This window comes from Ptychodera flava, chromosome 8 (genome assembly GCF_041260155.1).
Source record: "Ptychodera flava strain L36383 chromosome 8, AS_Pfla_20210202, whole genome shotgun sequence".
NCBI lineage: Eukaryota > Metazoa > Hemichordata > Enteropneusta > Ptychoderidae > Ptychodera > Ptychodera flava.
The window spans coordinates 15,950,416-16,068,259 of record NC_091935.1 but is presented as its reverse complement, the minus strand read 5'-3'; the positions used below and the strand labels follow the sequence as shown (position 1 = coordinate 16,068,259).

Sequence of the window (117,844 nt, the reverse complement as noted above, 5' to 3'; positions counted from 1 at the left end):
GTTTGACATAACAAGCATAACAAGTCATAAGTTGGATGAGAAAGAAATGTAAATGTATAAAAAATTTATGCCAATCATCCGGTTTTCTGGCTTCTTTTTTCTCCAATGTTCAACATTTCAAAAAACTTGAACTCTACTCTGGTTGGACCTATTTTTGAAAGGTTCACATTATGTTCTTTAAATACTATATAAAAAGGCAGTTTTGTTCGGCAATAAAGTTCTTGAAAAGAGTCATTTTAATTTTGCTTATCATGATTTTAAACACTCATTTTAATGCAACAACCATTCATTTAAGAATGCAAAACAAAACTTTTTTCTACGTATACTCTAATTTCAAATGAGACATACGATTTCATAAAGTAGTATCAAGTTTTTGCTTAATGTTTATCGTTAATACCAATATTGAGGTTTTTTTCTCAAAATATGTACCCCTTGATGATGTCACGAAATCACTGCTATTGACGAAGCTATTAAAGGGACAAAGTTGGCCATTTTTCAAGAATTTTTTGATGCGAGATACTACTTATATTGTTGGACATGTCGAAAAATACTGCATGAATAGGTGACCATGCATACATTCAACCCCGGTTTTAGACATGATAACGGTTTCATTGATCGTGTCTAAAACCGGGGTCGAATATATGCATGGTCAACTATTCATTCAGTAACGTTCAACATGTCAAACAATATAAGTAGTATCTTGTATCAAACAAAATTCATGAAAAATGGCCGACTTTGCCCCTTTAATAATATGACTTGGAATAATTGCACAGGGTAAATTGTCATATATACCGTGATTGGAACTATTTGCTTCATAAAATGTTATGTTTGACATACATTTTATATTAATGGTGCAAACATAAAAGTTTTAATATCATAGAAACATGTTAAAATTAAGCTTACTCTTTCACTGTTTTCCCCAATGGCATTAAAATTATTAAAAATAGTTCCAATCATAATTTGGAAAATTGTACAGGTAAACCAAATATTTGTTTTGTTGTTGTTGTTGTTGTTGTTGTTGCTGTTGTTGCTGTTGTTGTTGTTAACGTTTGGAGTTTCATATTTCAAGTTTAAAATATTTAGTCTAACAAAAAGCAATTCTTGTGATAATTCTATTGAATCTCAACATTTTCATGTAAATCTTCAATACATGTATTCCTGTAGTTGAAAGTAGATAAGTATGCATCAATATAACAATGCTAACAGGAGAAACAGACGTCAGGATTAAATTGCTCCTTATTTTCCCTTTATTCCAGCATTAGTACAATCTTTGCTTACAACTGAGATTCTACCCGTAATTATATGAATAACAAATATTTGCCTGAACAATAGTTTATTAACTCCAATAATGCTTTCCCTGCTTTGATAATAAATTCAAGATATTTTAAATTTCCCAGTTGTTGTCTTTCTGGCGTATGTTGTCTTTCTGGCGTATGTCGCAACATTCCGACCAACATTTATTTTCTTAAGTGCGACGTCCTTCATTAAGTGACTATTCTTGGTGAGAATCATGAACTTTGTCATAACCACATTAACGGTGACTTGTTGAGTTGGCTATTACGGTAGTATTCGCTTCGAAAGCGAAAGGTGTATTCTTTTGCTCTAACGTTACTCAATGAAACTTTCAACCAGTCTCTTACAAAACTGAGAACTTTTTGCTTATTAATATTCATCTCCGTTATTTCTTCATTTGTTTGTCCGCCTTTCTGTTTGTTTGTTTGTTTGTTTGTTTGTTTTGGCTGAAGAGTATGCTTGGTTAAATTGGGTGGATGCACAATGTAACTTTTGTTGATACTCCTAAACTTCTCGGACTCCCGGTCCAGGGTTGGGTGTTGGGAGCGTTGGCGACGGGAGGCTCAAATCAGTTTTGAAGTCCAGAGTAGCTCTGATGTAGCTGAGCATCTGCCCACAGGATTCAAAGAATGGATCACAGACTCCCCGGATGACGGTCGTCCAGACGTTGAAAGCAGCTCGAAACAGAATGAACAGCATCTTAATGAATGGCTGCAATAGCCACACCATAGTAAAATTAAGAATTCCGATGGCCAATCCCCATACTGCACTCAGTAAGGCGCCAAGTAGAAGAACCAACACACGATACGTAAAGTCCTGAGAGAGAGAGAGAGAGAGAGAGAGAGAGAGAGAGAGAGAGAGAGAGAGAGAGAGAGAGAGAGAGAGAGAGAGAGAGAGAGAGAGACAGACAGAGAGAGAGACAGACAGACAGACAGAGAGAGAGAGAGAGAGACAGACAGACAGACAGACAGACAGACAGACAGACAGACAGAGGGAACAGTCAGACGTATATATATAGTATAAAACTCGTGGTCGGTCATTGCTACATTAGAGATCTTCAGACAAATTACGGAATTTACCTGTGTGTAGGTGAAAATGTCGCGATAAGTATCTTCTACTCTCGACCAACTCTGCACAGATGTGGGTTCCTTGAAGACCTCTTGGTAGGATACCTGTCCAGATAAAGGAAAAAAGGAGCTCCTAATTTCTATATGTATCTCGCATTTTTCATTTGATTGCGACTTATGCTTCAGCCAGATTGTGTTTATCCGAAAATTCCCCTGAAATTTCTTTAAATTTGTCGTAATTTCCAAGGCGGTTGGTGGGGTTGTTTTCTATTTGAAATGAGGCATTCTAAATGAGTATATGTCTGCGGTAGTGCTAGTGACTGTTGTCGTATAAAGAACCGCTTAGAGGATAGCTGAAAGAAAATGAATGAATGTGGCTGCAAAAGATTTTTTGTCAAAGGGACATAAAAGTCAAATATTGCCCATCAATCCAACATCACTACGGTTGTATTTTACCTCCACATGTTCGTCAAAATAGTAGATGTTTCCGTTTAATGTTTCCTTTTCTATCGGAAGTCCAGCTTTTTGTTCCGTTTTACTTTTCCCCTCATCTTCGACCAAATCGGTGACCGAAGCGGAAGATTGTCTGTTGTCACCTTCCTCCGACATTCTGAAAGATAAACTGTTTGCACTATAATCACGTATATCAGCTTTGTCAATACCAGTGAATTTGTGACGTCATACCCTCAGATTATTACTGAAAATGTATGCTATTATTCAACTTTGTGGCCCAAGATGTTTTCTACATCTACACATTCACTGGCATCGCCGAAACTTTAAAATAATAGCAATAATATACCCCCTCCCAGCTCATAACGGACTCAAACAAACTTCGCATTCCATATTTACTCGGGTTCGCCTCTTACATTAGAGAGGTTAAGCTTGCATCCGTAACGAGAACGCAACGTAGAGTGGCTACGCGTTCCGTACGGGTAACGTTTTGTAGAGATTCGGATTAAAACTAGACTGGCCCCCGTCAATTAACAATCTCACAAGTCTGTTGGCCATCGTGTTCACCCCAAGATCAACGTAATAGCCTATCACTAATACGGCAGCCTGTTGAAGTTTATTTCTCCAAGTTATTATATTTTTATTTGTCAGTGAACACACATTGCTTTGTATATCATAAGTATATTATTTCTTCCTCTGAGTGCTTGCCAGTAGTATATGTAATGTTAAAAACAACTTGGTAACATTTACAACCAAAGTGTTTGATATAGACCACTGATAAAACAACATCTGGGACAAAGTAATCGTCAAAATAATCAAGAAAAGGGCTATAAAATAGGTCATTTATAGTGGACATGACGAAAGAAGTATTCATGTTTAATGATTAACTTTACTTCAGAAATTAACAACCTGATTTGTACATTACTAGCCTTCCCAAAAGTGTGCCACTTGCAGTCCATACAAAACATGATATATATATATATATATATATATATATATATATATATATATATATATATATATATATATATATATATATATATATATATATATATATATATATTTATTTATTTATTTGTCAAATGAGTTCTAGTCTGGACTTGATTCGAGATCTCTTTTCGACAATAGCAACGCTGGCTGTTCACAGTAAGGGAGCGTTCAGTTTTACGGCCTAGGGGGGGGGGGGCGGCAAAATCTTGTCGCCGGTGTTCAAAAAATATAGACCTCCCCCTGCATTTTTGAAAAAAAGATGACCCCCCCTTTGTCAGACAAAAAAAAATTGATGACCCCCCTGAAAAATAACCAAAACCCATATGTCAAATTTACCCGCATGGTTTGGATTTGAACTACGGTACGCGACGCACTTTATTCGTGTAGCAGAGATGCCAGTGCACAAACTTCTCAGCCACATCCATTGAAACGTCTGTTAATTAAGACGATGTCCATGGACATTGTATAAAGTAAACTTTATTGGAGTGGTTCGCCAAAGGCAGCCCTCCGGTTAAGAGGGTCATGGGCCATACATAAAGTCAACTTTATTCTAGTGGGCCACCAAAGGTGGGCCGCCGGTAAAGAGGGTCGATCATGGCTATTGCATAAAGTAGACTTTACTGCACTGGGCCGCTGAAGGCGCGCGGCCATTACCATTATTCAGTGCGTGATCCCAGGGGTCCCTCAAAAATGTTTCTAATACAAGCCGCGGCTTCAATTGGGAATTTTTCAGTAAGATTGCCGTGGGGTATTACATAAAGTCAATTTATTGTAGTTGGCCGCCACAGGCGGCCCGCCGTAAAGAGGGTCGGATCATGGCCATTGCATGAAGTAAACCTAATTGGAGTGGGCCGCCAAAGGCGTCTGCCCGTTAAGAGGGTCATGGGTAATACATAATGTATATTTATTGTAATGGACCGCCGAAGGCGGCCCGCCGGTAAAGAGGGTCGATCATGGCCATGGCATAAAGTGAACTTTATTGTTGGTATTATGTTTTTGAAAATGTGGTGACCCCCCCCCTTTCCTACCAGTGAAAAAGCGATGACCCCCCCTTTGCGGATTCCAAAATTACGATGACCCCCCCCCTGGATTTTGCCGCCCCCCCCGGCCGTAAAAACTGAATGGTCCCTAAGGTCTGTTTGGCATTATAAATACTGGACATTTCATGACGCTTGAGGGCGGTGAACAAGATAGTGCAGTAGATGTATAAAACGAATCGATGTGAATATTACCAAACTTTGCAGCTAAATATACTTGTGGAGTTTATCTTGATACTTGCGAAGTTAATCTGTCACCCAGGTAGCTTCTATCGCCGGTTATCTTTTTCTATAGATCAGGACTTCTGGGCAAATATTCAATTGATATGGGGGTTTTCCTTAGTCCCCAAAAAAGATTGTGGTACTTTTGTCTGGTCCCCTAATTTCTCTTGGAGGGAATTGAATGGTACTCAGAAGATCCTCCAGCCCCCGGAAGTAACTTCTGAACACTCCCTGAATCTGCTCTCAGATAAGTGCGTGAACTTATTTTCACCCATTTCACGGATCCGCGGGCGGCACTCAGTCACTACTTGGTAGAGGTATACCCTGACCAGTTCAAAATGCAAAGCACAAAATCTACAATTTTGGATTTCATAAGTGTAGAAATTTTTGGCCATATACTGATGTCAATAATCTACGTTTTCACCAAATGATGGTTCAAAAGTGCCAGTGTAGAATCTAAACAAGTTCTCTAGTTAAAATCGGGGTCAAATCTTGCCTACAATCATTTGGCATTTCATCGGTCAAAGGTCTATATGAGGCGACAAAGGGGATCGAAACCGAGATACATGCTCTGACATATTGCAGTGACGTCCAGGTGTCGATCTCACCGATCAAAACAACGCTTCGAGTAACGATTCTCGCTAATCATGAGCTTACCTACTAGGAATCAAAGCTATGTTTGCGCTCAGTCCCTGTTAAGACTATGGTTTGCGAGACAATTAGGCATTACGTTTTTCGTAAGATTCTCGGTCGTCAAGATTAAAACACAACAGAGCTTCGGTCCCATAGCAGGCAAACTGAGTGGTATGAGTACCCCTTGGGAAAATATGCTGGATATTTCTGTTTTTGTAGATGAAATTAATAAAATGCGTTATGGTGAGATTTGTCTCTCATCTATCCAAAGAAATTTCTTCCCTGCCCTGAAACAAACCATAAATTAATCTTTATCACTGAACTCTGTGCGCATCACTGTACCTGATCACTGTACCTGACAATTGCTACTCCAAGAATAGATTTGGGACCATAGCTGAGGTGTTTTCCGACGGGATTTCTGCCTTAACGGGCCGGTTTTGACTTTTAAGACTTTTAACCCCGCTACACTGTGGTGGCGGGGTTAAAAGTGGTAAAAGTGTGGTGGCGGGGTTAAAAGTTGTAAAAGTCGTCAAAACCGGCCAATAAAAGGCAGAAATCCCGTCTGAAACACCACAGCTATGGACCAACAACTACTCAACGAATAGCTAAGACTACCCGACCGGGAGATCACAATAGATTCCAACAGTCGTTTTTGATCAAATAGTGCACTACCATTTTGTGGCATTTAAATTTGTGTCAATCATTCTAAGTGCCGCCACCATTGTGGTGAACAGAATTTCCACACATTGTGTGCGATCGAGGAAAGTTGAAATTCGCATCTCGAATTGTCCGAAAAAGATGAACTCGCCACTCACCTTCGCCTTGTGTTTAGGTGACGTTCATGTATGACTGTGCCTTAATTTGTCTTGAATCGGAGTTTTGTTGCTGCAGAGAAGACAAACGCTGAATTGTCTTCACCTGCATGGGTCACATGATAAAGGTTGACCAATGTTATTACATAAGTTAATATTTACTCTTGGTTGGTCGGTGTACCCGACTCAATTATGTACATACAATAAATATTTTTCAGATATTTGTCGTGTTAGACTGCCTCGAAGCCAAATTCGTGCTGATAAAATGTGAGCGCCTATGCATGTAGCTCTCGTATAATCCCGTCAAAACTGATTCGGAAAATTTACAAATCACAATTTTCGGACTTTTTCTTCAAAATAGTCATATACTACTTCCGTGAATAAAAGTAAGATTATTGGACGGAATGCACCAAAGGGAATGCATCAGAATCATGGCGTAAAAACAAATAACACACTCACAAACTTCAAGCATGACTACGGAGGCTAAGTATTAGCACGATAAATAGAAGAAAAATAGAGTAAATATTAGCCCCTGGAGTAGCATTCGTCAATCTATGTCATGTAATCCGGACAGGTAAAGACAATACAAGGGTGTTGTTTTTACACAGCATAACATGATTGTGTAAATCTCATACTGTTTGAAGTTTTCATCATGTTGCCATTGAGGGCGCCTCTATGTAAAGTGATCTCAGTCTGTCTGGCGCACAAGTCGGGGTTTCCCATTTGAAACACACACAAAGAAACAGACATAGATATGAAACTTGCACTTTAGCATATAGAATCTTTCTATGAATTCTTTATTTTTTGCATGATAGAATTTGCTAATTTGCTGTGTTCTAACAGTCTAAGCAAGTGCGGAGGGATTGTGGTCTAAATTCCGGAACAAAGTCAATGTTCTTTACCGAATCGAATGCAACCGCTGCTTTTTTAACAAGAGTTTTTACAACCTGTGGATTTTCAGCAAAGTCAGAAGGAAAATGTATGATGGCATTGCACATACAACAGCATATTTTGCTCAAATTCATTTTTTGCAAAGATTCATTAAATTTCAGAAATTTGTTAACCAAATATTAAACATGGGCAAGGTTTACCGTTTAGCATATCAAGCAGTCATAAGTTGGGTGAGAAAGAAATGTAAAAGTAATATACAAATTTATGCTGATCGCCCACGGCCCGATTTCCTGACTTTTTTTCTCCCGTGTTAAACATTTCAAAAAACTTGAACTCCACTCTGGCTGGGTGAATGTTTTAAAGAAGCTCATATTATGTATTATTGTTGTTGGGGGGGATATGAAATGTTCATATTTCCAATTTAAAACATTTAGTATAACAACCAGTAATTCTTGTGATAATTTCGTAATTTAATCTTAACATTTCCATGTAAATCTTCGATACATGTATTCCTGCAGTTGAAAGTAAATCAGTATGCATCAATATGATAATGTTAACAGGATAAATAGACGTCAAGATTCAATTGCTCCTGATTTTCCTTAAATTCCAGCATCAGTACAATGTTTGCTTACAACTGAGAAAATTCTGCTCGTAATTGAATGAATAACAAAGAATTGCCTGAAGAAATAAAAACTTTGGAAGAATTAATCAATAAAACGAGTTTTAAACGAAGATCTAGAGTAACATGATTATTTTAAATCCAATAAAGTTGGGAGATTGTCCGTTGTCATCCTCCTCCGACATTCTGAAAGATGAACTGTTCGCACTCTAATCACGTTTATATCAGCTTTGTCAATACCAGTGAATTTTGTGACGTCATACCCTCAGATTGTTACTGATAATGTATCCTATTAGCCAACATTGTGGCCCAAGATGCTTTCTACATCTACAAACCCACTGGCATCGCAAAAACTATAAAATAACAGTCCCGGCTAATAATGGAATCAAACAAACTTTGCACTTCATATTTACTCGGGTTCGCCTTCCTTTATGGGCCGGGGATACATTATTGCTTAAATAAAAATCAAATCAAGGGTCACCCAGCAAATGTTGGTATTAGATTATTTTTTTACAAAATATACTGACATGTGAAATCCAAAATTGCCGTTATACTTTGAGTTTACCCCGATTGTTTTTACTCTTTTTTAAGGAGGGGGGGGGGGGGTGCTGTTACACATTTTGACTTTCACACAAACGTGATGACGAAAACTTTATTTACTCCCGAGGTTTAGTCCGTACAATTGCAAGCGGCAGACCTGAGAAGTACCGTAAAAAATTCAGAGTGCGAATATCTGTTCCCGAGGCGCATTCTCACGTACAGGAATTTCTTTCTGGCATCAATTAGAAACACTAGATTGTGGTATGGTTCGATTACGCTAAGCAGTCACTCGCCGCAAAAGCTAACCAATTTTTCAAACCATGCACCTACCCCCCCCCCCCCCCCTTTGCGGATGCATGTTATTGTCTATGATTTTCAAAGGTTTAAACATTAAGCCGTTCAAACATATCTGTGCCTAGTTTGCTATCCTTTCGTCATGACTCAGCTCTAAGATAAGTATGAACTTTAATATTTTGACCACATTTCATTGATCCGCGGGAGGCACTAAGTTACTACTCGGGTAGAGGTGTACGGGTAAGCCTAATTCAAGCGCCACGTGCCATTATTCACGTGCCACGATTCACGATTCACGTTCTGCAGTTGAATTTTAACTCAGATTTATTTTATCGATCCATGTTTACTGATAAATCACCATTAGGACTTCAACGGCGCCTTCTATATGCATGAAGTGGTGGCCTGCAATACGCGTACGTGTAGGGGCCCGAGGTTATTACAGTAAGGGACTGGATTGCATTGAAATTACAGGGAGGGAGGGCCGGTGTTTTTCCAAAATGATGCGGTGCGTAAACTAGTGACTCTTCAAGAGTGTTTTCAAAAAGTGACCCTCCCCAATTTTCATGCGCAACTGAAACTGGTTACTGATTTATAGGCCCAGTAGTAAGATCGAGGTCAAAGGTCACTCTTGTCCCGTAACATCTTGTCAATAAACATTCTCCAATGCTTATCCCTGTCCACCAAAAAAGCAGATTTCTGGCTTTATTGGCTAACCTAGAATTTGATATATGCATAATTAATTAGGTACAGGATGATGTAAGGGTCAAAGGTCAGGGATAACCCCAAAATTAGGGTGTGCAATTTGGTTCCATACAGGTCATTCTTCATTAGACACTAGCCCTCTTGGACTCTTCTATAGGATAAGATAAAACTATATCTTAGCTGCAGGGAGCAGGTCAGAGGTCATAGAAAAATTCTGAAAAATTGCATTTTAAAAATCTCAAAATTGACAGGGCCTGTGACGTTGAAACTTCGCACATAGGAACCTGGACCTATGTCTATAAAGAATTTGTTAGGATATTTGATTGGTCAGTTTTGATGCAAATGAGGTCAACTTTAAAGTTAAATCCGAGATGGCCGCAAGAGAAAGGGTCTAAATATTATTGATGTGGATTTTGACACCTAAAGGGGATGGTCACTGTTTGTTGCTCATTAAAATTAGGGAAGGTCACTTTTTTCTTGCAGATATTTTTGATTGGCTATTATTTTGCAAAAACACTTGCCCTCCCTCCCTTTAATTTCTGTCCAGTCCCTTACTGTAATAGCCTCTGCCCCTACGTGTAGAATTCGTACTACACATGTGCCGCGGGCCACCATTTCATACATATAAAGGCACAGTTGAAGTCCTGATGGTGATTTAACAGTGTACATGAATAGATAAAGTTAATTTGAATGAAAATACATGTGTGTTCTAGCTTAGGGAGCGTTCAGTTATCACGGCCGGGGGTGGGCCTGCAATATCCAGGGTGGTCACCTTAAATTTGAAAACTGCAAAGGGGAGTCATGTATTTTTCATAAAGCTAAGAGGGGGTCACTTAATTTTGATAAGTATCCGTCCCATCAGAAAGCAGTTTCAGTGTTAGAAATATTCTGGGAGATGAAAACGATTCGCTGCATGATTTCATTCTCTGAAGTCATTTAACTGTAAATCTGAACAAAAGTATAATTATTTGTCACATGAACATCTTGCCTTGGCAACTCTGAGGCTTGTCTTATTGAAAATCGAGCTCACTGAGGGTAATGAACAATTCCTGTTGCTTACATATTGTCCACATCTGAACTTTCTAATACCCTATTTGAATCAAGTACATTTGTATCAATTGTCAAACACCTATAAAAGCACAGATTAAGGTAGTTTAGCATTGTCAAAAGTTATTCATAGTTTTCTCATAAACTCCTACGTATAGTGGATCAACATTTCAGTGAAATTCCAAAATCCAATTTCTTGCTGACATATCAACTTTTAACCATTCTAGTCTGACTAAGTACTTTAAAATGAATTATCAAACGTCTGTAAATACACAGAATTAGCCTGTTTTAGCTATAGGGAAAAATTATTCATAGTTCCCTAATAGACTTCCATTTATAGTGGATAAACGTTTTCAGTGAAATTCCAAAATAAGATTTCTTGTACACATAATATGCATATTTAACCATTATATTCCAATCAAGTACAACTATGTAAATTATCCAACGTCTGTATATGCACAAGTATAGCAAGTTTTTAATTGGAAAAAAAATTATTAACAATTTTATCTCAATTTTATCCCATGTCTAGTGGATGAACATTTTTGGTGAAATTCCAAAGTCAAATTTTTTGTACACATACTAGGTGTAACAACCCTATTCCAATTAAGAACGTTTATGTCAATTATCAAATGTCTATAAATGCATAGATATTGCTAGTTTTGTATTGAAAAAGTATAACACAGTTTTCACATACACTACCACGTATAGTGAATCAACATTATCGACAGTAGATTATCAATTAAATCCAAATGTCAAAATTTTGTACTCACACCTTTGTGCAAAAATATTGTGATCCATCTGTAATTTCTGTCCAATCCCTTTGATGGGTAATTTCAAAATTATAGCAAGTCACAAGAGGAAATTTGAACATAAACACCTTGTCAGTTTGTAAGGGGGGGATATGACAAAATCAGAAAATCTTTTCTTTTGGATTCTATATCGCCCCCACCTCCAGAGGTGTTTTGTGTGCAGCTTTACTCAAGCAATTGGGGGTATGTCATTTCTGTCATCTTAAAAGGGGGTCATTAATTTTTTGGTGCAGTTGGTAGGGGGGTTCACTCATTTTGACTGCGCACGAAGAATTTGCCTACCCCGGCCATATTAACTAAACGCTCCCTTAGACTGCAGAACGTGAATCGTGAATGGTGTCACGTACGTGGCGCTTGAATAAGGGTTACCCGGAGTGGAGTGTACCCTGGGCAGTTCAAACACAGACAAATAGAAAGACATACCAGAAACAAGGCATGCTGTTTGATTTCATGGTCGTTTCGATAAACTATGGCCTTTTCATATGAAAATGAGTTTCGCAGGTGTTTTAGAAAGACTTTTAGAAAGTGTGACAAGCAATATGTCAAAATAAATGCTAATTTGCAGTTTAATGATTTGTTGTAATTAGTGACATAGTTTTAAAACTACTGCATCAAATTTGATTGAACGTTGTCTAGATATTGATCTGACAGAAACCTGACTAATAGAGTGAGACATTTAGCAGTACCGTGTTAATTAACAGTTAATTTGTATATTTAACGAATTTAAGCAATTAGCTCTGTAATTCAAGAACTCCTGCTCCCAACTCCATGAAACTTGCTTGAGATATCTGCTTTGCTCATTTTAAACTGTATCAAGATACTTTTTCACAGTTTTGCATCAACAAATAGCATATCTGCATGTCTATAGAATTTTTGTAATTAGTGTTATAAAAGTTGAGCCACTGTACCAAAGATGACGGTCCGTGACACAGATTTTGATCCTACAGACATGAGATCATATCGCGAGATACTAAGCAGTGCCATGATAATGAGAAGCCAATTCGCATATGTAACAAATTTATACGATTAGCAATGTGAATTAAATGTTACTGTTCTAAAAACTGAAACTTGCTGGAGATGTTGGTCGTACATATATTAAACTGTTCGAGAGGACAGTTTCTATCAACAAACAGCTAATTTGCATATTTAATGAACTTTTACAATTAGTGTAACAAAAGTGAAACGACTGGTCCCAATTTGATGAAATGTAGTACAGATATTGACCTGACAGACACCTGACTGTAGAGTAGGATAATTATCTGTGCTATGTTAATTTACAGCAGATTTATCGATTATATGCAATTAATAGCGCTGTCCAGATTATTGTTTGTGCATATTAAACTGTATGAAGAGACTCTTCACAGTTTCTTATCAACAAAATGATAATTTCTATTTTGATAAACCACACACACGTGAGCATATTCAGTTCATATCTAGTATGTGTCCGCCACCATTGTGGTGGTGGACAGTGTTTCAATATATTGTGTGCGATCAAAGAAAGTTGAAATTCGCAATTCGAATTGTCCGAAAAAGATGAAATCTCCCTCACCTTCGCCTCGTGTTTAGGTGACGTTCATGCGTGACTGTGCCTCAATTTGTCTTGAATCAGCGTTTTGTTGCTACAGAGAAGACCAACGCTGGCTAGTCTTTACCTGCTTCGGTCATATGACAAAGATTGAAGAACGTAATTACATTCGTTAATATTTACCCTTGGTAGGTCTGTATTTTTTGCCTGACTAAATTATGTACATAAGTTACGTAGTTTTTCTGATATTTATCTGTCAAATTGGACTGCCTCGAAGTCAAAAATCGTTCTGATGTAATGACGCGATGCACATTAAAATTGTTGCATATGTGTGATCGCCTATGCATGCAGCTGTCACATTGTCCAATCAAAAGTAATTCGGACAATTTGCAAATCACAATTTCCGGACCTTTTTCATCAAAACAGTTATATACTTCTTCCCTAAATAAAAGTCAGATTATTGGACGACTAGACAGAGACAGGGTGTAGAAACAAATAGACACTCACAAACTTCCAGCATGACTGAAGTCTAAGAACGGGCCTTTTAAGTCCGATCAAGTTAAGTGCATTCACCTTTCGACATATAGCCTAATGACAGAAATTCATTAAACATGCAAACAAGCTATCAATCACTATGCCATGCTCATCATACTATCAATATGACTAACGTTCAGTAAGAAGAATTTAGCTTAGAAATCTGATCAACTTCAGTGCATTGTGTTTCGATATGTGACCGAATTGCAGAGTCATCAAATATGCAAATGAGCAAATTATACTATGTCATATTCATCAAACTTAATCTAAGTAATACTGGGACCAATATCTCAAAAACAGCTTATCAGATCAGAATCAAATTTGCTACACAGGTTCTGTTTGAGAAAGGCAAGAACTGATTAGTTTTTGGTGGGTGTGTCTTGCATATTTCATGCACATTTGCATAATTAATGATTTCTAGAAAAACAAACATACAATGGAGAACGGCTACACAGAATTGGATGAGATTTGCTAAAAATGTTGATCACACAAGGATTTATCCACCATGAAAGACATACAGGTTTGACATCAAAGTTTACTGCTAATTTGCATATTTGATGAACTTTCCTCATTAGGGATATATATGTGAATTGACTCAATCAACATTGAAGAAACTTGGTAAATTGACGAAAACTAAGATTTACATTACTGAAAGTCATTAACCATTTTACTTCAGCCAAATTCCAATTTGCATATTTAATGAAATTTCTTAATTAGGGTTATATATCTTGATTGACTCGACCAAAGTTGACGTAACTTTCTATGTACATGGAAGATACTATGATACAACATTATTGAACATCATTAAGCACTTTTACTTCGGCCAATTCCTAATTTACCCATTTAATGAACTTTCTTAATTAGCGTTATATATCTTGCTATGTGTCTAGCGCACCACAGTCGGGGTTTCCCAGTTGAAATACACTCATACAAACAAACAGAGATACCAAAGTTGCACTTAGCATATAACACGATTAGAACTAAATTGGGATATTTGGACGGTGAAGTAATGTCTATTTAATCTGCAAACGTAAGCTCATCTGCTTCTCTTTTTAAGTTACACACTGGTTGTTGTTATGAGTAATTTGTAATATCACAACATTCAGCGATAGGGCACTTAACACTTTTGAGACATTTGAAAAATATAAAGATCCAATTATCCCAAATTAGTTCCACTCATGTTATGTGTGATCCCTCTGTGAATTCTCAATTTTTTGTGTTTTGCTAATAGTAAAATCTGCATACTGCCAGTTGCTTGTCTGCTGCGTTCTAACACTTTAAGTTTCCGGAATAAGGTCAGTGTTCTTTACCGATGCGTCCTGTTTTGCAAAAACGGTTTTTACAACCTATGGGTTTTCTATAAAGTCAGAAGGAAAATTTAAGGTGGCATTGCACATAAAACAACATATTTTGCTCAAATTCTTTTTTTGCAAAGATTCATGAATTTGCCAGGTTCAGTCTACGGCGAGAGTTATATACACTGTGTAGTAACTCTCGCCGTAGACTGAACCTGGGCAATGGTGTCACTTGTATATTTTGGCATAGATTGTGAAACTATATAAGGGTTTCCAGAGGGTTGTTCACATAAGCACATTACAATGTGTAAAATATGACTTTATTAATCATAATCATAATTTATTCATAATCATAATTATCAAAACAATGGAGTTTCCAGATGGCATTTACACAAAGTAGACGACATTGTGTGTAAAAAAGTTTTAATATTCTGTAACATTCATATTAATAATTTATTAATATTCATAATTATTTTTTATGATGATTATAGGAAAAAATCATCACAAATTATGCCTACTGGACCTGTGATAAAGCTTTCCCTGCTTTGATAGTAGATTATTTTAAATTTACCAGTTGGACCTTTCTTTGGCATGTCGGATCATTCCATCATTTATTTTCTAAGTGTGATGTCATTCATCAAGTGGCTATTCTTGGTGAGAATCATTAACTTTGTCATAACCACATTATTTGTGACTTCTAAGTGTTGGCTATTAAGGTAGTATTCGCATCGAAAGCGAAAGACAAAGTTATGCTCAAACTTTCCTCAATGAAACGTTCAACCATTCTCTTACAAAAGCAAGAATTAAAGTCAGGGGTCACCGTGCAAAGTATTGTACTGGGGTGAACAATTACCTTACATTTACCGATATATTTGAAATTCAGAATGACCGCCGCGCCTGAGTTATCTCTATCAGGAAAAATAAAATTTTACATGTCTTTCGTATACATATTTTTGAGCATAGATAAGAAGGTATGTACGCATTTTGTCTCCGTTTATTTCTTTGTTTGCCTGTCTTCTGGTTGTTTATTTGTTTGTTTGGGTTGGTATGCTTGGATTGGGTGGCATGTACAATGTAACTTCTGATCACACTACTAAATTTCTCGGACTCCCGGCCCAGGGTTGGGTGTTGGGAGCGTTGGCGACGGGAGGCTCAAATCAGTTTTGAAGTCCAGAGTAGCTCTGATGTAGCTGAGCATCTGCCCACAGGATTCAAAGAATGGATCACAGAGTCCCCGGATGACGGTCGTCCAGACGTTAAAAGCAGCTCGAAACAGAATGAACAACATCTTAATGAACGGCTGCAATAGCCACACCATGGTAAAATTAAGGATTCCGATGGCCAAACCCCATATTGCACTCAGTAAGGCGCCAAGTAGAAGAACCAACACACGATACGTAAAGTCCTTAGAGAGAGAGAGAGAGAGAGAGAGAGAGAGAGAGAGAGAGAGAGAGAGAGAGAGAGAGAGAGAGAGAGAGAGAGAGAGAGAGAGAGAGAGAGAGAGAGACAGACAGACAGACAGACAGACAGACAGACAGACAGACAGACAGACAGACAGACAGACAGAGGGATAACAGTCAGATGTATACGGTATAAAACTCAGTGGTAGGTCATTCCTTCATAAGATATATTCAGACAAATTAAAGAAATTAATGTCGGAATTTACCTGTGTGTAGGTGAAAATGTCGCGATAAATATCTTCTACTCTCGACCAACTCTGCACAGAAGTGGGTTCCTTGAAGACCTCTTGGTAGGATACCTGTCCGGATAAAGGGAAAAAGGAGTTCCTAATTTCTGTATATGTATCTCGCATTCTTTATTTTATTGCGACATCTTCTTCAGCATATTTGGCCAGAATGTCCGAAATTTCCACTAAAATTTATTACAATTTTTAAAGATTTGGTGCGGTTATGTTCGATTTGAAATGAGGCTTAAGAGTAAATATCTGCCATAGTGCAAGTGACTGTCGTGGTATATAGAACTGCTTAGAGGATAGCTGAAAGAAAGTGATGAATGAATGTGGCTGCGAAGGATAATTTGTCAAAGTGATATAAAATCAATTATATCATACCAGTATATTGATGGCGGAAATGCTGCGATCTGATTGGTCGAGACGCGATAACAACCATGGGATATTGGCGATATACCATGGCAAACATGCGCGCGAGCTCTCAGCTTGATTAAAAATCCGTTTTTGACGTTCCACGCCAGAATTTCAATATACTGTTATGATATAGGCCTAATAGCAATAAATCACACCCAGCGACGGTATACCACTCGATTTTGACCAGTTCACTTCATATACGTATTCGCTATCACTCGTGCATATATGTCGTGAACTGGTCAAAATATCGTGGTATACCATCGCTGGGTGTGCTTTATTGCTTAAATATTGCCCCTAAATCAACATCGCTACCGTTGTATTATACCTCAACATGTTCGTCAAAGTAGTAGATATTTCCATTCAATGTTTCCTTTTCTAACGTTTTTTCCGATTTCGTTTTCCCGTCTTCGACCAAGTCGGCAACCGAAGCGGAAGATTGTCTGTTGTCACCCTCCTCCGACATTTTTTTGATAAACTGTTTGCACTGTAATCAAGATTATATTACAGCTTTGTCAATACAAGTTAATTTGTGACGTCATACCCTTACATTCTTACTGATAATGTATCTGATTATTCAGCATTGTGACCCAGGTGTTTTGTACATGTATAAATTCACTGCCGTCGCCAAAACTATAAAATAACAGCAATAACGTACCCCCTCCCGGCTCATAATAGACTCAAACAAACTTTGCGCATCATATTTACTCGGGTTCGCCTTGTACATTATGTCGTGCAAAGTTTGCTTTCGTCCATTATGGACCGGAAGGGGGTCCATTATTGCTTAAATAAAAATCAAATCAAGGGTCACGCAGCCAATGTTGGGATTAAATTATTTTTGTATAAAATATACTGATAAAAAAGCCACTATACCTTGAGTTGACCCCGATTGTTTTTCTCTCTTTTAAAAGGGGGAGGGATGTTAAAAATTTTGACTTTCACACAAACATGCTAATAAAACTTTATTTACTCCCGAGGTTTAGTCCGTACAATTGCAAGCGGCAGATCTGAGAAGTGCTGTAAAACATTCAGAGTGAAAATATCTGTTCCTGAGGCACATTCTCCCGTAAAGAAATTTAGTCTTGCAAAGGATTGGTCATGTTGTGCCAGAGCTTGTACCACTCTGACAATTAGGAAGTCACGCAAATAACATTCCCTCTTTTACAAAAGAGGGGTGACCTTCTGGAGGAAATACATTGTCAATTTACGAAATATCGATGAGGCGTGTTTTCTAGCGAATGTCAGAGAGGACACTTGGAGAAATATTAGCTGACATATCTGGAATCACCCATCAGAACTTGATAGGGGAAGTCAAAATGGGCAAAATTGAGGAGTAAATTTCAAAAGACGGTTAGCAGTCATGCTATCTGAAGAACTGCTGAACAACTGCAGTGTGTGACTGCTCAAGTTGTTAATTAAGGTTAGGACTTTCGCCTCAAGTTTATTTTACGGAGCAAACTACAGAAATACAATGGTCATTTAATCAATGATATAAAACAAAACATTCCAGAGTTACAATTAAGTGGCCATAAAAAGCATGTTTTGCAGGGACTGCAAGTGTTACACTGTTTGGAAGGCCAGTGATGAACAAATCAGGTTGTAAATTTCTGAAGAAAAGTTAATTATTAAACATGAATACTTCTTTTTTATGTCCACTATAAATGATCCATTTTATAGCCCTTTGCTTGAGTATTTTGACGATTACTTTGTCCCAGATGTTGTTATATCAGTGGTCTATATCAAACACTTTGGTTGTAAATGTTACCAAGTTGTTTTTAACATTACACACTAGTGGCAAGCACTCAGAGGAAGAAATAATATATGAATAATATACAAAGCAGGGTGTGTTCGCTGACTAGACAATTGAAGTCGTGTCACTTTTTCAGAAGTACTCCCCCATAGGTGAAAATGAATTGAAAAGGCTGGCAAACGTTTGACAGTGGCAGAAACCGAACCCTTTAAGGCGGGGAACTACCCAATACCAAGAATATTGTCATTTTCTAGAAATCACATATGTTGTAGCTTGTAAAATGGGTGTTCCCAATCTATTTTACGAGTTAATTTACATTTAATAAACCATTACCCCATGATTCTTTTCAAAGAAAACAATAGCCACTCTAAGTCTCTTGATTCTGAAGTAGCCGCTACATTTTTCTGGCCATGTTTTTCATCCTCATCCTTCCAGCTACAAAAAAATTTAATCCGTAAAAAAATGACTATATTCTTGATATTGGAGTAGTCCCCACCTTAAAGAGACATTTTCTGTAAATTTTGGCATATATATTCAATGTTCAATCTCTTTTCAACAATTAGGCCTACAACGCTGACTATTCACTGTATGGTCTATGTTGACATGCTAAATCCTGGACATTTCACCATGCGTGAGGGAGGAAAGCAAGATACTACAGTAGATGCATAAAACAAACCAATGTGAATATATTAAACCAAATTTTGCAGCTAAAGGAGTTTAAATACATTTGTGGAGTTTATCTTTACACTTGTGGAGCGCATGTCGCCAAGGTAGCTACTATGGTCAGTTCAGGGCTTCTCGACAAATATTGAATTGATGCGGGTTCTTTTCCTTTGTCCTCTAAAAGATTGTGATATTTTTGTCTGGTCCCACCTAATTTTTCTTGGGGGAACGGGTGGTCTCCTGAAAATCCCCCCCCCCCCCTCGAAGTAAATTCTAAACACTGCCTGACACGGCTCCAGTAGGATAAGTACGTGAACTTATTTGACCTATAGATCCGCTGGCGGCACTCAGTTACTACTTGTGTATAGGTGCACCCTGGGCAGGTCAGACTGCTCAGCACAAACTCTACAATTTGGGGTTTCATAAGTCATTGGTCGAAGGTCTATACGAAGCGACACAGGGCACAGTCACCTGTGGTCTATTCCGCTCTGCGTCTATACGCCCCATAGACGTGTGTACATATGCCTGAGAAGAAGAGCATATGTACACACGTTCATGGGGCGCATAGACGCAGAGCGGAATAGACCACAAGTGACCGTGCACAAGGGATCGAAACCGAGATACATGCTCTGACATATGGCAGTGACGTCCAGGTGTCGATCTCATCGATCAAAACAACGCTTCGAGCAATGATTCTCGCTAATCATGAGCTTACCTACTAGGAATCAAAACTATGTTTGCGCATAGTCCCTGCCAGTGGAGGGACTGTAGGTTGCGAGATGATTAGGCATTGCGTTTTTCGTATGATTTTTGGTCGTAAAGATAAACACGACAGAGCTTCGCTTCCATAGCAGGCAAACTGAGTGGTATGAGTAGCCCTTAGGGAAATATGATGTACATTTGTATTTTCGTAAATGAAATTTATAAATTGCGCTATGGTGAGATTTCTTTCTCATCCGTCCAAGAAATCTCACTACCCTCCCCTGAAATAAACTATAAAAAATCATGCTCATTTTAACAAAACTCTGTGCGCATCCATTTTCCAGAAGTTATAGGTCTATCCAAATCGCTACTCCAAGATAGCTAAGACTACCCGGCCAGAAGATCACAATAGACTCGAATAGTTTTTTGTTCAGGTAATGCACTACTGTTTTGTGTCATTTAGTAAATTCACGTCACTCATTGTTAGTGCCGCCACCATTGTGGTTGACAGTGTTTCCATATAAGCTTATTAAGTGCGATCGGAGAAAGTTGAAATTCGCAACTCGAATCGACCGAAAAAGATGAACTCGCCACTCACCTTTGCCTCGTGTTTAGGTGACGCTCATGAATGACTGTGTCTCAATTACTCTTGAATCGGTGTTTTGTTGCTAAAGAGAAGACAAACGCTGAATTGTCTTTACATGTCTTGGTCACATGACAAAGTTGAGGAATGTTATCACATTGGTTAATATTTAGTCTTGGTTGCTCTGTATTTTTGCCTGGCTCAATTATGTACATAACATAAATATTTTTCTGATATTTATCGTGTCAAATTAGACTGCCTCGAAGACAAAAATCGTTCTGGTGGTAATAAGAGGACTCGCATTAAGATTGTTGCATATCTGGGAGCGTCTATGCATGTAGCTATCGTATCGTCCTCAAAAGTACTTCGGAAAATTTGAAAATCACATTTTTGGACTTTTTTCATCAAAACATGTCATATACTACTTCCCTGAATAAAAGTAAGATTATTTGCGGATTGCACCAAAAGGAATGCATCAGAAACATGGCGTAAAAATAAAAATACACTCACAAACTTCATGCATGACTAAGGAGGCCAAATATAAGCATGATATATATAAGAAAAATATTTTCTGATGTACAGAAGAGAGTCAGGCAAAAATACAGACCAACCAAGAGTAAATATTAACCAGTGTAATAACATTCGCCAATCTTTGTCATGTGATTCGGACAGGTAAAGACAACACAAGTGTGCAGTTTTTACACATCATAATACGTGCAGAAGTTGGAAGTTCTTCATCATAATGTCGTTGGGGGCGCCATTATGTATGATTCCTCGATCTGTGTCCATCTCGCGCGCCACAGTTGGGGTTTCCGATTTAAAAAACACACAGAGAAGCAAACGGAGATATGAATCTTGCACTTTACCGTATTCTAAATTTTCATGCTGCCCATTGCTAGTTTGCTGTGTTCTACCAGTCTAAGTTTAAGGAATAGAGATGGTGTTCTTTACTGATACATCCTCTGTTATGCAAAAAGTATTTTTACAAAACCTGCGGATTTTCTGCATAGCCAGGTGGAAAATTTAGGGTGGCGATGCACATAAATTAGCGTATTTTGTTCGAAGTCAATTTTTTGAAAAGATTCATTTGATTTTCATGAACTTGGTAATCAAAGACTGAAATGATGATAGAGTTCCCCTTTCAGCATAACAAGTAGTGGTAAGTTGAGCGAGAAAGAAGTGTAATTTATGCGAATCACCCGATTTCCTGGCTTTTCTCCCTTGTTCAACGTTTCAAAAAAATAGCGTCAATGACACTGTAGCTCCCATCCTGGACTATTTAGTGTTTGTTCTCTAGTCAGATATTTGAACATGTGTGAAAGGGATAAAGTGCATGAAGTGAAAATACTTAAATGTAATGTACTGGAGACAGTAAAATATGTTTAATGTATTTATTCAGAATATAAAATGGAAAAAATACAGAATTAGATATATCGAATACTGTGATACAACCATTAACTCAACAAGTCATTTACAATGACATAGTCCCCACTTGTAATAGGAGTATTAGTCTTGATGGGGCAGGAAAATGTGGTCATTGAGAAGTATCACTGGAGTGTATATGTTGAGATCTATGGGCACATAGGTCTATGTCGTTGTTCCCAATTTGAAACACATGAGGCATGTCTAAGTTATGGTTCTAAATCGGGAAAAAAGATCAGACCTCTGGCAGTAATGGCCAGCCAAGAAATACATATGCGCATTATAAATGAGGTACAAGATGTGACATCTTAAGGTCTAATATTCTATCAAAATTGGAGGGTATAGAACTTGTGGTTACTGAGATATGCATATATATGTATAATCAAGGTCAAAAGTCATCGAGGTCACATGACATTTTGAAAAAAAAATTATATCGCTAATTAATCCCTATATGCCAAAAAATCAGATCTCTAGCTCTATTCGCTTGCCCAGAATTAGATGTGTACATAATTAATGAGGTAAAGCGTGTGTTGTCATGAGGTCTCCCATCCTACTAAATACAAAGGACATAGCACTTGTGGTTGCTTATTTATTGACATAAACATATATTTTAGGTAAAAGGTCATCGAGGTCACATGACGTTAGGTCAAAATATTTCTCTCCCATAGTTATCCTATATACAAAAAATCAGACATCCAGCTCTATTGGCTTGCTCAGAATGTGATATGTGCATAATTATTGAGGTACAGTATCTGGTGTCATAAGGTGTCCAATCTACCAATATGAAGGGTTTAGCACTTGTGGTTACTCAGTTATGGACAAATATGTATTTTGAGGTCAAAGGTCACCGAGGTCACGTGACATTTTGTCAAAAAAATTGTATTGCTAAGTTCCCTATATACCAAAAATCAGACCTCTAGCTCTATTGGCTCGCTCAAACTTAGATATGTGCATAATTAATGAGTACAATATGTGGCGTCATAAGGTGTCCCATCATACCATACATGAAGGGTGTAGCACTTGTGGTTACTGAGTTATGGACAAATATGTATATTTGAGGTCAAAGGTCACCGAGGTCACATGACATTTTGTCAAAAAAATTGTATTGCTAAGTTATCCCTATATACCAAAAATCAGACCTCTAGCTCTATTGGCTCGCTCAAAATTAGATATGTGCATAATTAATGAGGTACAATATGTGGCGTCATAAGGTGTCCCATCATACCATATATGAAGGGTGGTAGAACTTGTGTTAGTGAGTTATGGACAAATATGTATATTTGAGATCAAAGGTCATCAAGGTCACATGACATTTTGTCAAAATATCCGAGATATCTGCGTGAACGGATGGACTCACGGATGGACGAACAGACGGACATGACCCAATCTATAAGCCCACTGAACTCATCTGTGGGGACTAAAAATTGTGTCACTGCATCCTTTTTGCAATATGAATACGATGAGAAACTAAATTTTTATTTTTCGTGGCCTTATACATGGGAGTCTATGGAGATCTGCCTTATACATGGGAGTCTATGGATGCGTAAACTAAAAATATGCAAATTTCACCACGATTTGCCCAAATTTGGGAAAGGTCACTCCTATGCACTTCCATACCAAGTTTCAAATCAATCGGACTTGTGGTTTCAGAGGAGAAGATTTTTGACCAAAAATGGGAGAAAATTACAAAAAAATTCATGAAAAATAGCAAGTCAAGATACTCACCCAAGATGTGCACAATCATTTCATGTCAGCCCAAAGTACTTACATGCTAATTTTTCATGTAATCTGCTCAGTGGTTATTGAGTTTTTTTCAATTTTGACTGTTTTTTACATTTTTTCACTTAATTTGCATATTTTTGGCAAAGACAACTTCATTTGAACAAAATCTCATCTACAGTCCATAATCCATGTACACACCAAATATCAAGATAAAATGTACAGCGGTTTTGGAGTTTTTGATGTTGACGGACAGACATACAGACATACAGACATACAGACATTTCCCTAGCCTATAAGAATAGCTTCCATTGCCATATATACATATGGCCAGTGTGCGAAATTAACGCCGGTCCGACGGTCCGAGACCGACAGATTTCTCGTCGGGCCGAAAGTTTTTAGCAACATGTCGGTCCCTATGACCGACTGGAATTTGGAATAGATGATGAAAATTCTCGACAAGACCTGTAACAGATCCAGATAATGATTAACTTTGAATCATATTGATTCAGACTTGAATGTCATTCACCTATCAATGTTTTCCACCGTGGGAGGGTGGGGCAACAGGGGATATTGATCGCACTTCGTGTCCTGGTAGACGCGTTCAAAACATAAACGGTTCATAGAAGAGTTTAAGACAAAAACCTGCTACGAGTACAGTGCTGTTGCCTAAACATATTTGGTTTTGAACATGGAGGTATTTTTTACCTCCATGGTTTTGAACTACGCCCAATACAAGGATAAGATGTTACACGACAGCCCAATAGTGCTACCTGCAGGCGATAGTCAAGTTCGCTTTTCGCTACCAGTGTACACGTTTGTTTGTGGACCGCTAGAACATCTTGCTTGCTCGTTGGTCTTCAACCAAAGTTCACAAAACCGACTGTTAGCACGATATATATCGACGTGATAACAAGTGTACATTTTATAAAACATAGCGGCCTTATCATAACAGTTTTGTCGAGTTGCACGATCCATCGTGTATACTCTCAGCGGCCGAGAGTAGGGCTTCAAATTGTTTTTATGTATACCGTTTTACGACAGGCATGCAAAACTCCCCGTCATCCTGGGCTGTACGCCAAAATATCGCAAAAAATTACGTCTTTTAAGACTTTACGGTAACATTAACTGATCGTGTCGCGATCATTTTCAGCAGTATAGAGTGTCTGTCAAACTTTTCAGAATCGTTTTAAAAGGCGATGAGACCCAGCAATCGCTCAGTTAAATTTTTTCAATCAGAAAATATACATTCATTTCCGCGAGTGGCGACGTGTGCCATTCATGTTGTCTAGCATGTAATTTCTATAATCGAGAAAAAAGTTACGATACTTGGCCTTTTAATTAAAAGTATAACTTCACCTGTTTCTTCATAAATGCAACAGAGGCCACATTTAAGCACATTTATTTTTTGAAAAATTTTGAAAGTAAGCCATACGTCATATCAAAACATATACCAAGTATTTTCTTCCTTCTGCTTTACATTATACAATTAAAAAAGACGTAGTGATCAATGTTTGCATAAAAAATTATTCACACACTCCCCTTACTCATGACCGTGTTCAGGGTACTAAGGTATTCTTTCACTTCTCTACCACTCACGTTGGCTAATTTCAGAAGTGATTTTCAGCTCGCCAACCATATTCAAATCACAATATCACATGCCCTGGTGTAGTGTACAATTTTACAAAGCCATGTAGAGAACATCATCTCCCATAGACTGTCATGAGAGACAAACTGTCTCGCTTTCATCACCCACACGTAGTCAGTGCATGAGCCTGTATTCGCCGGCCCCTGGGTGTTTGACATCATTTTATGGTCCGAAAGTGGGGGATTTGATATGGCTAGAAAAAAAAAGTCAAATTCTCCTGTTAGTCCCATAGCCCCCCCCCCCCCCCCCGTGGTGGAAAACATTGATAAATGTGTGCGCATGACAGTGAGGAAGATGAGGGCTGTGATCTTTTTCAGATTCCAGATCATGTAGCTGAATGATGCATTCACTTACACTATTCTGCAAACTATGTGAACAATAGTCCTTTTGTATTGAAAAAAGGACATGAAAAATTAAATATTACAACATTCAAAAGCATAGTATTAGTGAAGAGAGTGTTTACTTTAACAACTGCATTCAGTAAGGACCGGCAGTTTTCTGTAAGGACCTGAAGCTTTGGCTTGGTGCAGGCCCTTGTGACCTGAAGCTATTTTCTCTTAATTTCGCACACTGCATATGGCTATGGGAGCTAAAAAAACTACTCTCTGACTGAGTAAATCTTCTTGAAATTTTCACATTATGTTCTTTACTTAATAAAAAACAGACATCTTGTTGGGCAATAAAGTTCTTACATTTTGAATGAGAGTCATTTCAATTTTGCAAATCAGTTTTAATCACTGTTTTAAATGTCAGTCTTTAAACCTGTCATTTAAAAATTAGAGTAGATGATGCAAATTGCCGTTTTTTGTCTACGACCATCAGGGTACTTGCAGGTTCTTACGTCATTTTTACGTCACAGCGTGGTGAAAACAAAAAAAATTGAAGTTCGGATTTTTCAACCTTGTAACCAATATTCAAAGTTTCAACATGCATAAATGACATAACTTTTAGTTCTGCTTTTTTCCACACAATTTCTGTATCATTCCCTCTTCTGTATCGTCTGATCTCTTCTTCACTTTGCTCACGTGCGTTTCACCTACTGATATCACTCTATGGTCATGAGCTCCCAAGTTTCAAAATGAGACTTTCAATTTCATGAAGTATTACAAAGTTTTTGACTGAGATTAATTTTTATAATTCATACCAAAATTGAGGTTTTCTAACCAAAATATGTATCCTCTTCACCCTTAAAGTAAAATATTGCTACCATACTAAACTCTAGATTCTCTGCTTTTTGACAATATTTAGTATGAGGGTGTTTTCCTTTCATCTTTGTTAAGAAATATTACTTCGAAAAAAAGTGTTGGTTGAGTGCAACGCTACCTTAAATGAGTAAATAATAAGTTTGATCTGTGTTAATGTTGAAATGGATAGTGCTATAAGTGGGTATGTTCCTAAGGTTGTATAGCGCCTCAAAAGTGAAAGACTTAAACTTGCACTCAAACTTTTCTAAATGAAACTTTCAAACGTCCTCTTACCAAATCAACAATAAAAATTGGGGGTCATCGTGTAAAGTTTGGAACTAGCGAAACAAATTACCCAACATTTTGCGATATTTGATATTCATAATGGCCACCATTCCTGTGTTAACTCTATGAAGAAAAATAAAATTTTTGATTTTCGAAAAACTAAGACTGAAAGTTTTTCTTTCTCAAAGACCTTTAAAATGAGCCTCCACAAGTGGTAGATCAGAAAAGAATTGAAAAAATCTTAGAGTCCAACTAACTGTCCCCAAGGCATATTCTAAACCAAAATATTGAAGGTACTAAAATATTGAAGGAACTTCTAAAATATGACACAACAACATTCTCCTCTTTAACCACTTCAATGCACACACTATGTAATAAACAGTCTTCCAGCCTTTCATTATTATTACAAATAAATCAAGTCTGGAGCAAGATCTTCAAACTCACAAGGAGCATTCTGACAAAATGTATTGCTCATATTTCATGTATATGACAAAGTAACAAAAAAATACATATGTGGTTAGTTGGCAGTGATGTTGATTTTTTCTCTGTTCTGAAATAAGAGGAAACATCAATAGATTTCTCAGTAATCAAAAATGGAAATTAAACACAGTCTCTCTGTAAAAACTTAACAAAGGCAAGATTTTCGCTGATTGTACAGTTCAGTAAAGAATCATTTGGATACAATGAAAAACAGGGTGATTCAAATGACAGGTGCATAACTTATGGTTTGTTTACCCTGTGCACCCCTTTACACTGTGGTTTCTTCCATTCACTGGCAAGTGTCTGACTGCACCAACTCTGAGTGGCGGGGGGGGAAGGTTCATTGACTGCACAGTTTCAAAAGATATGGCCTAAAACCACTGATTACACAGCAACATTCAAAGCCAAGGTTGTATCAAACATCTGATACTTTGTAACCATTTCATCCTGCCTTCTGAGATCATAGGACATGATACAGCACTCCAGCCAAGGTCTGCCCTCATTCTCGCTGTCTTCGCTGTCCACAGCAGAGATGTGATCCGTGGAGTGCGGGCACAGAGACATCATGTAATCTTGCAACAGCCATTGGGTTTCCTGCCTACTGCTAACATCAGCTGGCTGGATATTCTGGAAGAAATTCTCCTGTTGAAAAGAAATCATAAAGTTAAAAACTATAGACTCTGATTGACAGTTAGGTTACATGTATTTACACCAAGAAGTCTGGTGCCTGGGAACACAATTATTCTTACCAATGCGTGGATTGGCATTTCCACAAGTCTGGCTTACTGATGAAAACCAGATCGAATATCTAATTACTTGGTTGTGCGAGAGTGAGAGAGAGAAGCTGCAAGTTTTCTTTCAGAGAGAAACTAGATAGCAAGGGTCACCCACTATTCCCTGTAAACAGATCCACACTCACTATTGATAACATTGGGTTGGGTGTAACCATGATTATAAAAAGGTTATGAAAACACTTCTTTCCATAATTGGGAACAAGACATGGTCCTCTTCAACACCATAGGCTGAGTCGTCTTACAGTAAAGTGAATGATGAAGCCTTACGTCTGTACATGTGTGCCATTATTAACGATGAGACCACTAGATGAAAACTTACGGCCACATTAGCAGTAACTTTGGCTGAATTTTCTAGCAATTTTTATTTCGACTGCCAAACACTTGCCTGTTCTACTCCTAAAATCACAGGGATAAATGTCAAATGTTCAACTTGTGAATACAGCCTGCATATGGGTGACGTAAAGTGTTATTGTTGATGGTGAATTTAAGACTGAATTTCACTTGTCAACTGTAACATCACATCTTGTGCATTATTCATTGCATTATCAAGGCTAAGTACTTGGCATTTCAACAAGACTTGGGAGAAGAATAGGACAACATTTTCATTTTATAGATCAAAATTTGCACAACATCAAAAGTTACGGCTACTGTCCCTAAACAATAAACTTTCACGCAACACCATGTTAAAATGGTAAGTCCCATTCGACATTCAAACTGCAATTTGAAAGATGCGAAACACCAATCTTGGCAGTGTAAAATAGTCTTTTGAAGCAAACATCTTGAGAAGATAAATTATTACCAACATTTGTTTACCAACCTAATTTATATAACTGCCATTGTATGTACCAGAATGTCACAAGAATGATACAATGCTTACCATTATTAACATTGTAAGTCATTCTTCAAAAAAACGTTACCAGCTTATAATATTCAAAATACTCGAACAGAAACCTGGCCAATGTACATGTACTCAGATGGTAGCCATGGCAACAGAACTGAAAGCATACAGTAGCAACGGAAAAACTAACCGCATGTTCCTTAACAACAAGGACATCTATCTTCTCAGAGCCGTCAGACAATGTCAGTTGGAAGAAAAACTTGTACAGCAAAATGCTGACACCATTCACTGTAGAAGCAAAAGTAGAAACCATTATATAATAATCTAAATTCATGTGACAGTAAATATATAACCCATTCATAGTTGATGCATACATGTAGTGACAATTTTAATCTGTTAAGAAGGTTTGTGAGTAGTGCGCCCTCTAAGGGGAGGTTCAAAAATTTTTTTCTTCAGCCAAATTGAAGAACACTTGATTTGCTGTGAGACACCAACATGCATGGAACAAAACAATGCAAGCAAGTCAGTAGTTGTAAGTATAGCGCCATCTATTGTCCTATGCCTTCCTCGATTCCTCGTACTCTCACATGAGTCAACGAGAAGACAAGGAAAACATCAATGGCCACGGCCTTCCCAATTGATCAAATGGCATGACAAGTTACATTGTATTATCGGCATGTACTATCACCGCGAAGGTGTGCTCTGTGTCATGACATATCAAATCAGGTTAGCGGGCACACTGTTTATGAGCTTTGGTCTGTTTCTTTATTCAAAGTTTCAAGCAATGTACAGAAAGTCGATGTATTTTCGAAATGAGGTTTTACAGTGTGCCCTTTTCCTTTTCCTGTCTTATTTGTCTGTTGTACTGGTAATTTGTCTTGCCCCTAAGTTTTTACCATCTCTTGGTTTTTGTTACATGGAATTTTGTGGCATGTATTTCTCTTTCTAATACTAGTGCACTTATCCCGAAACACAGATTATTATTATTATAATTATCATTATTATTATTTAATATACTGGATTTAGTCTGTGATCAGACAAAACTGCAAACTACATGTATAAGTTTTGATTGTCATTTTGTACTTTGTGTATTGGATCTGTGAGAAATGCGTGTGTTGCATTGGTCAGACTGGTTGAACTAATGTGTGTGAAAGATAAGGTTCATTACATTTTGTAGTCAGTGCACCTGCCTATTTGCTATCACAAATCACTGCTACTGATGAGACACTACAAGAACATGAAGTTGCCATGGTTACACACATCTTACCTGTCTTAGGTATCCTCTTCGCATCATCCCAGTACTGACCTATATGCAGGTCTTCTATCTCCGCCGACAACAGTTCATCTTGATACATCGCACATCGTGGACACTGGTAATACCGTGTCTCGTCCACTGTCAAGCCACCGACCAGAGGTGCCGGGCATTTCCTTGCCCTCGCATTTTTGCACATCTTCCCACGGTGTCTTTTTGTGAATCCTGCTCTACAATCTCTGCAGTTTTGCCTGTCAAGTACATATATGTACACATGAACATTCCTGCACATTTCAGTACCAAGCAGATACAAGATACCAGATGTAAGCTTACATGTATATTTGCTCAAATCCATATGAACCATATAAACACTCATAAACATGCAATAGTAAAAGTAACATACGCTCACATATAAACAAAGGCAAAGACACACGTAGAGCCACAAGAAAAAGTGCAGAGGAAAGAGAGTTTTTACACCAAGCAAGCACTGATCTCAGTGTCAGATAGTAAAGCTCCAAGTATCACTTGCCACGTTTGATGAGAAATTGCAGTCAGTTGTTTTTGACTTTTTAACTGACATAATGGCTCAATGATAAAGCATATTGTCAACATTTAAAATCTATAGTTTTCAGACACTGGAAACCGTGATTTTTTTGCAAAGATTGATACCTTTGATGGGTGATCTGTTCTTCAAACTCTGTCCACCTTCGTCAGACGATTTGTCACTGAGCTCTTTATCATTAGCAGACTTCCTCTGTGTAACTTGAGACTTCACTTGTTTCCTTGGTGACTGCCACACCGGAGAGCCTTTAGCCTTTCTGGTCATCAGAGATCTTTTAGGTGATTCCCCTTGTTGGTTCTGTGGTCTCAAAACCTTCATGGGTGGCGTTTCGGTGTCTGAGTCACTCTGTTTCTTTCTGAGTCTACGAGATCTTCTCGATGCTTTTGAGTTTCTTGTATCCTCAGCACTCTTTTGGTCTTGTTGTGTACTGCTGCGGGTCCCTCTTGATGGCGTATGTGGCTCTTCTCTAGGAACTTGGCAACTGCACAGAAAAGCACATGGTAATACATTGTATATATATCAATGTAGAATGCTCCTTGGGGACAGATATTTGGACTCTCAAACTTTCACAATTCTTTTCTGACCTAGCACTTTTTAGGCTCATTTAAAGCTCTGAGGGTAAGAAAAATTGTCACAGTCTCAGTTTTTCAAAAAAAATCAAAAATTTAATTTTTTTCCACAGAATTAACACAGGGATGGTGGCCATTTTGAATTTTAAATATCGGTAAATCTTGGGTAATTTGTTTCTTCAGTGCCAAAGTTTGAGAGGTGACCCCTGATTTTTATTCTTGATTTTGAAAGAGAATGGTTGAAAGATTCCTTGAGGAAAGTTTGGGCAAAGTTTAAGTCTTTCACTTTCAAGGTGCATACTACAGGATGTGACCATTTCAGGGACAGAATGTCTATGCTTGGTATTGTACTGGCATCTTGAACTATGTGCAGGTGTCAAAATTTTCAACTTTCCTGTGGAATCTGGTTGGGTTGGTTTTTGGCTGCTTCCATGAACTGTAAATTCGCTGGTATGTGAGAGTTGTGACTTCAAATCATACATGTGCTTATATTACACCTGACATAAAAGATGGACTTGGCAAGTGATCTTAAAGGTGTCAATTATTTCCGGTGTGGAAATACATGTACAATATCAGACAGGCCAAAAGTCAACTATTTTATAGGATATGCCCATCCCCTACTTTTTGATGACGTGTACTTTGTGATCATGTTCTTAGTCTTCCATACCTACATGCAATTCATCAATACTTGTAACATTTTGAAACCAAACAGATATGTCTCATTGTCAGCCTTTAAACTCTTTGTTCCCCAGATCACAAAACTTGTATTCTCATGTCGAATACTCAACAACCATAGTCCTGCACTGAAAGGTTCATAGCCATGTCTTGATAAGCCACCCTGTGTTAGGTCATCTCCACTGCTAGACTCTCTCACAGCCCCTTCCTTCGCCACGCAGTTATGCACCCTCAACGGTCTTTCTAACAAGCGACACTCACTGAGCCAGCCGTGCTGTAACGTAGTGGGCCGAGCTTCGCTCAGCTCAACTGCTGAGGGCACTAGTATGGACTAAGGCAAAGCCGACGAGGGGCTGTGAGAGAGTCTACTCCACTGCAGGCTACAAAGCTCTCTTGGTCAAAGACCCTTCTCTGTGTTACCATACATGATTCTACATATAATACATTACATTTTAGCATTTTCACCTGTATTTACACGTCGGACACCACAGATGTACAAAGTCTTCGATGGCTTTTGGGAGGTAGCTCAGAACTTTGGCCCTGATACGGAACTTGTACGGCACAGGGTGAATGGCTACAGTGGATAATGAAGTTGGCTTGATGTGATAGTGTCCTGTTACAACTGAAGATGGAAAAATGGAAAAAAAAACTTGGTGGCAACTTTTAAGATCACCTACAAAGGTAAAACTGATCAGGTTTTGCATTGAAGTCACTGATGAGATAAATAAGACTCATTTGTAATGGTGCATGATGGAAAATACAGAATATGTAGAAACAAACATGGAGAATATTGTAGCATATAGAATATGAAACAATTTTTCATGAACATCATTTTTATGAATATTAATGAGCCGTCCCCCACTCTTGGAAGCCCTGTACATTCACTACAGTGATATTTAATTTTTGTTGAATTTTAGAAAAAATCTTAGAGGATGGTGTTTGCAGCCAGCAGCTTCGATTGAGTAAGCAAGTGATTTATGGCTTGTAACATGTATATCACAAGTGACATCACTGCAACATTAAAACTTACATGTAATGACATGATTATATGTTTCGATTTAATCCCCCAAAAATTGCAAAATTCCCCTCAAAAATTCTTGTAGAGGGGGACCAATTTCCCAACCCCCCACCAACCCCGGTGTAGCATCCCAGATAAAACACTGCTGGTATCTGATGTACTACTCAAATATACTTCTTACCTGAAGCAGAATCTTGCATACATCTGCTCTGATTGGCTTGCTTTTCTACAGCTGTGATTCGACTGGCTGGTTCATTCAGTAGTATATTACTAGATGAATTCTCATTGGCTAGTTTGTCGTTACTTGGGGCTTGTCTGGTTGCTGATCTGGTTTGTAACTGACCTGCAGAATACTTATTGGCTATTTGGAATCCATCATCTCCAGCATTAGCCAAACCGTCTTTTCCTGACTGTTTTTGTTCGCGTGCCTCCCTGTCTGAGGGGATCAACCTTTTTTCATCTCCGGAACTTCTTTGAGCGAGCAGATCTGTCTGGTGTGAATCCTTCCTTTCAACTTTTTCAGAACAGCTGAGAAGTATGACATCGCTGCTGAAGTCACATGATTGCAAAGAATCACCGACTGATGACGTAACGTCAGTAATCTGTTCCAAATGTTGCCCTTGAACACACTTTGCAGGTGAGGTTTTTTCCATCCGCCTACAGGTGAAAAATAAGATGCAAGCTGTCAGGAGAAACAAGTTAAATGCTCATACTAAAAAACGGGACATATATATTTGAAGAAAATCCATCAGGACTCCAAGCAAAACTGAGAGGGTATGCAACTGGATAGCAAAGTATATGAGGGGATACTGAAATCGTAACACCAGTCCGAGATTTATTGTGCCGTGAAACTTTTATCGTTGTTGGCCTCTAATAAAAACTATAAAAATTTTAAAAAGATGCATCACACAGACTTATCACTTTTTATCAAGGAAGCAATACAAGTTGCATAGGCAACCTTTAACAATTTGACCTCTGTTTGGGGGGGTATTAAAATCTTCATGGCATGCCAAAGGTTACAGCCAGGTCATGGGTCAAAGGGCAAAGCTACCAAAAGAATCAAGCACCTGACGATGGAAATCTATGATCACAAAGTCAAAGTAAATTCAAAGAAAAGAATGTTGGCTTTGATCAAGAAGAAAAAAGTATATTGGTGGAGAAAAAACAAAAATATGTAAGGAATCAGGGCAGATGATAAGGATGTCTACTAAATGAACTAAAATACAGACAAGCAAACAGAGGAAATCAACAAACGCTCTTCTAACACTTGTTTGATAAGCTACATGTATGTACATATATAGAGAGAGAGAGAGAGAGAGAGAGAGAGAGAGAGAGAGAGATGCTCAAAACATTTTCTCTCTCTGTCCTAAAATATATTCTACAGTACGTCAAGCTTCTGCCAAGAAAACTGACCAAATTCCTTGAGAATGTATTCATTATTTGAATCTCTTTGAAAAGTTTGAATGCTATATTCTCAGACTTGTCTCAATTTTAGTACTTAATGAACAAAAATGACCATCAACCTTTTCACCACCATGGTTTGGCCCAAACCCATTGTTACAATGGAGATTATGGACCTGACTACAGGAAATTGGGGATGAACAGGTCAAAGCCAGTCCAACACCACCAATTAAAACAAAGAACTGATGATCAAATGCATAAATATATTGTTTAACTCATACTGAATGTTTGAACTTTAATAACAGTACAGATAATGCTAGGTTATTTCGCTATACAAATGTTGATGACGTGCTAATGTTTGTCACCTTTTTAGCCGTTCCACTTCAAAGCACCCCTCAGGAAGGAAAGTGATTCCTCGGCCATATGCTGTCCCACGATGCAATGCAAACTCAATTGCAGGCTCAGAGGTGAAGATGTCTTCGTCGGACTGGGAGTTCTTGAACCTTGCTGCGTGGAGATTGTGAATTAGAATGAACTGCCCTGGCTGCAAAACAAGAAGAATAATATATGATGATATGGTATGAGAACTGCAATGACACATTAAAATGAAGTACTACGAATTACGTCAAAATTAAGTTGTGGTGTCATTTTCTTGAAACTTTGCACAAATATTCCTGGAAGTTGTGCAAGTGCAAAAATTGAAATAAAAATGGGGGTCACCACGCTCGTTTCCATGGAAACGGACGTTAAAATGGCGTCCTTAGAAATAAATAAAAATGATATAATTCACTAAACTAAAGAAAGCAAATTATGAAAAGCTTAGCAAATGAGATAATTTCAATAAATACCAAGACTTAGATCCATATCTATCGAATGTATAGTTTTAATGATGTTTGTAAAGAAATTTTTATATAAGTATCGATTACAAAATTACGATATCGAATTATATCACTACATAATTTTTTAACTTTCTTCCTGTCGCTTTGAATGGTGTCATTTTGACCAAACTGGCGAATAAAATCCTGGCATAATACCATTTAGTTTACACTTTTAAAAAAAGGGTGTCACCACGCTACTTTTACAATATCTCCAGGTGAATGGGTAATATGTGCCATGTAAATAGGAGAGAAATGTTAATTTTTCGCTCATATTGAATAAAATGAGGCTTCCTAGGGGGTTAAAATATGACAAGGTTATAGGTCACATGTATTTCTAAGAGACTGGGTCAAAAAATTAGGTAAAAGCGCAATTTCAACAATGACAGGTGATGTTAAATACATGCGCTTCAAAGTAACCCATTTGCGACAGCTGGAGTTAAATCTGCGCAAGAAACGTTCTAAAGCGTGTGCGCGTCCGAATTCGTCGCCCTTTACCTTAAAATGAAGGCACTGTCTTGCTACATTGAAATAATTCAAGGTGGATTAAAAGCAGGAAAAGGCAACAAGATATGATGTGGAAGAAAATGCAGTTGAAAGGCCATTTGAAATTTACTGATTTTAACTCACACTTCTGTGACAAGTGTACTCCATAGCAATATTGCTAAATTTGAGGCTTGAATTTCCTTTGAAAGAGGGGCATATACAGAACAGAGCAACATAAAGATTTTGTCATATTGAATTATGTATGCTTTTCTATGCAACAAAGAACTCTTTTTCAGATTCAGCAGAAAATACAGGATGGGAAAGTGAATTGTTATCTCCTTAGGATTCACAAATCCAAAATGGCTAAACTACAATGCTGCAGATTGACAAAAAATTTATTCACAAAACTGACTGCTTGCAGATTGCAATAGATACAGCTATTGGTCAAGAAAGAATTTCATATTATTACAGACTCGCATCTTTCCGGTTATTAGGACAGGGGTATCACAAGGGAAAACTACAAAAATACGCATGAGCTATATTTAGGTATGTGTACAATATCATGAACTACCTGTTGTCTGATCCAACATGGCAGTTCATATGGATGTACATGTAGAATACAAATCCACAGATTGTAACTAGGCAACTAAGTATATGTTGACCTCTGACCTTCAGACGCGAGAAAAAAACATCATTAGAAATAATTTCGCGCATCATTTACTCTATTGTGATAATTTGATCAGTGTTTTGAAACAGAACAAACTGTGGTTGAGTAGTGGGGAAAACAATGAATTGTTAAAGTTATATTAAGCGACTAACTATATAAAATTATACTACTTACAAAAAGCAAATATCTGTTTGAACAAAATTTCATAAATATGTCAGACTGACGAACTAAATGCAGAAGAGTACACAACATACAGTCAATATATACCTTTATCTTAATTGCAGTCTCCATGTGGTTGTCATAGCAACACACGTCAACCATGAAATTCTCGGCCCTTGACCTCAATTCTTTGTCGTAGTTGATTGAACAGTCTACAGCATCCTCTCGGTGCACAACGCTGGAATGATTGATTGGAACATGCAAAGTGTTAACATCATCTTGGACATTGACACGTGTCAAGTGGACCACCTCAATCAAAAAGATGATTTTTTTTCCAAGTGGCACTGTACTTCCAAGTGAACAGCTTCATTTTTTACATTTCTGGCTCTTTTTCCCGAGGGAGGAGAAACATATTGAAACACGGTATGCATCAGTGGAGATGTCATTCAGAACATTTATACAAATACCTCCTGTCAATATTAACATAGCATTCTCTAGGTTTCCATCTGCGGTTCATAAAATGGTCAGGTAAATTTAACAGTTTCCTGTGAAATATTTACACTCCGAAAGCTGTCAAAGAAATGTACAAGGAAGTGGGGTGAAAGAATAAATTAAAGCAAGGGGCGTTGTTGGAACGGTGACTGTGCAGCTTTCTTGTTAACAATGTATTTCATGCACGATATTGAGATGCATTACATCAACATAAATGCAAGATTTAAATTGATATATATATGAACAATACGACAAACATGTTTAATTTTCGTCAGTCACCAATGTACCTTGGATAAACTGTTTACGTTGGTTTTATGAGTCCGATACAACCTTTGAAAACAGTTCAGACAACACTTTCCCTTCAAGGGATAGCACATACTTTGGAAACAAATGCATTTTTAAACAAAATGGTTGAAAACTTGAACATTTTTGTAAATTAACTATGAATCTTGCTCTCACCTTGGACACTTGGTTCCATCCCAGATCTTCAACAGAACACACGAATTCGACTCCATCGCCATCAGTCCAACAACCTGACAGACGATGTCAAAATACTGGCCAACAGAGACACTTTCTAGTGGGCATCTCAGCTCGTCAACGTCAAGCTGGGATTCTGTTGAAAGCCAATCACGGAGTTCTTGCACCTTATCAGCATTTGAAAATAAAATAAAAGTTCCCAGACAAAATTCAGTCCCGCCACCTGTGCAAGTCATTTGTACAGAGAAAGCCCACAGTGGCGAAGAATTTTCAAGATATTTCACATATACAGTAGGTACAAGACAGCCCCTATGAATTTCATTTGAGTGATAAGATCAAATGCAATAGGCCGAAAAGATTTTTCAAACTTTTCCTACAATACAAAATACAACACTAAATATTCTGTGAAGGCTGTTTCTGTTTCGTTTTCATATCGATCATATACATTGTAACACTGCAGTGTAATAAATTTTTTCACAAAACACACATATCTACTGATACTTGAAGTCACCAAGTTGAAAGAGTAAAAATTCTTTGATCTGAGGCTTGACATAAACATTAGATCAAATCATACAAAACTTGTCAAGGACTCACAATCTGTTTGTCTTCGTTTGTAAATGTGTAGTTTTTACAACCAGTTCTTGGTTCAAGCGGGGCGCTGGAATGGCCATCAAATGCTAAGGCTGCAAAACCTGGCCCTTTCCCAGCCTGCAGTTCCCCTCGGAATTTTTGGATCTACAAATAAAAAAAAATTAATCATCACACATGTACTAGACACAGAGTCTTATATCAAAATTCTAAAAGCAAATGGCTGAATAAATATTTTCAAAACTACTTGAGAAAGTGTTTGTCATTGCACTAGACCAGCTAAGTACATATTTTACACAAGGACAGGGTATACATAAATTGTACATTGGCACAGAAAGCGCTCTGGGACATCATGTGTTTTCTCTGTCCTCGCAAAGCCAGATAAGTCATCTGCAGAGTATGCCTTTGTATTTGGATTTATGCAAAGGGAAAATACATACCTCAATACAAATTTTTTTTTGAGTTTTGCACAAAGTTTCCTTTTCAAGTCAAACTTGTGATCATTCTGTTAAAGAATGAAGGGTTCAAATCTGCAGCTATCATGCAAATTGACAATCTGATTAAAATCTGATGTAGAAATGGGTCGTTCTTTTTACACTATCATATGATATTCTTTTGTAAGGGTAGATCCACAGAAAGAAAAGACTACATGTATAACATATGATAGTGTAAAAGACTGACCTATCTCTACATCAGATTTTCGGCATCAGAGAAAGAAATTACCTAAAGTTTACAGGTATTTGAAATTCAAAATTATTGTTAACTTCATCCATGGACTATAAACTTGCAGCCCATTGGCCGTTCACTCAACTCACCTTTAACCTATGTAATCTGACTACATCTCCAACAGCATGGACCTGAGGTAACATGGCACTGTCTTTGGAAAACAAGACACACTTCAGACCAGGGTCACTTGATTCTAATGACGGGTCAATGATAGTAAGACTCATGCAGTAATCTGTGTACATGTAACAACATTTAAAAGATAGGATAAATAATTTATGTAGCATTTGTATCCATTAGATGTTTGCTGGCGCTTAACTATAAATGTTACAAATAAGCTATCTAAAAGAAAAGTCTTCAGCTTTGTCTTGGAAGTGCAGATATTCAAGGTGCAATTTATATCAGCTGGTAGCTGATTTCATGGGATTGATGAACAGTAAGAAATGGATGTCTCGACAACCTACCTCTTTTCATTTGTTTCTGTGATTTTCTAGCTGACCAACCTTCTGAGAGTAAAATGCGCCTCATGGACAGATATTGGGACTCTTAACTTTTATAATACTTTTTTGGTCTACCACTTGTGGGGCTCATTTTGAAGCTCAAGGAGCAACTCAAATTTTCACTGGCTCATTTTCGTGAAAATCGAAAACTTAATTTTTCCCAAAAGAGTTACCACAAGGAGATGGCCGCCATTTTGAATTTCAAAATATCAGTTAAAGCTCGAGGGTCTATGGTTAAAGTTATTTGTGTCCATACAACTCAATTTTGCATGGTAACCCAGATGTTTATTCTTAATTTTGGAAAAGAATGGTTTATGGTTTCATCAAGGAAAGTTCTCAATTTGGAGTTGTATACAACCTTAATTAACTCTTGCAAAACCAGTTTGGACAGCAGAACATATAAGACTATCATTAGGTGGTACCTAGGTAAATTTTCTGGATGATGTAAAATATGTTATGTACATGATGGAAATCAAGCTGCTGAATTTATGGCAACCTTTTAAAGAATTGTGAAAACTGGTGATCTACTGTAAGATGCTTGTACAATGCATCTTGGTATCATGTTTCCGGTAATATTGGAATAGAAAGAAGTCACGTCTCTCTCAATTAAAACAGAAAAATCAAAACACAGTGTAGTAAACCTTGGCAACTATTTTCGTGACCCATGGAACTATTTTTGTGATCCATGATATTTCTTGGAATTTCATTCAATTAGGAATAATGCATGATTCTTAGATTTTGCCAGAAAATAATACGGTGAACCATCAGACATATGCAGCGATGAACACAGAAAACTTGCGGCATACCTGTTCCCTTAGTTTTGAACGGTGGTTTGAAGAACTTGACAACGCCATAGACATCAACCTTCACTCCTTCTTTCAACAGCTTCAGTGGGGTGTATTTCTTTCCCATGAACTGCAACACACAAGATCACATGGAATTGTTTTAGGAAGAGCACTTTATGAAAGCACATGAATCAAATGGTTTCAAAAAATATCAAAGGTGTAAATTTTCTCAGTTCCTGTTCTTCTCTGTTTGTGTTATTCTGCCAAGAAGGAATCCACTTTGTATAACAGCTAAGGTCATACATACCAAAGTATGAGTATGGTGATCAAATGCAACGTAAAGATATGAAATGTTGATTTCATAACTACACAATTAACAAAGATCACAGGTAAATATGCAATGGATTCAGTTTATCAAGGTGATGGCCAGAGTATATTACTAAAGATTACTTCCTACAAGTACTTCCATGAGAAAATCAAGACATTTATTTTCATATGTATGAGTGTCGATCAATGTCATCTGATAATCAAGATACAAAATCCATTTGTTTTACTTCTCTGAGAAACATTTGACACTGATTAAGGTAGAACATGCCTCGGGGAAATAAATTCGGGCTTTTAAATTTTATCAATTCTCAGTTTTTACTGTCTTAGTTTTTCAAAGAGCGAAAATTTCATTTTTCCTCATAGAGTTATCACAGGGATGGCAGCCATTTTAAATTTCAAATATTGCAAAATCGTAAATAATTTATCTCTTTGTTCACTTTCGAGCCGCATCTTAACTTAATAGAATACATGTATATTACATGTACAAATCTGACATACAGTTACACATAGAACGTATGTTGGCTTTGATTCACAAAACTGTGACAAAATACAGATATAGCATACCTACACATCTCTCTTTTACACTTAATGCATTTCAGCGTTGACTCACCTTCAAGTAATTACACGTTGTGGTGGTTACTGTTGACAATTCTGTTGCTGCAACAGGTGTTTGTGAAGTGGTTGTCGTGGAAATTGTCCCCTACAAAACAAAAATTATTACAAATTATAAAAGCTTAATTTTAGTGTCATAATGATGTACAGTACAGATGTTGATTTTCCCAATTTGCAGAATGCCATCATATTACTGTAGTTTAAAATTATTACTTATCAAAATATTACTGATAATAACATATATTGTATATAAGTTACATGTAGATACATGAAACATGATCTGATATGCCCATATCATCTGGTTGTTACAGTAACATCTTTAACACTTTCTTCACCCTTTGAGCACCAAAGTCACAATTTTTGTCGCCTTTATAAAATATGCATGTGTATCCCTGTCAATTTTTTTGAGATTTTTGCTAAAATTTTCAGTGATAAAAAAGTGTAGCCAATGAAATGTTATATACATTGGTCAAAAATTATCAAAACAATTTCAGAAAAATTCAGAAAAGTCAGTAAAATGCTGCACTAAAATTTTGGTGGGAAAAGAATACAGCACTCAAAGGGTTAAAGTGATACTATATACTTGATCAATGTACACTAGTACTAACACTGCATGCAATGTTTTATTATCAAAATACTGTCAATTGACAGCTTTTAATAACAGACTTTGGTACATCACAACGGATATGCGTAGATTTATTTTGGCATCCTTGCTTGGAAGCAGGCTACGTACATACGTCTTGATAATTAAGCTAAATACAACTTGTCTTTCAAACATACTTTGGGGATGAGAACACTAAATTTCAATTGAGACACAAAAACAGAGAAAATCCATCAAAAGTTACAATTACAATAAACTTACAGGTGGATGTATATGTCAGCTTGCTTGTATGTTGCATCATGTAAGCAGAGGCTGCTATTACGTGTCTATTGCTTTCATTAGTGAAAACAAAAGACCAAGTGGCAACAACTTGACCACAGCTTTCCTACATGTACTTACACGCAATGATGACTCCGGCACAGACACATTACTGGAAGATACAGGCGATGACTCCGGCACAGACTCTGTACTGCAAGGCACATGTATCACTTTATCATTATCCTTGTATATCTGTATGGAAAAATTATGTGCCATTTCATAATATTGTTCATATTTTAGATAACATCACCTTGACCTTGACAAATACTTACAAGCCTGACCTGATTTTAGTTATTTCCTTTTTCAGTAGACGGACTTGTCTAATATGTACTGGTCTTACAGGTGTGTCTTATACTTGTGAATTGCAGTTATTTGAGTCAACAACAAACAACTTGTCACTAAACCGCTTAAATTTCAGGAAGATTATCTATCTATCTATCTATCTATCTGTCTGTCTATCTATCTATCTATCTAGCTAGCTAGCTAGCTAGCTAGCTAATTTGTAGAGTGCAAAATATCCAAAGTTAAATAATGCTCAGTGGCGCTTAGAGTTACAATGAAAATGCTCTCTAGAGGAAGATGTAAGTATTTAAAGGTAGGAGAATCGATCCCAAAGATCAAGTTTATTTTCGTCTGTAAGAGGATTATGAAGGTGTCATAGCCTTTTGTTTTTCTTTGAAACTGTAATCTAGTCGGTAAATTTCCTGGCAAGACAATCTGACGCCCGAACCATGCCTTTATGTGTCTTTTGAAAATGTTGACATTAGGAGAGGTTTTTATGTCTAGGGGTAAAGAGTTCCAAGGACAGGAGCTGCTGCAGAGAAGGAGTGGCGACCATTGGTAGTAAGATTCCATCTACGTGTGTGCAAAAGACATTCATCAGATGGGCAAAGAATATTATCATATGGAGGCATACTCTTTGAGGTGTGATCCCGACAATATCTGCTGGATTTGAACCCTGACCCCCTGGTGACCTATGACATCATGCAGACATTTTATTCTGAGCCTGGTTCAAAGGGTTAAAGTACTGTACCAGAACATGCAAATATATAAAATTTCCATGCATTACAAATAATGGAAATTGCATGAAAATCATCACCGAACAGAGCTTTAAATACGGTGTTGATGCCCTATGTTAAAAATATTTAAAATAAATGCATGGTATTTTTCCCCAAAATTTTCATCAATGTTGCTGAATATATCATTGAGTGTGTATTTACAAGTACTGATTACATCACAGACCATATCATTAATTTAAAATAATACAAAGAATTAGACTTGACTGATTTACAGCACATTTGTATTCACCATCTTGCTTTACCATAGACCCTTAGGGTCTATGGCTTTACAAAGCAAGCATGCAGACCAAAGAACTAATGTACAAATTCAAGTACCTACCCAAATGTTCACAGAGTCAGCCTTATTGAAGTCAGCCACTACCTGACACTTGTGGCCATGGTCAGACCATGCAGTTGGAGACTTCTCAACGATGAAGTCACTGATAACTATCGTGTCCTGCAAAATACAATGTACCAATGAACAAAAAGTTGAAACTTTCCAAGTTGCCCATATCTTTGATTTGAGAGTTTCAAAATGTCATTGTCAATAACATAATCCCAAAATGTTTGATGAATTTACAAACCATTGACGGAAATTATGGTGATACTCGATTGTATCACAAAACAAATCGACATGCATATGTATGACATAGAAAGCAATCCTTGTACCAAGTTTGAAAGAAATCGCTCCTGGCATCTCTGAGAAATTTGCAAGAACAAACGCACAGACATGACAAAATCTGTAAGTCCCCTTGGACTTTGTCTGTGGGGACTAATAAATTATATCTACATCATATTAGCGTGTCTAGTATGCTCAAGTGTGATTCTGGTAAAATAGTAATATATGAGTGCCAAAACGGGCTAATAATTAAGCATGGAAAAGTGAAACAAAATGCATCTCGATAATAGGAAAAGTTGGCATTAGAAGAAATTAATGATTAAATACATGTACTTAGAAAACAGCAGCACAAATGTATAAACAAAGTGTTTTAAGAACTGCTTTGAACATTGGCTCATGCTTCGCCATACAAGCATTGTCACTTTTTGTCATCTAATTTTCCAATGAAATCCAACAATACGTGGTACATGTATGTATCCCTCTCCATTAAAATGCCTAATCCTGGGTGCTGAATTTCGGTTCATTTTAAAGTGTACTTTCTCCTCTTTGGATGACCAAACTTTGAGAAAACCTCTCTTAATATAAGAAACACAGATGTTGATGTAATATGTGACAGCAACAAGTCATCGTGAATGACATTGTGTGAGCTGGCAATGATGGAAATCACAGTGTTGGTCCAAGCATACCTCACTGAGAAAGTGTTGACCTTGTATTGATGTGTATGTGCACTGTTGATGTACAAAGTATGACTGGAATTAGTTTAGCTAAATTTGTGTAATAATAGTTGGCTAATAGATGTGGATATATATATGTATTATGAGACTGGGTATGAAAAAGTCAGAATAGAACTGCCACTCGGCGGCCATATTACATTGCATTACACAGAAATTTGTCATGCATATTTAAGTCTTAGTGTGCTGTCCTTGTGCCAAGTTTAAATTGCATTGGTCCATGCATGTTTAGTAATGGTTTTGGACATGGAAAATCAGAACAAAATGGCTGCCTGGCGACAATGTCAGATCATACTGCAGAAAATACAATGTATTTGACACACATACCGGTATATACATGTATGTCATGGTGTGTTGTGTTGTCCTTGTGGTAAATTTGAAACAAAACAGTCATGTCAGAGTAATGGCTTTACATGTACAAAATGGAAAAGGGTAACCTAGCAACAATATTGGATCACATCGAAAAACAGATAGACGTATAAATGTGTATGCCCCCTAAGAATACCTTATTGTTTTATAACAAGGATCGGTAATGCCAAAATTCACCTCTGAGTACACTCCTTCTGATCTCATATGGCGCTCTCAGTATACACTCTGAGAATTTATTTGATCTTGTACAAGTCCAATTTTGCCTTAGAAAACAGGTTTTAACCTTGCAGGGCTTTACTAATGACAACTGGAACATTTAATTTTACTGCAGCTACACAGATCATTTGTCACAATTTTCCAATAGTATTTCAACGACCATGAACGAGAGAGCAAGAGTGGCAGCAAGATCACGAAAGCAGGATTGGTACCATACTTTCTAAAAGATTTACTCAGTTTCTTAAAACACTCTCATGATGTGAGAAACCAGTTGATCTTCAGCAACTGGTCTATAGCACCTGCCTTTACACCCTTGCTCTCTGTGGCAAAGTTTGCCGACCCCTAGTCAGAAGGAACTCACTATCTTTCCGCTTACCCTCTGATGAAGATATTCACACTTGCTAGCAAACTCATCCACCAACAGCAACTTGATTAGGTTTGTCTTTCTGCTGTCGTCGTCTTCATCTTTGATGATTGCTTTCAACAGCAGGCCATTCTTATTCAGTTTCTGCATGGGCCATCTTGTCAGAACAATGCCCTAACAAAAAGGAAAAATACTGAAGTAGTTATTGTGGATGGGTGTATTTTGCGTCTAATTCTGAAAACTGGAGGTCATTAGTGCTGTAAATTTTAATGAAAATCAGCAACTGATCCAACAAGTAATGTTGAGATGGCAATGACAAATTGTCAATATGATATACTTGTACTTTTAAGTTCCTGATGAATTAGCATGCTCCACTGGTGACCTTTCAGCTTTGCTGACATAGGATGGTACCAAGCTGGACGTACGTTTAAGCAGAATAAGAAGATTGAAAAAAGAACCGAATATTGCAAAGGAAAATGCCAGCCTTTACAAGATGCGACAGGAGGTAAACATCACAGGTTAATATGACAGCATGTAAAATCAGTCATTATTTGCATCTAGAAACTAAACTGTATGCTTTCTATCACAAAGGTCAAAGATGTTTCTAGACTTCATTGACTCTTGTGACCACTGTTGTTTAGGCGTTCATTGCTATGTGACCCATACTTCCACTGGAATACCCTCCTGAGGGACATGTCGGAATTTCCTTCAGTTTTGACACAATTGGTGATGGACCACTAAGGTCTTGTTGTCAAAACTGGGAAAAAATATTAACAGAGCAAAAATTGTTGCTAAATATGCAGCTTTGTTACATTTGTACCTACATAATCAAAAATGTGAAAAAAAAAATCATGACATGTGGTTGGAAGTGCATATACTATTCCTATCAGAAATATTCTTGTACGACATAGGAGTGTAAAACAGATTTACATGTCCTAGAGCTGACCGTCCCAAAGACTTATAGAAGAATCGATCCCAGGGATCAAGTTTGTTCTAGTCTGTAAGAGGATAATGAAGGTGTCATAGCCTTTTGTTTTCTATTGAAATTGTAATCTAGCAAGTAAATTTCCTGGCAAGACAATCTGACGCCTGGAACTATGTATTTAAAGGTACACTGTCACTTGTTTCAATTTTGCCAGAGTTACCATGGAAAGAGAAATTCTAACCAATCAGAGGTTTTAAGTGGGTGGCCGCTTTTTAAAAACAACGCCCTCACATGGGCATTTTGAATACCACGGAACACCCCCTTGACCATATATGGGTATATTTAGATTACAGGTAACCGTATACCTTTAATAGTGCAACACGAACAAATGTTACCTTGATGTACTTGTCCTCAGTGTTGATATCTTCGGTGATGTCAGAAATGTGTATACGAGTCAAGTTGGTCGGCAAAGTTAATTCACCAAAACGCAATGCAAACTGAATGTTCTCTGACATTGCAAATGTTGATCTCACTGAACTGAAATATAAGAAAAAAATTACAATCTTGTGTCATTTTAACCTTGTTAAAGGGACAAAGTCGGCCATTTTTCATGAATTTGGTTTGATACGAGATAGTACTTATATTGTTTGATATGTTGAAAGATAGTGAATGAATGGGTGACCATGCATATATATTCAACCCCCGTTTTCGACAAATTAAATGAAACAATTGTGAAAATGAATTAATGGTCATTACCAATGATTCATTTTCTCTATGGTTTCATTTTATATATGCATGGTCGCCCATTCATTCAGTATCCCTCAACATGTCAAACAATATATGGAGTATCTCGTATGAGACATAATTTATGAAAAATGGCCGACTTTGTCCCCTTAAGCTATTATTCACATGAATGCTTGGATGAACACCATCTTCTTACCCTGTACGGCACATATATGGATATGAATATCACACTGCACAGCATCTTTAGAATTTTTCAACAGCTAAAGATCTGATGGGCACCAAATATTATACAGAGTATGCATGTGCTAAAAGCTTAAATCTAATGTTCCTATCAGGGGGCTATTCTTTGCTATAGCTGGTTAGATACAGGTCATATATCGTATTTTACAAGTTGCATGAAAATTACACAAGGAACATTCAAAGCGACCAATGATCGATAAAACAAAAGAAAACAATATGCACTGTATAATACCACCATTAATGTAAGTTCAGAAACATATGTACGGTAATTCAAACAGTTGATCAAACTATGAACAGTTTATGTACAAATCTGTTACAGGTTCACCTGTTTAGCGTTTACCTCATACCATAGACCCTCTCGAGTCTACGCTAAAAGTAATGCAAATTTTTCTACATTGCTGTTGTCACAGTTTTCTCCATATCCTAAGAACAAAATTAATTTATATTTGGAGCTCTATTTGTTTCTGCAGACATTTCAGCGTAGTGGAAGAGTGATGAGTTTCCTTTTTCAGAAATTCAGTAATAGATAGCCTGATCAACATTTGATTATTAGCCTTGAAGCAAATAATTATTTTACAATGATTGTGGAGATTCAGATATAGTTCACAGACTGATGAAACAACTTCATAGTCAAGGAATCAATCAACACGACTCAACTTGTCCAGTTTTACTCGTAGGGCTAGTAGTAGTAGTAGTAAGCCGGTGTGTGGCGCGTCGTCGGCGCGTACAGACTATCAATATCATAGCCCCGCGGGTATGTCGTCTATAAAGCTGTGATAGATATTAAGGTTGGAAGATTTAGTTAATCAGGAATAAATCTATGGACCATTAATCTCTTGTCGCGAAAAATTGTATCGCAAAATTCAGTGACCGGAAGTTAGTGTCACCTTTGTTGTGATCTGTCAGCGGAGTGTACAAAAGTACACCTGGCGGCGGGCCTGGAACTTGCTATGTACAGTTCAAACCTCGAATCGAAAGAGACCATCGCGATCGCATGGGCCTCGGTCGGTCTGCATTCAGTGAATGCGCCTTAAAACCTCAGCGTACCTTTAAGTATAAATGTGGAGAGAGCAAGTCTGTCTGCACCTGATCCTAGTACTTGACACGCTCACGCTCTGTCTTTCATCTGTTCATTCGGCTTTTGAGCTTCGGGAATCGAGGTCGCGCCATGCAGACGCAGTGCACGGAGCGAGAGCATATGCCCTCTGATTGGTCGACACATCAGTAAGACCCTCTAAGACACTCGTTGTACGACATCTTTGCAGAGCTGAACGAATCTAGGGTGCCTTGGAGCTGGGGTCAACAATTCAGTTTGTGTAAATGGGGCAATAATAAAATAAGTTTGATGAGGGGCAATAATAAAAGAAGGTAAAAAATATTCCTACTACAGTGCTGGCAAATTCCCAATGTTACATGTACTTTAATGCAGGGTTTGTGTTTTAAAGTAATTTTGCCCAGTGTCATACAGCGAGAAAATATCTGTCTCATCACAACATATAACTCCGACGATCCTGTACCTATGAATTCAGACAACACTTTTTCTGTTGCACTGCATTGACAACCATTTTTATTTTCGCAATAGGCCAAAAACCTTTTTCGAAAACTCTTCGGTCCCAAGAGGTGAACAGTCGGCGCTATTGCGATATGCAAATAAGCCAACACATAAATATTCCGAATCAAGTTAAACTCAATGCCCAGACAGCCACCCAGCCAAACGAGAAAGCAGAGAACTTTTCAATGATCACTTCAAGTCCATTTTTACTTCTCAACCCATGAATCGGACTTATCCTGCAACTTCTGTTTTCCAATTCATGCTGGTCTTGGCAGTATTAGCATTTCGATCGGTGAGGTCGAACACATTTTAAAACATCTGGATACAAACAAAGCCAGCGGGCCTGATGAATTGCCAGCCCGAATTCTCAAAGAGTGCTCACATGAATTAGCACCTTCATTGTGTTCACTATACAACAAATCGATAGAAACAGGTGCACTACCCGATGGATGGCTGTCAGCTAGTGTTATTTCGGTGCACAAAAAGTCTGACAAATCAAATGTCATTAACTACAGGCCTGTTTCCTTATTGTGTATTTGTAGCAAAGTTTTCGAGAGATGTATTTTTAACTCCATTTATCCACATACTGAACCATTTCTCCATCATATGCAACATGGTTTTACTAACAGACGTTCCACGACTACACAACTTGTACAAATATTTCATCATGTAGGGAAAATCCTCGATCGGTCAGGGCAAGTCGATATAATATATCTCGACTTTTCAAAGGCCTTCGATTCCGTTCCACATGACCTTCTTATCCACAAAATCAAATCTTTCGGCTTTCATGGCACTTTACTGCGGTGGTTCACTGCATATTTGTCAAACAGAAAACAAAGAGTTGTTGTAGAGGGCTCAAATTCACAGTGGTGTAATGTATCGTCCGGAGTACCCCAGGGATCCATACTGGGGCCAATGTTGTTCCTGTTATATATTAACGATTTACCAGACCATGTTAGTTCAAACAATGGTTGCACTTTTTGCAGATGACTCCAAATGTATCAATGAAATCAACGACATTTCTGATTGCCTAAAACTGCAAAGTGATATCAACAATTTAGTATCATGGAGTGAGAAATGGAGCATGCTTTTCAATGCTGAAAAAATGCAAGCTCCTTACCATTAGTAGAAAATGCAACCCCATTACCTGTACTTATTCAATGCGTGGTGTTTCCCTAAAAAAAGTTGACAGCATCCGTGATCTTGGAGTCGAAGTTTCTTCAAATATGTCTTGGGATAAGCATATCAATATATCTGTTACAAAAGCAAACCGCATGCTGGGACTGATTAAACGTACATGTGGCCACACCTGTTCCACTAAAATGAAACTCCAATTAACTGTATTTATCCCTTGTCCGTAGTATTCTTGATTATTCATCCCAGTCATGGGCTGTCACGACTAAGCAATCAATGCTTCATCTCGAAGGTGTCCAAAGGAGAGCCACAAAATATATTCTTGGATATCCCCAGGAGATGGATTACAAAGAGCGTATGATTGAATTGAATTTGCTCCCATTGAGCTTCAGGAGAGAATTAAATGACTGTGTCTTTTTAGCTAAATGTTTTACTGGTATGTATGACTTAAATTTCCGGCCAGTTTGTCACATTTAAATCTCCTGATGACACTTCCATGAAGATGCCACTTTTTAAAACTGAATGTTTTCGTTACTCGTTTTTTAACAGAGCTTTTTACTCGAGTAGTGTTATGCCCTTTCATGGCAAATCTTCAACACGTGTTGGGTCATACAAGTCTATTTTATTAAAACATAACACGGGTTTGTTAAACAATAATTTTTATCCTGATTAAACTTGTACTTGGGTGGGAAAGTGCCACTGTAAAAATTGCCGTCTCTGTTAATTTCTCTGTTTTGTTTTGTTTTGTTCTGTTTTGAAATTTTTTGTATTTTTTTATTATTGTTTTATTCTGTGTTTGTCTTTTCTGTTTTTAATTTTGTATGTGTAACTTGTTAAATGTGTGCTTTTGTGGAGGGTTGCTTTTGTATAGGTGTTAGTCACCTGTGCGACTCATCCTGACTTTATGTCAAAGCTGAATAAATAAATAAATAAAAGTAAATAAAACAATACTAGTATTACTCTTGATAGCGTGAGCAAGTTCACGATCTGTCATCTACCCTAGGTTATGACGCAGACTAGTTCTGATGACGCTATTGTCATAATAGTAATTAATACCCAGGCCGAAGACGAGGGTATCATGAACATTACCGACACGAATACAAGCCCCACACAGACAAATAACACAAGATCCAGGGCAGGTAACAAAGAGTGATCTTGGCTCTCCCCCACCCCCTGTCCCCGTATTATTTTGTCACACGAAACAAAAACTTCTCAAAAGACAAGAATGTCGTCCACCGGTTCCAGTTCAGCTTCTTTCCTTTCGGAGATTGGAAAAAATGTTTTTCCGAGGGCAGGCCCTTCAGAAACTGTTGGTGTGTACGCACATTATTTATTTATTTTATTTATTTGTGTATTCATTTTGACTCCGCAAAAAGAAAATGAGAACATTTCCAAAATTATGTGCGAGTCTGTTATAATATATATAGCTCTGCATGGCAGGGCTGTGTGTTACCGGCGTTATACGGCCTCCGTATAACGCCGGTAACACACAGCCTTGCCATGCAGAGCTATAATATATATTGATCGATTACCTAACGCAGATATACAAAACGAAGGTTAATGGTCTATACAACCTTAACTATTAGACTATATGGGGTGGATAGCGTTTACCAGAAACAGTATTTTTCTTAATCCAGGATTTCACGGACACCGTTTTGGTGGGTCAACACGAAGAAAGAGCCCGTGAAGTGGGGCTTTCATCAAAATTGAAGGTTGCCATCAAAAGTTGGGTCAGTTTTTGAATCGCAAACAACGATAAGGGCACCAGGTGACGACATGGACTTACCATGGGCATTACACGATTTGTCTGCATTTTACGGCTCCGTTGCACGTGAAAGGAGCTGTTTGTACCCGTTAAGGTATCACGTACGTTTCGAAATTGAAAGCCTTACAATTGCTCAATCTTTCCGTTTGGAAGCTTTAAATCATTGCCTTTTGAAAAATAGAATTAAAATCGGGGGCACTGTGCGAAATTGGGTAGTAGAGAAACAAATAACCCAATATTTACCGACACGTGAAATTCAAAATGGCCGCCATTCATATGTTAACTCTGTGGGTAAGATGAAATTTCCAATTTTCACAAAGTAAGCCGATGGAAACTTTAGTTACTCTATAATAAGCCCCGCACAGGTTGTAAAACAAAAGTATTGTTAGAGTGTCCGAATAACTGTCTACCTTAAATACTTTTCGCATATTGTAGTAAACATTCACTGTGTACATAAGAGAATAGTATAAGAAATTTATGCAGCTCAAGTATACGCATATTAATACAAAGCGTGTATTCTGAGCTGCAAAGGTTTCCCTTTCAAAGTACATGCTCCACTTTAGTATCACTTCCATCGTCTGCCACATCACCATCAATATCACTACCCACGATGGGGACTGTTACAGTTACTAACACTTTCAGCAAAAAAGAATTCATTTTGTGTTTGTCGTATTCAACACAATAACGGAGAGGGGCAACCTTTGGGAATTTTGTCATTGATTCGATGAGGTCACTTGTGCTCGGACGATGAAAACGAGGGGAACACTTAAAGAAATTTGTTAAAACAAGGAAAAATAGTCTAGCCAATCTATTCAGTGAAAATGGCTGATAAATTTAATTATGGTTTTCTTGTTTTGATGACATTATAAAAAATCTATTTTGGGTAACTTAAGTTTCGAATTCTGTCACTAGTCACTTCGTCTCTTAATACACTTAAATGGTATATTGTAACTCCTGTAATGAGATACACATCAAAACAAGATCGACATTACACGACAAGTCTCTGTTCTGAGTAGAAGTTCCGACCAGTTTGAAAATGGTATGTAATGAAAATGACTGATCGAGGGGCAACTGCGAAAGCTCCGTTGAGTGTTGGTACGACGTATCATTCAAGTTAAAATGCCTTCTATTTTTCCTTTAATTCAGTCCAACAATGCAGGAATATTCTCATCAATGTCTGTAATAAATGTATGTTGTCATCATAACTCTTTAATGTAGTAATTATAATTTTGTTGACCATTTCTTTATTGTTTTTCCGCATGGATGGTCTTATCTCATCATCGTTTAGGAGCTCCTAAGCGTAATTAGATCGTCAAGACTAGCGAACAATATCACTACGACTACGGACCAATACATCTCTCACCTCACAAACGTTTTGAGTACTAGATGAGTCAGCAAGAAAGACAACGACATATCCGATAACATGTCGAAGTCGCTGGCGCTACTTTGCACAGTAATTGCAATCCATTGTGGTCATTTCGGGACGTTCGCAGCTTATGAAATGACGTTCACACAGCCAGACTTTCCTTGGGAAAACAAGGCCTTGCAAGGACACGTTCTGAGGAGTTTTTCCTACGCTAAACACGTCGTGGTGTGCGCTAAGTCGTGCTTGAACGAAGGCAAGTGTAAGTCGTACAACTACGAAGAATCCACTAACACCTGCGAGTTGAACCGAGTGGGCCATGATACTCACAGCGCAGATTTGGTTGATAAGGAAGGAACTATCTACCTGACCAGGGCCACTTACTCCTTGCCTGAAGTAAGATAAAAATACATACCTTAAAGCCCCAGTGCTGCTAACTTTCGATGGTTTTTGCATTATTTTTATTTTATAAATCAATTGCAACTTCTTATTCTACTACCCAAAGAATGTTGAAACACCCACTATTTAGCTTGTCAACTTAGCGTCTATATGTGTAAAATGCATGAATATTGTTTACATTTGAATTCTAGTCCGGACAAGCAGTCAGTTTTCAACAATAACAATGCACTTTACAACCATAGGCGCTGAGTTGACAAGCTGGATACTGTGCATATCAACATTCTTTGGGGAGAAGAACAAGGAATTATGGTTCACATTCGAAATAAAAATAGTGAAATTATCATCAAAAGTTAGCAGCACTGGGGTGTAATATAATCTCAGTTATTGCGACGTAGAAGCTATCCTCTTTTAAGAAGAACGTCTGAAATACAGATATCTAGCTTCGTTGGTAATTAAGGTGTGCGTTGCAAAAACACTCATAAACATTAACATTAATATATATATATATATATATATATATATATATATATATATATATATAGATATATATATATATATAGTGTGTGTGTGTGTGTGTGTGTGTGTGTGTGTGTGTGTGTGTGTGTGTGAAGTGTATACATTTATAGATAAAACACTAAAGTACACATACACAGTAATACACACTTGAAATTCGAGTAATGGACATTCCGTGTCCTTTAGGAGGTTTTTATCTCTATTACTCATTTACTGCTCTTCTATTCTTGATTTTTGATCGAGCTCTGTAAACGTGGCAGGAGCTAGAGACACACTGTGTCACCAATGTTGGCACACAGAAACATAAACATACAGAAAGACAGACAGTCAGAGAGACAAGGGAGCAAGTAGATAAATAGATGTTGATTGATTGACAGTAGCTAGACAAACAGACAGACAGACAGATAGATAGATAGATAGATAGATAGATAGATAGATAGATAGATAGATAGATAGATAGATACCTGTTTGCTTGCACTTAACACATTTGTCACGAATTTTTCGTCGCCGTTCATTCAGTATTATTTAGGGATGGGACGTCGGTGAGGCTGCCAAATATTCGTTATTTTAACAGAGATATCGACTCTGGCTTTAAATGTCAGCATGCATTGGAACGATGTTTGCTATGACATTGAAACAAATAAATACTATAAAACAGTAACTTTAGATCATCTCTTTTTGGCGCAATTGAAGTTAACTTTAGAGTCGGGACCATTTGAAAATTTGATATTAAAAACGGCCGCTGACGCAGAAAAAACTACATCACATCGTTAAGAGTTGAGCACAAATAATAACATCGTTATGACAGTGTCGTTTCCATAGCAACTGGTATTGTGTTTGGTCTAAGTGTTCTTGTTTTCCACCTGGCTGCATCCTTTCAAACTTCCAATTGCAATCCTTTGTCATTAGCATGATTAATTCGAAATTATGTCGTCAGCTATAGTTCATGGGAAAACAATCTGCCCGCAGTGGAAGATTGCCCTGTAACGTCTCCGTCTATTTCCTGAAGACATCAAATTTTTGTAATGTTTCTTGCCAATTTGGTAAAAAACTTGTATAGGTCAGTACGATTTTTTTCTGTAACAATCATACTCTACGTGTATATGTTGTTAATCCGTATTAAAGTTCCTTTGGTGCAAATGGTCGTATCTCTTCATTCAATTCACCAGGTTTCGACATGCGTCAAAAGAGTCCGATACACAGTACCGAACCAAGATAAAAGGAATATAGAGATTGGTCAATGCATAAAGGGTGGAATGCGCCTCGAGCACATATATTTGGACTCTCAAACTTTTACAATTCTTTCCTGATCTACCACTTTCGGGATTTATTTTAAAGCTCTTGTTGTAAGAAAACTTTTCATCTTCTCAGTTGTTTCGAAAGTCTAAAAATTTTATTTTTCTTCATAGACTTAATACAGGGGTGGCGGCCACTTTGACTTTCAATTATCTGTAAATTTTTGGTATATCTTGGAATATGGAGAATTCCTCATAGTGGTGCGGCATGGCAAACCCATTGTGCATTTTGTGATAAAAGCACCAAACTTGGCTCAGATGTGTCTTAATATGTGCTGAACAAATTCAGATACCGAGCCACTGAAAATCTACCAAAGCGTTGCCATGGCAACCATTTCCCCAAAATGGCTACCAGACAGGTATTTCTCACCTAGTAAATGTCAACTACATAAGTCGTTGGGTAACTTTAGGTTGAATAATTTCAATAAGAAACTGTGAAAAGTGTTATTTGAAAATTATTTTAAATTTCCTTCACCACCTGACTTGTTAAACGGGTAAATACGGGCTTAGATCCTATAAAAGTATGACGCTATGTAAGCAGTCAAGATATGTTAGACCGTAGGCCAGAGGAGTCTACTTGCACCCCCAGGATAACAAACCTATCGTTTTAGAAGACTTGGGATCCCTAGAATACGAAAGAGAATTTTGACAGAAAAAATATAGGGATGCAATAACTGTTATGGTCGACTTTTGAACGGCACCGCAAAATAACCATTTTGCTATCCATGTGCTTTTTTCTTGTAGTACATGTAAGTCATTTACTAAGTGTTTTTAACGTAATCTGACTTGTCGGATATCATTAGAATGGAAATTTATTCTTCTTTAAAATGACATATGTAATATGCAATATCTTTGATAGATTTTTTTATGAAATGGGACCAAAACTTACCCAATACCCCAAAAATCTGAAATTCTACCAATTTTTTACCTTGGCATAACACAAAAGGCAATGCTTTGTATGACATATGTTTATTTGCTACAAGGACATGTCAAAATGTGAAATAGACTCTTGATAGGAAAAATATTGGGATGCTATAGGTCTACCGGTCATACTTTGAAGGGTACCGCAAAATTACAGTATTGCCAACTCGCATGCATTTTCCTTTAACCTGTCTTGTTGTAAGTCATCTGCTGAGCTAATTTTTTTACATAACCTAGCTTGTGGGCTAACATCGGAAAGGGATTTTATGCTTCTTTTAGATAACATATTTTAATATGCAATATCTTCCATACCTTTCATAAAATATGACCAAAACTTACCCTATACCCCAAACTTTATATTGCAAATTAATGTCACTGCCTATCTCAAATTCTACCAATTTTTACCTAAACATATCAAAAAAGGCAATTCTCTATATGCAATCGGTTTTATTTGCTACGGAGACATATCAAAATATGAAAGAGACTTTTAACAGAAAAAGCATTGGACAAGGGAACTGTAAAGTCAAAGTATTGCGAATCGCATCTTTTTTGTTAAACGTCAAATTCTACCATTTTTTAACCTAGACATATAATAAAGGGTAATGCCTTGTATGAAATGATTTATTTGCTATAAGAACCTGTCATAAATACGGAATAGACTTTTGGGCAATGCCTTGTGTAAAATCTGTTTTATTTGCTACGAGGCCATGTCAAAAATATGAAATAGACGTTTAACTGAAAAAATATTGGGATGCAACAGCTGTCACAGTCATATGTTGAAGGGTGACGCAAAATCACGATTTTGAGACCCACGAACATTTTTGTTAAACCTGTCTTGTTTAAGTCATATGCCGAGCCTAACTTATACATAACCTGGTTGTGGGTATCATTATTAAAGCGATTTATTTTTCTTTAAGTTGACCTTTTGTAACATACAAATATCCGTTACAGTTTTCATGAAATGGGACCAAAACTTACCGAATACCCCAAAAGATTACATTTCAAATTACGGTTTATCTTACGTTCTACCATTTGTTTTTGCTCCACACAATACAGAAGGCAATATCATGCTTATATGAAATCGGTTTTGTTTGTATCAGACGTATGTCAAAATATGAAGTGAACTTAATAAGATTTAGTCGCCACTGGGATCATATTTCAAGGGGTACACAAATACGGCAAATTTCCTAAAACATATAAATTTTTATCAAACACGTCTTTATGAAAGAAGTCAGCCAAAATCATGGTCACGGGTGATCTCAAAATATTATCAGCATCGCATATTAAATTATTTTGTTTCAAGTTTGTTTTGTAAGATTTGACCTGAAAAGTTCTTATGTGGAACTCTAATTTAATTTGGCAGAACAATTTTTGAAAACTAATTATGGTATGTGTTCTACTCGCTGTAATGGAGATGAAAAAAGAAAGGCACTATACTGAATTATACAACCAACTGAATGACAAGCAAGGTGCGGAATTGAGCCTTTAAAGGTTTTGTTTTCTAAACTGTATCAATGAGCACAGCTAATTCAACATTAATTTAGCTGATCCAATACTCGTTTCTAAACATTATACATTACATCAAAATTACCAGGGCGTTCCTGAAGAAAAACTTGTATAGATATATCAGAAAGCTGGACTTTCTTCATTGACAAAATATTATGGAATAGATATACCTGATATTTAGCTGCTCTAGTTATCGTTTCTAAACTTCATAAATTAGCATAAGTGTCTAAAGATATGTCATATAGCTTGGACTTTCTTCATTAACAAAAATAGGGATATGTCCAATATTTAGCTGCTCTAATGATAATTTCTTAACTTCATAAATAAGCAGAAATATAGCTAGCCAATCTTCAGTACTTTATGGCATTCACCAGTAAAATATTTTCAGGATATATCCGATATTGAACCGATCTAATTATCATTTCTAATCTTCACGAATTAAATCAAAGGATGTTCTATAGTTTAAAAGCATGTATCTGATACTTGATCGATCTAATTATTGCTTCTACACTCAGTATACTTTATAAAGTAGTTCAGATTTAGCTGGACTGGCATGTTGAAAACGTTCAAAATTTGGTAATAGCTTTTCTGTAATTGTGTGTTACTGAATGTGCAAATGATTTATTGTGAATACTGAACTGCGTAAAATCTCTAAGGTTTATGTTTCAATTTTGACTGGAGTGTCACTGTTTGTATAGGAAGGTTCCCATTTGATCAGATAATTGGCCAGCCAACACTACCGTGCTTAGGTCTTGGGTGTATGTGTCAAGTGGATAACAAGAAAATGATTGGCAAATATTTAGGATTGTCGTTTAAACTTGTTGTCTAGGCTATGTAAACACCATGGAAAGGAATAAAATACTCGCCAGCTGACTAGCCATGTAAAAGCAAGCAGAGATCCGGGGAGTGCCAAGCACGGACATGACGGACAAAAGTGCAGCATTGTGCTATAGCTTTGCTTTCCCTACCTTTCATGTTTGTTAAAAAGAAAGTGGAGTAATACAATTTAATTTATGGTGCCACGTTTTTGCATTTCAACAACAAATTATGTACGACCAAGAAATTAGTACCAAAGTATACCATGTTCAAAATATTATAGGCATGAATCCATATATATATTTATGCAATAGACCATTGAAATAACTCTAAAACCAATATTTAAATTATGAAATAGATATCAAATTACACAAGATCAGTTTCATTTGAAATAAATAATGAAAAGTGATGTATAATATATGGTACATATAGCCCAAAAAAATAATATAAAAATATGATCGTGTTCTCCACGTGGTCAAAATTTAAACGGCTGCACTTATGTACTAATTGTAGTTACATGATAAATCTCTAACATTGACAATTATGGGGATATATAAGAGATTTCCGCCCAAAATGTTATTGTTTTTAAAGTTAAAACTAGAAGGTTTGTTATACAGTAAATATCATTGTGCTTTTTGGTATGTAGGCCTACACGTGAATGTAGATGAACAAGAGTAAGAGATTGGGTTAAATTTCCCCACAATTTTCCATGTCAGGCCTTGTGATTTAACACCCTGCAAAACTTGTCAATGGCTGACTAATAAAAATTAGAAAAGATAATTAGTCAATGTCAAAATATTGCACATATTCAATATTTCTACTCAAGAACACTCCATCCATTGGAAGAACATGGAACACGCTGTTTTTGCACTCGGACGCATCATACTCTGCCCACCACAGCCATGGGCCGATCTAGGCCTATTTGCAAAACCTGGTGAGTGTCGCACGTACCAGCTACAAGTCTAAAAATGCTTAAAACTGGTGCATCAACGATAACAAATAAGAATAAATAAAAAAAACTCTGAATAGTAGCTTCTAATAGTCTAACTAGACAGAACAGCTGACAGCTGATCATCGTATAAAACATTCAATTTGACAATTTTGAATCTTCCACTTTTGCCTTATTGCAACCATATTGTCAATAATTTTATTAAGAGAACCCGTTTTTCTGGTAGAATGAAATTATAAAATAATAAAAAATGCAAATTGTAATCTTAATATGCATTTATGATGGTAATACATCCACTATTCACTGCAGAATCATCCGTAAGAGTAGCAACTACGGGATTTTACAGTGATTGATGGTCGTCATATTTAAAAATGGCCGCCACACCAGAACGAGGCTGTACTTGTGAGGGATCTGTATCAAAATTGATTTTAAAACAAAAAATATGCAAATGGTAATCTTAAAAGGCATTTATGATGGAAATACGTCCTTTATTCACCACAGAATCATCTGTAGAGCAGCAACTATGGGATTTTATAGTGACTGATGGTCGCCATATTTAAAAATGGCCGTCACACCAGAACGAGGCTTAACCCGTGGTGGCTCGGTATCCAAATTGATTCATATCATGATAATCTACATTCGTACCAAATTTCATGCTTTTATCACAAAATGCACAATTGTTATGAAAATTTTGGTTATGCCGCACCACTATCACTCTATTTATAAATTATCTTATTATTCATATTTGTTTTTTAAATTTATTTACTTATATTCTTAACGAACTCTGATGTATTTTTGTGTCAAATGAGCCTAAAGGTTGGGATGTGTAATTCCACTTTATTGTATAATAAGTCCACGTAGGAAACAAATAAATAAACAAGAATAACATCTATGACAACTTTACTCGAGCAAAACTCAAACCACTGAGAACTTATGCACTGATGTCTTATTCACCTCTAGGAAGCACTCGGAGCCTGTGCTTCTGATCCCTGTAGAAACGACGGTACTTGCCAAGAGACTTGTGAGGGTGGTTATGTTTGCTTCTGCATCTATGGAGAATGGATGGGGGATACTTGTGAACAGCCAGGTAAATGTAGTATCTAACAAATTATGCACAGCACATTTTCGGTTTATTTTTCCTCATATTCCTCCACGAGTGTCAACTAACTTGAAGTCACATTGATAGTATACTTACATGTATGGTCTCATCGGAAAAAAACCATCTCATCCTTAGCTTTGCTTGGTAAAAATTTCTTCACTCTCTTCAAATTAGTGGAAAATGAATGTTAAAGGTTTGAATTTAGGAATGGGGATAATGAGTGCTCTCTAATACGAATAAAAGACAGCAAATATCGGAAGGCACGAAAGAAAAAAACGTTCTTTCTCATTCTGATTATGCCGTCCTTCTTCTAAATGTCCAGCCTGAAAGGTTACAACATTTCCCAAACCGGCCAATATTTTGCAATGTCGAGGGCCAAAACAGATCATTTTCAGTACATTTATTTTTTCTCATTTATTAATACATTTTCTCTTTCCTCAGTGATCCACGGTAACTGGGGTCAGTGGGGAGGGTGGGAGGACTGTCCATCCACCTGCGGTCGAGATGTCCAGTATCGTCACAGGGAATGCAACGATCCACCACCCTCAGAGTACGGCGGAAAATACTGTGAGCATGACAATGGATTATACGACACCGATGCACAGTTATGCAGTCCCGACGCTTGTCCAAGTAAGTTCATTTGTTTACTCCATTCATCTCGCCTTAATTTATACACACCATCCCTAAATCTTTCTATTCTATATACTCAGAGCTATAATCATCATCATCATCATCATCATCATCATCATCATCATCAATTATTATATAGAAATAATAACACGACTACTTATATACGATGGCCGAGAGAGTTCTTCAAAATGCAAAATTCAATACACTCACAGAAAACTGTACTTTGCGTCAGTGTTCTAAACCGTAGAATGCAGCGCTGTGACATTGAAGTGCCGGCGATGCCACGAGCCTAATTTTGCAGAATTGCCCCGCTCTAAATTATTAACATTCTGATCACTCTGTGTTTGAAAACATAATGGTCTAAACTACTGCAAATATATGAAAAATACAATTATTATTTCTGTCACAGTAGGGACTGTGTTTCCGTACAATCCACTTGACTGTAAACAAACAACTTGCAGTTCTAAAGCTAAACACGACTGAGGTCTGATATTTTTCGCCTACCTTTCAATTTTACTTTAAAATTATGACTGAATTGTACATGCGATCATCAACGATACAAAACGTAATGCCAGTGTCAAAGTTAAAAGTAACACATAAGGAAAGGGAAAACATGGGACGGGCCTGCACATAATTACCTTTCGCCGACGTCTCTGCATGAACCTTTGTGCGCGGTCGTTCGATATCGTACACCTCTTCGATCTAGGTGGAGAACTTGAAGTGTTGGAATAGCATCCGGCTTTAGGCATACTGACTTTTTTGTAATCAAATTGATGCTATGATGCTCGAAGAAACTACAACTGCCGAGTCTTCAAAGTGCACCGAACACAGTCGTGAGTATTGACTCGGTTGCCGATATTTTCTCCGGACTGCTTCAATCCATTTTTTCTGCATCGCGGCTCTGTAGAGAAGCTTGCACCTGACCCTGTACCGTTATTGCAATTAAATGTAACACAATAGACCATCGTTTCCGTTTACATATGGCTAACAAAGAGCGCAACAACTATTTACATTTAAAGCCCCCACTCAATTATCAGATTTATCTAACATAAATATTATTTCCTTGATAAAATATTCAATGGAAAATAAAAGAATGACAAACTGTTAATGGGCTGTTGACACATTTGCTAATGCGAGAACCAGGGATTGAGAAGGGCGCCGTTAAGAAAAGATAATACATTCTGCTAGAACACCGCCGTGAACAGCAAGCACGCCACTTGTGTTTGACTCAAATGACGTCACTAACCACAGAACCCGGAAGTACGGACGTTGGTGGGCATTTCAAAGACAGTACATATATTGCACTATATTTATATGAAATTTCGATTTCAATAGCCTTTCAATAAAATTTTGGAAGGTATTCACCTTTGAGACACAGCTGAGCCTATACCTTATACATTGGAGACAATATTATCCAAATCTAGGTTGATGCTTTCCTGTATGGCCTTACTGTATGCCGTTCTGATGAAGTGTAATCAATTTCACTGACTCTCTAGTATGGTCGATGTGGGGCGCCTGGACTGAATGTGTTCCCGGATTCTATTCCTGTGGCCCTGGCAAACATAACAGAACCCGAGAGTGTTACAACGGCGGCACACCTGGCGTAGATGAAGGATGTATTGGTCCTGTCGAAGAAACGAAAAAGCCTTGCGAATCACGTGACTGTGAGGGTAAGTAGTGACTGCCGTGATTGGCTTAGGTGAATTTAAATTTCAATTTTGAAAATATCGGATGGTTCGACCGACTGCGTGTTGTGAAAAAAACCCAAACTTCTCCACATAGAAGAAAAAAATAAACACTTCATGCTCAATCGTATAATGACTTGCAAATCCACTGGTGGAGAAAATCTGTGTTCAGAACAATGAGAGAGACATATTAGAAGGCCCTGGGCCTACAGTATCTGACACGTATAAAAGTGAATGGACAAATCAGCGAAGGGCATGATTTGCATAAGAAGTACCAAATGATATTACTTTCAGGAACACACAGTTGGACTTCCATTTGTGCAATCTGTTATAGAATTCACTGGGAGAATTATTGCCTTTCTTCACAGTTCTAAAATTCATGTGCCCATGCTTGTCGAAACGAAAGGGTAACCACTTGCCCGAATATGGATACAGGGAATTGTTAGAGAGACTCCAAGGTGGAAAAAACCACATCACGGAGAGTCATTTGAATTGCTGAGTCTTCGGGTGTTTCGGAAAGGAACAAACTAGGCGAGCGGCGAATCCACAAAAAGGGCCTTATTTTAGGAGTTTAAAGTACCCACCTTACATACGGCCACATCATACGCCATTTGAAAGCTTATTATCTCTACTTTAAGAAAATTGACGATGTGGAGCTGCCAAGTAGGGCCATAACCTCCTAATCTGCATAATTAACAAGGGTACCCAATTTGCATAAATGCGATATAATATTTGAAATTTATTGTTAACTTCTCCAACGATACGTTTAAACTATCGAGTGATATATCAAATGAAAGGTCTTTCCATGTAGAATACAAAATGGATATTCAAAGAGATATTGAAATTGATTTCACTGAAATATTTTCATGTTTATATGGAAAACAATATTTTCCCCTTTTGAATAACAATATTTTAAAAATTTTAACACATACAGCCTCAACACACAGCCACATCATACATCATTTGAAAGCTTATTATCTCTACTTCAAAAAAAATGACAATTTGGAGCTACCAAATTGGGCCATAACACCCTAATTTGCATAATCAACACGCATACCCAATTTGCATAAATGCGATATAGTATTATAAATTTATAGTTAACGTCTCTAAACATACGTTTAAACTATCGAGTGATATATCAAATGAAAGTTAGTTGCATGTAGAATACAAAATAAATATATAAAGAGATATTGAAATTGATTTCACTAAAATATTTTCATATTTATATGGAAAAAATATTTTCCCCTTTAGAATAACAATATTTTAAAAATTTTAACACATACAGTCCTATCATACAGCCACATCATACGTCATTTGAAAGCTTATTATATCTACTTGAAGAAAATTGACTATGTTGAGCTATCAAGAAAGGCCGTACCCCTTTATGTCCATAATTTACACTGGTATGCAAGTTGCAGAAATGAGAAACAAAATTAGAAAATTCATTGTTAACTATTCTAAACACACTTTTACACTATCGAGTGATATATGGTCTTTGGTATGGTATTTGCATGTAAAACAAAATTGATATCAAAAGTGATATTTAAAGTGATTAATTTTACGGAAATATTTTCATATTTCTGTTGAAATAAATATTCCCTCTTTTGAATAATGGTATTTTAAAAAAAATTAACTAAAGTATCAATGCAACAAAAAGATCCACATGAACGACACTATTGTAGTTTTTGAAATGTAGCTCTGTAGCTGAAACAATGTGTCAGAGTAAGCTGCAGTCAAAATTGAAAGTAATGGCATGATTCATGATCCAAATCATTCATGTCATTTACAGTAAATCTAGTAATTGTAGGAATTCATCATCCTCTTCTTCACCAGCATTGTCATGAGTAAAAGGGTTGCCACAGTTATCGCTGCCTTGGCAGGAACAAAGGTCTGTGCAGGGAAGATTAATTTGACAGCAGACACAATTGGTGACATGTAATAAGAGAAAGCAGCTCCACACATCGTTCATATCGTAGTCGTTTGAATTTTATGTATGATATTGTGTATATTGTAAGTGTATATTATGTTATTTTTGGCCGTTTTATCTATAGTGTTGATTTTCCATGGCGAGACGTAGCCCTAATCTACGTGTCCTGCCCTATGGGGTAGCAAGACTAATGTGACACTGCGATCCTTTGATGCTACCTTTCGAGAATAGAGTTGTCTTCATCAGTCCTTCATTTTCTTTTGGTGAAACATGTGCACTGATTGAATGATTGTAGGTGTTACCAATCGAGTTGTTCTACTAAAGTTCAGTTTGTTCAAGTACGGAAGCTAGAATGTCTATTGTTCGTTCAGGCTGTATTTGTGTATGCTCACATATGAATCGGAGATCGGACTGTTGTAGGTTTTGTGAAGTTTTGCATCATCGTAACGCTTATATGTCCGTTTCTCTAATGTATGTGATTAGGCTACGTTCACAAATAACGGTGAGAAGCGGAGGAATTCGGGCTGGATTCGAAAATTTCGGGAGATTGTAGAGGGGTACTTGGAGTTTTTGATCTGCATATAGGGGACCTGAAAATGTTTTGGTTCCCTTTTACTTTTTACGATTCCAAGCTTTTGAAATTAATTTAATGAAAATTTCTGAATTTCTGGTAAAACTTAAGATCCCGTACCGCACCCAAATACCTGACGGTACAATTCACTGTTGACTTGAAAGTGTTGTTTTTCAAGATCATTTTCAGCACAGCTATCATGTATTTTGTTGTTTGACTGTTTTCTGGTGGGCTTCATTTTGTTCACTTGTATTTTTAGCATGAGTTACCAACTTGCAAGTGGTGCTAGTATTTTACTGTTAACTGGAATAATCGCCATGGCTAATTAACACTTTATATAAAACAGCCAAACATAATATACACTGACAATATACACAATATCATACACAAAATGCAAATAACGAAGATCTGAACGGTGTGTTGAGTTGCTTTTCCTTATTTATATAACATTATATAAATACGATAAATGAAATATGGTGCCTTCCGTCAACATATTCCACATAACTGAACTGAAAATACAGATGTAACACAGATGTAGTAACCAATGATGTCTCCAACAAAACAAGATTTCTTGAGAAATTGAAACAAAAATGACATCAATAATACAAAAGGGCCATTCAACACACAGCTATTTATAACAAGATCGGAACTAATTTGGGATAATTGGATGGTGAAGTAATGTCGGTTTAATTTGCAAATTTTTGCTCATCTGCTTTTCTTTTTACTTGTTTTTAAGAGTAACTTGTTATATTTCAACACTCAACTATAGAGCACAAAACACGTTTTAGAAAATTTGCAAAATATGAAGACCCAATTATCCCGAATTAGTTCCAATTGGTTTTATGTATTCTTGTTGTTCAGCTATATGGAAATTAGACGGAAAAAGGTTCCAGTCTGCGCATCATTAATAAACAAAAAATCAATTACAAAACTAATTCAGATATTTATCTCCATAACGTGAGCATTATTCGTATTTACTACACAATATTTTGAATATTAAAAACTAGTCAAGTTGTTTACGATTTAATTGAAAATATGCAATAAGAATATTTTGAATACACGTTTGGAGTTCATGATTCTATTCTACATGCAAATACCTATCATTTGATATATCACTTGATAGTTCAAAAGTAAGTTTAGAGTACTTAACAATGGATTTTTGTAATTGAATATCGTATTCATGCAAATTAGGTACCCGTGTGCATTATGCAAATTAAATAACTACAGCCCTATTTGTCAGCTGCATATCGTCATTTTTCATGAGGCAGAGATAATAGGCTTTCAAATAACGTTTGATGTGGTTGTGTGATTTGGTTCTATGTGTTAAAATTATTAAAATATCGTTATCCAAAAGGGGAAAGTATGTTGTTCTACATTAGTACGAAAACATTTTAGTAAAATCATTTTAATATCTCTTTGGATATCCATTTTGTATTCTCCATGCAAATACCTTTCATTTTATATATCACTCGATAGTTTAAAGTATGTTTAGTAGTTAATATATTTCTAATTTTATATAGCATTTATGCAAATTGGGTACCCACGTAAATCATGCTAATTAAGGGCAACGTCCGTACTTGACAGCTCCATATTGTCGATTTTCTTGAAGTAGAGATAGTAAGCTTTCAAATGACGTATGATGATGCAGTACGATTTGGCTTTTTGTATTACATTTTTTTAAAATATTGTTATTGAAAAGGGGAAAATATTTTTTTCAATATAAATATGACAATATTTCAGCAAAATGAATTTAAATATCTTTTTGGATGTCTGTTTAGTATTCTACATGCAAATACTTTTCATTTGATATATCACTCGTTTAAAAGTATGTTTCGAGTAGTGAATAATAAATAACTAATATTATATCGCATTTATGCAAATTAGGTACCCGTGGGACTTATGCAAATTAGGGGCTACGGCCGTACTTGACAGCTAAATGTTGTTAATTTTCTTCAAGTTGAGACAGTAGGCTTTCAAATGATGTATATATGGCTATATGATGTGGCTGTATGTGTTCAAATTCTTAAAATATTGTTATTCAAAAGGTGAAAATATGTTTTTCAATATAAATATGAAAATATTTCAGTTAAACCATTTTAAGTATTTTTTGGATGTCAATTTTGTATTCCATATGCAGATACCTTTCATTTGATATATCACTCGATAGTATAAAAGTATGTTTAGAGTAGTTAACAATAAATTTCCTAATTTTATATCACATTTATGCAAATTGGGTACCCATGTGAATTATGCAAATTAGGGGGTTATGGCCCTACTTGGCAGCTCCACATCGTCAATTTTCTTGAAGTAGAGATAATAAGCTTTCAAATGATGTATGATGTTGCCGTATGTAAGGTGGGTACATTAAGTGTGAAAAATGGGTGAGCCTGCCGCTCGCCTAAACCGACAACGTTTGGGGCATTGTACAGATAAACGAATCAGAGCCCGTCCAAATTGTAGACAATAATTTTCAGCAACCACCTTACCGTAAAAAAGACGATAGATACGACAGCAAACAAATGAGTCATTCTTGCATACAAAATACATAGATGCGTACTTAGATACATGCATAGATACATAGATAGATATATATATACATACATATATACATACATATAGTACATACATACATATATACATACCTTATACATACGCTTACATACAGCAAAAACGAATATCAATATCTGTGAATCTTTCTTTAATCATGTTTTCATAACGCACTGTAACATGTAGATAGTTTAGCCGCCTAAGTTGCCCTACTTTTCACTTTGCAGCTCCGATAAGATTGATGGAATCCAGCCCTTATGGTTATGGCTCCCTGCAAATCTATGATGACGTCAAGGAGGAATGGGGATACATATGTGGAACTTGGGGTCAAAACGAGGCTGATGTTGCATGCCGTCAAATGGGATTCAGCGGAGCGTATTCATGTACTTAATTAATCATCAAATCATGTGTGTGTGTACATACGTATACGTATGTATGTATCATTGTATGTCCGTGCATGCTTGCCTACTTACGTATATGACGGACATATTGATCCAATGATACATGTCTGTGTATGCATCAAATAATAAAGAAGTGGTCTATCTAACATGATATATTCACAGAAATCTGTCACGAATCGTGTCTAAACGATTAGGCGTTGGATGTACGATTTTGATGTTTGTTCGAAGATTAATGCTGCAGCGAAAACGATAATATTAAGTTTGAAATATTCTCGTATTTCTTTTAAAGATTCCACAAGGTCAGTAAGTTCACCAACCATAGCTTTGCGTGACGTCACCTGTTCCGATCCCGAAAGTAAATGGACGCTTGCTGAATGCAGTCATGCTGGATGGGGCAACAAAGGTGGTTGTGGGAGCACTGTAGCTGCGGTGACGTGCAAAGGTAAAAGCTAATAAGGGACTGGTCAGTTTCTTCAACCTGGGGAGGCGGTTGATACATGAGGGTCACCCTGTTTTTGACTTTGTGATGGGGGTCACCACGTTTTTGAAATTCCCAATGACGGATATCAGTTTGCTTTTGTATTGAAACCCGGACTCGTAATTGCATAAAATGTGTCATACCAGCCACGAATTGTTTCATTCAGTTGCAGTTTTCGCCGTACCCTTCAGGCGCGTAACTTTACTATATCACTCAGGTATACATTTCACAGATATCTGGACGTTTGTAAATTGAAAGTTTGTTTTGCAAAGCATTCCCATCATTATGAATTCTGCAATTTAGATACAAAGCATAGCAAAAACCTGATTGGTAAGGGCGTGATCTACTTGTTTTTGCTACTGGTGGCGACAGTTTCCTTTTTAAAGTTTCTGAACCTGCCATCATTTAAAAGATAACAGGCAAATGAGGATCGAAAAATATCGTCTTCAATAACTTGGAAGCTAGTCCAAGGGCAATTTTTAAAGCGTAGTTTCAGAGAACTGAAAAAAATGCAAATAGTCACCCAAAATTATATACTTTTATACTTAAATTATCATGAGAAGAAAAAGTAGCCTCGTCTTGTCTTAGTTCTCCTTTAAGGGAGAGTATCTGTAATTTTGACGACTCAGCTTCTTTGTTATTTTTATTCTGCATTATCATCAAGTGTAGTACCTCGTACTTTCTGAGCCTTTACATCAAAATTTTCCTCTGTAGAGATCCACCGTAATGGTGGAAGGGTTAAAGGTATGTTGCAATGCCCAGTGTTATGCTTGTTGAAATAGCTTGTACACTTATAGGAAAAAGTGAATTTTCAGTCTTGATCAAAATTATGTTTATTCCAATATTGCACAACACTTTGTACATATAAATTCCGAATTGAAAAACTAAAAACTGGGCATGTTAATTAGTCAAAAGACATAGCTACTGTCTCTGAAACATTAAGTTATACCAACATATGAGAAAAACAGACTTTCAGTGAGCAAAGCATGGGTTCATTACCATTTACAGTGATGGCTAGTAACAGTCTAATTACCCAAGAAGGTTTTTTTTATTTACTGCTGTTTTTTTTATATTCACGATTGGCATCAATCTAAGTACAATAGCTCTGGACATCTGGTAATAATATGCAAAGAATGTGTGAAAGACACTCACAGCTCATTCAAAATACTGTTTGTTAAAATTCCTATAGTAAAACTGACATGTCAACAATTGCACCAAACTTTAATATTGAAATTGCTTCGATGCTTCAGTCCCGGATTGATGAGAATCTGCTATACACTGTAACCAGCCGATACTTTCCACATCGGTACGGGCAATATTTCATATGCCAGGGAAACGGTCAAGTTGTACACTTTGGTTTGTTTGTTTAGCTTTTAGGGTGTTTTCAGTATCGCTTTGCTTTGCTTATCGCATTGTGTGTGTGTGAATATATATATATATATATATATATATATATATATATATATATATATATATATATATATATATATATATATATCTGTCTGTCTGTCTGTGAGTGTGTATGCATGCATGTATATGTATTTATGTATGTATATATGTATATATACATAATACATATATATACATAATACATAACATATATATATATATGTATATATATATATATATATATATATATATATATATATATATATATATATATATATATATATATATATATATATATATATTTCTCCTCCATTCTTTAGGATACTTTGCATAATGATCAAAGACTGATTGTTCGAAGTGACATTTCGTTGACAGACATTCAGCCATATCGTTCACAGTGTCTGAAAACATGACAATCACTTGGAAACGTGGCAAGACTTTGTGACTAATTATATGAAACATGCTATTGATGGTAATATCTATTAGAAAAAGAAATTGTTCTCCCTCGATATCATTTGCGTCTGTCAACAATTACTAAAATATTGCCTTATGAAATGAACTTCGTACTGATCAATTTCCGGGAGGAGGCAATGTTTATCAAGAAAAAAAAGTCGCGCAGCCCGGGCCGCTGACGGGATGACCCTCCCTTCAAAAGGTGGTCGCATGAAATTAAGCCTAGTGCGGATCAATAATTGTTTGAAATCTGTAGTGTTGTAAGACTACATTTTATGAAGTCCCTCCTAAGATGTGAAGACTGGTGGATACAACGCATGATACAAAAGTTTTCGATAGCTCCTCAGATTTGGATCACTTTCAACAAACAAGATCAAAGCGCGGTCAATGTACATCTTTTAATTGTTATCATTTCAGTGGACTGTCGCTGGGGAAAATGGTCACTTTGGAGTGATTGCTCGACGACGTGCGATAAAGGTACAAGAACTCGTACCAGATCAATAATGCGCTCCCCAAGTAACGGGGGCGAAGCCTGTGGTAGTGACAGCAGTGAAGCCATAGACTGTGAACTGAACCCCTGTTTACCGAGTAAGAAATCCAAAGCAAATTACACTCTTTCCGGGTTTTCTATGTTTCTCATTCTAGGGGGAGTTTCCCTTTACACTTTACAATAATAATTTTGCCTTCCGCAGTTCATTCTCAGCGTCTTCAAGTTGTTTTAATTGTATTATTGCATGACATCTGTTTGTTTCACTGTACAGTGCAATATATCTTCAACTTATACTATATTGGTACTACTATGCAATATTTCGTTGTACCAACCTGTCACACCGAGCACTTTTGAGATTTATAACCACTGGAGTGTGGTAATCTTTAATTACTTTCAGGAATGTATCACTCTGCATCAACTTTCATCGCACATGGAGTTCAAATGTATAGTTGATGTATAGTTGGTGAAATAATATCACGGAAAATTTGGTGAATTTCAATGAACTTCATTATTGCCCTACACGCCATCCAGCATTTTCTTTATGTTTTACCTTATATATTTAAATTCAAGTTTTATCTTGCAGTTCAAAGTCAAATGTGGCACTCTGCATTTCTGAATTTCAATATATGACCCTCCATCCTGCCAAACTTTATCCTAACTGACCATTCATTAACATTTCCAGCTTCTCACAAAAATAGTTTCATAATAACATGTCAAATTTTCAACCCAAACTTAAACATCATCGCCTATTTCTACACATGTTAGCTATTTAGGTATACATACACAATTTGAATAGAGTATGTTCATACGAAACTCGCAGAGGAGACAAAGTTTAACTTTTCACGTATATTGGTAACTTGTTTCCCCAGAGACCTGCTTAAAACGCCTGGAAAAAGCCCGAACAGATGGAGAGACTGTTCACAACGGCGTGTACACGATCGAACCGAAAACTGGTTTACTAATAAATGTATACTGTGACATGACCCGAAATAACGGAGGTTGGACGTAGGTGTCTTCCTATTTTAAAATACTTTCAAATTTAATGTGTAATTCCTGTTCGTGTAGTTTGGGATGTACGAGACTTTGTCAACTTTACAGAGTGGAGATTTGGGTGTCTTGTGTATTTCAACAGAAGTATTGCGCTTCTCTAAAATTTCACATTAGCAACCGTGGAAAGAGCCGTGGCTCTTTTCGCGCTCGAAAAGCTCAACAAAATTACATGAAGCAGCTCGATTAAAATTGATTAGTTTGAATCCAAAGTACATATTCTATGTGTGATTTCAACAAAGATTTGACCACAGTCAGTCAAACATAATTTTTTCTGTATTCGCTACGTTCATTAACAAAAAAGAATGAACTAATATATAGTTACTGAATGAAGTCCTTGCTCTTTGGTCATAAGTTTGCGTGATGATGGACATATTTCTATCATTTTGGAAATTCAATTGATGTATTTTGTAAATCCTAAATGTTGTACGAAAATAAAGTTTGAGCGCCAAATGATATTCTGAGGAGCTTAAAACAGTCACTCCCTATACTATGACACTCCTTCAGGGCAAAAATCGGCGCAGTTAGGTGTACTTACATATTTCATGTATGAAATGCTCGCAAAATGTTGTTCTATAAAATTTCCATTCTGCCATTGGCTAAAATGACCATATAGAAACAACAGAGTGATAAAATGAGTCAGCGTGCTTTCCACTTTGCCGAAGATAGAGGAACGTAACGGAAGTTACGATAAATGTTTATCCGAGAACTGTGCTGTCACAACTTTCTGTCAAGCACTGTAACCCTTTTTTACCATCACTGGCGATAGTCAAATGGGAGCACAAGAAAATCGTTGACCTGCCGAATGAGTCGGATTGACATATCCCTCCCTTTTTCATTGTTCCCCCTTCCCAGGTTGCTACTGACTGCAAAATCGCGATCAGACTGGGCGAAGATAAACCTACAGAATCTGAACGCCGGAACGCCCTCTTTGTTGGAAAATCACTCGATCCTGCAATACATCAATGACATTAGGGACAACTCTGGATCATCAAATGTACAGGTAGGAATACAATTAATATAGCATGTACTGTGAACCACAGATGTGATGAATACGAAATAAAACACATAGAAGTTGTTGTGGTACATATAACAATTATATTATTTTAGTCAATCCATGAAATATTTCACGTAATTATACAATGTTTGCTGCATTCGCTTCTTCCATTTCTGAAGAGACGCACGTTACACTAAGACTACTTACAGCAACAAGCAAGCGTTCGGTTACCTGACTGAACTTTCCTAGAATGTTCAATTAGACACAACAGATTTAAATAAAATAAAAACATTACGCAATCTTGTTTCAGAGATATCATGGCAAGCTGAATTCGTCGAAATGAGAGCACTGTATTTGATGACATCACGTCTTTAGTGATTCAAATCATGTACAAGGGACCTTTCATCAGAGCTTTAGGATGGTACTCGTCTCGAAAATGCAACACTTGCCCAGACTTTCCTCGAAAACTCTTTCAACCATTCACTAATCAAATCAAGGAAACAATCAGGGGTCACCGTGCAAAGTTTGGTACTAGAGAAACAAATGACATAGTGTCTTGAACATAAACATATATTTGATAGATCAGAAAAGAACTGTAAAGATTTGAGACCATATTTGTTCCCGAGGCACATTCTACCTTAATGTGAACAAGAATAAAAGCAGAATTTGGTATTTCTATTTGTGAACCATTATTTGTACCAAGCAAGGGACTGAGTCAGATGTGCTCACAGAACTGAATTTTCCATTAGCTGACTATTAAATACGTTTTGGAAATATGTGAAAAAGAAAGCATGCAGAAAAAAAGCAAAATTAATGTGGATTACAGGACCATTTTGTTTACCATGTTAATCTATCACTGGCCAGCTTCTATATGCAGTCTTCTTGGCAAGCCTGCGAACGCTTCTCCGTATATTCGTTACCCAAGCATGTAATCGTGTGTTTTTACTCTAAATCATATCTGTAATTCTTTAAAATTTAAAGAAATTGCGGAAAATCTGAAGACGTAGAAAATCGGAAGCATTATATTTCAGAGCTTTTGGAATAAGAAAATCTTCCATTTGATAAGTGACTGTGCTCGGATTACAAAAAGCAAGTGATCGAAAGTGTGCTACCCGTAACAATATTCGTAAAAAATCAGTGATAACGGTTTCATCTCTTTCATTTGATCTAAGTAATAAAAGCTGCACATTTGCACTTAGGAAAAAGAAAACCACGGTAAAACTCTAACAGCTTCGGAAATTAATTTTAGACAAAGTTCTTTTTCTCCTTTTGATATATTACAGCTTCGATTAGAAGGTGGTGACACGGAAAGAAACGGTGGTATATACGCCATTTCAAAGAGTGCCGACTTATGGACTAGCTCCGACCAAGCCGTAACAGTTGTTCAACAGTTCTCAAACCATGATGTAGTCGATATACTCCCCCGTCAGTGTACTGACCAAGAAATCGACGACTCTGGATGTCTGTTGAAATCCAAGGCCACGTTAGTAGTACTACATTCATATCTGCATGCATTGCCTCGGATTTTTCGTTCTACAATAGACCCCCTTTTTATGGTCTATGGTTCTACTTGCTTTTTAATACCTCTGTACTTGCATGTGTACTATTCGCCTCTCTTGCAAGTTGTCTTTGCATGGCATGCAACATCTTCCGAAGAACGGACGCGCTCTATAAACATTACAGTCAACGCAAAAAGCGCAACGCAGCTTAAAGTTTTTGAGCATTTCTGGCTGAGGACCCTCAATTGAAGATCAACGGGAAACTCTACGATTGCATACTTAAAAATGCCAGTCATCACTAACATATCTAAATATCTATTTCCTGTTCACTTTGAATGTGGCCATGAATATTTTGTCGATTTTTTTGGAGCCTGTCAAATCGGTTTTTAGTGATGTAATCGTTGACACTTTGTCAGGTTTAGTATTATACATGTTTGAATTTTTGGTATCATACAGTATCTCTCAAAGTTACAATTTGTCAATTTATATAACTTGTCATAATTTTTTATCCTGTTCTACACGTACGTTTTGGTCTCCAACGTAGCGTGGCCACAAACGACCCAGTCGGTGTTATCATTCAGAAGCCTCCGGGACTGTACTTCGCTGATCCAGCCCCATACTCATGCGATCCAACTTGCGAAGGCTTCGAAGGACCAATTTGGTACTGGATAAGAGAAAACTGAATACATCCTGCCAGGTCAAGGTAAGTACCACCACTTCATTGCGTCTACATTTCCATTTAGGTACACAGTACTGTAATATCTTTCTATCCTTACTCTGAAATTCAAAGTAAGTTCAAACAAGAGATACCCTTTCCTTGTCACATACCTTCAGAAGATCATGTTCCTGTCATCTATATTCTTACCGAGGACCAGACAGATGCGATTCATGAAGTGAAATGTATACAAGCATTGGAATAGATAATATACTCATCGTTATTGCAAAACAAATATCATTTAGCTGTCTTATTTAGACAAACTGAAATAGACTACATAGACTACACAGGTATCTTGGCCTCACAAGTAATAGTGCGCATTGCAAAAGTACAACACTTATAATCAACCTCTTATTTTCCAGATCAAGGGCCTCGTTGATTGAAGAACTTCAAGACACTTGAAGACAGTAATCGACACTAAATTCGCAACCAGAAATTACCAAAGAAGACTCGCAGCACAGTTTAGCGTATACACGTCACTTTGGCTTGATGTATGATTGCCCATATTTGAGAATTTCGTAGTATTACGTTTCAATTTCCGTTTGAAGTGATGTTAAAAATATTCCAGCTTAACACTTTATTAGATGTTACTTTGTACGTGTGTACTAGATGAACCAGAATCTTCACAACTGTGAAGTTTGTTTAACTCTGACCAGAGATTGCTTTGCAAAGTGTGCTATAATGTGCCGTTATTAAGTGTGGAGTTTGTGACCATCAAGAGCAAATGAAATTTTTTCGATGAATAAGTTCAAGCAAACTGTTGAAGTAATTTGCTTTGCAGTCACGAGATAACTCGATATGAGTCAGTATTCAGCCACGATTCATGTCATGGTTTAGAAATTTTGAAGGAGTACGAATCCATTTTGTTTGCGATGTGGTGAAATTTAAGTGAAACGTTAAGAAACAGCAAAAAATCTCTGTCATTTTAGTTATTGGAAGAATATTATAGCTATGAGATCGCGATCATCAAAATTGCATGTTTTAAGGAGGGTTGATACTGAAAAGTACATAATTATAAGCAAATTCATTTCACACGACGACCGCAGCTCATAGCCCGTGTCTGATGTCGAATCAATATAATTGCTGACTCTGGGACTCCACAATGTTGAGATACAGGTCACGATGACCTGGTATTTATCAGAATTTGAAATTTATCAGCTTCGATAGATCAACTGATGTGATTTTGTTGATTTTTACTATGATTCATTCACTCACTGGTTTGCAATGTCATACCATACGAAATATTTTGCAAACAATGTCAAAAATTAAGAAAACTCACCTTCCTTGAAAGATGTGATCTTCGATGCCAACGCTTTTTATCGGTAAAGCAACTCTACACGGAAGTTTTTGTTTCGACCTTACAGAATGAGCAAGTAAGACTAGTGAAAACGGCGTTTTTTTCTGAAGCCCTCACCTCCAAACAACAAGCATGAGTCATTCCTTAATACCGTCCTTTCATTGGAGGGAAATCCAAATGCGTTTCCAGTCAATGACCAATGATAAAAACTCTCTTACACATTTTAATTATTGTTTGAACCCGGTATAACAAGCTGATATGACAGAGAAAGCAAAAATGTTATTTTCGTAATTTTCGTAATTTATTCCAAAAATTGAAGAACAAAACAGGATTCGTTATTCCTTAGTCACATTTGAAATCATTGCACTTTTCTTACCGAGTCGTGGCACACTTGTTTTGATTTCACTGAGTTGTCAATATTATTTCACAATTACCATATTAAATTAAATACAAATGCTTGTACATGAGCATCAAGTTTAGGGATGCACCATTATTTCCTGATGGGATGGTCAGAATGAAAGCGTGCAATATGTTTCCACTTTTACATACTCTGTCATTTATGAAAAATATGCACATTTTATCCTCCATTCGAAATTTTCATTTTTCGATCCGTGTGGATTTTTTTTACGAGATGAGAATTGCTGAAAAAAAATCAAATATGTAATACTCTTAAGTTTTTGTTTTCACTTTACCACAAAAGGAGTTCTATAACGGCTCATCCCTAGCTCGATTGCAACGTATGCCATAGTTTTAACCACACAGCTAACGTTTTTCCGGTTCCAAGTTCAGCCTAGCTTTTGATTTAGGCCGTACGTGAGTAAAAGAAAACTGGGCCCCTTAAGATCTCTGTCTCATACCACAACCCATTCGTTCGAAGACTGGGACCGATTCATTCACTTGAACTGTTGACAGATGGTAAATAAATTATGATGGACGTATTTGTTTGTATTCTTGTTTCATTTTACATGCAAGCAAAGTTACCTAGTTTGTTAAATAAGCTTGGCTAAGGTCATTCCCTCTTGTTTTTGAAAATGTGACGAATCACCATATTTCACTGCAATATAGACCTTTTCCGGTTATTTTACTGTTACAGACTAAATTTTCTTCTGCTTATTGATATTGTTTTTGTAATTTCGGAATCTGTACAAAGGTCAGTGAACGAGATGGCTGAACTTTTCAAGTCTGTGTAAGGGTTAATGATCGTTATGAATTTTCACACATCTTGTTTAAAACTCCGTTGTTAGGGACATTTAATGTATTTACGTCATTGAAGTATCAAGGATAAAGATAGAAACTTGTATTAGTGATATCTAGTGGCAGTAAAGTGAAACTTACCATCAATATCTAAATTCCAGACAGGACCCTGGGACGATTACATAAGGGAAATGTTGTATAACGATGATGTCACCTATGTAGATCATGTAAAATTTTATATGATCAATGTCCCATCAGAGAAAGTTTAGTAATGTATTTCTTGAAGGGAAGAATATTTTAATGATAGTAGCCAATCAAGAAATACTAGTTGATTGGTGATTGGAGCATTAACTAATTTAATCTAATTAGGATGTTATGATTTCTTTTTAAAAAGCGATCATCACCAACTATTTTCAGTCGGAGGTAGCTGGGCATTCTGATGTGTAAACTGTACACTTCAGTAATAAACCACCATCATTGATATCCAACTACTCTGTGAGTCTCTACTCTGTCAAAGATCTCAAAGTACCTCTCAGCAGTGAGTATACTCCCCAGACTGACGAGATGCAACAATAACACCACAATGCATCGCTGTATCCGTTCAAAAAACCTCTGTATACGCACTTGAAACTTGAACAAATCACGATGTGTTTGTTTATGCATTTTGTACCATAATGTCCAGTAACACAGTTCAGTGCCCCGTGTTTCAATAATAGCAACAGATGTACCGCCAAGGGTAGCATCAGCTACAATTGCCATACGTTACTTCCAAGGCGCGACAAAGCAGCATGAAACCAGTAGGACAACTATAGAACTGGTCTCCGTAAACCCAGACTGCTCTTCGGGACGCTCTTTGAGGCGGCCGGTAGTCCATGGGGGACTGCCTACATGTCCGTCTCTAGGGGTGGATAGGTGTTTTGTTGTATCGATATGGTAATAAAGGTTTATTCTACCAACTTTTGGTGTTTTGGTCTTAACTTAGCACTGCACTTCACTATCTTCAGTTAACGTTTTATCAGCATGCTGCATCTATTATCTGAATAGTTTGATCGCCTACGAAAGCACCAGCAAGGTGTAACAGATTATATTATACCTTGCTGGTGCGTTCGTTGTTGAGTATGTCTAAGTTAATCCAGTGATTATCTGGTGACCGCGTCCACAGATTAGTAATTTACCCTTGCTTGCTTTGGCGCATTATGCAATCAAACGCATAAGATAAAAAATGCAACGCAATAACAAAATTTCGCGTAAGCCTGTCAAAGGACAAATACGTGACATGACGAAAGAGAAAAAGAAATTGTTACGAAACCAGTGTTAGCATAAGACCAAGACACCAAAGGTTGGCAGTATTCTTTATGGCAATACATATCATAGCCAAACGTATTAAAATACAATAAACCATAGGAAGAACATGAAGAAGAATCCTGTGCTGAGCCAAAGACCCCTATCACCAGACATTTTGTGCAGTCCCCTATGGGTAGTCTGGTCACTAGTCTAGACCCCTGCCCCATTCCTACCGCTGGCTGCGCTGCTAACGAAAATAGGGTCAGGTATGGGCTGATGTAAACATGGCTGTCATTGCAGTAGTAACGAGCGCAGTTAATGCATTAAATGTATTTCCAATATGTAGCTACTTTCAAACTTAGATTTCGTTTGCCCAAAGAGGTAATTTTTACCTCTATGGTGTGCCGAACCACAGAGTCGCAACGGGTATTGTTTAAGGCGTGAAGCGGTTACGTAACCCATCCATGTTCGCCTCGCCTCAGGTTGCTCTCGCCTCTCTTTTCCGAAGAGTGCTGACCATGCATCCTTCGGTAATTTTCGGATTTTCGCCAATTGTTAAGCGAAAGTATGTTCGGCAAAGTTTGTGTTGTTGTTGTCGTGTGGTGCTGAGCGAAATTGACGTGCTGGCGAAAACGGGAGTGTTTTGAGCTTCAGGAAAGTGAGTTTTACCGTTTTAAAAATCCCTTTCATATTTTTATGAATATATAATGAGTGTGTTTGAAACATAATTGTAAGCCTTTTATCGATACTGTCTGGTTTTACTCAATGGTTTACGGTCAGTCATACCGTCTTTCACACGTGCGTCAAGGAAGGACATGTTTATGAAACTGCTGGCGTGTTATGTTTTGATTGGCGTGAAGCAGTGTTTCAGGCCTGGAGCTCACAAAGTAACTATGGTTGCTACGCGACTGGCAATAAGATGCCATCTCGTCGTATTTTTCGCATAATCTCGTGTAATTATCAACCACAAACAAAGCCTCCAAAAAGTTTAACACCTTTGAAGCTCATTTTAATATGAAAAGCCAATAGTCTACCGAGACGACCATGGAACAAAAGGCATGCAAGCGTTGCGACTCTGTTTCTCTGTGGCCGAACCAAGCATTCTTTGTCGACATTAAACGGAACACGGAAAATCACTCATTTTTAGCCCACGTGTTCACACACGTGGGCTAATGTTATAGCGATGTCTGTCTGTCTGTCCGTGTGTGTGTGTGAGTGTGTCTGTCTGTGTGTCTATCTGTCTGTGTCCGTTTACACGATAACTCAAAAACGCCTGAACATATTCAAGCATAGACCCTCGAGAAAAACGAGGGTCTATGATTCAAGTCAGATTTGGTAGACAGGTACCATATGCAACTTGCAAGAACTGATTAGATTTTGGTTAGTGTGGCTTGCATATTGATGAAGCTATGCAATATCATTTTTTTCACTTGATAGTTTCCCTATGGAGACAGTAATGACAATGTCGACATATAACAAGAAATACAGCACAAAATTTCATGAAACTTTTCACAGATGACAACCTCAGAATATTTTGATGATACTGTGAGTGTCATGTCAATAATCTGCTCATTTGCATATTTAATGAACTTTTGTAATTAGTGACATAACTCTGAAATTCCTGCACCAAATTTGATGATACATGCGACAAATATTGATCTGATATATATCTAATTGTACTTAGAAGCATTGGGCCGTGTCAAGTTGAAAATAAGCTCATTTGCATAGTTTATGAAGTTTTGTAATTAGTCAGATAACTCCGAGATAACTGCCCCAAATTTGATGAAATCTGTTGCAGATACTGATCAAACAGATATCTAAGTGTGGAGTAAAGCATTTAGTAGTATGAAGTTAATTAAGGGTTCATTTGCAGATTTACTGAGCTTTGTAATTAGGTATATATTTGAAGAGGGGGCGTGTTATGTAGGTCGTTTTCTCCAACACTCATGACCTGAGTTTAATTAATCTAGAACATTCTTATGGTCGCTGTCCTTCATGACCTTGAAGTCACTTAGTCATGTATACAACTTTCTGGAAATTAAATTGGTCACAAGTGGAGATATTTTTAGAGCAGTAATTAGCGTATCAATCGAAGTTCTCGATTGTTCTTATATTCTCTTATGTAACCATTTGAGTATAAGTGGAGGACGGCATGATTTCCAGTCAGACATTTGGGATCTGTCTCTTATGTGTTACTTGAAGACTTTGGAAACTCCAGCAGTATTAATTTCAAGATTTTCAAGACCTTCACTGCCACGCTGGCTTTATTCTGTGGACTTTGTGCAACCTCAAGCCTGCAAGCCAAGGACTGCATCGGTCTGTCTCACTGTCTGACTCTTGAGCCCAGTGCCGTCCCAGCTGAGATAAGTAGCCTGTAAACTTTTACAATTTGTACTATTACTCGTAGCGCTAGTAGGGCACCATTTTACAAGTGCCACAAACGGATGACGTAAAATGGCTATACACAATACACAGTGCCATTATTACAAGGCGTCTGTTTTGTGTACGGCGATTTGAAGTTATCAGTTTGTGTCTATACCATTTGTAAAATGTTGCCGCTAGTACTAGTAAGCCAGTAGACGTACAGGCAAAAGGTGAGTGGAGTGTCGGCGCGACGTACCAAATAATCATATGTCATCTATATTTTAATAAAGCTGTGATAGATATTAAGGTATGAAGATTTAGTCAATCAAGAATAACTAATACGGACCATTAATTTCTTGTCGCCAAAAATCGTATCGCAAAATACAGTGACCGGAACTTAGTGCCCCTTTGTTGTGATCCGTCAGGGGAGTGTCACAGAAAGAGACCTGGCACAAGACGGCAGCGGGCCTGGAACTTGCTACTGTTCAAATCTCAAACAGACCATCGCGATCGCATGGGCCTCGTTCGGTCTGCGTTAAGTTAATGCGCCTCAAAACCTCAGCGTACCTTAAAGTACAAAAGTGGAGAGAGCACGTCTGTCTACACTCGCTCCTAGTCCTTGATGCGCTCATGCCGTGTTTCTGATTCAGCTTTCGTGCAGACCAGTTCACAGAGCGAGAGCAAATGTATGTGCCCTCTGATCGGTCTACACATTGGTAAGGCCCTCTAAGACAGCCGTTATACGATATCTTTGCAAAGCTGAACGAATCTAGAGTGCCTGGGAGCTGGGACAGTCGGTTGGGTAAAGGGACAGTAATAAAATAAGTTTGGTGACGGACAGTAATATTCCTACTACAGTGATGGCAAATTCCCAATCTTACGTGTACTTTGATGGAGGGTTTGTGTTTGAAGCAATTTTTGCCCAATGTCATTCAGCAAAGAAATATCCGTTTCATCACAACATATGGACGATAACATACCTAACCTTATGAATTCAGACAACACTTTTTCTGCTGTACTGCATCGACAACCATTTTCTGTTTTCGCAATAGGCCAAAAACCTTTTTCGAAAACGCTTCGCTCCCAGGAGTTGAACCGTCTACGCTATTGTGATATGTAAATGAGCCAACACTAGATAGTAATATAAACAATATTACACATGGTAGCAAGAGAAGTTCACGATCTGTCAACTACTCTATGTCACGACCGCAGACTAGTTCTGATGACGGCAGTGTCAATATGCCCAGACCGAAGGCGAGAGTATCATGAATATTAGCGACACAAATACAACACATAATACAAGCCCAATACCGACACATAACACAAGACCCAGGGTAGGTAACAAAGAGTGATCTTGGCTCCCCCTGTAAAATTAATTTTGTCGCATGAAACAAAAACTTCCCAAAAGACTAGAACGTGGTCCACAAGTTTTTGTTCAACTTCTTAACTTTCGGAGGTTTGAAAAACTGTGTTTTTTTTCCGATGACAAGCTCTTCAGAAACTGTTGGTGTGTACGCACAGTCTTTCTTTATGTATTCACTTATTTTTTATTTATTTATTTATTTATTTATTTATTTATTTATTTATTTATGTAGACCTGGCAAAAAGAAAATGAGAACATTTCCAAAATTATGTGCACGTCTGTTATAAAACATAAATGATCGATTACCTAACGCAGATATGTAGAACGAAGGTTAATGGTCTACACAAACTTAACTATGGGGTGGATCGCGTTTACCAGAAACAATATTTTTCTTAATCCAGGATTTCACGGAATAAGGGCACCGTTTTTGATGGGTCAACACGAAGTGGGGCTTTCGTCAAAATTGAAGGTTGCCATCACAAGTTGGGTCAGTTTTTGGAATCGCAAACAACGATAAGAGCACCAGGTGACGACATAGGCTTACCATAGGCATTACACGATTTGTCTGCATTTTATGGCTCCGTTGCAAGTGTAAAGAGCTGTTTGTACCTGTTAAGGTATCACACGATTCGAAATTGAAAGGCTCAAAATTGCTCAAACTTTCCGTTTGGAAGCTTTAAATCATTACCTTTTGAAAAATAGAATACAAATCGGGGGTACTGTACAAATTGGGTAGTAGAGAAACAAATAACCCAATATTTACCGACACTTGAAATTCAAAATGGCCGCCATTCATGTGTTAACTCTGTGGGTAAGATGAAATTTCCAATTTTCACAAAAGCCGATGGAAACTTTAGTTATTCTATAATAAGCCCCGCACACGTAGTAAACCAAAACGAATATCTGTCCCTTGGCAAATTCTACCTTAAAATACTTTTCGCATACAGGTCTATTGTAGTACACATTCACTGTAAGAAACCTATGCAGCTCAGTATACGCATATTAATTCAGAGAGTGTATTCTGAGCTGCAAAGTTTTCCCTTTCATAGTGCGTGCTCCGTTTTAGCATCACTTTCATCATCTGCCACATCACCAGCACCATCAATATCACTACCCATAATAGGGACTGTTACAGTTACTGACACTTTCAGCCAAAACAAAATTCGTGGTGTATGTTGTATTCAACACCATAACGGAGGGGGCAACCTGTGGGAATTTTGTCATGGATTCGATGCGTTCATTTGTGCTCGGACGATAAAAACGCGGGGAACACTTAAAGAAACATGTTCAAAGCAAAACAAATAATACACTCCTAGTCTGTTGAACATGAATGGTTCTTTTTTATGTTTTTTTGTTTTGATGAGATGCATAAATTAAAATTCAATTTTGGGTAACTTAAGTATCTGTAACGAGTCACTTCGTCTCTTAATTAGTTTAAATGGTATATTGTAGCTCCTGAAATGAGATACACGTCGAAACAAAATAAGCTTTACACGATAGGTCTCTGTTTTGAGAAAAGTTCCGACTAATGTGAAAATGGTATGTAATGAGCATGACTGATCGAGGGGCAACTACGTAAGCTTTGTTGAGTGTTGGTGGTACGATATTGTGACTTTCAAGTTAAAATGCCTTCCTCTATTTTTCCTTTTGTTCATTCTCAAAATACAGGATCATATCCATCAATGCCTGTAATAAATGTCTGTTGTCATCAAAACTCTTTAATATAGTAACTATAATTGTGTTGACCATTTTTCTATTGGTTTTCCGCATGGATGGTCTTATCTCATCATCGTTAAGGAGCTCCTAGGCGCAATTAATTCGTTAAGACTGGCGAACAATTGTAATATCTTTACGACCGCGGACCGATATCTCTCACCTCACAAACGTTGTTAGTACCAGTTGAGTCAGCAAGTAAGACAACGACATGTCGACGTCCGGTAACATGTCAAAGTCGCTGGCGCTACTCTGCACAGTAATCGCAATCCAATGCGGTCATTTCGGGACGTTCGCAGCTTATGAAATGACGTTCACACAGCCAGACTTTCCTTGGGAAAACAAGGCCTTGCAAGGACACGTTCTGAGGAGTTTTTCCTACGCTAAACACGTCGTGGTGTGCGCTAAGTCGTGCTTGAACGAAGGCAAGTGTAAGTCGTACAACTACGAAGAATCTACTAACACCTGCGAGTTGAACCGAGTGGATCATGATACTCACAGAGCTGATTTGGTTGATAAGGAAGGAACTGTCTACCTGACAAGGGCCACTTACTCCTTGCCTGAAGTAAGATAAGAATACATACCTTCATATAATCTCAGAAAATAGAAGCTATCATCTGTTAAGAAGAACGTCTAAAGACGAGTTTTTCTATATACAGATGTCCATCTTATTTCTTAATTACAGTGTGCGTTGCAAAAGACACCACACACACACTCATATATGTGTATACATATATATAACGTGTGCATATATATATATATATATATATATATATATATATATATATATATATATATATATATGTAACATCTTAAGTGTATACACTTTTAGATAAAACACTAAAGTACACACGCTCATACACACGTGGAATTCGAGTAATGTGTCCTTCACGAGGTTTTTATCTCCATTATTCTTTTACTCCTCCTCTATTCTTGATCGAGCTCTGTAACCGTGGCAGGAGACACACTGTGTTAATGTTGGCATACAGATACATAGACAGACAGACAGATAGACAGACAGAAATGCAGACAGTCAGACAGTCAAGGAAGCAAGTAGATAAATAGATGCTGATTGATTGACATTGGCTACACAGACAGACATGTTTATAGATAGATCACGTGAGTGTGAGGGTAAGTAGTGACTGCCGTGATTGGCTTTATAGGTGAATTTAAATTTGAATTTTAAATATATCGGATGGTTCGATCGACGGCGTGTTGAAAGACAAAGATTTATGATAAACTTCTCCGCATAGATGAAAAGTAATCACTTCATGTTCAATCGTATAATGAATTGCAAATCCACCGGGGGAGACAAACCCGTGTTCAGGAACAATGAGAGAGACAAGTGATAAGAAGGCTCTAGGCCTACAGTAAAGTGAATGGGAAAATCAGCGAAGGGCATGATCTGCATAAGGAGTACCAAATAATATTACTTTCGGAAACACATAATTGGATTTCAATTTGTGCAATCTGTTATAGAATTCACGGGGTGTATTATTGCCTTTCTTCACAGTTCTGAAATCCATGTGTCCATGCTTGTCGTTACGAGTCCGTAATTATACTTGCCCGAATATGAATGTAGTGAATTATTCGAGAGAATCCAAGGTGAAAAATTCAATCACGGAGAGCCATTTGAATTGCTGAGTCGTTGGGTGTTTTGGAAAGGAAAAGACCAAAAACGTTTTGGGCATTGTGAACATAAAGGAATCAGAGCCCGTCCAAATTGTAGACAATAATTTTGAGCTACAAACTTACCGTAAAAAAGGCGATAGGTAAAACAGCAGAAAATTGAGACATTCTTGCATACAAAACAGATAGATAATAGATAGATAGATAGATAGATAGATAGATAGATAGATAGATAGATAGATAGATAGATAGGTGTTTTTAGCAATTAAACACATTTGTCATGAATTTTTTGTCGCGGTTCATTCAGTATTATTTAGGGATAGGACGCCGATGAGCTGCCAAATATTCGTAATTTTAACAGACTTATCGACTTTAGATTTCAATATCAGCATGCAATGAAACGATGTTTGCAATGACATGGAACCTAATAAATACTGTAGACCACTAACTAAAAAGCATCTTTTTTGCGCAGTTTAAGTTAACTTTAGAGTCTAGACCATTGGAAAATTTCATGTTAAAAACGGCCTCTGACGCAGAAAAAACTACATCACATCGTTAATAACCTCGTTATGATAGTCTCGTTCCCATGGTAACTGGTATTGTGTTTGGTCTAAGTGTTCTAATTTTCCACCTGGCTGCATCCATTAAAACTTCCAATTACAATATTTTGTTATTAGCATGATTAATTCGAAATTTTGTCGTCAGCTATAGTACATGGGAAAACTATCTGCCCGCAATGGAAGACATGTCCTGTTACGCCTCCGCTTATTGGCTGAAGACATCAGATATCGATTTTAATGTTTTTTGCCAATTTGGTTAAAACCTGTAGAGATCCTTTCGATTTTCACTGTAACTATGATACTGTACCTGTATATGTTGTTAATCCGTATTAAAGTTCCTTTGGTGCAAATGGTCGTATCTCTTCATTCAATTCACCAGGTTTCGACATACGTCAAAAGAGTCCGATACACAGTACCGAACCAAGATAAAAGGAATATAGAGATTGGTCAATGCATAAAAGGTGGAATGCGCCTCGAGGACATTATTCGGACTCTCAAACTTTTACAATTCTTTTCTGATGAACCACTTGTGGGGGTTATTTTAAAGCTTTTGTTGTAAGAAAATTTTTCACTTTCTCAGTTTTTTTAGAAAACCGAAAATTTTATTTTCCTTCATAAAGTTAAAACAAAGATGGCGGCCACTTTGAATTTCAATTATCTGTAAATCTTCGGTATAGGCAGGGAATGTGGAGAATTCCTCGTTCTATCCATAAACAATTTGTGTATTTAATATTTATTTATTTATTTACTTTTTCTTTTCTTTACGAATTCTGCTGTATTTAAGTGTCTCATGAGCCTAATGGTTTGGCTGTTTAATTACATATTTTTGTATAATATTTAGAGGTTATTACCCAATGTCGCCTGTTCCTGTGTCGTATCAGCATGAGTGTCATTTGTGCTGTGTCAGATACGAGACCAAGTCGAGTGTCTGACGCAGCACAAATGACACGAATGCTGATACGACACAGGGAGCAGGCGATATTGGGTATTATCATATACCTATGCCCTGTATTGCGTCTGCACTGAGTTCAGTGACATGATTTATCATGTTGATTTGCATGTCAATAAAGTGATACGCCTTGTTGATTTGCATATGAAAGGAATGATCAGCGCGTCTTTCTTTCATTCAATTGAATATTTGCATATGAAAAAGTGATACGACCTGTTGATTTACATAATAAAGCCTGATACGGCCTGTTGATTTGCATACCGGACTACTTACATGGTGGCGCCCTAATCAAAACAAACCATGGTGCCCGTCTATGATTTTGACTTTGACTACGATATCATGTCCGATCTCCAAAGGTGGCAGGGTTTTGAAGTAAAGGGAAATGCGGGGTAACTAAATAAAACACATGTGTCGATATCGGATTAACATGCTAGTAGTGCTACCAATTTGAACAAATTAAAGAGTAGAGCATCACACCGTACGGGCACTGACAGATCGATGAGAGACCAGCAGCGCGTGCAGCTGTTCCGTCTGTGCTTATGCGCAGACGACAAGCAAAAGTGCTATCGGACATGTCGGAGGACCGGCAAATTCAAAAGCACAATTTTCAAAAATATCATGTATTCATGGTAAATGCGTTCTGGAAAATAATACCAAACACAACACTTGCATGTACCGTACGGATTCGGTAGATATCCTACATGTTTGATGACACAGTTCAAGCATTTCTCTGCTCAACCGTAAAATATTTGTTAATGAGCCAGCTGATAGATTACGTCAGACGCTAGTATATCAATCCGCCTTAGCAAGATGACGCAAACAAATGTAGTCCATCAAGAAAAACCACAGTGAAACGTATCATATTTTAATTTACGAGATTTATTCATTCAATAACGTGGGCATAGGTATATGATAAAGAGGTTATCCCTCGATATCACCTCTTGGTGGGGTCGTATTGCTGCGAGTGCGGTTGTGGGCCGCATCACACGAGTCGAAGACGAGTGTGATGCGGCCCACAACCGCACTCGCAGCAATACGACCCCACCAAGAGGTGATATCGAGGGATAACCTCATTATAATCGATTTATCATATAGGCCTACCCATGTCCATAATTTTAGGGAATTTTTACTTATAGAACGAAAAACCTTAAATTTTGAGGCTTTACTTTATTACGCCTTGCGCATAAATATCAGAATGTTTATGTGAACCCCGGTAAGTATCCAAGGAGTTTTTGTGCGGTCGGTGTTAGTTTCCAGTTTTTATATGCTTGCTAACTACTAGTACGCGAAAACAGCGAAAAAAACACTCATAACCGAAACAGCACTGCTAAATAAATGTCAGTACGACGGGTGTCTACTAAAAGAAGTGTACGGCCGCATACAACCACATTTTAAGGTGCAATATGCTATTACAACTGTAACCGATCAAAAACTGCTCTGCTTTAAATCTATCCTGATTTCGATCGTCGTACGGCACGGAGCTCGCGCGGAGAGGACGCCATTTTGTTAGTTTACCCTTAGAGTTGCCATGTCAACAGTCGTCGCGCTTGCGACATCGCTGTCACGCCACGCGCTCACTACCTGTTCGGTGGAGACCGTGCACAGTGCCGGCGCCGTGCGAACGGCAGAATGTTTGCTAGAACTTGACCAAAAAAAATACCATGGGAAAAAATTTCAAGACTCAACGTGATATTTCCGTATTTTGCAACCAGAAATACCCGTGTTCTCGAAGCCCTTCAAGTTTTTAGTTTACGTCGGCGACATCGCTTCGCAGGCGGGGAGCGGCAGCCATTTTGTTTTTTACGTTGTTTACCAACAAACTGCTAATGTAGTGCGGGAAAACTCTAAAACTGATGACGTTCATCGTGCATATCACGACGTTTACCGTGAAATATCACGGCTGATATTTTACCGTGAGCGTCACTAGGATGTAGCAATATGGGCATGGGTAGGTCTATATGATAAAAGTCCATATCGGACACACATCAATAAACAACAACGTCAACAACTATCGTGAGCTCGAAAGAATTATACATGTTAGGCCTAACTAAATCGACATAACTTAACATCGTTGCGCCAAAACATTACTGCAAGAATTTGTTCGAATGGTGCACGTTCAGACTTTTTCGATGTTAATGCTGAACTACTATGACAACTTTACTGGGCAAAACTCAAACCAGTGAGAACATGCACCGATTTTTATTCCCCTCCAGAAAGCACTCGGAGCCTGTGCTTCTGATCCCTGTAGAAACGACGGTACCTGCCAAGAGACTTGTGATGGCGACTATGTTTGCTTTTGCATCTTTGGAGAATGGATGGGAGATATTTGTGAACAGCGAGGTAAATGTACTGTGTAACAAATTATGCACAACACAGTTTTGGTTGATTTTTCCTTATATTCCTCCACGTGTGATTATATCTTGAATTTACATCGATAGTATACTTACATGTATGGTCTCGTCGGAAGAAAATCATCTTAATCATGAGCTTTGCTTGGCAAAAATTTCTTCACTCTCTTCAAGTTACTTGAAAATGAATAGTAAAAGTTTGAATTTAGGGATGGAAATAATTAGCGCTCTCTAATGTGAATAAAAGACAGCAAATATCGGAAGGCGCGAATGAAACAAACGTTCTTTCCCATTCTGAATATGTTGCCCCTCTTCGAAGTGTCCAGCCTGAAAGGTTACAATATTTCCCCAATCGTCAAATGTTTTACAAAGTCGAGGACAAAAACATATCATTTTCAGTACATTTATTTTTTCTCTTTTATTAATACATTTTCCCTCTTCTCAGTTATCCACGGTAACTGGGGTCAGTGGGGAGGGTGGGAGGACTGCCCATCCACCTGCGGTCGAGATGTCCAGTATCGTCATAGGGAATGCAACGATCCACCACCCTCGGACTACGGCGGGAAATACTGTGAGCATGACAATGGATTATACGACACCGATGCCCAGTTATGCAGTCCTCTAGCTTGTCCAAGTGAGTTCATTTGTTTACTCCATTCCTCTCGGCTTAATTTTTACGAACCACCCAAAAATCTATCCATTCTGTATACTCAGAGCTAGAATCATCATCACCATCATCATTACCATCATCATCATCATCAATTTATTGTATAGAAGTAACGCGACTACTAATATACGATGGCAGAGAGATCTTCAAAATGCATAATTTAAAATGCAAAATTCAATACTTGAAAACGAGGATTGACAAACCATCTTGGTCGGATACTTATGATGGCTAGTTTTTTTATTACTGTTTTTAGTAACGTTCTTCATCAAAGATTGCTATCTCATTTCATAGTTTCGATCTCAAGCATTTGTCTGTGATCTCGACCGTAAAATGTATTAATCTAGCGACCACATAATTACAGCGGCATGGTTGATTTTGTGATGATATACGATAACAAACACACAGGGGTTTTTTGGTTGCCTATAATGGGTAAAATACTTACTTTTAGTCAATATTACGATCTTCTCGGAATCCAAGTGGTGGGGATATGACAAGCCATCTTGTAACCCTTACAGAAAATTGGTGGTATTTTTACATTTAACCATTTTGACCTTGCATTGTATATGTAAACGTAATATTCAGGGAACTAACGTTTCATAGAGCTTGTTATTAAACAAGGAATATTATATAACAAATAATTTATACTGCCTACATTCTTCTTATCTCTGCTAAACGGTGAGTGGTCGACAATTGAACGTCAACTCTAATGATGAATGCAGAAAAATTCATGAAAAATAATAATGCCTAGAGTCAGAAAGTTAATTTTAATAACACATTCAACTTGCGTCTCTTTTCAAAAAAATAAAGAATATTAAATGGTTCAACCCTATATCTTTTTTTATTTGGTTTATACCATGTAACGAAGAGGATGTCTTCAAGCCGTGCCTAGTCGAATATCTTATTTCTTGTGTTTTGTTGTCACAGTATTTACCAAAAAAGTTAAAATAGGCTATGCTTATACCCTTTGACAGCACGAAAAAAATTGATTATTATAGGCCATTATTATTTTTCATTAATTTTGCTGCATTCATCATCAGAGTTGACGTTCAATTGTCGACCACTCACCGTTTAGCAGAGATTAGAAGAATGCAGACAGTATAAATTACTTGCCATATAATATTACTTGTTTAATAACAAGCTCTATGAAACCTTAGTTCCCTGAATATTAGGTTTACATATACAATATTAGGTCAAAATGGTCAAATGGAAAAATACAACTATTTTTCTGTTAGGGTTACGATGGCTTGTCGTTTCCTATCACTTGCATTCCGAGAAGATCGTAATATTGACTAAAAGGAAGTATTTTACTATTGTAGGCGACAAAAAAATCCTTGTGCGTTTGTTATCATACCATCACGAAATCAACCATGCAGCTGTAATTATATGGTCGCTAGATTAATACAATTCAAGGCCCAGATCACAAACAAATGCTTGAGATCGAAACTATGAAATGAGATAGCAATCTTTGACGAAGGACTCAAAATAGTTGTGAAAAACTAGCCATCATACATATCCGACAAAGATGGCGCCTGTCAATCCTCGTTTTCAAGTATTGGATTTTGCATTTTGCGTTTTGGATTTTGCATTTTGAATTTTGTATTTTGCATTTTGAATTCTGTACTTTGAAGAACTCTCTGCCATCGTACTTATAGGTCCGATTTTCATGAAACTTACAGCTGACTTGGCTGTCAAATTTGCATTTTTCTTAAAATCATGGTAAAGGATCTTGAAGTTTCCATGACAATGGTTCCCGAATCAAAATCAAGATTCCCTTTCAATAACACTATCAATGCTGTGCAGAGTCATTAACCTTTCAACAAAGTTCATCAAACTTGCATCATAATGGTATTTGATGTTTATGATTCCAAATGTGGCATCCGATTTGCGAATTTGTTTCCATGGAAACAAGTTTGTCCCATCAAAGTTACATTTTTCTTACATTCATCATAACAAGATATCTTTGATTTTCATTAAAATTGCAGTTTAAAAGGTATTTGATGTGTGATTGCAAATATAGGATCAAGGTTATGATATCTTGTTTCCATGGTTATGGTTTCCCGATCAATATTAAAATTGTCTTCAAATGATACTATCAATATGTTGTGCATAGTCATAAAACTTACACCAAAGATCAAAAGTATGCTATTAATTTTTATGGCCATGTGTTTCCATGGCAACCACTTTAGTTATGCAATTGACATTTTCTTAAGGCAATAACAACCATGAGAAAATTAAAATGTATTCGAATTTGATGATCAAAAGGAATATGTATTTTAAGCTTTCGTCTTACAGTACGGCCATCAAAATTACAAAAATATTTCCAAATTCACCTGAAATGGAAAATGTGCAGAGGTGGGGGTGTTATGCTTTTATCCAAACAGCACAGAGGGGCGTAACTTGATTTCCAAAAACTTCCATCAAGTCAGAAAGCCTCGTTTTAGTGTAAAAACATTGTAACGGTGATTTTTTGCGTGTTTTTATTTTCTGAAGTCAGTGCAATGATGGTAGGAATACATGTGTTTTCTGTTCATGTCTTGTTAACTCTCTGTCTGTGGAAGTTAATACAGGCTTGCACAACAGCTTTTACCAGCAGAGTGGCAGTGGCAGGTTCTCGGCATGCTTTGGCTTAGGTTCGATGCAAGCTATGAGGCGTGGGTTCGCACATACCTTATACGTTGACCATATATAAACGCAAACCATATGATACTTGATACAACATGAGTTATTTTACCTAATAGTGGATCTGCATAAAAATAAAATCTAAACCTTAACTTTAGGGTGATCAAGCCACTAAACTATTTACCAACAATTTTCGTTATTTTTCTCTAACAGTAAGACTTCTATGTGAGGATAAGATTACGGCATGCAAATCAACATGTCACCAGATTAATTTTGCAGCTAGATGGATTTGAAATACATCTACTTTATCCGATTCGAATGACAGAAATTTTGAAGCTCCCGTAAGCGTTGCCAAACCCGATATATTTACTTTCAGTTCCTTTCTTGAAATGCTGCACTTGTTCTATTTACCTTTGAACCACATTGAATAATAAATGAAAGTTTAAGTTATTTTTCGGCTGAATTTGTCCATAAGAATTTAAATTATCATTTCTCAGGCCTTCCAAAACAACAATTAAAGCTGTCGCAAACTTAAAAGTAATGGCTACGCCTTATCCATATTTTGTAGAATTATTTTTAGATTTCCAATCCAACAATTTTGTTTACTTTCACTAAAATTATTGTTCAGATATTGCACATTATATGCATCAAATGAAAATATTGGGTCACCAGCCTATTTAAAATGCTATATCGCTATATCCCCTCCCAATATGTGAAATGGGAAAAATCATAATTTGATGAGAAATATGTCCTTTTCAAATTATTTAGTTGGGATTTTTGAATACTTTGTAAATATATCGACATTCAAACATTTAAAACTTACAACTTGAAATCATCACTAACAACGTCTGCTTTCATGCTTAAAGCTCTGACAATAAGTCGTATGAAGATAGGTTCCCATCAAAACCACGGTGTAATTTTTACAGTGAGCACGGTCCCGTACAGTGGACGAGCGCGTCGTAGAATGCGCTTTCTATTGTTTGCAGCTATGATGACGTAGCAAGTGACTCGATCACCCTCAACTGGTTAATTCATGTAATGTACACAATTTTTTCAAATTTCAATAGTTACAGCCGTATAACAAAAAAATTGGGAAGTTTGGCTATGATACTTCGTTAACCCTATACATTATATATAGGGGCCAGGGCGGAAAATATGCATATACTTGACAAAATTATTTTTACTCCATGAAGGAACTGTATCAACGTAAGATCAATTTAGGATAGTACATATATTGCACTATATTTATATGAAATTTCAATTTCAATAGCCTTCCAATAACATTTTGGAAGGTATTCACCTATGAGACATAGCTTAGCCTATACCTTATACATTGGAGACAATATTATCCAAATCTAGGTTGATGCTTTTCTGTATGGCCTTACTGTATGCCGTTCTGACAAAGTGTATTCAATTTCACTGACTCTGTAGTATGGTCGATGTGGGGCGCCTGGACTGAATGCGTTCCCGGATTCTACTCCTGTGGCCCTGGCAAACGTAACAGAACTCGAGAGTGTTACAACGGCGGCACACCTGGCGAAGATGAAGGATGTATAGGTGATGTCGAAGAAACGAACAAACCTTGCGAATCGCGTGACTGTGAGAGTAAGTGGTGACTGCTGTGATTGGCCTACGTGACTTTAAATTTGAATTTTGATAATATCAGATGGTTTGACCGACGGCGTGTTGAAAAACAAACATTTATGACAGACTTCTCCGCATAGATGAAAAGTAATCACTTCATGTTCAGTCCTATAATGAATTGCAAATCCACCGGTGGAGAAAATCCGTGTTCAGGAACAATGAGACAGACATAAGTAATTAGAGGGCTGTAGGCCTACAGTATCTGACACGTGAAGTCAATGGAAAAATCAGCGCAGGGCATGATTTGCATAAGGAGTACCAAATAATATTACTTTCGATTTGTGCAATCTGTTATAAAATTCACGGGGACAACTATTGCCTTTCTTCACAGTTCTGAAATTCATGTGTCCATGCTAGTCGTTACGAGACCGTAATTACTTGTCCGAATATGAATGCAGTGAATTTTTCGAGAGAATCCAAGGTGGAATAATTAAATCAGGGAGAGTCATTTTAATTGCTGAGTCGTTGAAGATAAAGGAATCAGAGTCCGTCCAAATTGTAGACAATAATTTTGAGCTACAACCTTACCGTAAAAAGGCGATAGGTATAACAGCAGAAAATTGAGACATTCTTGCATACAAAATACATAGATAGATAGACAGATAGATAGACAGATAGATAGATAGATAGATAGATAGATAGATAGATAGATAGATAGATAGATAGATAGATAGGCACATACATACATACATACATACATACATACATACATACATACATACATACATACATACATACATACATACATACATACATACATACATACATACATACATACATACACGAATATCAATTACTGAGAATCTTTCTTTAATCATGTTTTCATCACGCACTGTAACATGTAGATAGCTTCGCCACTTTATTTGCCCTACTTTTCATCTTTCAGCTCCATTACGATTGATGGACTCTACCAGTTATGGTTCTGGCTCCGTACAAATCTATGATAACGTGAAGGAGGAATGGGGATACATATGTGCACCTACGGTCCCTTGGGGTCAAGACGAGGCGGATGTTGCATGCCGTCAAATGGGATTCAGCGGAGCGTATACATGTACTCAATTAATCATTCAATCATACGTGCATATACTTACGTATACGTATGTATCTGTGTATGTCCGTGCATGCTTGCCTACTTACGTATATGACGGACATATTGATCCAAGGATACATGTCTGTGTATGCATCAAATAATAAATCAGAAGAATAAAGGTTCATGTACGTGACATACAGTGGTCTATCTAACATGATATGTTCACAGAAATCTGTCACGAATCGTATTTAAACGAAATCCCCAATAGGCGTTGAATGTACGATTTTGATGTTTGTTCGGAGATTAAAGTTGCAGCGAAGACAATAATACTAATTTCGAAATATTTCCTGTTTCCTTTAAGATTCCACAGCGTCAGCAAGTTCACCAACCAAAGCTCTACGTGACGTCACCTGTTCCGATCCCGAGAGTAAATGGACGCTTGCTGAATGTAGTCATGCTGGCTGGGGCGACAGTGTTGGGTGTGGGAGCACTGTAGCTACAGTGACGTGCAAAGGTAAAAGCTAAGAGACTTGTCAGTTTCTTCAATCTGGGGAGGCGATGGATCCATTGGGATCACCGTGTTTTTGACTTTGATGGTGGGAAGGGGTCATCATGTTTTTGAAATGCTTAATGACGGAGATCAGTTTGTTTTTGATTGAAACACTGACTCATAATTGCACAAAAAATGCCATACCAACCACGAATTGTTTCATTCAGTTGCAGTTTTCGCGGCACCCTTTATGCTTGAACTTGAATATATCACTCAGAGATATATATCACTGTGACAGATATCTGTATGTTTGCAAATTGAAAGTTTGTTTTAAAAAAGCATTCTTATTATTATGAATCTGCAATTTAGATACAAAGTGTAGCAAAAACCTGATTGGTAAGGGCGTAATCTACTTTGTTTTACCACTGGTAGTGATAACTTCTGTTTTAAAGTTTCCGATCGAACCTGCCATTATTTAAAAAGGTAACAGGGAAACCGAGGATCGAAAAATTCGTCTCCAATACCTAGTCCGAGGGCAATTTTTAAATAGTGGTTTCAGAGCACTGAAATAATTCATATGGTCACAGAAAATAGACTTTAATACTTAAATAATCATGAAAAGACAAAGGTAACTTCGTCATATCTAGTTCTCCTTTGAGATACAATGTGCCCTGGACACAAATATATTTGGACTAGCAAACTTTTACAATCCGTTTCTCATGTACCACGTGTGGGCATTCATTTTAATATTCTTGGTGTAAGAAAACTTTTCAACGGTTTAGTTTTTCGAAATTCGAAAAATTTATTTTTCTCCATAGAGTTAACACTGAATGGCGGCCATTTTGAATTTTAAACATCGAGACATCTCAGTTAATTTGTCTCTGTGGTACAAAATTTTGCAAGGTAGCCCCTGATGTTTATTCTTGATTTTGAAAGAGAATGGTTGAAAGATTCCTTAAGGAAAGTTTGAGAAACAGTTTAAGTCTTTCACTTTCGAGGGCGAGTAGCTGTAATTTTGACTACACAACTTCTTTGTTATTTTTAGTCTGCATTATCAAGTGCAGTGCCTCGTACTCTCTGAGCCTTTACATCCCAATTTTCCTCTGCAGAGGTCCACCCTGATGGTGAAGGGTTAAAGGTATTTTGTAATGCCAAGTGTTATGCTTGTTGAAATAGCTATAGCAAAAAGTTAATATTTAGTGAAGACCAAATCATTGTTTTATTGCAATATTACACGACACTTAATACGTATGCGTGCTATGTTCAAAAACTGAAAACAGGGCATGAAAAATTTGTCAAAAGATACAGTTACTGTCTCTGAAATATTAAGCTATACCAACAAATGAGTAAAACAGACTTTCAGTGAGCAAAGCATGGATTCATTACCATTTATCGTGATGGCTGGTAGTAGTCTAATTACCCAAGAAGTTTTGGGGTATTTTTATTTACATAACTCCTGTTCTTTTTTTGATATTACCAATTGACATCAATTTATGTACAACAGTTCTAAACATCGGGTTAACATGCACAGTGAGTGTGAAAGAAATTCACAGCTCGTTCAAAACACTATATGTTAAAATTCCTATAGTACAACTGATATATCAACAATTTCATCAAACAGAACATTTGAAATGTAACTGTAATATTGACATTGCCCCTGGTGCTTCAGTCCCGGGTTGAGAAGAATCTGCTACACTGTAAAACAGCCCATGCTTTCTTTAATGCCAATATGTCATATGCCACGCAGGGAAAAGGTCAAGTTGTAAACTTTGGTTTGTCCGTCTTTGCTTTGAGGGTGTTTTCGGTATCGCTTTTCGCCAAGTCGATAAAGTGAAGACAACTAAAACACATCTAGAACTGTCGAATAGTTGTTTCGTTAACAAAATACTCGCAAATATTCTATATATATATATATATATATATATATATATATATATATATATATATATATATATATATATATATGTATAAATGTGTGTGTGAAGACAGCTTGATGCAACACGTGATACAACATGTGATACAACGGTGTCTAATTATACAAGCAGCTCCACAAATTTGGATCACATTCAAGAGACAAGATCAGAGCGCGGTCGATGTACATCTTTTACTTGTTATCATTTCAGTGGACTGTCGCTGGGGAAAATGGTCACTTTGGAACGGTTGCTCGGCGACGTGCGATAAAGGTACAAGAACTCGTACCAGAGGTCAAATACGCTCAGCAACTAACGGCGGCGAAGCCTGCAGTGGTGAATTCAGTGAATCCATAGAATGTGAACTGAACCCCTGTTTACCGAGTAAGAAAACCAAATACAAATCACACTCTGTTTCCGAGTTTTCTGTGTTTGTTATTCTAGTTGGAATTTCCCCTTATACTTGACAATAATTATTTTTGCCTTCCAGCTCAACTCACTCTCAGTGTCTGTCTACAAGTTGTTTATTTGCATTATTGCATGCATTATTGTATTATTGCATGACGACTGTTTGTTCCATAATACAGTGCAAAAAATCTTTACTTATACTACATTGATACTACTATGCAATATTTCGTTGTACCACCCTGTCTCACCGAGCGCTTTTGAGACTTAGAACCATTGGAACGATGTGTTAATCTTGAATTACTTTCAGGAAATGCATTACTCTACATTAACTTCCATCGCGCATGGTGTTCAAATGACGTGATGTACTATTGGTGAAACAATTTCACGGAAAGTTTGGTGAACTTCAATCAGTAATGCACATCATTATTGTCCTACACGCCATCTAGCATTTTCTTTGTGCTTTACCTTAATATTTAAATTCAAGTTTTATCTTGCAGTTTAAAGTCAAATGTGGCACTCCGCATTTCCGGTTTTAATATAGGACTCTCAATCCAGCCACACTTTTATCCTAACTGATCAATCCTTAATATTTCCAGCTTTCCATAACATTTTCATGATAACTTGTCAAATTTTCAACCCAAACCCAAACACCGTCTTCTATGTAGGACCGATGGATGCGCAAACATGTTAGTTATTTTGGTATACATACACGATTTATGTTTATGTGAAACGTACGTATTGTTTCGCAGAGCAGACAAAGCTTAATTTTTTCACGTATGTACACATACTTTTCCCCAGAGACCTGCTTAAAACGCCTGGAAAAGCAAATGCATATGGAGAGACTGTTCGCGACGGCGTGTACACGATCGAACCGAAAAAAGGTTCATTGATGAATGTATACTGTGACATGACCCGCAATGACGGAGGTTGGACGTAGGTGTTTTCCTGTTTTAAAATACTTTCAAATTTAATGTGTAATTCTTGTTCATATGTAGTTTCGGTTGTACGAGACTTTGTCAACTTTAAAGGGTGGAGATGTGAGTGCTGTGTGTATTTCAACAGAAATATTGCGGCACTTCTCTCAAAAACTTCACATTAGCAACTATGGAAAGAGCCGTGGTTCTTTTCGCGCTCGAAAAGCTCAACAAAATTACATTAAGCCGCAAGATTAAAATTGGTTACCTTGAACCCAAAGAACATATTCTATGTGTGATTTCAACATAGATTTTGCAACACTGTCAATCACAAGTAACTTCTTCTACATTCGCTACGGTCAGTAACAAAAAAAGAATAAATAAACAAACACAAAGTTACTGAATGAAGTCCTTGCTTTTCGGTCATAAGTTTGCGTGATGATGGACATATTTCAATCCAGCTGAGCACAAGACGAGGGAATGTTATCAGATTCTGCTGTATTCAACGTTTTTTAACCGTTATGCTGTAGATCAGCTACATTTTGGAAATATAATTGATATGTGTTGTGAAGCCTAAATGTTTTACGAAAATAGAGTTTGTGATTTGAGCGTACATCCTCTGAGGAGCTCAAAAAAGCCACTCCCTAAGTACATCACACTCTTTCGAAGCTGCAAAAATCAGCGCAGTTAGGTGTACTTACATGCTTCATGTATGAAATGCTTGCAAAATGTTGTTCTATAAAACTGCCTTTCTGCCATTGGCTAAAATGACCATATAGAAACAACTGGGTGATAAAAATGGCCTGTGATGAGCTGAGTCGGTGTGCTTTAAAATATCCACTTTGTCGAAGGCAGAGGAAAGGAAAACGTAATGGAAGTAACGACAAATGATTGTCTGAACTGTGCCGTCACACCTTTCTGTCAAGCACTGTACCCTTTTTACAATCACCATCGATAGTCAAATGCGCGCACAAGAAAATCGTGGACCATGCTCAATTAGTTGGATTGAGATTTCCCTCCCTTTTTCATTGTTGCCCTTCCTAGGTTGCTACTGACTGCAAAGTCGCGATCAGGCTGGGCGAAGACGAACCTGGAGAATCTGAACGCCGGAACGCCCTCTTTGTCGGAAAACCACTCGATCCTGCAATACATCAATGACATTAGGGACAACTCTGGATCATCAAATGTGGTGGTAAGAATACAGTTAATATAGCGTGTGAACCACAGGCTTGCATGAATACGAAATAACATATATAACTTGTCATGTTGCAGAGGCTTGTAGAATGAAATTTTAAGAATAAATGAAAAATAACCAAAACTTGAATGTTCAGTGACACACAACAAATTTTTAAAAACTGATATATTACGCAGTCTTGTTTTTCGAGATATACCCGTAGGCTAAATTCGTCATAATGAGGGCACTGTATGTGATGAAATCACGTCTTAGTAGCCCAAATCATGTGCAAGTGCCTAGGGGTCTTCCATCAGATACCTTTATAGTAGTACGCGTCCCGAAAGGAAGACTTAACTTTCCTCGAAAACACTTTCAATCATTCACTAACCGAGTCAAGCAAAAGATCGGACATAATCGTGCAAAATTTGGTACTAGAGAAACCAATTACACAGTGTACGTAACATTTACACGGACTTTAAAATTGTTTCCCTTCCTTGTGTTAATGCTATTCGTAAAAATGAACTTTTTATTTTCGAAAAGCCAAGACGGTGAAAATTTTTAAACACCACGAGCTTTAAAATGAACCCCCACAAGTGGAAAATCAGAAAAGAACTGTTAAAACTTGAGTCCGAATGTCTGTCCCTGAGATGCATTCTACCTAAATGTGAACAAGAATGATTTCAGCAGAACTCTGAACTCGAAATTTCTATCTGAATACTTATATTACCAAGCAAGGGACTGAGAAATTTCCATAAACCAGGACACCAGGACTTTAAAAGGTTTCCCGCAATTGAGCTTCATCACAAATGTGTTTTGTGAAGACGCCCGATCTCCTCCTTTCTTATCCTAGCCAATCAGCTACTGTGTTTGACCTTTACCGATCTGCCTTCCCTGCCAATCAGCCGACTTTTGCACACGGCACTTAGCATCAGTGAGCCTCTGTCTCACGGCTTCATTCTCCCATTTCACAAAATGACATTTAAATGTGTGGTGAAGCAGGGTGGTCAGATGTGTTCACAGACCTCAATTTTCCGAAGCTTTGGCCCATTCCTAGCTGACTATTGAATAACGTTTTCTAATTGTATAAAAACGAAAGCGTGCAGAGCAAACAAACGTGTAGCTTAAAGGACAATCTTGGGTGTTTACCACGTTAATCTATGGCTGGCCAGCTTCTCCATGCAGTCTTCCAGTATGCGAATGCTTCATTATGCAAGCATAAAACGGTGTGTTTTTACTCTAAATCATTTCTGTTATTCTTTAAATTTAAAGATATTGCGGAAAATCCGAAGATGTAGAAAATTGGAAGCATTATATTAAGATTTCAGAGCTTTGAGGAATGGGAATATTTTCCATTTGATATGTGACTTTGCTCGGATTACAAAAAAAGGATAGCGTTTTATCGCTTCCATCTGATCTCAGTAGCAAAACCTGCACATTTGCACTTAGCAATAGGAACCATGATTAATGTTTAGACCGGGTTCTTTCTCTTCTATTGATATATTGAATAGCTTCGATTAGAAGGTAATGACACGGAAAGCAACGGTGGTATATACGCCATTTCTAAGACTGCCGACTTATGGACTACCTCCAACCAAGCCGTAACAGTTGTTAAACAATTCTCAAACCATAGCGTAGTTGATATACTCCCCCGCCAGTGTACTGACCAAGAAATCGACGATTCTGGATGTTTGTTGAAATCCAAGGCCACGTAAGTAGTACTACATTTATATCTGCATGCATTGAATCGGATTTTTCGTTCCACTTGCCTTTTAATACATCTGTACTTGCATGTATACTATTCTCTTCTCTGACAAGTTGAGTTGGGCACGGCATGCAACATCTTCCGACGAACAGACGCGCTCTAAAAACATTACAGACACCGCAAAAAGGGCAACGCAGCTTGTAATTTTTAAGCATTTCTGGCTGGGGACCCTCAATTGAAGATCAACGGAAAGCTCTACGATTCCATACTTAAAAATGCTAGTCATCACTAACACGTCTAAATATCTATTTCCGGTTCACTTTGAATGTGACACATGAATGTTTTGTCGATTTTTTTGGACCCTGTCAAGTCGGTTCTTATTGATGTACTCGTTGACACTTTGGTAGGTTTAGTATAATACATGTTTGAATTTTTGGTATCATAGAGTATCTGGCAAAGTTGCACATTTGTCAAAGATATAATTAGTAATAGCTTGTTATCCTGTTCTGCATGTACGTTTTGGTCTCCAACGTAGCGTGGCCACAAACAACCCAGTCGGTATTATCATTCAGAAGCCTCCAGCACTGTATATCGCTGATCCAGCCCCATACTCATGCGACCCAACTTGCGATGACTTCGAAGGACCAATTTGGTACTGGATCAGAGAAAACTGAATACATGGACCAAATTCGCCAAGGTAACGTATGTTAAGACCTTAAAGATGTCCCTGACCTCAAAGGTGTCCCCATGCGATATGTGCAGTGAGTTTCGCAAGATAGAATACATCGGGAATTAAAAACATGATAAAAGTGAATGCATTTGTCTAAAAATAGTAGAACAACAGATTAGTACTGATGACGTTACAAAGTTCTACAACTTCATACCAAGATTCAAATAAAAATTTCATCACACTGCAAGAAAATCAAGTTCAGCTGAAAACATGGGGATACCTTTGAGGTCAGGGACGCCTTTGAGGTCTCAAAGCACGACCGGTTCATCGCGTCTAAATTTCGATTCAGGTACACAGTGCTGTAGTGTTTTTTCTATCCTGACTCTGATATTCAAAATAGGTTCAAACAAGAGATACACTTTCTATGTCACATACCCTCCTGAATATCACGTTTCTGTGTTCTATATTCGTACGGAGTGCTAGACAGACGCGATTCATGAAGTGCAATGTGTACAATCGTTGGAGTAGATACTGTACTATGGATATAACTAAAATATTTAACTTTCCGATTCAGACAAACTTAAATAGACTAAGTATAGACTGCACAACACTTACAACCAACACAACACGACACTTAAAATCAACCTCTTATTTTCCAGATCCAAGGAACTCTGTGTTTGAAGAACTTCAAGATAACTGAAGACAGTAATTGACACAAGATTCGCAACCAGAAATTACCAGAGACGATCCACAGCACACCTTAGCGTGTACATGTCACTTTAGCATGATGTGATCGCCCACATTTGAGAATTTTGTAGTGTAATGTTTCAACTTTTGTTTGACGTGATTTTTCACTAATATTCCAGCTTACATTATACAGTTTATTTCATGTTACCGTGTACGCCTGTATTGGATGAATCAGAATCTTCACAATTGTAAAGTTTGGTTAACCCTGACAAGAGGGGTTGTTTCAACGCGTGTTATATTGTGTTATAATATTTTAGTGTGGAGTTTGTGACCATCACACGCAAATGAAAACTTTTCGATGAATAAATTCAAGAAAACTGTCGAAGTGATTTGTTTGGAACTTACCAAAATTTATCTCTCGATGTGAGCCAATATTCAGCGAAGAGTCATGTAATGGTTTAGAAATTTTAGCATGGAGCCATTTTGTTTGCGTTGTGGTAAAATTTTAATGAGTGCTGTAGAACAAGAAAAAAGATTGATCTCTCTTTCTGTCAGTGTTAGCTATTAGAAGAGTATTATGGCAATAAGTTCACGATCATCAACATTGCATGTTTTAAAGTGGCACTCCCACTTGGTAACATTTTTAAAACACATTTTTTTAGTGCCAACGGTCGATATTTGACGTGGCGACTGCGCGCGGATCGCGAGATATCGATAAAAACATGTCTTCAAAAAAGTAAAAGTTTGAATTCCGGTGGCCCACCTGAATTCAGCTTCCGAACTTCGAACGTTCGGCACTGGGGCCATTGACAACTAAGCTATGGAGTACGAGTCTACACTGACGCTGCTGTGCGCCACAGTACCACTTGCCTCGGTGATCGGTCATGCCCCGTGGGAGAAAGCTGAGTCTTACTGACTTGGTGATAAAACAAAAAACAATTTTTGCTGATTCCACCAGAATTCGCAGAGGTGACTAGCCCAGTTAGGTGCGGTTGATACATAGCGGCCACCGCGTGTTATGCATAGACGCATACCACGCGCGCGGTGAACCACACGTACTGTGTGGCAGACGACAAAATGTAGTCATTTGAGGCGGCTAATATTTAACATGTAAAAACTTATGTTTATGTGGTATTGGTTAAAAATATAATACAACTGATTTAGAATAATGAAAACGACCTTAAAGCTAAGAAGAAGTTTTCAAAAACTGACCTGTGGTAAAGGCATAATGCTGTATATAAAGTCTTCGCAGTGGGAGGTAAAATTGCGTCGTTCGAACTTATTATGGACTCCCTAGAATATCGTCAATCAGCACAACAACAAACCTTTGGGGGATTTCGTGTCATAATCAGAAACGATCGTAAAACTTCGGGATGTGAAAAATACGCTCGGGAAATGACATGTTTTTATCGATATCTCGCGATCCGCGCGCAGTCACAACGTCAAATATCGACCGTTTGCATTAAAAAAATGTGTTTTAAAAATGTTACCAAATGAGAGTGCCTCTTTAAGGAGATGTGAAACTGAAAAGTGCATGAGCAGATTTGTTTCAAACAACGACCGCAGCATATAGCCCGTGTCTGATGACAATGGGACTCCACACTGTCACGATGACCTGGCATTTATCACAATTCGAAATTTATTAGCTTTGATAGATCTATTGATGTAATTTTGTTGATTTTTCACTATGACTCATTCATTCACTCGTTTACAATGTCATACTATCGACAATATTTTGCGAACAATGTCAAAAATTTAAGAAAACTCACCTTCCTTGCATATGTGATCTTGAATGCCATCGCTTCATAAGTGATCGGCAAAACAAATCTACATGGAAGTTTTCATTTCGACCTTACAGAATGAGCAAGGAAGACTATAAAGACAAGGAAGACTTAAGCCCTCGCCTCCAAAGAACAATTATGAGAATATTCCTTATACCGTCCTTTCATTGGAGGGAAATCCAACTACGTTTCCAGTCAATGACCAATGATAGAAACTCACTTATACATTTTAATTATTGTTTGGACAAGCCGATATGACCGAGAAAGCAAAAGTATCGTTTTCGTAATTGTCGTTATATCTTCGAAAAAATTGAAGAACAAAACAGGATCCGTTATTCCTTTGTCACATTTGAAGTCATAGCACTTTTCTTACCGGGTCGTGGCACAGTTGTTTTGATTTCACTGAGTTGTCAATATTATTTCACAATTACCGTATTAAATCAAATATAAATGCTTGTACATGAGCAACAAGTTAAGGGATGCACCATTATTTTCTGATGGGATGGTCAGAATGAAAGCGTGCAATGTATTAGACTTACATACCCTGTTATTTATGGAAAACATGCACATTTTATACTCAATTCGAAATTATCAATTTTCAGTCTGTGTGGATATTTTTGACAAATCATTAATTGCTGAAAAAAACAAATATGTAACACTGTAAGGTTTTCGTTTTCACTTTACCACCAAAGAGTTCTATAACGGCTCATCTCTAGCTCGATTGCAACATATGCCATATCTTTAACCAAATCGCTAACATTTTTGTGGGCTTTAGTAGGAGTGGGTTACCATCCCTGTTCCACGTTACCTTTTGATTTAGGCCGTACGTGAGTAAAAGGAAACAAGGTCCCTCAAGATCTCTGTCTCATATCATAAGCCAAGGGTAGTATCAGCTACAATTGCCATAAGTTACTCCCCAGGCGCGAAAAAGCAACATAAAACCGGTAAGACAACTATTGAACTGGTCTTCGTTACCCAGACTGCACTTCGGGACTCTCTTTGAGGTGGCCGGTAGTCCATAGGGGGGGGCTGTCTACATGTCCGTCCCTAGGGATGGATGGGTGTTTTGTTGTATAGATTTGCTAATAAAGGTTTATTCTACAAACCTGTGGTGTTTTGGTCTTAACTTCGCACTGCCCTTGACAATCTTACGTAAACGTTTATCAACATGCTGCATCTATTATCTGAAGAGTCTGATCGTCTAAGGTGGGTTTACACGTGTATTTTTTTAAACCTGAGGGAATCTGATTAGTCGTTCTGTAAATATTCCTTATCAGCGATCTAAGCGATCTCACGTTTACACGTCATATACAAGGTATGAATTTAGTTCGGGTCAAGCGCCCTCAGCAATATCTGGGCGAGAGAACAATCGCTTGCTTGCAATGGCGGACCCACACATCATGTAGCTGCTGTCTACGCTCTTTTTGTGTTCTGTCAACCAATCGAGACGCCTTCGGCGAAGAAATTTACTAGGAGAGAATATTGTTGGCCTCGCCCAGTCTGATGTCATTATCTATTTCATGTTAGGATGAAACACCTAGACAGACACCTACAATACAGACTCTTATACGGAAAATTGAGACAATCAAAGTTCCGGCCAATGCGACACTAGTAACACTGGATTTCCATGAACACGAATACACCACATTATGAGGCAATTGAATCAGTTGGCAGAGCATTAAATCAGGAAAGATCATCAAACAATTACATAATCAAGTAACCACCAACGAAATACATGATAGCTCTGCTAGAAATAATCTTAATAAACAACACATTTGAATTCAACGATGAATTCTACCGGCAAATATGGGGATGCTCTTATACGGAAATAATCTCGATGGGTTGTTCGCCAGAAATAGCAGATATTAGGCCTTCATTTCACGAAACAGAAATGAGAATAATACTGAAACGCAAATATCAAATATCGACCTGGCTGAGGTTCAGGGACGATGTTTTTCTGATTTTCATCGAAAACAACACGAACTCAATGAATTCATATCAAACATCAACAAAATGCATCCTACTTTCAAATTTTCGTTTGAAAGCTCCTCTCAAGAAATCACATATTAAGACCTGACTATCTGCAAAGGTCGTCGATACAACAAAGAGAATGTTCTCGACATCAAGACACACACAAAACAACAGATATTTTCCAGTTCTTACAAGAAACTCATGCCATCTGGCAGCAACATTCAACGGTCTGATCAAAGGTGAAACATTACCATACATCAGAACACGTAACAACGAAACCGATTTTACACAGAAAGTCACACAATTTAGTGAAAAAAAATTAGTGAAAAATTACAAGATCGACAATATAAAAAAATGAAATAGAACGCATTATCAGAGAGACAGATCATAAAAGCAGGAAAAGACTGCTTGAACAACAAAAAGAAACCAATAACGCCACCAACAATACAATAGTCTTCATAACAACGTATAGCCCGTACATCGATACGACAAAAATCAAGAAGGCCCTGACATAAAACTGGAGTGAACTTGAAAAAGACAAAACACTAAAAAAACTGTTCCAAAACCAACCAATAATCGCATATAGATGGAACAGAAATATAGGCGACACACTTATAAGCGCCAGACTTCATCGGATACTTTCTGTAACCATACTACCGTATACAGGCGACATACGGTTTCTATTCCCACTATATCGTACCCGCCATGGCTAAGCGACATTTTACATAAAACAGCCAAACATGATGTACACTTATATTATACACAATATCATACACAAAACGCAAACAACCCAAATATGAACGATGTGTGGAGTTGCTTTCCCTTTACTATCAGTTGCTTTCCCTTTACTAACAACTGATCGTAAAATGGCATCGTTTTTCTAGCTCTGCCACTATGACGGTTGTTGTCGGACACGGACTTGAACTGAGCTCGCAACTGTTTGATTTTGTTGTGGCATTGTTCCACTGTCCTCTCGAGTCCCTTCTACCTGGCCTTGGCAGCGACGTCTTCATACACTTGCCGATCCCTCGACGTGCCGTCAATCATACGGATGACGTTTTCGTCTCTCCAGATTGAAATTAGTAGCCTGATCTCTTCCTGTGACCAATTGTTGCCGCGATCGCGAGAGCTTCTTACTTGAACACCGTCCATTGTGGTAATGACCGAACCGAAGACAGGATATAGTTCGGCGTTTAGTTCGGTGTTCTGGTCACACGTGTAAATAGGCCATTGTTTAGTACGGAGCACCGAACCTGGACCAGCCCTCTGACACCGAATTAATTTAGTTCTTTGTTAGTTCGGTGTTGTCTGTTCACACGTCCAACTGACACAGGTTTATATTTATTCCGGTGTCTACTCCGGACTTAACTCCCACGTGTAAACCCCCCTTAATGAGCCAAAGTACGTGAGGGTAAATTACTAATCTGTGGGCGCTGTCACCATATTATCACTGAATTAAATTTAACAAAGTCAACAACGAACGCACCAGCAAGGTATAACAGAATATCTTATGCCTTGCTGGCGAGTTCGTTGTTGACTTTGTCAAAGTTAATCCGGTGATAATCTGCAGACAGCGTCCACAGACCATAGGGTGTTGTAGAAATGACCGTCCCCAGGGGCAGGGGCGGGGTTGGAGTGTCTTGGTCTCTGCACAGGTTTCTTCTTGCTATGGTTTATTTTAATACGTTTGACAATGATATGTATTGCCAATAAACATTATACTGCCAACCTTTGTGTCTTGGTCTTATGGCACTGGTTTTGTAACGATTTCTTTTTCTCCGACAGCGTCACTTTGTCACGTATTTGTCCTTTTACAATCGTAAGCGAAGTTTTGTCACTGTGCTGCGTCTATTATCTGATGCGTTTGATTGCCTAATTCGCCAAAGCAAGCAATGGTAAATTACTAATCTGTGGACGCAGTCACCAGATTATCACCGGATTAACTTTAAAAAAGTCAACAACAAACGCACCAGTAAGGTATAACAGGAGAAAGGGCTGAAACTCTCAAAAGCCGTGTCCAGAGGTGATCCGTAAAACTAGTGGACACTTTATATTCATATATTCAGAAACAAACAGAAGGCAAAACAAACTTGAATATTCATTTGTAAACGAACAGGTAGGAATGGAGGACCTCCCATGAATACGTGGTATGTGTTCAGCCATGGAACTAAAAAGCACACCTTGGTCACGTATCGGAGGTGCGTTTATACTCTTATGGCTGGCCCGGCAAAAGCCACGTTGATCGACGTGCCTAACACTGCATCGAACTTAACCTGACTTCATGGGTGTACTGAACGATTCCGTGTAAGTCAAGAACAAGAACGGAAAATACTCTCTTCCTACCTCCATGGCTTTATCAACTCGACGTTCGCCTTCAACTTGTTCAGTTTATCGACTGCGTTCTTGCAATACGTATAAGGCACTTTCGTATTAGGTTTTTTCAATAACAAACAAGACATGTTTTACATACGATGCAGGTTTTGCCATATATCATGTACCGTTCGGTTGTACATTAATCTATCAATCCTTATACCCAACTACCTAACGCATCAAACAAGGGTCGCAGTCAGGTTCTCAGTGTGTTCGCGAGGAGATAATCGACTAGTGTCGCGGAATGTATTTCACCGGGTTTCCGAACTAAAAAAATAACTGGTCATCAGCGTGTCTTCGTACATCAAATCGACAAGTGTACTATTAGTAACTTCCCGAAGTTTTACAGCCTTCACTGTAAATTTGTTTTATACAAAAAAATATTTTTGGGAAAGCAGACGTGCAAGGGAGAGACTCGGCAACTGAATCCGACAGCGACGCAAAAAAATCTATTCAGAATCTGTGCGTCCGTGTCCGACGCACACGTCTCTTTGATCCCAGTTTTTCAATCGAACCCTACGTCAAATTGTAGTGAATTCCGAGAACAGTCCCGCATTTGAAGACGAGCCAGTGGTTAGATGATGACGGATTGCATAGACTTCAAACTCTTACATCCTTCACTGTAACGATGGTTTCTATACAAAAATACATGTTCGGAAAAGCGAAAGTGCGGAGGAAAGACACCGCGACTCAGTCCGACAGCGGCGCAAAAAGAGTTTTCCCCGAAAATCGTCAGAAATACAGTAGATGGTTGTTATATCATGCATTTTTAAAGCGTGTCCAAACGTTGACATAAAAAGATATGTCCAAAAGGTTTTGTTTAGAGATAGTTATTATATTGTCACGCATGGTTTCACGCGGGTTCAAAACTGACATAAAAAATATATACAAAAAATTTTGTTTTATTCAGCTGAATGATTTATCGTCTTTGCTATCGCTTTTCGTTCGAAAAGACTGTGGTATCAATATCTCCCCAACGCATAGATCGGCCGCGCTTCCAATCTGTCTTTGCAGTTTTCGTCTTGCATGTTATTGTTACGTTAAGTGTAAGTCAGAAACGAATGACGTTAAGTTAGGATAATAGGCCTGTATTGGTCAAATTAGGATGGAATATTGAAGATGAAAATACTTTTGCCGACTTGTCAGTTTTTATGCAACAAACGAGCGGTGAGTTTCTCCCTAGATCCCTGCAAACGTTGACCGGCTGTCGTCATCCGTGTTCATGAACAGCTTGACCCCCGAACCACATATCCCAAAGCATCTTGGGTATTTTGTTTACCGGTATCGATCATGTGAGCTGTAAGTACACAATCTGAAGGTCAAAGGTTTCTAGTTCCGGCTTCCGGTCTGACGGACCACATCAGGACACTGACTCCACGGCTTCGCACAGCGTTCTGCAGGCCCAAGAAGCAACTGGCGAACCCATAAATTGAACTGTCCTCGTTTCAAAATGTTAGAAAACAGCTGGCCTTCGTAAAATTGGGAAGTGTATATTATAAAGACGGTTTCTGTGGACACGGCTTTTGAGAGTTTCTCCCCTTTCTTCAGTTATACCTTACTGGTGCGTTTGTTGTTGACTTTGTCAAAGTTAATCCGGTGATAATCTGGTGACAGCGTCTACAGATTGGTAATTTACCCTTGCTTGCTTTGGCGCATTAGGCAATCAAACGCATCAGATAATAGACGTAACTACAGTGGACGAAAACGACAATCGCCGCGCTGTGTTAAAACATGTCAACACAGTGACAAAACTTCGCGTAAGATTGTCAAAGGACAAATGCGTGACAAAGCGACACTTACGGAGAAAAAAATCGTTACAAAACCAGTGCTAACATAAGACCAAGACACCAAAGGTTGGCAGTATAAATGTTTATTGACAATACATATCATAGTCAAACGTATTAAAATAAAGTAAACCATACCAAGAAGAAACCTGTGCTGAAACCAACCCCCCTACCCCCGCCCCTACCCCTGGGGACGGTCATTTCTACAACACCCTATGCACAGACTGGTAATTTACCCTTGCTTGCTTTGGCACATTACGCAATCAAACGCATCAGATAGTAGACGCAACGCAGTGACAAAATATAGCGTAAGCTTGTCAAAGGACGAATACGTGACACGGCGAAAGAAATAAAGAAATTGTTACTATACCAGTGTTAGCATTAGACCAAGACACCAAAGGCTGGCAGTATTCTTTATTGGCAATTCATATCATAGCCAAACGTATTAAAATAAAATAAACCATTGCAGGAATAATCCTTTGCTGAGCCCAAGACCCCTACCCCCGGACATTTTGTGCAGCCCCCTATGGGTAGTCTGGTCCCTTGTCTAGTCCCCTGCCCCATTTCTACCGCTGGCTGCGCTGCTCACGAAAATATGATAAGGTAATGGTTGATGTAAACATGGCTCTCATTGCAGTTGTAACGAGCGCAGTTAAGGAGGTACGCTACCATTCCAAAAAATGTTGGGACATTCTTGAAGTTGACTTTTCTGAAATAATCTTTATGAGTACATTGCAAAGATATGAAAAAATATGGGGTACCAATGCAAAATTTTTGAAAAAACACATACCAAAATTGACAGAAAACCACTAAATCTCCCATTTTGTGAAATTTGCACTTACCAGCAGAATCTTTATTTTATCGCAAACGATTAACAGATCCCAGTGTGCATACCACATTTTTGCATTGCCAGGACAGCTGAATTAGGACAATCAACTAAAATTTGTGATGTCTTGTCTTAAAAATTAAATATTAGACCCTAAATTTATCATTTAACTGTAAAATTAGTCTTTTTTAAAAATATAAACTTCATATAAATGCACAAAATAATTTTCAAAATGTTAAAAAGTAGAGCAATATCTATCAAACAGACAGTGTTCTTTGATTTAGAAGCAAAAAAAGTTGGGGTCACCACGCAAATTTTCTTACTAAACAGCAAAAAGTTACGGAAAAAGGGGAATTTTGTTAGACCTGAGATTTGACCCTCTAGCTTACTGATTTTATGTCAGAGCTACAATTGTTAATTATTCTCTACTCATCTTTCAAAATAAAAATAACTGTCGATTTTTCAGTGCAAAAATATAATTTCGGTTGTTTTGATTCATAAAAACTTCTGAAAGAAATATTATAGGTCACTAGCATGATTTTTTGCCATTTGTCCTGTTATTCACGCTCACCAGGTTAGGTAGTCTAAAAGGAACATGTACATCTTCTGGACAAAAGAGGGCGCTCTCCTATATAGAATGGTAGCGTGCGCACGAGCGCAGTTAATGCATTAAATGTATTTCCAACATATAGCTACCTTCAACCTTAGATTTCGTTGCCCATCGAGGTAATTTTTACCTCTTTGGTGTGGTGAACCAAGCATGCTTTGTCTACATTAAACGGAAAACGGAAAATCACTCATTTTTGAGTTTTTGCCGTACATGCGATAGAAGGATTCGTCTCTCACGTCTAAACCAAGAACGATCACCGCAAAATGCCATCATAGAAGAGGCACAGTGTCAGGGACTTAAAAAGTGAAGTCGTGCAAGTAACTTCAACGTTTGATGTTTCGTCATCTTATTTTAAGCCTGGAATTTCCAGGCTTGCCACTATGAATGAGTGCTGATCACATGATTCTGTCAGGTGACTGTGCTAAGAAATATGCAATCAAAATTCTGACTTAAATGGCGGCTCATACCTCAGCTCATACCTAGATACCTACCCTATTTTTGTGAGAAGTGCAGCCAGCGGTAGAAATGGGGCAGAGGACCACAATATCTGGTCCCTCGACTGGTAACGCTTCTGGCGCCAAACTCATGAAAGGGTAGCGCCAGCAGCGTTAGAAAGGGGGCAGGGAACCAGACTACATCACCACATCACAATCAATATGAAAAAGGAGACTATTACAGTCACTAAGGGAGCCTTCGGTAATTACAGGGGGTGGGCCGGGGAATCGGGGGAAGGGTCACTTTTTAGAAAACTGTTCAAGGGGGATGTCACTTTTTTAAAGCTATCTTTGGGGTAGGGTCACTTTTGACAAAAGCTGATTTTAAGGCCACACCTTCGATTGTCTGTGTGATACTTCCTGGATAGGAAATCACCGACGAAATACGCCGATTCTTTAAAATACGTACACATCTTCCACAAGATTCACAAGCAAAGAATATGCAGTGGTATCCTACATTAACACCTTGACAGTTAAAACTGATGAAAGACAAGAGACAAAAACATATGCAACAGGTGGAACAGTGTATATTAATTATCAAATGTACATAAAAGCAAAGATATTGTTAGTGTTAGTGTCATATTGGAAAAAATTGTGCATAGTTCTCTCATAGACTACCATGTACCACTCTAGTCTAATCAAGAACATTAATATCAATAATCAAGCATACATAAATGTACAGATTTACCTAATTTTGTATTGGAAAAAATATATTCATAGTTTCATCATAGACTGCCATGTATGTATAGTGAATCAACATTTTGGGGGAAATTCCAAAATCAGATTTCTTGCACAAACATGGACTTGCAATCACTGTGGTCTAATCAAGAACATTAATATCAATAATCAAGTGTACATACATGCATAGATTTACCTAGTTTTGTATTGGAAACAAATTATTCATAGTTTCATCATAGACATCAAATTTCTTGCACAACCATGGACTTGTAACAACTCTATTCTAATCAAGAACATTAATATCAATCATCAATTCAAGTGCAAAAATGCACAGATTTCCCTAGTTTTGTATGAAAAAAAATTATTCATAGTTTCATCAAAGACTACCATGTATAGTGAACCAACATTTTAGATAAATTCCAAAATCAATTTCTTGTACATAAATGCACATTTTACTTCCCACTTCAAGCAAAGTATATTTAAATATATTATCAAACATATATAAATTCAGGTACAGCATGTTTTGTGGGGAAAAATTGTCAGTAATTTGCCTGATAGACTCCATATATTATGATTTGGTATTTTTTTCGATGAAGCTCCATATCAGTCACATCTTGCCTTCTTATAGTTGCACAAAATATGGTGACCCTGCCGCAAACGTATGAAATGCCATATCTCTTCAAAAAATCTTACGTGATAAATTGCGACTGTCCCTCCAAAAACACCAGCCCTTCCCTCCGTAATTTGTCCCTTACTTACATAACAATTAAACCAATTTTTATGTAAATTACCTGATACTGTTTCCGTTATTCCTTGGAAAAATACTGCAGTGATTGGTGGGAGGGTCAAGTTTTAGATTGTCGGTGTTACATTTCAGATAGGAGGATAAGGGGTAGGGTCACATTTTACGGTACAGGTGTGCGCAGAATTCCTCCAGCCCACCCCCGCCCTGTAATTCCCGAAGGCTCCCTAACGATTTCAGCCAAAAACGAGTTCATGCTGTTTGTCGTATGCATTATCATAACATCTTCGCTTGCAAATGTCTCTTGTCAGAGCAGCTCGATGCTCCCCGAAATCAGGCCTTTGTCGAACCATGGAGGTAGAAAGAGTACCTCCATGGCCAAAGCAGGGCTCGAAATTAACTTTTTTCCCTGGTAGTACCACTTGGGCTACCAGTTTCTGAAATTGGTAGTCCAGTGACAATGGTTGGTAGCCCATTCATATTTTAATTCAGGGATATCTTTTTTCGATAACGAGACAAGAAAAAGCTATTTTTCTAGATTCTGCCCATAAAGTGAATTTTCTAGTCATTTGATGTAAATATTGCACATCTTTAATACCCAAGGGAACAGGTATATTACTCAAAAGCTTGGTGACCTATTAACAACCAGTTTCACTGTCAGCACTGAGACATACAGTAGGAGGGCTAAATATAGGCCGTGGGCTTTCTGTAGGAAGGCATTATAATTTCTGTGTAATTGTGATTGATATATTGTAATCAAAATGCAACAAAAATGCATTTTCATTGGCTGTCAGTTCCCGTAGTTGTCATTTACGTTTGGTAGTTCAAATATAAAAACTTTGTTGCAAAGTTCCGCCGCAGGGTCGTCTTCGTTATTTTCACAACAAAGTCATTATATAGTCAGGGCTTCTGTGTATAGCTTGGTTTGACTGCATTTAGCTGGTCCCAAAGTGACAGACCCGACATGGCATGCCAAGTACTGACTGAATTTTAGTTCCCAGGCTCTGGTAGTCCGTGTGGGCTACCATTTCATGGATTTTGGTAGCCCCAGAGAAAAGTTGGTAGTCTGTGGACGCGGGACTACCGCTAATTTCGAGCCCTGCCAAAGGAGTCGTTAGATCGTCTGATTTTAGAGGCCTTTGCTGCTTACCTGCCCGTTCGGTGTCTGGTATGCACACATTGTGTGCACAGAACACATGATGTTTTTATCTTACGTAAACAACTGTGTTTTTTAAAAGGCATGATATTTCTCCTCAGATCATATTACACCTGACTGATTATATAATCGACTGTACAGTCGGAGGGTGTGTTCTTCGAGCAGTCACTGAAATTACACGGGAACAGTGTTTAGCTTCCTTTCGAGCAGAGGGATATCTGGCCATGTAAAAGTTCATTTGTTACTGTATTTGTTCTCTAAGCTGTAACGAAATCCGTTATAAGCTTTAGTCACATTTGTGCTTAAAGTACTTCTCGTTCAGGATTCTGTTGGTAAAAACCCCATGCGTTAAAGCACACAATGAGTGCATACCTGACATCGAAACGGGGAGGTAAGCAGCAAAGGGTTGTAAGGCGCCGCCACGCGGTCGTATGCGACCTTGCTGTGAATAGCCTATCACGTAATCGCTTATTACATGTACTTCAGCCCCGATAGCGACTTCCATGAGCGACCTCGGGACAATATATCGTCTTATCTGTTAAGAGTTTGACTGTAATTCCAGTCTGCGCCTACGTGGGCCATAGAAGTGTTGTATCATCCCAATATGTAATAATTAACCCAATATGTGATACTAACCCAATATGTAATAACACTTAGCCCAATCTGTAAAAAAACTAAACTTTAGATATAATAATAAGCAAAATAATAAAAAATGCCTAATAACCATCAACACGTCCCTCTGTAGCCAAAAATACTTCAAAACTTTAGATGAAACTGAAGAAGGCGATGATTATTGAGTTCAGTAAACTTTCAAAATAGCTAAGTATGCCCAGGAACCATAAGTAAGCCATCGGCAAGATTTATATTTTAATTTTAATTGTGCCTTAATTTTCATACACCGAAAAATACCCGAAAACATACACATTTCTTTTAATCATTTAGCAATAATTTCATGACGAAAGAATGGTTCAAAAGACTTTTACTTTTTTGTTTCTATGCGGAACTTTTGTGGCTGTCCACATCAAAACCAAAGACAATTTACGGTAAATATGAAAGTGACTACCCATATATTAATATGCTGTGTAATATAACAACTTTATAAACAAATAAACGGGAATATTATCCAGACATAAATGTGTCCACAGAAAAATAATGAGGAGAAATTATAAATAATTGCTCTGAGAGGCTGAAGTGACCAACTTTGATTGAATGAAAATACTAACATTTTATTTATAAGGCTTACTTTACAGGATAGAAAGAATACCTTTATCTATTTTTGGTATTCTCCCGAAGTTTGTGCCCATACACAATATTTCTGGGGTTAAACCATTATGTAATTAACCTTCTATTTGGGGTTAACCAAATATGTAATAAGCTTTCTGTGCATTCTCTC

The 117,844-nt window shown here is 37.5% G+C and overlaps 3 protein-coding genes and 1 long non-coding RNA gene across 5 annotated transcripts; 2 read left to right on the top strand and 2 right to left on the bottom strand.

Moving 5' to 3' along the window:
• Positions 1–15,293: 15,293 nt before the first annotated feature.
• Positions 15,294–17,343, bottom strand: LOC139137895 (uncharacterized). The gene is made up of 3 exons (XR_011553483.1): positions 17,190–17,343; positions 16,427–16,519; positions 15,294–16,165 (listed from the first exon to the last, which is right to left on the bottom strand). It is a non-coding gene; the product is annotated as an uncharacterized lncRNA (long non-coding RNA).
• A 9,907-nt stretch (positions 17,344–27,250) lies between these two features.
• Positions 27,251–48,518, bottom strand: LOC139138634 (protection of telomeres protein 1-like). The gene is made up of 18 exons (XM_070707102.1): positions 48,330–48,518; positions 46,694–46,835; positions 45,386–45,547; positions 43,415–43,531; positions 42,098–42,208; positions 41,096–41,185; positions 40,180–40,288; positions 38,966–39,108; positions 38,157–38,297; positions 37,545–37,729; positions 36,702–36,831; positions 34,772–34,950; positions 33,187–33,662; positions 32,453–32,609; positions 30,851–31,224; positions 30,197–30,432; positions 29,120–29,217; positions 27,251–27,939 (listed from the first exon to the last, which is right to left on the bottom strand). Exons 2-16 carry the CDS (start codon positions 46,811–46,813, stop codon positions 30,326–30,328), a joined length of 2,601 nt encoding a protein of 866 aa, XP_070563203.1. The 5' UTR covers positions 46,814–46,835; positions 48,330–48,518; the 3' UTR covers positions 27,251–27,939; positions 29,120–29,217; positions 30,197–30,325.
• A 4,508-nt stretch (positions 48,519–53,026) lies between these two features.
• LOC139138633 (uncharacterized) lies at positions 53,027–77,658 on the top strand. Its single transcript, XM_070707101.1, has 12 exons — positions 53,027–53,492; positions 60,456–60,582; positions 61,036–61,224; positions 62,721–62,894; positions 68,182–68,337; positions 68,645–68,797; positions 71,093–71,263; positions 72,035–72,170; positions 73,068–73,215; positions 74,493–74,692; positions 75,253–75,411; positions 75,786–77,658. The coding sequence occupies exons 1-11, from the start codon at positions 53,157–53,159 to the stop codon at positions 75,389–75,391; spliced, it is 1,929 nt and encodes a 642-aa protein (XP_070563202.1). The 5' UTR covers positions 53,027–53,156; the 3' UTR covers positions 75,392–75,411; positions 75,786–77,658.
• Positions 77,659–84,793: 7,135 nt separating this feature from the next.
• LOC139138631 (coadhesin-like) lies at positions 84,794–106,296 on the top strand. 2 transcript variants are annotated; one of them, XM_070707099.1, is made up of 13 exons: positions 84,794–85,203; positions 89,990–90,116; positions 90,570–90,758; positions 94,842–95,015; positions 95,941–96,105; positions 96,446–96,598; positions 98,698–98,868; positions 99,691–99,825; positions 100,851–100,998; positions 102,489–102,688; positions 103,218–103,379; positions 104,012–104,657; positions 105,552–106,296. In XM_070707099.1, exons 1-8 carry the CDS (start codon positions 84,850–84,852, stop codon positions 99,780–99,782), a joined length of 1,425 nt encoding a protein of 474 aa, XP_070563200.1. In that variant the 5' UTR covers positions 84,794–84,849; the 3' UTR covers positions 99,783–99,825; positions 100,851–100,998; positions 102,489–102,688; positions 103,218–103,379; positions 104,012–104,657; positions 105,552–106,296. The 2 variants fall into 2 exon arrangements, with proteins under 2 accessions (XP_070563200.1, XP_070563199.1); XM_070707098.1 differs by having other exon boundaries at positions 104,012–106,296.
• Positions 106,297–117,844: the final 11,548 nt, after the last annotated feature.

Excerpts from the sequence above, each read along its gene's own strand:
- LOC139138634 (XM_070707102.1), bottom strand. The coding sequence starts at position 46,813 with ATGTCAGAGAACATTCAGTTTGCATTGCGTTTTGGTGAATTAACTTTG. Across the intron at positions 40,289-41,095 it reads CAACGTGTAATTACTTGAAG|TTCATGGGAAAGAAATACAC; the intron begins GTGAGTCAACGC and ends TGTGTGTTGCAG. Across the intron at positions 34,951-36,701 it reads AGACTGCAATTAAGATAAAG|CCAGGGCAGTTCATTCTAAT; the intron begins GTATATATTGAC and ends CTTGTTTTGCAG.
- LOC139138633 (XM_070707101.1), top strand. The coding sequence starts at position 53,157 with ATGTCGAAGTCGCTGGCGCTACTTTGCACAGTAATTGCAATCCATTGT. Across the intron at positions 53,493-60,455 it reads CCACTTACTCCTTGCCTGAA|GAAGCACTCGGAGCCTGTGC; the intron begins GTAAGATAAAAA and ends ATTCACCTCTAG. Across the intron at positions 62,895-68,181 it reads CGAATCACGTGACTGTGAGG|CTCCGATAAGATTGATGGAA; the intron begins GTAAGTAGTGAC and ends TTCACTTTGCAG.
- LOC139138631 (XM_070707099.1), top strand. The coding sequence starts at position 84,850 with ATGTCGACGTCCGGTAACATGTCAAAGTCGCTGGCGCTACTCTGCACA. Across the intron at positions 90,759-94,841 it reads CAGTCCTCTAGCTTGTCCAA|TATGGTCGATGTGGGGCGCC; the intron begins GTGAGTTCATTT and ends CTGACTCTGTAG. Across the intron at positions 95,016-95,940 it reads CGAATCGCGTGACTGTGAGA|CTCCATTACGATTGATGGAC; the intron begins GTAAGTGGTGAC and ends TTCATCTTTCAG.